General features: G+C 49.9%; 7 protein-coding genes, 1 non-coding gene and 1 pseudogene across 29 annotated transcripts; 2 read left to right on the forward strand and 7 right to left on the reverse strand.

Annotated features, from left to right (window-relative positions):
* Positions 1 to 2,166: 2,166 nt before the first annotated feature.
* LOC102521080 lies at positions 2,167 to 2,948 on the reverse strand (annotated as a pseudogene).
* A 23,982-nt stretch (positions 2,949 to 26,930) lies between these two features.
* CHRD (chordin) lies at positions 26,931 to 36,002 on the reverse strand. 9 transcript variants are annotated; one of them, XM_032482942.1, is made up of 23 exons: positions 35,443 to 35,998; positions 35,105 to 35,208; positions 34,504 to 34,633; positions 34,239 to 34,367; positions 34,046 to 34,145; positions 33,834 to 33,921; positions 33,332 to 33,473; positions 33,076 to 33,216; positions 32,909 to 33,018; positions 32,685 to 32,832; positions 32,428 to 32,534; positions 32,195 to 32,314; positions 31,405 to 31,561; positions 30,843 to 31,063; positions 30,304 to 30,417; positions 29,740 to 30,003; positions 29,542 to 29,661; positions 29,396 to 29,471; positions 29,017 to 29,120; positions 28,448 to 28,550; positions 27,917 to 28,071; positions 27,690 to 27,789; positions 26,931 to 27,396 (listed from the first exon to the last, which is right to left on the reverse strand). In XM_032482942.1, exons 1-23 carry the CDS (start codon positions 35,588 to 35,590, stop codon positions 27,341 to 27,343), a joined length of 2,937 nt encoding a protein of 978 aa, XP_032338833.1. In that variant the 5' UTR covers positions 35,591 to 35,998; the 3' UTR covers positions 26,931 to 27,340. The 9 variants fall into 9 exon arrangements, with proteins under 9 accessions (XP_032338833.1, XP_032338834.1, XP_032338835.1 ...); XM_032482943.1 differs by having other exon boundaries at positions 32,909 to 32,991; positions 35,443 to 35,997; XM_032482944.1 differs by having other exon boundaries at positions 29,396 to 29,452; positions 29,568 to 29,661; positions 32,909 to 32,991; positions 35,443 to 35,996.
* Positions 36,003 to 39,042: 3,040 nt separating this feature from the next.
* THPO (thrombopoietin) lies at positions 39,043 to 43,845 on the forward strand. Its single transcript, XM_032482008.1, is given in 7 exon segments — positions 39,043 to 39,063; positions 39,208 to 39,370; positions 39,596 to 39,606; positions 39,608 to 39,724; positions 40,018 to 40,104; positions 41,602 to 41,769; positions 42,005 to 43,845. Coding segments are annotated over 7 exon segments (1,233 nt in total). The 3' UTR covers positions 42,671 to 43,845.
* A 2,476-nt stretch (positions 43,846 to 46,321) lies between these two features.
* POLR2H (RNA polymerase II subunit H) lies at positions 46,322 to 50,897 on the reverse strand. The gene is made up of 5 exons (XM_006183228.3): positions 49,586 to 50,897; positions 48,581 to 48,664; positions 48,404 to 48,497; positions 47,633 to 47,716; positions 46,322 to 46,675 (listed from the first exon to the last, which is right to left on the reverse strand). Exons 1-5 carry the CDS (start codon positions 49,656 to 49,658, stop codon positions 46,558 to 46,560), a joined length of 453 nt encoding a protein of 150 aa, XP_006183290.1. The 5' UTR covers positions 49,659 to 50,897; the 3' UTR covers positions 46,322 to 46,557.
* Positions 50,898 to 51,003: 106 nt separating this feature from the next.
* CLCN2 (chloride voltage-gated channel 2) lies at positions 51,004 to 65,926 on the forward strand. 3 transcript variants are annotated; one of them, XM_032483016.1, is made up of 24 exons: positions 51,004 to 51,836; positions 54,112 to 54,268; positions 54,410 to 54,541; positions 54,896 to 55,024; positions 55,111 to 55,244; positions 55,350 to 55,427; positions 55,510 to 55,588; positions 55,706 to 55,831; positions 55,932 to 56,016; positions 56,106 to 56,207; positions 57,091 to 57,175; positions 57,312 to 57,467; positions 57,860 to 57,929; positions 58,166 to 58,276; positions 58,499 to 58,712; positions 59,041 to 59,174; positions 59,448 to 59,620; positions 59,747 to 59,861; positions 60,092 to 60,165; positions 60,399 to 60,458; positions 60,600 to 60,638; positions 60,814 to 60,918; positions 65,149 to 65,235; positions 65,377 to 65,926. In XM_032483016.1, the coding sequence occupies exons 1-24, from the start codon at positions 51,759 to 51,761 to the stop codon at positions 65,569 to 65,571; spliced, it is 2,718 nt and encodes a 905-aa protein (XP_032338907.1). In that variant the 5' UTR covers positions 51,004 to 51,758; the 3' UTR covers positions 65,572 to 65,926. The 3 variants fall into 3 exon arrangements, with proteins under 3 accessions (XP_032338907.1, XP_032338911.1, XP_032338918.1); XM_032483020.1 differs by lacking the exon at positions 60,399 to 60,458 and having other exon boundaries at positions 51,083 to 51,836; positions 65,377 to 65,915; XM_032483027.1 differs by lacking the exons at positions 51,004 to 51,836; positions 54,112 to 54,268; positions 54,410 to 54,541 and having other exon boundaries at positions 54,918 to 55,024; positions 55,094 to 55,244; positions 65,377 to 65,915.
* On the reverse strand, positions 65,868 to 74,476 carry FAM131A (family with sequence similarity 131 member A). 3 transcript variants are annotated; one of them, XM_032483042.1, is made up of 6 exons: positions 74,286 to 74,476; positions 71,977 to 72,119; positions 69,651 to 69,744; positions 69,219 to 69,401; positions 68,934 to 69,050; positions 65,868 to 67,613 (listed from the first exon to the last, which is right to left on the reverse strand). In XM_032483042.1, the coding sequence occupies exons 1-6, from the start codon at positions 74,320 to 74,322 to the stop codon at positions 67,135 to 67,137; spliced, it is 1,053 nt and encodes a 350-aa protein (XP_032338933.1). In that variant the 5' UTR covers positions 74,323 to 74,476; the 3' UTR covers positions 65,868 to 67,134. The 3 variants fall into 3 exon arrangements, with proteins under 3 accessions (XP_032338933.1, XP_032338938.1, XP_006183292.1); XM_006183230.3 differs by lacking the exon at positions 74,286 to 74,476 and adding an exon at positions 72,719 to 72,869 and having other exon boundaries at positions 65,871 to 67,613; XM_032483047.1 differs by lacking the exon at positions 71,977 to 72,119 and having other exon boundaries at positions 74,286 to 74,440.
* A 611-nt stretch (positions 74,477 to 75,087) lies between these two features.
* Positions 75,088 to 94,026, reverse strand: EIF4G1 (eukaryotic translation initiation factor 4 gamma 1). 10 transcript variants are annotated; one of them, XM_032482962.1, is made up of 33 exons: positions 93,878 to 94,026; positions 93,001 to 93,057; positions 92,685 to 92,778; positions 92,301 to 92,387; positions 91,027 to 91,203; positions 90,716 to 90,815; positions 89,505 to 89,617; positions 88,598 to 88,690; positions 88,327 to 88,393; positions 87,201 to 88,037; positions 86,840 to 86,928; positions 86,560 to 86,746; positions 86,334 to 86,467; positions 86,049 to 86,207; positions 85,716 to 85,901; positions 85,319 to 85,516; positions 84,954 to 85,100; positions 84,508 to 84,744; positions 84,206 to 84,310; positions 83,929 to 84,088; positions 83,625 to 83,725; positions 82,922 to 83,024; positions 82,584 to 82,686; positions 82,127 to 82,359; positions 81,865 to 81,983; positions 81,568 to 81,740; positions 81,122 to 81,247; positions 80,875 to 80,956; positions 79,232 to 79,330; positions 78,988 to 79,122; positions 78,778 to 78,859; positions 78,497 to 78,637; positions 75,088 to 75,707 (listed from the first exon to the last, which is right to left on the reverse strand). In XM_032482962.1, the coding sequence occupies exons 3-33, from the start codon at positions 92,742 to 92,744 to the stop codon at positions 75,523 to 75,525; spliced, it is 4,818 nt and encodes a 1,605-aa protein (XP_032338853.1). In that variant the 5' UTR covers positions 92,745 to 92,778; positions 93,001 to 93,057; positions 93,878 to 94,026; the 3' UTR covers positions 75,088 to 75,522. The 10 variants fall into 10 exon arrangements, with proteins under 10 accessions (XP_032338853.1, XP_032338851.1, XP_032338847.1 ...); XM_032482960.1 differs by having other exon boundaries at positions 85,716 to 85,904; XM_032482956.1 differs by having other exon boundaries at positions 86,560 to 86,764.
* On the reverse strand, positions 83,805 to 83,880 carry LOC116666661. Its single transcript, XR_004323581.1, has one exon. It is a non-coding gene; the product is annotated as a small nucleolar RNA SNORD66 (small nucleolar RNA).
* Positions 94,027 to 98,173: 4,147 nt separating the features above from the next.
* Positions 98,174 to 106,755, reverse strand: PSMD2 (proteasome 26S subunit, non-ATPase 2). The gene is made up of 21 exons (XM_032483067.1): positions 106,540 to 106,755; positions 106,036 to 106,092; positions 105,495 to 105,659; positions 104,590 to 104,712; positions 104,199 to 104,423; positions 103,742 to 103,900; positions 103,440 to 103,584; positions 103,197 to 103,257; positions 102,797 to 102,943; positions 102,517 to 102,623; positions 102,181 to 102,308; positions 101,882 to 101,969; positions 100,994 to 101,156; positions 100,773 to 100,874; positions 100,454 to 100,599; positions 100,123 to 100,206; positions 99,719 to 99,887; positions 99,532 to 99,626; positions 99,201 to 99,327; positions 98,660 to 98,778; positions 98,174 to 98,512 (listed from the first exon to the last, which is right to left on the reverse strand). The coding sequence occupies exons 4-21, from the start codon at positions 104,601 to 104,603 to the stop codon at positions 98,330 to 98,332; spliced, it is 2,262 nt and encodes a 753-aa protein (XP_032338958.1). The 5' UTR covers positions 104,604 to 104,712; positions 105,495 to 105,659; positions 106,036 to 106,092; positions 106,540 to 106,755; the 3' UTR covers positions 98,174 to 98,329.
* Positions 106,756 to 111,961: the final 5,206 nt, after the last annotated feature.

Here is a 111,961-nt window from a genome sequence, read left to right on the forward strand (position 1 = left end):
TTTATTATATCTCAGTTTCTGTGGGTTAGGAGCATGGGAGAAACTTAGCTGGATGGTTCTGTCTTAGGGTCTTTCATGAGTTACAGTTAAAACATTGGCCAGTGCTACAGCCATCTGAGGGCTTGACTATGACTGGAGAATCCACGTCTAAGATGACCCACTCAATATGACTGGCAAGCTGTGCTGGCTATCAGCAGAAGGCTCAGATCCTTGTCACGTGGCCCTCTCTACAGAGAGGCTTGAATGTTTTCATGATATGACCTCTGGCTTCCTCTGGAGCAAGCTGGACAAAGGATAAGGCAGAGAAGCTCTAATGGCTTTTATGACCTAGGCTCAAGTCATATGCTGTCACTCCTGCAACTCTCTAGTGGATACACAGACCAGCCATTATTCAGTGTGAGAATCTACACAAGGATGTGAATATCAGGAGATGAGGGGCGTTGGGGGCCATCTTGGAGGATGGCTACCAATGAGATTGGTTTATAATTTTCTTTTCTTGAACTGACCTTGTTTGATTTATATCAAGAATATACCAGCGGCAAACAACAATGTCATACTATATAGCATAGGGAACTATACTCAATGCCTTGTAACAACCTACTGTGAAAAAGAATAGATATACATACATACGCATAACTGAACCACTATGCTGTATACCAGATACTAACACAACATTGTAAATCAACTATACTTCAATTAAATATATATATACCAGCCCCCAAAATTAATTTCCCTTGTTCAATTCTCTGAAGCAGTTCTTTGAAAGTTCAGTAAAACCTTTCCATAAAACTTGTCTTTTGAAGGGAGATATGTTTGATTAATTGTACAATTATTATTGGTTAATTCAAACTTTCTATAACTTCTTGGGTCAAGTCTGATTATTTTTCTTTTTAGAAAAATATCCATTTCCTCTGTTTTCAATTTCATGACATGAAGTTGTACTATTTTTCTTATTATTTTTTCAAATTTCTAGTTCAGTTCTAATATTACTTATTTGTGACTTTCTCCTTTTTTCCCCTTGAAGAGTCCTGCTAAAAGTTTGTTTTGTTACTTTTCTTTTTCAATGAACTGCTTTCGTGTTGTGTGTCTTTGTGTTCTATTTTGCTCCCTTCCATTGTGTTTGCTATTTTCCTCTGTGTTCCTTGGGCTTACTCTGTTATACTTTTTTCTAGCTCCCATATTGAGTGCTTAATTGATTTTAAATCTGTCTTGTTTTTAATAAATGCCTTAAAATTAGAATTGTTTTGGCTTCATCCTACAAATTCTGATTATTTTTATTATCATTCAGTTCTAAATACTTGGTAAATTCCATAATGATATCTTTTTTAACTCATATATTTAGGAGTGACTCCATGCAGTTCTAAACATGTGGGAGATTTAATGTTATTTTTATTATTAATTTCTAATTTACTTGTTTTGTGGTCAGAGAACACAATCTGCATGATGTTGACTGAAATCCTTTTTCACCTGGTATGTGGTTAATATTTCATTATCATGTCATATGTACTTTATATGTATTTACATTTGGAATTTGTTGAGAATATTAGACTAAGATTAATCATTTTCTGGTGAAAATCATGTATGTACTTACTATATTTTTGCCTACTAGACTTAATCAGTGTCTGATAGAGATGTGTTAAAATCTCCCCTTATGGGATTTTTTTCATTTCTCTTTGTAATTCTATCAGTTTTTGCTGTACTGTTAAGAGCACAGAGGTCCATGACTGTTGTATCTGCTTAGTAGAGTGGTTTTTTTTATTGTGTAAAGTTCTTTTATTCCTCTCTTACTAATGCTCTTCACCTTGATTTTGTCTGTTATTAGCATGGCTACACCAGCTTTCTTTTGGATAATAATGACACAGTACATATTTGTTCATCATTTAGTTTCAACCTCTATGTTTGGTTCTATTTTAGATATGTGTCTTTTTTTTTTTAAGATATTTGAAATACAACTTTAATCTGATTCTAAACAAAAAGGAATGGGAATGACAGTAACAAACAAGATTTCACCACTGAATATTGTGATGTGACTGTAGCAGTCTTATCTTTGAAATTCAGGGAGGAAACCACTGCATTCCAAAACAGCTAAATATGTAGGTCCCAAAAAATGAAGGTTTTTTTTTTTTTCAACTGCCACATTCGCTCCGAAGCCCATTCATGTCCTTCAGCATCCCAAAGATTGAGCACATATTCTGCTTAGCTATATAATAAAGCGGCAAACACCCTGCACCACTGACATCACAAGACAGTTGCCTATAAAACTAGACTTCTGATGCTGGGCTCCAGCTTTACTTTCTCACAGGTCATCGTCTTCATCCAGGAGAGCAGTTGTCTGCACAATGTCTACAGCATGCTCACACTGCGCAGCCAGGGCTGGGTCCATGACCACCTCAGGAGGGGCCAGAGCAGGCACGGCAGCAAACTCCAAGTTCGGGGTTCTGATCAGTTTTCTAGCAAGCCAGAAGGGCTTTTCAAAGCTGTAGTTACTTTTGGCAGAAATGTCATAGTCCTGAAGATTCTTCTTGTGGTGAAAGACAATTGATTTTGCCTTAACTTTTCTGTCCTTAATATCCACTTTGTTGCCACACAACACAATGGGGATGTTTTCATACACTCACACCAGGTCTCTATGCCAGTTCGGCACATTCTTGTAACTCTCGATGTTACATCAAACATTATAACGGCACACTGAGCTTGGATATAATAGCCGTCTCTCAGTCCACCAAATTTCTTCTGACCAGCTGTGTCCCATATGTTGAATTTAATAGGCCCTCTGTTGGTATGGAACACAAGCGGATGGACCTCAACACCCGAGGTAGCTACATACTTCTCAAATTCACCAGTCAGATGACATTTCACGAATATAGATTTTCCAGTACCACCATCTCCCACCAATACAAGTTTGAACTGAATTTGAGGTTCTCCTCGGGCAGCCATCATGATGTTACTTCCAGAAGCATCTCCGCACCCATCGGACTCTAGATGTGTGTCTTATAAGCAGCCTATGTTTGGTTCCTCTGCTTTTATCCATTCTGATCATCTCAGCATTTCACTGGCCAACTTAATCTGTTTATATAAATAGTGGTTACTTAAACATTTTAACTTATTGACATCATTTCATTTTGTTTCTGTTTAACAACCATTCCTCTTTTTCTCTTTGAAAAATCTTTGCTGTTTTCTGTTGGATTGATAAAATTTTTATAGTCTCTTATTTTCCCTTTGTTGGTTCAGAAGCTATATATTATATTTTAATTATTCAGCTCATCCTTAATTCTTAACTTTTATATCTAATCATGATTTATCTTAACAAATCTAAAGTTGTTCCATTTTCTTCTTTTCCTTCATATAGACCAAGGACATTGTCACACTTTACCTGATCATTAAACAAATTCTCAATCTCTTGTCATTACAGCACTGCTGTCCTATAGAAATAAAAAACAATCATGTATGAAATTTTATGTTTCTAGCAGTCACATTTTATTTTTTAACATTTTTTATTGAGTTATAATCATTTTACAATGTTGTGTCAAATTCCAGTGTAGAGAACAATTTTTCAGTTATACATGAACATATATATAGTCATTGTCACATTTTTTTCTCTGTGAGCTACCATAAGATCTTGTATATATTTCCCTGTGTCTAGTAGTCACATTTTAAATAGTAAAAGAGCGAGGCTTAAGTTAATAATGTATCTTATTTAATCCAATATATCTAAAATATTGTCATTTCAATATGTAATCAATAATTTAAATTACTAATGAGATATTTTGTGGTCTTTTATGCATTCTAAGCCCCAGAAATCCAATGTGCATTGCACTGTAATACATCTCATTATTGACTAGCCACACTTCAAGTGCTCAATGGCCATATGTGGCTAATAGCTACCATATTGAACTATGAAGGTCTAGGGTTTTAGTTTTGCCTGTTGTTTAGGGGAAAAATAAAGAAAGTTGCAGATTTCCAGTAACCTAACTCCTTCCCAAGTCTTTATTTTAGAACTGTCTAAAATGATTTTTTTAAACACAGAATCACAGAAGTAAGGAGAAAAAAGGACATCAACAAAATTTGGAAGCTGAAAAGCAGATGGACAAGGAATGGCAGATTCAATATATCTGAATAAGCTGACACCAAAGCCAACTCTACAGGAAATGCATGAGCAAACTGACACAGTGTGTGCAACCCTGAAAGGTCATAGAAAATTAGGGCACCAGGTATCCCTGAGACTAGGGATGTGGGTGGGACTAATTGGGGTGATTGATTTAAAATCTGTATGAGAAGGATTATCCCTGTGGGCTCCTGGAACATGGCAGGCAGGCTCACACCTCACAATCAGCAGATTAGAAGATTCCTCTCTGGGGAAGCTGGCCAGTCCTAGAGAAAAGACTTACATATACTGACATTGTGGGCCCATGAGAAAATGGTTCAGCCAGACAATCCTACAGTGAAACCCCCCAGGGCCAGCCACACCCACGTCCACAGAGCTTCCAGTCAGCTTTTTATGCTTTCTCCTAAACATTAACAAGAAAGGATTACCAAACATTTGAGCTTCCCATGTGAAGAAACAAAAATAAACAAGTAAATAAAGAGGAATTTTGAAGGGGGAAAAAACACTTTGAGAACAGGGTAAAAAACTGCTTTAAAAATCTGTAATTAATATCTTCAGAGAGATAGGCAGTGATGTGTGGATAATAAAAATATGAGAAAATAAATGAAAATTTTAGAAGGAGATTTAGAAATAAAGCCAAGGAATCTGAAGGTAATAGAATGAGAGAGAGACAGATTAAAAATAGAAGTAAAACCTCCAAAACTGTAAAATATATGAATTTTGGTTGTCAAAAGAAAGAAAGAGAAAAAAGGAGCACCTTTAAATGATCGATCCAGAAGTTCCAACATCCAAATAATAGGAAACCTACAAAGAGAAAATGGAGAGAGAAAAGTACCCAAAAAATAATTCAAGAAAAACTTCAGAGAGAAAAAGACACGAGTTTTTAGAGTAAGAGCATCTCCACATTATCAGGACAATTAATTTCTTTTTAGCACCTCAAGAAAGAAAGAGAGAAAGAAAGACAATTAATTTTTAAAAGATCCCACCAAAATGTGTAATCATTAAATATCAGAACAACAGGGATAAAAGAAAAAGCCTAAAATTTTTCTAAAATTTAAAAGAAAGTCCTTACACAGGATCTGGAATAAAAATATCAACAGACTTCGAAGCAGTAACAATGGAAGCTAAAAGATAATGGAGCCGTGTCTTCAAATTCTAAGAGAAAATTATTTCTGGCCCAGAATCACATGTACAGCCTGACCATCACTCAAACATGATGGTTGAACAGACATTTTCAGAGATGAAAGCTCACCCGTACACAGGAAGCCTCTGGAGACTATACTCCATCAAAATGAGGGACTAAGTCAAGAAAGAAGAAGACACAAGACATAGGATACATCCTCAGAGGGAAAGAGAAGGGATGTCCCAGCAAGACAGCTGTACAGGAGGCACAGCCACCATGGACAGAAACAGGAGGACCAATGGTTCTAAGAGGAGATGTCCCCAAGAAAAAGATGAAGTTGATAGATTACCTAGCATGTTCAGACATATTGAGAGGAGACCAGCCACTCATAGGAATAGAAATCTAATCAAACAAAAAGATAGACTATTTTTTTTAATGGCAGTACTGGGGATCAAACCCAGGACCTCACACATGCTAAGAACATGCTCTACCACCAAGCTATACCCCCACGCCCCCCAGACTATTATTTTCACCAGGGAAAGCAAAAAGTGATACAAGAACGGAAAGGTAATCATAGCACAACACAAACTTTAGCTGTGAAAAGTACTAATATAGTAATACTAATATGAGCATTGAATAACTAGAAAGTATGATGTAATTACTTTGAAAGGGAAGAGGGGAGAACTGGGGAGGGAGAAAAATAATGTCATCTTCCATAATAGGAGATCAATCCATGTTACCTAATGAAAAAATAAGAAAAATATAAATGAAGTATATAGAAACATAGAGGCAAAAAAAAAAAAAAACACAACAAAATACTAGCTAAAGGGAGTTGAAAGTGTTTGCCTTTAGGGGTTGGGAACTGAGGTGGGGTAGGAGTGGACAAGGGGTTGCAATTATTCATTAAAAGTTATATAGGCACACATAGGTGATATCATGGGCTTGGTTCCAGACCACCACAGTAATGTGAATATTGCAATAAAGCAAGTTACATGAATTTTTTGGTTTCCCAGTGCACATAAAAGTTATGCTTACACTCTACTGTAGTCTTTTAAGTGTGCAATAGCATTATGTCCAAAAAAATGTACATACCTTAATTTAAAAATACTTTATTGCTAAAAAATGTTAACCATCATCTGAGCTTTCAACAAGTTATTTTTTTTCAGTAGTAACATCAAAGATCACTAATCACAGATCACCATAATGAATATAACAATAATAAAAAAAAAGCTTAAATTATTGCTAGCATCACCAAAATGTGACACAGAGACATGAAGTGAGCAAATGCTGTTGGAAAAATGGCACAAATAGACTTGCTCAATGCAGGATTGCCACAAACCTTCAATTTGCAAAAAACACAGTATCTGTGAAGCACAATAAAGCAAAATGCAATAAAACAAGGTAACCCTGTATTAATTATCTACTGTTGTACAACAAATCCCCCTAAGCTAATCAGCTTAAAATAACAATGAACATTTGTTATCTCATTTAGTATCTGGTGAGTCATAAATTCAGTTTAGTTGGGTGGTTCTGGCTCAGAATCTCTCACTAGCTTGCTGTCAATATCCCTGCCAGGGCCATAATCATCCGAAAGCTTGACTGAGGCTGGAGGACCCCTCTCCAAAGTGGCCCACGAACATACCTGGCAGTTAGCATCGGTTGTTAGCCTGAGGCCTCAGTTCCCTGCTACACAGAACTTTCCTTGGGGCTGCTTGAGTGTCCTCACCACAGGGTATTTTCCCTCCCCAAGAGCAAGTGAGCCTAGAGAAAACCATGTGGAAGATGTGGCAGCTGCAATGTCTTTCATCTTTTAACCTCAGATGTCACACACCATTATGTTCTGCAATATCCTCTTGGTCACACAGGTCAGCCCTATTAAGTGTGGGAGGGTACAACACCAGGGCATGACCAGGAGGCAAGAGTCATTGGGGGCCATCCTTAGAACTTCTGAAAATTAAGCGACTTTTAAAAATATGTGTATGTGTATCTTTAACAAAAATACGATTTTTAAAAATTTTGTTTATAGTCAATGCTCATTTAGATGTATCAACATATCTTTATCAATTTTTGTAGTTGACATTGTTTTTTATACTGCCCTCTTTCCTTATGGTTCACTTTTTCTTCTTGAAGTACGCCCTATAATAATTCTTTCAGTGAGAGTCTGCACTTCGTATTATAGATATGCCCCTTTTCTTTTAACTATAAGTTAGCTGGGTATAAAAGTCCAGTTGGCACTTTGGAGCTACTACTCCAACATCTCTGGCCTTGGCTTTTGCTGAGGCCAGAAGTTCCTTTGTGAGAAATCTGTCTTTTTCCCCTTACATTTGATGTTCTGTAATTTCTCCCCAAATTTTCTCTGCTACTACTTCCTCATGTATTACTTCTCTGGTGCCATTTATTTTCTTCTTCCAAAACTCCCATTGGACATACAGTGTCTTTCAAACAAGCTATCCTTCATGTCTCATAACTGCTTTTCTATTTTCTAATCTTTGTCTTTATGTACCATATCAGTGTTAACGTCTAGGTAATGTCTTTTAATTCACTAAGTCTCTCTGTATCTAGTCTACAGTTTACTTTGTCTCTTATGTTTTTTAATGGTCAAAGTTTTTGTTTCCAAGATCTCTGATTCTTTTTATATCTCCTTGTTCTCATTTCATTTCTATCTGCCTCTGTTCATTTCTTGTTAATGTTAAGCCTTCATTTGCCTTTTTTAGGCATCCTAAACATTATTTTTAATTCTTCATAAGATTTTCACAAAATTAAATTAATCTGGAATGAATTCATATTCCAAGTGTTGATTCTGTTAACTGTTTTTCTTACCACAAAGTATTTTTCATGTATTTTGGTTCAACTCTCAGTGAGTTGGAGAATTTTTTATTTTTGTTTTTACATCTATTTTTCGCTCTGTCTCTGTCCTGAGCTGAGACCCCCCAGGCCCAGTTGAAAACCCAGTCCTAGAATAGCACGGCAGGGCTCCCATTCTTCTGTGGTATGAGGACATCACAGATCCAGGCATGTAGCCAGAGGGTGGCTTGGCTCAGCTCCTAGTCAAGAGTCTGTCTTCATCTTCCCACATTTCAAGCCCCAGGCTGTACATGGACACTTGGCTTTTTTCCCCCTTGCCTCTTTTCACAAGCAGAGGGAGCCTCACCGCACCCCTGGCTTCAAGGGTCCTGGCTGTTGTCCCCTGTCTTACACAGAGCATGTTAGCTCTTTAGCTTGTACCCAGGATCTATGCCTCTGGCCGCTACTGCTGCTTCTAGACCCAAGGCCACAAGGCCCTCAGCCCCACTCATCACGTTGCATTTCTGATCTGCTTCTGGTACACAGAGATATCTATCTTGGGTTGGGGCCCAGCTATGTGCCTTTGTTTATCATTTTTTTTATTTTGTTTATTACTGCTGTGTGTTTGGAACACAGGGCATAGGCCACAGTGTGAACTCACTATGCCATCTTGGCTGAAGTTAAGAACAGAATTGTGTGGTTGCCATACCTATAGAGAAGTCCCATGTTTCTTTTTATTAAACGTAAAAAGGAGAGATCGTTTTATAAACACTCAGCAGGCTTTTATGCATGGGCTTTGCTATGAATACTATCTTTGGTTCTGGTAGAACACGTTCCTTCCTCAGGATAAAGGAGGTAGATAGAGTCCGTGTGTTTTCAAGTCATTCACACGTCCACTCCACACACACAGTCTGCGAGTTGTTCTTTGAAAGGAGAGACCACAGGATGCGGACGAAGCTTCATCAGCATCCACTCTTCTCTCCTAAGGGCACAACCGAGCCTGAGGTGTGGCCCGCAGACCGCGGGCCACGGTGGGATACCGACGTATACCTCCCCCTAGTGGCCACCAGAGGAAGCTGCGGCGCCCACAGCCAAGGAAATGCCCACCGGAGTTAAGGTTTTCCATGCACATTCAATCCCGGCTGAGCTTGGGACCTGTGGAAATGCCACAGGCAGCTCAAAGGGCCCAAGGGTGGAATTTGCTCTACTGTCTCTCTTGCTGTGCCAGAACGTAGCCAACCCTATTTGGGCCAGTTCTGTCTGCCTGGCACTTCTAAGCTTCAGAACCTTGACTCTAGGGACCACTTGGTCCACAGAGAGTTATTTGAATGGGCTTCTTAACTCATATCCAGAGGATCCCCACCTCCGTCGAGGCCACAAAGAGGGTTGTGGGAAGGCAGTCTGTGCAGGGGTACAGAACATGGGTTTGGGGATTAGCTAGACCTGGGTCTGAATCCCACCTCCGTCACTCACTAGCTGTGTGTCTCTGAGCAAGTTACTTAACCTCTCTGTGCCTCTGCTTCTTCGTTTATAAATAAGGATAATGCTTTCCTACTTCAATGGGTTGCTGTGAGAATAGAACCAGATAGTCAGATAAGTTCCATCTCCCCTATATGTGGTTCTTATTTTGAAGGTGCCTGGGCTCTTATAGCCCTTTGCTATTTTACAAGCTTCAATCAGCCTTTTCTGGGCTTTGGGTTTCCATGATGGGGGGATTTTTCTTGAGGAGGAATCAGACCCAGATGGAGTCCACACTGCAGAGGCCGCATGTGAGGGCCAAAGTCCTCCAGCCTAAAACTGTCCCTGAGAATCACAAACTCACAAACATACCCTCTGGTTGCTGGTGCCTGGGTGGTTTCTGTTTAACTATTTCCCACTCAGTGGCCTGCAGTCACACTCTCAGAGAACACATGCCTGCCAGAGGTGCGATTCAAGCACAGCCATGGTGGGCGTTCAGCTGGTCAGTACCTGCTCTGTGCTTGGCACTAGGGTTCTGAGGGAAAGGGGATCTCTGCCCTTAGGGCGTTCACAGCAGGGCAGGAGGGCTGTCCACAAAGGCAGGACTCTTTGATGACTGCTGTAAAGAGAGGTGCGCAGGAGCACAGATCAGGGTCAGCCCAGGATCATCAGGGATTGCTGCCCAGAAGAGAGGCTGCTGGCTGGGCCCGTGAATGTGGAGTAAGAGTGTGCTGAGGACAAACTTCATCAATTCATTCAAAGCTTTTTTGCTCAACACCTGCCGCCCTCTCCCCCAGCATCTGTTCTCTGCACTAGGGACCCCATAATGCTAAAGAGAACAGCAGGCCCTGCCATCCAGGTCTTGGCCCGGCACTCACAGAGAGGTTGTGATATAAACAATTCCACAGAACATCAACCTCAGACAAGGCCACTCTGTGACCGTGATGGATCCAGGTAGAAATAAGCCCAAACCCTGAAAGTCCTTTCTGACACCCCTGCACCGAGACCTCGCAGCTCCCCGTGGTGTGCGTTCTCCTCCACTGCAATGAGCAATAAACCCAACATGCTCCACTGCAGGTGGGATCTTCGTGCTCTTTGGGTGGAGTGTGTTACAGTGATGACCAAGAGGTGGGATTTGAGTGGAGACAATGAATGAGGAACAAGCCATGTGGAGACATGGGGGAAGAATGTTCCAGGCAGATAGAGTAGCCAATGCAAAGGCTCTGAGGTGAGATGTCAAGCATGTTTGAAAAATAGTAAGTAGGTCGACCTAGCTAGAGTAGAAAAGTCAGAGGCGGTAAAGCCCTGTGCTTGCCCAGCATTGAGTCCAAAGAGAGAGCCCAGAGCCAGCAACAGAGACATCAACGGTTTAATGGATGCGGGTGCTTACACGTCTGAAGCAAGGTCCTGGAGCGACACCCCACCACGCATGTGGCAAACAGCAGGAAATTTTCAGGGATTTTATTCCGTTTTTAAGTAGCCAATTCAGTTTAAACAAATGCCAGTAATAGACAGTAATGCATATTCACCCACATGCACATTCCTCACTTTCAGAGGAACATCAATCAGCATTCAGCTCAGCCTCTGTGGCCTTTCTTTATATAAAAAGAAATGACCAGCCCACACCTGTGGCCACTGCCTTATTGGCTAACTTCTTTTTTCCCCCTGTAATGGTGGCCAATATTTCCTCAACTTTAGGGGTGTCTGTGAATTCTCCGTACTCTCTTGTCAGCCTCCATTCATCAAGGACAGTCACCACAGGACCCCACACTAGTGGACGGCCACCCGGGGATCTACTCCACCTCTTTTGAAATCACCCCTGGAATTTCTGAAATCGAGTGCCCATGGAACTGAGCTCCTCTGTCAAGTTTATGATTTACCTCTATCCAAAACGTTATCCCCTTTCTTCTCCAACACGTGTTCTCCTCAAGATTGAGGAGTAGCAAAGAAAAGGGGAGGTGAAAGTGAACAGGACCCTGTGGGGCCCTCCTGGGCACAAAAGCCTTTCAGTGCCCCCTGTTTCTTATTTGCAGAAAAAAGCTTCAGCCTCCTAGGCCTTTCTGAATACCAAAGAGCAGATTTGAAAAGTTGCTAATCAAGGAAGGGAGGGAATGCAGAAACAGTCAAGAAACTACAGTGCAGCAATTAAAGTAGTGTCCTGGTTCCTCCTCAAGGAGTATAGGGTACCAATATCTTTGAGTTCTTCTGCAGGAACTAAGGCCCCTGCCCAGATGGAGGATGGTAACTTTAGGCTGCGCAGAGGATTCCTGGAATACCACCCTGTACCTTACCACCAACCAATCAGAAGAATAAATAAATAATTACCTGCATCCCTCACCCCAAATTTTGCCTATAAAAACTTCTTTCTGAAAACTATTGGAAAGTTCGGTCTTTTGAGCACGAGTCCCGTTCTCCTTGTTCAGCTCTGCAATAAATCTTTCTCTGCTCCAAACTCTGACATTTCGGTTTGTTTGGCCTCACTGTGCATTGGGCACATGAACTTGTGTTGGGTAACACTTTTGGGCCCCACATGTTATTGGACAGCCTGCAACTTTCCACTCCCCATCCTTATTTCCTGACATCTTGGCACTCACAGGAGTTTCCTTGGTCTCCTGGCTGCTCTGCCAATTGTTGGGCTGCACCCCGCAGCCTACAAGCCCTGTGCTTGCCAAGCTTCAAGACCGAAGAATGAGCCCGGTGTGGGCAAGAGGGACATCAGTGGTTTAATGGATGGGGGAGCTTACACGTCTGAAGCAAGGTCCTGGAGCGACACCCCACCACGAGCGAGCAGGTGGCGGGGCAGGACAGGGCAGCAGTCTTCACTCTTTCCCAAGCTCAGGGGGAGGTTACCAGTTAGAGGGAGAACTGATGTCAGGTTGGCTCATCAGATACCAGGGAAACCAGCAGAGGGCAAGCCCCTCACCACCCTTTGATAAGTTATGGCGATGTTCTCATCTAAAGTTAGAACAGGGGGAGGGTATAGCACAATGGCAGGGTGCATGCCTAGCATGCGCGAGATTCTGGGTTCAATCCCCAGTACCTCCACCAAAAGAAATAGATAAACCTGATTACCTTCCCTAAAAAATAAAATAAATAAATAAATAAAGTTGGAACAATCATTAGCTGGGGCCTGAGGCAAGTATGGAGAAAGGTCAGTCGGATGAGGAGGGTGTAGGTGAAGCAGGCACTGGTCGAGCAGGGGAAGTACAGAGAGCAAGAGAACAGCCATCTTGGGTGGCCCGATCATAGAGTCTTGTTTTGAGGAAGAAGGACAAAAGCCTTTATTGCCTTTTTAAAGAGATTTTTAGCAAAGTCACCATGGGTCCTAACGCTCTGTTGGAGCCACTCATGATGGCATTCTTCTTTGATATGGTAATAGAGTAAATAGAGCGATACATTCTGAATTTGAGTGAGGTCTACCAAGGGAGACTCCCAGCTTTTGGATGATCCTGCCAGCTCACCCTGTGTCTGTATGTCTCTCTAGCCATCTGGGGGAAAGCCTGTCCCTTTGGGGTAGGTCTAATAGGGTAACGTAGGCCAAGCATTTGTGTGGTCCAATGTGATTTAGGAGCGAATAGATTGAACAAATTTTATCACCAGCTGCAGTTTATGCTCCGGAAAGAATACAAAAAAAGAGTCTGCCTTCTCATTGCTGGCAACATAAACCGGAAATTCCCTGCACCAACTCAGGGCTGCAGGCCGCAGGTGTGAACACACACACACCACACTACACCACCACTGAGCCCCAGCAGCAGCCAGCTCAGGGCCCGGGACCACTCAGCAATTAAAGTTTCCCAGAGAAAAAGGGCTGTAAGTTATGCAGGTGATAGTCAAGCACTGTTTTAGGTTTGGCATTTAACAGACAAAAGTGAACTTTTAACTCTTTCTTTCTCTTGGTGTCCTAAACTTTCTGTTTCATTAAAATTAATAGATTTTTTTTTTAATTTTTTAAGTAATGGCATCAAGTACAGTCTGGTCCATGAGAGGAGTAAACTCTGACTTGGGGCAGAGCCTAAAAACACTACACACTAGATTTCTATTTCTTATCCTTTTGCCAATCAGGAGCCATGGAAGTATTTTTGAACAGAAGGGAGATATCATCACATTTAAATGTTAGAAAGATCACTCTGGTAGCCGAATGGTGGTGGATTGGGCCCACGCATTCATCTCCAGTGCTTTCTGAAATCCTTTTTTTTTTTTTAAGTTTTTCATATTAAAATCCATAAGGAAAGAGAGAACAGGAGACATGTCAAAAGCAACATTTTGGAAGCTGGAAAAAACTAGACAAATGGTAACCAGCATAGCACAACGAAGAAAGTTCAATCCTCAGCTGTGGGGCAATAAAGAAAAAAATCCTATTTATACCCCAGACCTGCCAAATGGTTCAGGAATTGGTGGCTCCAGGTACCTCTGAAAGTGGAGATGGAGGAGGGATGCTGGTGAAGGTGGAGCCAAAAAGCAGAACTAGGGATTCATTCCTGCCCCTTGCCCCAGCCATTCCTTCCCTCATTCCAACAGATGTTGGAGGTGTTTTTTCTGAAAGGTTAAAACTGAGGGTCTCTGGACTGGCATGCCACTGGCATGGACTGGCAGGGCCCCACACTGAAAATGGGATCAAAGTAGGGGTTACACACTGATTACAGAGACATGCCCCATCCACAGCCTCCTCACGCATCTACTTCCCAACACTGGCAGCCAGGTTTCTGACCCCCAGCCAGGACACTAGAAGAGGTGTCTGCAGAAATCTGAGAAGCCCAGGAAGGAAGCTGAAAGATCCTAATAGTCACAGCAGCCCTGCCCAGCCCAGCCCATCCTGCAGGGATGCTTGACAGCAAATTGGCTAGACCTGGTGACCCCCACAGTGAGTGAGGATTGAGGAGCCTGGTCCCAGAAGAGACTGACCCACATCCCTCTCTCACCAGTCTCCTCCTGACTTGTGACCTTTCCCTTCCCAACTCCAGGTCCCAAATGCCATCACACCTCCCCTGTTGCCCATGCACCTGGTGCACAGTGCCAGGTCAGCACTCAGGAATGGGAGGGATGCTGGCCTTGGGTCCCAGGGAAGGGCAGTGACCATTCCCTCAAGGCCAGGATGGATGGATCTGCCCACAGGGTAAGAGGTTGGGGCCTGTAGTCTCTCAAGGACCACCCAAAGCAGGACCTCGCCTAGGGAATGAGGGCCTTGGACAAATCATTTTTGTGGAGTCCCGGTCAACATAAACAATTTGATTTGATAATGTATTACCAAAACTCATGGGCCCACATGAGTCATACAGATTGATGGAAGAGGTGCCCGGGTGTTTGTTTATTGTCCATTCAGAGCACTAAAGACTCTCCAAAACGTACAGCACCATCTCTTCCTGTCCAGCCTGGGAACTATCTCTTCATGTTGTTTATGCTCAAAGCTGTCATTCTTGGCTGACTTCATAAATCTCACCTCACGGAAAAGAGAGCAAGGCTGTGATTATTCACAATGCCATGGCTCTTCGAAACCTGTTTATATTGAAACAAGACAGACCGTCCTGCCTCTGTGGTTCCCTGATACCATTTATCCAATGCCGGTCCCATCACTGCTCACAATGCTGCATCATCCGTGGTGCGGCCATGAGCGCTGGCTTCTGGTGACTCTCTCATAGGTTGCAAAGTTGCTTCCTTATAATGGTCACAAACGCAAGTCTTATCCAGCATGTTTAAAAAATAATAAAGAGCAATTATTTATTTTTTGCTTATGTTAATTTACCACTGGGAATTTTACTGTGTGGACATAGAATGGCACATCTGTGCTGGCAATGTCTACAGCTTAGGGATCCTCCACAGCGTGGCTCAAATGCCACCTCTTCCGTGAGGTCTGCTCTGCCACTCCTGCTGGGAGTGTGTCTGTCCTCAGATCCCTGCTGGCCTCACGCATTGTCCTCATCACTCCTGGGGACTTTATGCATCTCAGGTCTCTCTTACTAGACGGTAAGAACTCAGAAGGCAAGGTCGTTGGGCAGGGCGTTTATTAATTAGAGTGGAGGGTGGGGAGCAGGATCCAGGAAAAGAGCACAAGAGCCCAGAGGAGGAGACAGGAGGGAGGGAAAGGCAGGGCCAGCATCTGCAGAGCAAGCGAGACCAAGTTATCAGTGGCACAGCATTATGGCTGCCCACACAAAATGTAGCCGTCGCACAGGGATACTTTGGCCCCTAGGAAATACCTCAGGGCACCTGCCTGGCTCACAACGGTCCTCTCTGTCTGAGAAATTCCTCTGCCCACTTATTTACCCACTCCCCCACAGAGGTGGGACGCAGGCAGCCGGTTTTCCTGTGTGACTCCATTCTCTGGCCAAATTTCCTATCTATGGATTTGAGGCTCACACACAGTCAGGGAGTCTCTGAGCACAGTTGGGACTGAGTGTCTATAACCGCATCCCCATATAACCCAGACTGTGGACAGACCACTCTGTACTTGGAAAGGCAGCAAAGACCAGTGTCCAAAAGAGGAAACTGCAGCAGATGAGCCACAATCAGGGGTACTGGCCAGGTCTCCTTCAGAAACAAGTGACAGAAACCCAGACCAAACCAGCTTGAGCAAAAAGGGACAGCTCCGCTCACCAGCTGCCAAGCACCAGAGTGCCGTGTCCGTGTGATAGAACTTTGCTCTTCTCTCCACCTCTTGACTCTGCTTGGATCTAGAGTTATTTATCATAGGTGTAAAAGCCTTTAGAAATGCCAAGGAAATGAGAATTCCTCCCCTTTTGTTCATGGTTCTGCCCACAGGAGACTCTAACTGACCTTAGACCACACTCCAGCACTGAGCCAAAGAGGTGATGGATGCTATCCTCTGTATGTCTGTGTGTACGGGGGTTAGGGGCTGGGAGAGGATGCCCAAAGGCACTAGAAGATGGGTCCAGCTGGGTAAACACAGCGAGCCATCCAGAAGTCCGCGGACCTCAGTGCTTTTCAGAGCAGGCATCTGTGCCTAGCTCCAGCCTCAGAAGGTGTCCATATTTGGGTGGAATCCCCTCCATCCTCCAAACACATTTCTTTCCTTTTTGATTAATTCTACTGAGGATGATTTCTGTTCTCTGATCAGAAGAGCAAGACAACCCCCATCATGTGTATCTGTGACAGCATAGGGAAAAGTCTAGGTGGTTATATCAAAACCTTAACAGGAGTTATTTCTGGGTATTGGGGTGATAGATTATTTTCATTTTCTTCTTTATATGCTTTTAAAGGTTCTCCCAGATTATATTTATTTTACTTTTATTACACAAATACCAAATACCTGACACAGCAAAAGTTGTAACGGAAAATAACTAATGTTTTTTAGCAAGGAATCCTGACACTCTAGGGATCGTGATCATTACCATTTTGGCCTCTTACCTTAGAGACACACACACACTGTGGCTTGTAGTGACACCACCCTGTAGGTACCCTTCTGCCAATCAAGTTGTTGCAAAAATGTTTGGAGACGTTGAAGAAGTGTTTTGTACCCCATGGAAAATAACTTGAACTCTAATCACATTCGAGTTCACATGTGTATAGACAGTGGTGATGCACAGTGGGGTGGATGGTGAAGAGATCCGGCGGAGGCCCATAAAGTGAGCAGCACCCGGAACCCCAGGAAGGAAATCACCGGGAGGGAGGAAGTGGGCCAGACACAGTACCATCGTGCGAAGGTCAAGGGCAGCAGTGAGGTCAAGCTGCCTGGGAGGCGGCTGCTGAATACTCCAAACTCACCTCCTCCTGGGATGCGAAGATCTGAGGTTAAGGGGGTGAGGGAGAGCTACATCATGAGGAACTGACCCAGCTACACTAATGATACCGTATCGTGCACTTAAAAATTTAAGAGGGTAGATCTCATGTTAAGTGTTCTTACCACAACAAATTTTTTTAAAGAATGAATTTAAAAATATATTATACACCTTAATTATGTGCAGTTTATTGTATGTCAATTATACCTCAATAAAGCTGTTTTAAAAAAAAAGACCTCTCAGAGTGGAGAACTCAGACATGATGGGTGATCTCTGAACTAGATAAGCCCCCAGGCGATCTGGGACCCAACAGGATTGGGAGATTTGACTGACAGCCTCAAAACGACAGCGGATCACTACAGTACCATTTTTCCTCCAATTTGTATTAAGGTATTTTACAGACAGTAAAATTCACCGTTTTTAGTATTCAGTTCTAAGGGTTTTTGACAGACGCTTATAGTCATGTAAACACCACCACAACCAAGAACTGTTCCATCACCCATAAAAATTCCCCTGTGTATTCAACCTCTCCCCAGCCCCAGTCCCTGAGAACCACAAATTTCTTTTCTGTCCATGTAGTTTTGCTTCTTGTAGAGTGGTATATGAATAGAATCATACAGTAAGTAGCCTTTTGAGTCCAGCTCCTTTCACTGAGCATAATGAATTTGAGATTCATCCACCTTGTGGGGCGTATTCATGGTTCACTACCTCTTACTGCCAAGCGGTGTTGTTCCATTGATGATATAACAGTTTGTTCATCTGTTCACCTATTGAAAACTTTTGGGCTGTTCCTAATTGTTGACAGTTGTAATAAAACTTACGTAAACATTGATGTACAGGCTTTGTGTGAACATAGTTTTCATCTCACTAGGTAAACACCTAAGGGCGGAATTGCTCCTCTGTATGATAACCACGTGTTTAACTTTATAAGAAATTACCAAATTACTAATCCATCTTCCAAAGTGGCTATTTTTCATTCCCACAAATGTATGAGAGTTCCAGTTGCTCCACATCTTCACCAGTATTTGTCTGAAATACCTTTTTAATTTTTTCCTCACTTCATCCATAGACCATCATCACAATAGACAAACATTCCCTGGGGATCAGCTGTGTCTACAGCTCAGATATAGGCCTGAGGCCCTCTCGTCTCGCTCTTGAGCTTCTCCTTCCATCCAGGGTGCAGATATCCCCCTCCACTGGCCCCACCTAGTAGCGACAGAAGCTTCATTTCAGAGCCCTGGACCAGGCCAGGTCCTGAGGGATGCTGAGGTGGGAGAGGGGGCACTCCCCTCAGGGAAACTGCAGGAGGAGCACTGTAGCCGCCAACAGTTATATCCTGACCCTACTCCTTTCCGATGAAATGCAGCTCCAAGAACTCTAACCCTACTAAGCCCAGATACCCAGAGCTCTGGGTTCCTTCTCAAAGTAGATTTATGTTTAGGGGGTAGAATCTGTGCCTCCTGATATGATCCAGTGGGAAATACCCAGCACCCCTCTGAAATGTTCCTGTGGGAAACTTGACAGAATCTAATCAAAATTCTATTCAACTTTCAGTTTACAGGAAATATAAGGGATGGGGGAGCAAACTAAATGGCACTATGAGGAGGCAATACATACATCTAGAATGTGAGTCATTCTCTAGAGACAAATAATCCAGTTTCTCCAACAAAGCAATGTCATGAAATAAAGAGAAGGAGGGGCCATAACAGAATAAAAGGATTTGAGAAACATGACAAGAACAAAAGATGCACGGCCAGAGGCACTAAAAGAGGCATTCCAAATTTAACAGAATCACCATCTAATTACCACTTCGAGATAGAGACCCAAAGAATTGAAAACAGGGACTCAACCAGATTCTTGCACACCAATGTTCATAGCAGCATAATCCACAACAGACAAAAGGTGGAAACAACCTAAATATGCATCAACAGGTGTATGGATAAACAATATGCAGAATGTACATACAGCGGCATATTATTCAGTCATTAAAAGGAATGAAATTCTGATACATTCTACTACATGGATGAACCTTAAAAACATTATGCTAAGTGAAATAACCCTGACACAGAAGGCAAATACTGTACGAGTCTACTTCTATAAGATACCTAGAATAGGCAAATTCATAGAGACAGAAAGAGAATAAAGGTTACCAGGGGCAGGGGGAATGGGAAGTTATAGTGTTTAATGGGTACAAAGTTTCTCTTTGGGATGATGCAAAACTTCTCGAAATGGATAGTGGTGATAGTTGCACAACATAGTGAATGTACTTAATGTCACTGAATTGTACACCTAAAAACAGTTTAAATGGTAAATTTTGTGGTGTGTGTATGTATATATATATACATACACACACATATATATAATGTATATCACAAAAAAGGAATTCAATTTTTTTTCTTATGGGGGGAGGTAATTTCAGGTTTATTTATTTGTTTGTTTGTTTTTTAATCAGAGGTACTGGGAATTGAACCCAGGACCTTGTGCATGCTAGGCATGCACTCTACCACTGAGCTATACCCTTCTCCCAGGAATTCAATTTTTTATTCATATCTTGAAAAGTATTCAAGGAAATCCATAAACACAGCCCATAGCAACATGTTAGAATCTCCTTGCTCTGTCCACTTCCCTCTTACCCCGGGTATATTGCTGCCCACTCACCACCTCCAGCCCAGAGCCTTCACCCCTGCACCCCAACTCACCCCTGCACCCCAACTCTCTCACCACTTTATTAGGTGGATTGGCTTAGCCTCCCTCCCAGCAAGAAAGAATGCTTCTCTAGGCTGGGAGAGTGAGGATTAGGCTATGAAGCACTCTCCTTGACAGTGGAAGGGTTGTGGTCACACCCACCGCAATGGCTTTCCTCCCATCACACAGTGGAGGCCTGAGCGCTGTTTCCTCTGCCCCAGCATAACCTCGCCCTTTCGTGGGCCTAGCACTTTCCACCCAGTAATGACTCTCACAGCCACCAGACCCGATGATAGTGAAGACATGAGTGCCAGACTATATGCCAAGCACGTTTCAGACCTTTACCATAGTCCTTATAACAGTCATGCAGATAACCATTATTACCACTGTTTTGCAGGAAACTGAGGCTCAGATATGTCAAATGACTTGTCCAAGGTCACACAATCAAAAAACATCAGGCCTTGGATTCAAACCACTATCTATACCAAACTGCTGCTAGTTCAAGTCCAGCCATATTTCCAGAAAGTTTTCAAAAGCAGGAAATTGAAATGATGAAGCTCAGGTGACCAGATGGGTTACTAGCAAAGTTGGCTCTTCTGGCTCCCCAGGTCCCTCCTCCCCCATCCCTCCCTCAACTGCCTCCCTTCTCCTCACAAAATGTCACCTTCTGAGCCTGAATCCACTCAGCTGACTCTTCTTGGCAACCAAAATGAATACACACGTTCCAAACTATTAAGGTGACCACAACTATGCGGGGAGAACTCCGTCCAGCTTTGGAGCCGCTTTGACTGACCTGGGAGGCGGGGGGAGTGCCTCCCCTCCCCCTCCCTCCCTGCCCTCTCCCTGCTTGCCTGTGACTGCCACTTTCCAGCCCTCTTGGCTCCCTCTGTCCCCGACTGTGCTCCATTGTAGATGTCCAAACTCATTCCTTCCTCATCCGAGGCACCAAGTACCTGCCCTGCCGGTATCTCGCTGGACTCAGACAAAGGCCCCAGGATAAACCACCGAGAAGGTGCTCGGGCTGTGGGATTTCAGCCTGTACCCCGGCCTCCATTCCTGGCGTCGCCCAGATTCGGCACAGGCATCGACTGTCTTCAAACTCCGACAATCCAGGCAAAAGCTCACAAGATGTATGACTCTAGGGCCAAGAGACGAAAAGAGGGATACAGAACTATAAACAGGGTAAACTCAATAAAACCCACAGAAGAAAAAAAATGCTTCAAAGAGCTGTATTCTCTACAAAGAATTTTTCCCGGGTTTTTTCTTTAACCAAATTTTCTACTTCAAGCAAACATTAGTTTTATAATTTAAAAAGATGGTTCAATAGAAATACCATTTGAAAGGTTCAAGTAAATCATGTTCAGAAAAAAAGATTAGGGGGAAAAAATCCAAAGTAAATGAGGATTATTTCTGAGTTGGCATTTTAATTTTATTAAGTAATTAACATTAAATTTCCTTCATTTTGTACTGTTCTGTTTGCCAAAACAGAACATTATATTTACAGAGAATGTAGACTCATTCTTGAAGAATCGTTACATTTATGATCAGACAAAAATAAACCCTACTTCTTTTATCCCTGTCAGGAAGTCCTCTCATTTGGCTCTCTCTGCGGGGGGGAAGGGAGAATTTAAAAGCTAGTCCTGAAGGTCTTCCCTGGTGCCATTTCCATGGTACCTCGGTTGGAACCTATGAGAAAAAGTTCCTTCATAATGACGTCAACCTTGCTGCTTAAAAAAAAGCCTCTAAAACTTATGAAAAACACAGTTGATGTGAATCATATGTCTGAGTGGCCGAGTTCCCGCTAAGCTGGGAGAGCACACAGATGTGCAGGACAGAAATTCCTCCCCACATAGCAACTATTCCTCCACTGCACCCTGGTGAAGGTGAATGGCCTGGCCCTAGTCAGAGTCCCCGCCTGGAGGGTCAGCTGTGAAGTCCCCACTTCCCTACCTCCTCCCCCTTCAGTCTACTTTTTTCTAACCTTCCCCTTGTCAAAAAGGAACAGCATCTGATAATAATCATTTGCATTTGTTGACTGGTAGTCCAACTGTAGCAGGTGACCTAATATCGTAACCAGTCATTTTCATTTTAAAATTCCCACTTTCAGTAGTGGAAGGAAAAAATGTCTACTAAAGGAACTTCAGGCATCAGCCAGCAGGTGCAGTAATGGGGGAGGGGGAGGGGGGATGAGTCCTGGAAGTAAATGTGATTTAGACCTCCTGGGACCTGATAGGGTGGTCAGAAGGAGAGGTGTGGGGCCACTCTTCTGGGAGACAAGCTGGAGCTGGTCTGATTCCAGCTGCTGGGAAAGAATGTCCTCCAGCATCTGAGGTCCGCCCTTCCAGGATGGGTCCACCAGGTACCTCCCCCCACCATCTTCCATCTGCCCTCCACCTTTCACCTTGACCCCTTTCCTTAGAGTTTTCTGGCATGGTGCCTCTTCAGATGGTATTCGGTGAGATTTCAAACTACAGCCTGCCTGGTCTGCTAACCTGAAAACCTCTTCACGTTTCATGTGGTGTTTGAGACTCTCACAATTCCCACCATAAAACTTGTGCTTAAATTGCAACCTCTTCCTTGGTAGAGACTTTGCCATAAGGTTCCTTCCCCGTTATGAATAGAACCCCAACTCTTATTCCTCCTTTGCCAGACTCGAAAATGCCTGGATGCATTATATCCTGGCAGCAAACCCATGCAGGCAGAACTGACACCTTAAGGTATGTGACCTAATTGCATTGGGTACTAGATATTTCTTTAACTCTTACTCTAATTATATTTCATCTTTATATATTATATAATTCCAGTGTTAGAAGAGATTTTGTACAATTGAAGCAAGACCTCATCCTCTATTCCTGCGGAGGTCCACTTCTCTCCCTGATACTCCAAAGGGCTCTTTTTCTCAGAATCCACTCTCGCTCTGAGTTTAGATATCTACTGACAAACTGATTTCACATATATCTCATAGTTATGGGAGGTCTCTTCCCTTCTTCCCTTAGACCCATTCATAATTTTTTTTAAAAAAATCATTACATATCCCAATGGTTCATTCTGTCCCCTCCTTCAAGTCTTTATTCAATCACCAGAGCACTCTGTGGTCATCTTTATTAAAACTGCGCTCAGAACTGCCACTCCAGAACACCTAAGTCCATTGTTCCTGCCCTATTTTTTCCATAGATCTTTTTCTGGCACGCTATGTACTTACTGTGTGTATTGACTATCTCCCTCCACTAGATTATAAACTCACACAGCCAGGACTGTTAGCCAGTTTAATTCACTGCTGAGTCCCCAGCACCAAGAACAGTGCCTGGCACAAAAAAAGATGCTCAATAAATATTAGTTGAGTGAATAAACTTACAGTGGCATGGCAGATTTGCTGAAAATGAGAAGTGATGGATTGTTTACATCCCTGTTACTCACAGTGTGTTTCTGGACCAACAGCATCACATTACCTGGGAGCTTGTCAGCAATGCAGACTCTCAGGCCCACTCCAGACCTTCTGAATCAGAATCTACATTTAAACAAGACTCCCAGATGATTCATATGCACATTAAAGTTTGAAAAGCACTAGGCTATGTATGACAACAATTCAAACAACTGACACTTGAATCTTGGTCATCCCTCTTCTTATGAGACATTCTTATATGCAGGAAATAGTTAACAGTGGGTCTCTAGGGAGGGGACCTGGATGGGGACAGGGATAGGGATGGAAGGAAGAAACTATTCCCTAGGAATCATCTTGTGCCTTTTGCATCCAGCTAGTAGCTATTTAAGTGTAAGTAAATTGATTACTTGTGAAATGAATAGTAATAAAAAGTCTTCTGATGCTTCTCCATGGAATGTTTCTCCCTGGCCTCCTTTCTCTGTAGCCTCTTGTCTTGCTGCTTACTACCTGCCACCCCAGCTCTACCTCCAGACTAGTATAAAGAATATGTCTCTACCGATACCCACCCAGAAGGCAGAAAGGACCACAGAAGATTGGGTTTTGAAGAACAAGTTCTTTGCATTTTTTAGATTCATGTAAGGCAGAACCACAAAGAAATAAAAGAAACTGAAAACGTCACAGTCAAACAAGCATGGATGTAAATAACAGATGCAGTGTGGATGCTCCTCTCTCTCCCACATTACACACTTCAGATGTGTGTATGTGCGTGTGTGTGCACGTACACACACTAATGCTCCCCAAAAGCACCTAAACAAGACACAAGCTTGACTCTGCTTCCCTTTCATCTTTCCTCATCTCCCCTCAGAGTAGGGGCTGGTCAGGACCCCAGGACTCCATGGTAAACACCAGGGCCACCAGGGCCACCAGGGCCACCAGGACAAGTGGTGGCAACAACAGGCCATGAGGGGTAGAAATTCACAGCACAGCCACCTGCTCCAGCTCGTAAGGTCCGCAGCTACTGGGCTGGAAAAACCTGTCCGTGGCAGAGCTATCTTCCCAGTACCCAGACAGCAGCCTCACTGCCCCCTGTGTGGAGAAGGATTCAGTGTGATCCTCATCGCAGCCCTCCTCCCTGGCACCTACTCCCTCCACGTGTCCCCCTTCTTGTCCCAAAGCACTAATGGAGAATGAGGAGTCTCTGTCTCCACAGTAGGACCAGCAGCTCACCCAGGCATGGGGGATGCCGGAAGAGGAGAAAAAGTCCTGGCATCTCACAAGGAGGCTGTGTCTCAGCCAAGGATCCAGCCCAGCCAAGGCAGGTGGACTATAAGAGGTTGTGAATGACTCCTCCCAAAGGAAAGCTGGGGCCCTGGCCACCAGGCGAGAACCCCAACGGCCTACCTCTGCTGCCCAAGACAGGACAACCGTCAGGCCTGCCCAACATCCATCAGCTGAGGAGCTGGGTTCCCACTGGTGGGCTCCAGTCAATTCACTGAAAATCAAATCACTGAATGCCAACTTGCCAAGTTCTCTGAGTTGCTGAGGATTATTTTTTTAATTTCTAGGTTTTTGCCTCCCCCACCACTTTAAATACAAAAGGTCATATGTCCCTTAAATTTCCTGCTTTCCCTATTTGTACAGATTTACATGTGCTCCAGCTCCAGAGCTGATCGTACAAACACCCTTCACTGAGTCAAGGACAGACATCACAGCCACTTCAAGAGAGGGTACAGAGGTGCTGCAAGGGCAGGACCCAGTGTGGGGGCGGGGCTGGGGCCAGGGGCCCAGGTAAACTAAGACTCAGGAAAATGCTCAGTGATTTCTTTTTTCTTTTCTTTCCTTTTTTTTTTTTTTTCTTTTCTTTTCTTTTCCTCTTCTTTTCTTTTCTTTCCCTCTTCTTTTCTTTTCTTTCTCTCTTTTTCTTTCTTTCTTTCTTTTGGTGCTGAAACCAGATTCAACTCAATGATTTCTTCATAGCATAGGTTGGAATTCTTTCTTTCTGACAGGTGAACTTTTCCTTCCTTCTCACATGTTTGTGTATTGCCATAATTGTTCACAGTGATTTACTTTTATAATGAGCAAAAGTAATTCTGGCAGCTCCCCTTGTTCATGAGAACAGATACCAAAGCCAAACAATGTTAGAGAGAGGGGTCTCCATTCACAGAGCACTATCATCATTATATGACCCCTAAGAATTTTTCCCCTTTGTCACCTACAGTAATGTATTTCCGGTATTCCAGACTTTTCTCTCTTTTTTTTTTTCTTCCCACATCTCTGATCACAAAAGTTTGGTAAGTTAAAATATGCCCCTTTCAGCATGCCTGGCCAACCTCCTCCTTGTCCCAATTGTGTTACTTTATGAGACCTCCCCTTTCTGTCACTTTTGTTGTATCAGAAATGTCACATTTTTGTTTTTTTATTTTCTGTTATTTTCATATAAGACTACAGATGAAAGGCAATGAGACAGTTGTTCAGAAACCTTTTTTGAAAGCAACTGGCTCTTCTTTGGAAAGTGGGCTTTCCTGGAAGCCGAGCAGCTGACATGTGTGTAGAGTCAGGGAACTTGGACTCCCAGTAAGTGCCTGGGCTGCCTCTCTCCAGCTCCCATTTCTCCCTCTCCCGGAGGAGGCACCTTCATACGTCTGTAGTCTGTAGTCTGTAGTCTGTAGCCATAAATTACTCAAATACCTGCACTGACACGGACTTGGCCCAAAGTGAACTGGTGGCTGCCAGCAGCGCCACCATGCGATGGCTCCGAGTGGCTGTTCCTCATCTGACCCCAAATCCAAGTCCGACATGGCATGTAAAAGATGGCAAAGGGCAGTCACTGGAGAATGCTGAAAGGTGGTTCACAAGTAAAAAGGGGCAAAGTGGAGGATTGTGCAGGAAGGAGTTTTCTCTTCAAAAACCAAGTGTATCAGACAGACTTGTGGTTACCAGGGGGGTGGAGGGTGGGAAGGGATAGACTGGGATTTCAAAATTGTAGAATAGGTAAACAAGATTACACTGTATAGCACAGGGAAATATACACAAAATGTTATGATAACTCACAGAGAAAAAATGTGACAATGAGTGTGTATATGTCCATGAATGACTGAAAAATTGTGCTGAACACTGGAATTTGACACAACATTGTAAAATGATTATAAATCAATAAAAAATATTAAAAAAAAAAAAAAAAACCAAGTGTATCAGAAACACCCCATTTCTCCTCCGGCCAGAGGCCCTGTGTATTACCTTCCATCTCTTTCTGCTGAAGCTCAGAGGCCTAGGCAAGCCCTCTGCAAAGTAGGCCTGACTGACCCCAGGGTAACAGATCAAATTTTAAATCCTACCAGCAACTGTTTTGAGACACTGTAATACTCGGCAAAAATGCCAGCCACGAGCAGTCCAGTGGAAACTAAACTTACGTCCAAATCCTGCCTTAGGTTGTCTGAGTTCTTGGAGCTCTATTCCATCTTGAAGACAGCCCAAGCCCCTCTGCCGAATCCAGCCATGCCGGCCAGCTGCTGCGCCATCCTGCTCCCTCCCTGGGTTTCTCCCTGCTCCCCCGAGGGTCAGAGGAAAGCGCCTGGGGCTCCTCTCTCCCCCTACCTAGCCTCAGAGCCTTCTTCACTGGGGCCCACTTAGGCCCCTGGTCACAATGAAACAACTATTAGCTCAAAGACTGGAAAAAAAAGTTTTAATAAATACAAAAATCTCCAATAATGACTCTGCTCAGCTCAGGGGCAGCAGGAGTGAAGTGGGGGGACCCTTGGTGCTGAGTGAGGATAAATTAAAAATCCCAACAAGCCAGTGACATTATGTACAGAAGGAAAGGGGTGGGGCTTCCAAGGCGGAGGCCGGAGGGTGACAAGGCAGGAGTTGGAATGGGCATAGCCTTGGTCTGGCCTGGCTGCCCCTCCCCCTTGTGGAGCTGTGGTTCCCAGAGGTAGTGGGGGAGGGAGAAGAGGCAGAAAAGAGGAGCCAAAGGCACTGTGTTTCCCGCAGGAGAATGCGGGGTCCTCGGCACCACTCCTTCCCCCGGCCCAGGCCCCGTCCTCTTGGTCATGAGGCCTTCTGGCTGCTCCCTAGGAGCCTTCAGCTTCTTTCTCCAGCTCTGGAACTGTCCTGGTCTCTGGGGCTGCTGGAGACAGAAGGGAATGAATTTTGCAGGAGGACAGAGGCAACAGGGTGGCACGAAGGGCATGGCAGAGCATCTTTGTTCTGGTCTCAGAAAGGCTGGAATTTTTTAAGCAAGCCAGCACATACCAGCTGTGTGACTCTAGTCTAGTGGCCTGATTCCTCTGAGCATCAGAAATCTCATTTGAAAAGAAAAGGTAACCAAGAACAAGCCCACAAGGTGGCTGTGAGAAGGGATGGGGTGTTCCTGGCACTGGCAGGTGCTCCCCTCCCTCCTTCCCCGGGCCCCTCACTTACACCGCCGGGGTGCGCAGTGGGAGCAGCAGCGGCTCTCTTTCCCCGGGCCACAGGACAGTGGCGGTGAACAGTCATCTCGCTCACAGTGGGGCACCCCTGCCTGGTGCAGGACAGACCAGATCCTGAGGGTCCCCAGAGGCTTTGGGGCACAGTGGCCTTCAGCCTCTTGAGGGGACCCCTCCCTCAGGAGCCTGCCCTCCCTGCAAAGGCCTCCATTCCGCACTTACCCCACATCTGCAGGTGATACAGCTCATCTCCCCAAAGGGGGGGACCGAGGGGTGCCAGCTCTGGCTCTCTGGGAACCACTGCCCTGCAAAACGGCAGCCCCGGGGCCCATCAGCCTGCATGGGGTCCCCCAGTTGGGGTTGGGCTCCTGACCCTACTGTTGGAAGGGAGAGAAGGATGGAAGGAGGAAGAGGTCAGCGGATGTGAGCTCTGTGAGGGCCATCCTAGTTTTGTTTTTGAATCGCCATCACCTAGCAGTTTCTGGCACTTAGTAGGTGATACATTTGGATGGATGGATGGGGCAGGAACTGGATCTGTCACAGCCCAATAAAACATGCACATTCTTCCTGCTTCGTTTAGATCCCTGGCTCCAGGCTAGTCACGGAACTGTGCTTAGTAAATGTGGAATTAGCTGAGAAGTCCCTCCCATCCACCCTCACTAAGCATCGCTTCACCATGCATTCCTCCCACCTGGGACAAGGCCGTGAAGAGCCTTATTCACCCCAAGAGGCCTCAGTGCCCACCCCCCTCACCTGGACACTGTTTGCAGCAGTCAGTGGGGTTGGCACGGACAGGCTGGGCACAGGCCAGCCGGGGACACTGCACCTTCTCACAGTGCACCTCTCCAGTGCCCCCCTGTAGGGATCCATTGAGTGAGGGGTGTCAGGAAATAGGAGGCACACATAAGCCTCCTGCTTCCTCCCTCTCCTTTCCCATACCTCCAGTGTAACATGTCCCTGGCCTTTTACTCAGAGGCCCTGGACTGGGGCTTTGCATACCGAACTCAAATCCTCATTATAGCCCTGCAAGGTAGGTGCTACCACATCTGCTTATAGGAGAGGAAAGTGAGACTCAGGGAGGTAGAGAAAGTGCCCAGGGTTACGCAGAGCTAGTCAGTTGGCAGAGCCAGAATTCACACCAACTCAACCCTTGCCCTTTTCCTACAGGAAGACAATTCTCAAAGCCCAAAAGAATTTTCTCATATTATTTTGATCCCTTGCACCCTACCCACCAAGGCTGGGTTTTCCTCTCCTGGCAGACACCCCCCCAGCTCTGCAGACCCAGCTGGGTTCTGGTACCAGAGAAGATTGGGTGGCCATACCTTGCAGGTGCAGACAGCGCACTTAATTAAGCCAAATGGGGGCACGATGGGGTGCCAACGGGTGCCCGCTGCCCGCCAGCTCCGGTCACCATCAAAATAACAGCCTGGTGGGGGACAGTGCCCAGCTGCCATTAGCACTGAGCTCATTGAATGGGCCCCCAGTCAAGGCTTGAGCCTCAGGCCAACCCCACACTTGTTAACCCCAGGGCCCACTTGTGGGCCAGTGACACTAATGAAGCCTATCAGGTGTCATTTGTAACCGATGCCCCTCAGCCTCCCCGCCCCCATATATACTCTCCCCCTCCCATCTTCCCCCACCCTAGTCCCACCTCACAGCTCCTCTGAATTCCCCACCCCTGCACGCGCACTTCCAGCTCACCCTCTCCAGGGTCCCTGTTCCTTGGCAACCCCAGGAGGTCTCTGACATCTTGTTTCTCTGTGGATCCAAAGAAATACTGAAGGCAGAGGGTGACCCCCTCTTTCCCTCCCCAGAACTCTCATCCCCTATGATGGACCCTCCATTACCCTCTCCACTCCTGCAAGGCACTCACCCGGGCACACAGGGCAGCACTGGTCCGGTGCCTGCACCGGGCTAGGGCAGCTGGGTGGTGGGCACACCACGGGGTCACAAATCACCGTGCGTCTCTGCAGGGAGAGGCTGGGCATTGACTGGGATCCTGCCCCAGAACCCAGGCCCCAATGTGCTCTTCCAGGGCCTCCTACCTGGCAAGTGCAGAGCGAGCAGAGCGGGTCATAGTTAGGAGCCCAGCGAGCCCCATGGGGCCGCTGCTGCCCCTCGAAGAAGCAGGTGTTAGGGTCTCGGAGCCGCCCAAGGCCACCAGGTTTGGCTGGCGCTGGGGCGTCTGGGCCCAGCACAGCGGGCAGTGCAGCCACCACTGCATCTGGAACCCCGGGCACCTGTGCCTCTTCAGCTCCTGCTGCTGCCAGGCGTAGGCCGCCCACCTCGCACTGGTTGGCAATGTGCACCTGAGAGGAGAGGCGGGTTGAGGCAGCACCCGGGCTCCCCCTCGCGTCTCCACCAGTGGCAACCAGCCAGCCCAAGACACCTTGAGTGCCACTGTGCCCCCGGAGGATGCTATTAGCCACAGCAATCATCCCAGCTGCCAGGGACAGGTGGTCTGCTGCCAGCCTCATTAAGTATCTAGTTTGGCTTCATCCTCCCAACCAGCAAGGGAATGTGATTCTACCACCCCCAGGGCTCAGAGAAAGCAAGTGACGAATAGCCCAACTCTGAACCATCCCCACCAGCCCTCACTGCCTGCCTACCTGCCCTTGCAGCTCCCCTTGGGGGCTACCCTTGGTGGTGATCAGCAGGGAGGCTGTGCCCTGTGCCAGGTGCCGCAGCAGCTCAGGCTCCAGATCCTTCACCACGCCCTGGGCCTGTGAGTAGACAGGATAAGGGAAAGGAACAAGGCACTCTAGATCTGAGCCTACAATTCCCAATTCATAGATAAGGAAACTGAGACCCAAGGAGGTTAAGAAAGGTCTCCAGGATAGCAAAGCCCATCAGCAATGGTGTAGAGCTCAGAAGCCAGGTCTTTTGGCCCATGTCAACCAACCCCATGTCGGGGGCTTGGTCCATCCAACCTATCCCTCTTGAGGCCAGGATATTACCTACTATCCTTGGGATCCCACCAAACCAGGACACAGGTGGGAAAGTGGATAATAAAAGGCTGAGTCAGAGTCAAAACCAGGTCTGACACCTGAGGCCACCTGCTCTCTGCTTTCCCTACCACAGGCCCACAGAGACTTTCATGCTAAAAAACAGATATTTTCCAAATTGTCCCCCATCATTACATCCTCACCTCTGGGCCATAGAATCCCTTCAGCAGCCGCCGGGGCCCTGGCATCCCAGGAGGCCCGAGGAGGTGGGCAGTGATGGTGCCCTGTTCTGAGCCACCAAGCCCAGCCAGCAGCACTTCATAGTGCAGGTGACAGTGGGTGTCCAGGGAGAGCCAGGCATGCCCTGCTGCCTGGCTCTGCACTGGGGGCAACACCAGGGCTCCTGCCAAGGGCACAGGTAGTGCTGCATCCAGACAGAGGAGAGGTGATAGGTGAGAAGGTGGCCTAGAGCAGCCATTCAGTCCCTGTATTCCCCATCCCCCCCAACAGGAACTCCACAAGCTGGCAGGCACGGTCCACAGGCCCAGGGCTAGGGGAGCAGCAAGTTTGAGCCCTGTGCCACGGTAACAGGGAGGGCCTCCCAGTAGGCCACCCTATGTACATCCCCACCTTCTCCAGATGCCAATCTGGAGCCCAGGCACAGAGAAAGACACACTAGACTCTGGCCCTCTGGCATCATCCCTCACGTGCTTGAGTCACAGATTAGAGGACACCAAAGGGCAGGCAGACCCCTGGAGCACTCACTATCATGGCGGGCGCTGTGCCCACTGTAGGGCAGGGCAGCCACGTGCCCCCGCAGCTCTCCATCTGGGAAGTCCTTGGTACCCACGTTCAGGAACAGCTCATTCTGTAGCAGCATATGAGCCCCCCGGGCACCTAGCCCAGGGCAGACACCCACGGCCTGGGGGGCAGGGAAGGGTGAGTCCCAGCTGCAGCCTGCCTGGTCCTGCATGAGCCCCTTCCTCAGCTTGCACACCAGTCCAAGATTCTGAAGCCTTTCGTGCCCACTCTACCCTTACACACTTCCACACATCAGTGACATTGGATAGGAACCCAGCAGGCCCAGGGTCAAGCCCCTTCGGTGCCACTTCCTATCTTTGCAACAATTTTGAGGAGTTACTTAACCTCGCTGATCCTTCACTTCATCATCTATTAAATGAGTACTGTGAAGACCAAAAGTAACATAAGCAAGGCAACCAGTGCAGTATGTGGCATATAGAAAGGCTCAATAAAGGGCAGCCCTTGCTATCACATTTATTATTATATGATCTGCTGCACTGATCTCCCTGTCTAACTCCTCCCACTTGACATGAACTTGCTGAGGACAGGGGCCTCATCTGATTTGCTCTGTACTCCAGTCTTAGCCTGAAGTTCACTAAAAATATGTCCAGTGAATCAATCCATCAATGAGAGAGCCTGTGAGTGAATAAATGATGCTGAACATCCCTGCTCATCCAACAGGGCTTCCCATGGCCCCCACACTGTCAGCTCTGGTGCTTGGGCCCTGCGGCCCAGCTTGGCCTGAAGCACTCACCATGTGTCTTCCCAGCTGGAGTCCAGCCATGTGGCACAGGACAGTGTGCTGGTTCCTCCGCTGAGGCTTGGTCTCCAGCGTCATGGCCACCACCTCACTGCCTGTACCTACCACCTGTACCTGGTAGACAGGGTCAGGGAGGGCAAATTGGAGTGCCAGAGAAGGCCTGGGCCCTGAAACATTGCAAGCCGAAGCCCTGCCCTGCCCTCCCACCTCCTGCAGCCCCTTCTTACTTGGTAGATCAGGGAGCCATTTCCTAGTAGTGTAAGGCTGGCGGAGCCGGCTGCACCCGTCTGAACTGGGGTTAGGGCATCAGCCCCACAAAGGACACTTTGCAGGACTGCAGAGGGGCAAGACAGGTGGAGGCAGTCCTGCCCCATGGCCATGCATACCCTGGTCCACAGGACCCCTCCTATACCCACCCTGGCCCCTCCTCTGGCATTTGTCTGTGCCACTCAGTGTGTGTCCCAGGAGTGCCACCCTGTCTCACCATCACAGCTCTGCCTGGCAGCAATGTGTCCACTGATGCGCAGCCCTGGCCCGCCTGCCCTCTCCAGGGCCATCTGCAACTCCCCCAGTGCCAGCCAGTCCATCTCCTGGGTTGTCAGGTTGGGCAGCACTTCAGCAAAGCCCGGCTCCTGGGGGCAGAGCAGGGTATGGTAGGCACAACAAAAGGCCAGAGCAAGTGGCAACAAGAGCCAGACCCTCACTCACCTGGGCTGAGGCATTGGCCTGGAGCTCTCGCAATAGCTTCCCCTGGTGTAGAATCTGAAGCCGCAAGGGAACCTGGGCTGGTCCTGCAACGGCCACCCAAGTGGACACCTCTGAAAGACAGGTACTCTCCCTACCCTCTTCACATGTGCTGCCCACATCCCACTTACCCCCACTCCTGGATTCCAGCAGCCCACGGAAGAGCAGCAAAAAATGCAAAGAGTCCTCTGTGTCACTGAGAGTGAGTAGGGCAATGCCCCCTGTGCCCTGCTGTGGGGGGCCTTCCAGGGTCAGGATGGCACTGAAGGTCTCTGGGGGAAGAGGGACCATAACTGCCCATCAGAAAGTCCCCTCCTCAGCCCACTCCATTCCTGGGGGTAGAGAAGATTCTAGACTTCACCTCCAGGGGCTGTTTGCTCCCCTCACCTGCAGCCAGGGCCCGGTGCCGGATGAGAGGTCCCCAGACCTCCCCTAAAGGATGAGTGGGTGTCACGAGTGCCACATGCAGCTGTTCTGCCCTAAGAAGTCGCAGAGATAACCGAGGCACTGCCCGCCACACCCCACAGACCTGGAGCAGAAAGCAAGAAGGCTCTACTCAGACAATATATAGGACAGGCCTGCCCAGAAGCCCACCTCTGGTGAGGAAGGAATATGGGAAGGCGCCCCCAGGCCCTCTTAGGAAGTTTAAGCAGCAGCCCTGGAGGCAGATGCTGGGTCCAAATCCTGGCTTCACCACTTACTAGCTGTGTGACCTTGAGCAAGTCACATTCTCTTACTGAGCCTCAGTTCCCTCATCTGTAAAATGGTCATGGAAATGTCAGTGCCTTTCTCCTACTGGGCTGTTATGTGAATCCATAGAGGCAATGCAGAGCATGCTCTCAGCACAGTGCCCAGGCTGGATAAGCACTCATAAACGGCATCATCTCACCAGGCCATCTTGGGTAGGGGCTGCAGGGTGTTCAAACAAGACGCTGCCAGTGGAGTCTGAGAAGCGAATTCGAGTAGGGCGGTCCAGCCTGGTAATGAGGGTCAAGTGAAGGCTGCCTCTGAGCCCCGGCCAGAAGCAGCACCTCCAGCCTCTCCCAATTCTCCCTCCCTGGCCCCCAGCTGACCCCCTCCTCCCTCCTTTCCCTTTCTCACCGCCGGTAGGAGATGGAGAACCGTAGACTGGAACGCAAAAGCGACACTCGGGCCCGTGCCACCGCTTGCGACTTTGGCCCTGTCAGCAGCGCTACGAAGTCTGCGAGAGAAGGAAGATATCCCTAGTACCATCGCCAGCGGCTGCAGCCCAGCCCCAGCCAGGATCCCCAGTCCCTGCCCGGCCCCTGCCTACCGGTGTGGCCGTCTCCACGCGCCCGATCCTCAGCGCCCGGCTCCCCTCGGTCGCTGTAGCTTCGGTGCTCTGGGTCCCGCGGATACTCGAAGGCCAGGCCCGTCGGCTGCTTTTCCGGACCGCTGCGCTCTGCCGGTGGTGGGGGACGGGCTTCAGCTGGGCACCGGAGGGCCAGTCGGCTGCCCGCACGTTCCGCGCGGCCCAGGATCAAGCATCGCGGCCCTGCCGCCCTGACGCCCTGCCCTCACCGCGGAGCGGGCCTTACCCTGGGGGCAGGTCTGGCAGCAGTGTCCGGGCAGCTGGCGCGGCTGCCCGCAGGCGAGAGTTGGGCACTCGGGTTTGATGTTCTTGCAGCTGACCCTGCCCGCGCCCCTCGCGCGGCGACCCCACTGAGGCTGCTCGCGGAGAAGATGGGAAAACAGAGTGAGTGCAAGACGCCAATTGGTGAGACTCGAAGGCGAGTCAGGAAGAGGCAGGGGACCAGGACAAGGTTGTCCCACGGAGTCAGGCTGCTCAGCTACTCACAAGCTGCGTGACTCTAGACAAGTTACTTAACTTCTCTGGGCCTTAGAGTCCCTATGAGAGTAATGATAGTATCTATCTAGCATGGTTGTACTAGGAGTTAAGTGAGAGACAGACGAAATGGAGTTGATAAAGAGGCTGACACATAGTGGGTGATCAATAACAGGCAACACCTGAGACTTGAAGGGGGCGCTTGCTCCCCTCTTCTTCCATCAGAAAAATATGCCAAATATCTGCAGACTGGCTTCTTTCTCTTCAGCAGCTCCGAGTCCACTCCGACGTCCTAAAACCCCAGCGCTCCCAGACCCGCGAGGGCCCCAGCCACTGCCGTTGGGTCCACTCACCGCCTCGCAGGCGCACAGCACGCAGCGCATCACCCCGAAGGGCTCCCCCAGGTCCGGGTGCCACGTCTCGTCCAAGGCATAGACCTTCCCGCCGAAGGAGCAGCCTGCGGGGAAGGGCTTGGCTGGCGGCTGCTGTCCCACTCCTGCCGTGTGCCCGCCCCGGGCGCTGCCGGCCAGCTCCGGGTCCCCGGGCACAACGCGCCTCGCAACCCCCGCCCACCCACCCCTCCGGCCGCCGGCCGCGCCGAGCCACCTGCGCCCGGCGCCCCCTCCGGGAGGGAGCGGACTCGCCCCAAGCCAGACTCCTCGCCCGCGCCTCCCCCGGGGCGCCCACCTACCTGCTGCTCCCCGAATGGGCAGCGGCTCCTTCTCGGGCCGGATGGGCAGAGCGGGGGCCTCGGGTCCGGCGCCGCGGGCCGGCCGGGAGCAGAGCAGCAGCAGCCCGAGGAGCAGCAGCGGGGCCGGCGGGGCCGAGAGGCTCGGCATGACGCGAACGGGACAGCTGGGGAGGCGGGAGGGAGGAGGGAGCAGGAGAGGGAGGAGGGAGGTGGGAGGAGGGCCGGGCCGGGGGCGGTACGGCGGGAGGGGGCCGGGGCCAGGGCCCGAGCAGTGCGGCGAGGGGCTCGTCGGGCGGCCGCGGAGTCGGCGCCGGGCCGGGTGGGGCGGGAGGAGCGGCCGGGAGGAGCGCCGGCGGGCGGGCGCTGACCCGGGCCGTACGCGGCTCTAGTGCCCCGGGGCGCCGGCTCTGGCCCGTTTTATGCCCCGCGCCCGGCGCCCCGGCCGGGGGCCTCCTCCTCAGCAAACGGGGCGGCGGCGGCTCGGCGAGGGGCCGGGCTGAGCCCGGGGGGTCCGGCCCAGCAGCAGCGGCCCGGATCGCGAGTGGGGGAGGGGAGGGAGGGGCTGGGACCGGGCAGGGGAGGAGGGAGGGGCTGTAGGAGAAGGGGGAGCGGAGGGTGTAGGGGGAGGGGAGGGACCAGGGGGCGCGAAGAGGGGAGGAGAGGCAGGTCTGGAGCCCCCCACCCCCACCCCACCCCACCCCCACCTCCCCACCCCCTCTGCTGGCGTTCACAGGATGGCTGGACCAGAAGGTGCGTGTCCGGCCTGGGATGGGAGCCCCAAGCCAGGGAGGGGCAAAGGCTGGGCCTGAGGCCTGGGCCGGACACTGGGCTGGGACTCGGTTCCCTCTGGAAGGATGAAGAATTGTCTAAGGATGACAACGTGCAGAGAAGGCCTGTCAACTCATCTTCTGCTGACTCTGGGCCCACAGCACCTCTCAAACCCCACAGCCACTCTCACCGCCTAGCCTGTGTCCCCACATCTTCTCTGAGATCTCTCCTCATTCTACTGTACCCCAGGATAAGGACTTAGCCAGAAATAGATAGTGTCCCCTTTCTGTCTGGTGACAGTGCTTCTCTCCCTACTGTTACCTGTGTTCAGGCCCATCCAACCATCTTCGTCCCCAGCCTGACAAACTTTCTCACCCTCTTCCTTCACCCAGGGGACCCTCTGCCTCTCCACCCCACCCCCAACATCTTTTGTCTCCGTTTCTTAGTCATGACAGTCTCTCTGTCCCCTCCCACCCCCACACTCCCACCATCCTCCCAACCATCCCAGCACCGTCCTTCCTAATCTTGGGAGGCATCTTGTCTGGCTGAACTGGAGAATTCCGGGATCTAGGCCATACTCCTTAGCAGACAGCCCCATCCTTGGGAGGAGGAGCAGGAGAGAGCCTGAGGAAGAAAGGGGGTGGGGGGGTTGGTGGGAACAAGGTCAGGCCAGGAGGCCCCTGAGGACAGACTGTGGGGAGACTGGGACTGAGGGGAAAGCACAGGAACTAGAGCCAGGGCCAAAGGAAGAGGGGGGCCAGCGGGAGGTATTTGCGGGGGAGGTTCAGCAGCTGTCTTTCCTAAGACAGGGACACATGGGCCTGGTTATTGCTCTTGTCACATGTGGAGTGGTAGGAGATGGAAGAGGGAGAAAGACAGGGCCAGCAAAGGAGAACATCAGCACAGAGATAAGTGGGCTTAGCTGTCAGAGCCACTGGTCCCCAGCAGAGGGGCACCCAAGGCCAGCTTAATCCAGCACACACTCCCCTCACCTTTGAGTCCTCTATCCCGGTAACACTGACCCCTGACAGGGTCTTCTCTAATACAGGCAATACCCACATTCCCACTTGCAAAGGTAAAATAAGACATGACCCCCAGGGGGTTATCAGAGAGAAAAGGAGGAAAGCAAGAGCCCTACTGGATTTTAGCAGCAGGTGTGGTATACAGGGAAAAGAAATTTGGACAGCCAGGAACTGAAAGACCCCCCAGTTTAAACCAGACCTCTGTGTCTCTTCCTCAGGGACCAAAATGTCCTGCCAGATTCCTCCTGGAAAAAACCTGTTTCCCTCCCGTCTCCTCCCTCAGCCAGTTTCCAGATTTCCCATCTCCTCAGAAAAGAGAGATCCACCTATTCAGATCCTCCCTGTAGTGTGTGTGGGTGGAGGAGCTGGGCTCCGCTAGTGGACCATGGTCCAGGCAGGGGCTCCAGGTCCAGAGTGGGTGGGAGGAGAAGGCGTCACTTCCGGGGGCCATTGCCAGTGTCTGGTGGCTCCCTGCTCTCTGATTGGGCAGAAATAACCTGGGCAGGCGTGTGACCCCACTGGCGTGGAGGGGCTATGCCCCAACGCCACCTGTCTTCCTACCCATCTGCTCCACAGAGTGTTGCCTGCTCTGCCCCTGGGCCCTGGAGCCCTTCTCCACCTGGTGAGTGGTGAGTGGCGAGCAAGGTTTGGAGTTAAGTGAGGGTAGGAAGGACTGGAAAGAGGAATTGGGCTCTCTGCTGGGGGAGGGGCAGGCAAACTGGAACCTACAGGCACTGACCTTTGTCGAGAAGAGTGTAGACTTCCCAGAATGGGAGGAGCAGGACAGAGCAGGGGTAGGGGGTGGGGTGCTGCTTTCTGAGGGACTGATCACAGACTTGGTGGAATATGGCACAGTCCTGGCTGGCCCTAAGGAAAGGGGACCTAGGCCCAGGGAGAAAATAAGAAAGGAGGTACATTTCAGGCTTAGGGAACACAGATCCAAGCTGGACACAGCTGCAATCCCCATTCTTACCCAGTCATTCCTAGTTAGCTTACGGGGTTCTGAATCCTGGGGTTGGGGAAGCTGGGCCAGGCAAGCCAGGCACAGGGAGATGGTAAGGGGAGGAGGGCTCATGCATGTTGACAGACCTACAGGAAATCCCAATATTGAATCAGGTGCAGGCCTCTTTGCACAACTTGTGAAAGAAGGAGGAAGCCATGTGGGGGGTCCTGTGAAGGAACCGGAAGGGGTCTGTGGCGGGGGCTGGGAGGAAGGTGAGGGCTAGGAGACGGATATGGTGGGTGTCTAAGATGAGGTAAGCCCTGTAAGGCGGGCATCACCTCACCCAGCGGGTGATCATTCCTGGGCAACTTGCTTCAGGAAGGAAGTCTCAGGACTGTTAGCCCATCTCTTTACCTTGGATAACCCAGTATTTCAGAACTTAAGAGTGCAAAGGAAAACTCCAAGAGACTTTATGTGTTGGGGTAAATAGAAAAAGAATGAGAGGTTAATTTCTCCCACACCACCTTCTCAATCTTTTAATCACCGACCTCTAGAAATCCAGTTTTATTTTTGCCTAATTCCCCTCTTCAACCCCATTCCCCAATCTACTCCTCAGCATACTTTGCATGTTTGGTACCTCCTCGTCCTGGCCCTATACCCTGTTTCCAAGCTCTTCTCCAATACTTCCATTCTCCATCCGCACCCTAGATTTTCTCCAGTGAAACAACCAGGGTTGCTCAGACTTTGAGGAGAATTGAGATGTGTGTGTACATATCCTGTCCTGCTGCTCTTGGCAGGGGGCAGGGGCCAGGGGCACCAGACCTGCCTCAGGTGTACTAAGGAACCCTGACAAAGAGGAGACGCTGTATGCTACAGTCACAAGACGATGTGGGAGCACTCCAAGCTTCAGCAGTTCTAGGCTGGTCAGCATCTCACACCTTCCCAGCATCTGTTCCCCGAGCCAGGCAGAGTCTTTTCCTTGAAACTCGATTAAATGTTCCTTATTCCTGTCACTTGCAGGATAGATTCTAGACCCTCTTCCTCGACCCACCTGTGCCCCACCTGTGCCCTACCCTACTCTTCCCAGAAGTGCAAGAGCCCAAGCCGCCTCCATGGCCCCAGGAAGGATTCAGGGGAGAGGCCCCATACAGGGAGCCACTCCAACCAGACAGCCTGGCCAGAATGGAGCTGACTGGTAAGAACAGCCTTGAGAGAACTAGGGCTAAATCAGAACTTGGTGGAGGGGAAAGAGAAAGGAGATGGGGGTGGGGGTGGGGGTCCCATTTCCCAGGAAGAAGGTCTCTGAGGGGCACATTCCCTGGATTTCAGGTCTGGGTCCTAAGTGGGAATTCCTGGGCCACCACCCAACAATAATTTCTTCCTTATCCACCCCTTTCAACTTCACATCTCTTCATTTAAGAATTGCTCCTCAGTGGTCATACTTCTCCTAACTGCAAGACTAACTTTGTCCAGCCCGGCTCCTCCTGCTTGTGACCCCCGACTACTAAATAAACTGCTTCGTGACTCCCACGTCCTTCACAGCAGACTGGTGAGAATCCCCAAGCACTCTCCCCTCTATCCACCTACCTAGTGAGATACCCTCACTCCCATCACTTCCTCTCACCCCCTGATCCAATCACTACTCTCCCAGTAGTCTTTGGTAAGACCACCACCCCCTGATCACCACATGTTGACAATGATTGTGGTTTACAATCAAACCCTCTTTTAAAAGCTCTCGTCTGGTTATATTACTCTTAGAAGCCTATCCTGGTTATTGGGCCACCATACCCCCCTCTATTTCAGCTCCCTCTCCACCACCCCTCCACCAATCTTTTCCAACAGAGCCAGTGCCCAGACATTAACCCTTTGTCCACACCTGTCCTGCTGCCTGCTGTGGACTTCAGCTTGGGAGAATGGAAAACCCAGACGGTAAGAAAGCCATCCTTTCCCTTGGTTTCCCTAGTCCTGTCTTCATCTGTTTCCGACTGCTTCCCATGGATTCTTCAAAATTCCTGAGCTCCCTAAAAAGATCTCACCTTCAGCTTGGCCATTCTAACCCAATCTACATTCTGCTATGGGGATATCCTCTGGACAAGATGATGGCTTGTGGTCCAGTATGTTAAATAGAGTCAAAGCTGACTACCATGAAAAGCAAGATAGAAGTCTCTTATGGCCATGCCTTTGACCTATTTCCGTTCAATCTTCTTAAGCTAGCATGAAGAAGTAAGATGATCTGTTGTCCTCAGATGACACAAAACTGGAGAGTATAGCTAAAATTAAAAAAAAAAACAGAATTGAGGTTCAAACTGCTAAAAGGCTAGGTTGAAAACAAGGTGGAATTTAGCAGAGATGTATACAAAATTCAACATATCAAGTAACTGAATAAAGTCCTACTCCAGCTTTCAGGCCACAGTGCTCCTGCTTCCCTCTTATAAACTTCTAGCCCTAGTACTTACTATGAAAAATATCTGGGAGGGTTAAATTGATCCCCAAATTAGCATTGTAATGACATTATCGAAGCAGCTACTTAAAAAGCTAGGGATTCTAGGTAGCTTTAGATGTTTAACATCCACATTACAGAAACATTCCTGTAAAACTATTCCAAGTGGACTGCACTTAAAGTACTGTGCTGAGTACTAGCCAGCCTCTTTTAGACACATGCTCATTTCTTCAGAGGAACTGTATTAAACTAGCATGTTTCCAAAAGGAGGAAGCAACCTGAACAGTAAGAGATTAGAAAATATGTTATGTGAGGAACAGTTAAAAAAATAATGCAGCTTGTGTGATTAGCTTGGAGAAGAGGGGCAGTCTTGTGGTAGAGCATGAAGTGCTTTAGCCTGACACTCAGAAAACCTCCTGGGAGGGAGTGCTCCTTGGAAAGCCAGCTCTTCTACCCTCAAGATCCCTAGAATTCCCTTTCTGCCCTCAGGTCTTCTGGAGTCCTGGGTTAGGAAAGAAGGGCAATTGCTAGGGATCTCTTATAGTTCCAGCTCCATCATTTATCAGTAAGCCCCCCCATCCCTTTATCTTTATAATCTTTATGATGGTCTCAACTCTACATTGAGTTTTCAAAAAATCATATGACTCTAAGATTTTGTAGCAGATAGAGTAGATTTGCAACACTAGAACCAGGAGGTAAAAGCTACAATAGGACAGATTTCAGCACAATGTGAGGAGGGATAAAAGCTTTTCTGACTGGAATTAAGTGTAAGACCAGGCTGGGTTACTGGACACTGGAGTTATTCAAGCAGAGGCTGATGACCAATTGTCGGGAGACTGTGAAGGAATTCCTGTGCTGGGTGGGACCTTGGTCCTGTCCAATTCTCAGCTCCTATGATTCATTCTGCTGGCTACTCCTACAGGCTCCCCACCCACTATTAGCATACCCTTTGAAGCTGTCCGCTTCTCTCCTCCATCTCTTTCCAGGAGCAGACCAAGGCACAGGACGTTCTGGGAGCGGCGACCCTTCTGCTGGAGGCAGTGATGGCAGCACGGGGACAACTGGGACCCAGCTGCCTCTCATCCCTGCTGGTGCAGCTTTCTGGACAGGTCCGCCTCCTCCTTGGGGCCCTACAGGGCCTCCTTGGAACCCAGGTAAGTCCCAGTCAAGGCAGCTACAGAAACTGTCTTTCTTTTCTGACTCCCCTTAGAAGACCTGAGGGAAGAAAGGGGAATTCTAGAAATCTTGAGGGTGGAAGAGCTGACCTGCTAAGGGGTGCTCCCTCCCAGCCACAAAACCTGGGTGCTGGTACCTTATCTTTCCCACATAGACCAGGAGGCATGATATCTGGTGCAGTTCTCTGGCCTCAGGCCCATCCTCTGCCCTCAGCTTCCTCCACAGGGCAGGATCACAGCTCACAAGGATCCCAGTGCCATCTTCCTGAGCTTCCAACAACTGCTCCGAGGAAAGGTGCGTTTCCTGCTGCTTGTAATGGGGCCCACCCTCTGTGCCAAGCGGGCCCCACCCGCCACAGCTGTCCTGAGCAGCACCTCTCCATTCCTCACCCTGAACAAGCTCCCAAACAGGACTTTTGGATTGCTGGAGACAAATTCCAGTGTCTCAGCCAGAACTACTGGCTCTGGACTTCTGAAGAGACTGCAGGGATTCATAGCCAAGATTCCCAGTCTACTAAACCAAACATCCAGGTCTTCAGGCCGAATCCCTGGACACCTGAACAGGACACACAGACCCTTGAATGGGATTCATGGACTCTTTCCTGGACCCTCCTCCAGGGCCCTAGGAGCCCCGGGAATTCCTCTAGGAACTTCAGACATGGGCTCCCCACCACCCTACCTTCAGCCTGGAGATTCTCCTTCCCCAGCCCATCCTCCTCCTGGACAATACACCCTCTTCTCTCCTTCACCCCCCTTACCCATCCCCATGGTCCAGCTCCAACCCCTCCTTCCTGACCCCTCTGCTATCACACCCAACTCTACCAGTCCTCTTCTAGTTGCAGCCCATCCTCACTTCCGGAATCTGTCTCAGGGAGAGTAAGGTACTCAGGCACTGCCAACCTCAGCATTGCCTCCCACATACAATCCCCTTACTCAGAGGAGAGGCATTGGGACACAACTGCAGCTAGACAGGCATACCTCATTTTATGGCGCTTCATTTTATTGTGCTTTACAGATACTGCATTTTTTACAAATTGAAGGTTTGTGGCAACCTTGTGTTGTCAGATCATGGTTAGCATTTTTTAGCAATAAAGTATTTTTAATGAAGGTATATACATTGCTTTTTTAGACATAATGCTATTGCACTCTTTAATAGACTACAACATCGTGTAAACATAACTTTTATATGCACTGGGAAACCAAAAAGATTCCTGTGACTCACTTTATTGTGATATTCACTTTATTCCAATGGTCTGGAACCGAACCCACAATATCTCCGAGGTATGCCTGCACCAGATTTCCTGCTTTTGCCTGAAACCAAAGCTCTGGTAAAGGGAGACATGCAAGACAGAGAAAGTAGAATTTTTTTTACTATATATCATAAAACTTCAGAAGCTATTTTTTTTTAAACTATCAATAATATCTACCAGGGCAGCCAGTTACCTCTTGTCTATATTCTGCACAAATGTACAACTTACTAGTTCTCTTGTGTTCTTTTTTCATAAAATAATTCTGCAAAGGCCTGGACTAGCCTGGCTTCTGAACAGAGGTAGAGACTGACTGAGCTTCTCTGTCAGAGAAAATGAGTTTTGATTTTCTGCTCTGAACTAAGGTTAGTCTCTTTACTTTTACTATATTGTTCTTAATGGGGCTCTGATCGCTTTTTCTTAGGAGATCCTTACTCTTGAGAAATGAATGAGAAGTTGTATCTGGGAAAGGTTGTCCCAATAGATAAAACTGAGCCTGTGTAAATAAAGAAAAAATGAGAGCACCCAAGAGCTACCTGAAAAGCAAGGGGAAGATGTTCTTCTTGTGGGGTCAACAGATCTCCCCCTGCCTGAGGAAAAGCTAACAGGAAACTCTGGAGAGCCTCACACCCTAGGTAAGGCTGTGCAGACAGGTCAGTCGAGACAAGACATAGATGTGACAGCTGAGCAAACAGCCAGTGCTTCAGCAGCTCAGCAGGGAGCTGCACCAGGCATGGGTTCCTGCCTCCCTCCTGTGGAGGTCAGGGGGAAGTGCAGGAAGTGGCATAAGTCCGTTTCCTAGGGTTCACACAGCAGGAGGGACAAGTACACGTCAAGTACAAGTTGAAGTCTCATTTCCCAGTTCCTAGAAGTGCACCACATCTAAAATGCGGCCCTATGTGACCACATAAACTCTGTCAGGGGATCTCTAGAAAAGACATCAGGCTTATGGGGCTTTGCAAACAAATGCCATCTTGGTGCTTAGGAAGAGATCTCTACTGCCCCAAATAAAAACTCTATTGCAAAGTTCAGTGCTACCTCCAGAGGCTCCTGTAGCAAAACTAATGGAAACTTTTTCTTCTCCCACCTCAACTCCCCAAAGGAGAGGAAAAGCTACCATGTAGGAAGAGGAGCCAGGAACCTAGGGTTCCAAACACTGCCACAAATACCCCCAGGATCATTAAAGGCATTCCAAAACAGAATGAAAGCCAGTGTGCCAGGAACCTTATGTACATTACCTTTTTTAACACGCACGTCTCTGTAAGGTGGGTACCCTCATCTCTACCTTACAGATGAGAAAATGGACTCAGAGAAGCCAGGCAAGTTCCCAATGGTTTCACAGCCTGTGAGCAGGTAAAGAAACACCCTAGGCTGACTTAGTCTGGAGCCCATACTCTCCCCAGTGTGGTGCACTGTCCACTGTATCAGTTAGTGACTCTATTTATTGGGAAAGATCTCCAAATCCTTAGGAAGTCAACACATCAACAGTTAAAGAGTTCTGCGTTGAAAACGAAAGCTCTTGGTGCAGGTGACCAATTTGGACATCTCCAGGTGTCCCCCACTCCAGTCACAGACAGAACAGTTGCCATAGAGAAAAAAAATCAACAAATGCGCAAAGCTCAAAAGTGCTGTCCAAATCTCAGGTGGTGTCAGTTTCTGCATGGAAGAGAATCAGTTCATCCACACTACACATTCCAGCTGCACTCAATGGAGTGGCAAGTGGACCTTTTAATTTACTGAAAGACTAAAGACTAAAGTAAGTTATATCTAACAATCAAATGAAATACTTATGGCACCTGAAAGCCAGTACCCAGGACGAAATATGTCAAAAGGACCAGAGACACAGAATTAAGGGCTCTCAGCACAGTCAGATGAGAGGCAAAAACTGCAAGAACTATGTAGCCAGAAAGTTCCAGGCATCCAGTACTGGCATTTGACTTACCCCAGGGCAAATGCAAATAACTCACAGGCTTCTCCAGTGTGAAGCTGCCCCTATGGAGGACCTAACCTGTTCCCAAATCATTCTGTCTGGCTGACTGTGTCCCTTCTTCCCTTTATAGAAATGACAAAAACTGTTACAAGAACACTCTTATCTGTATTCAACTGTACGTCAGTTCTCTTCCTTCTGTCACCCGGGGCAGCAAGACAGTCTGCTCTGCCACTCCTCAAACTATTATTGGTAATTAGGTTCACTCTAACCTAAATCTATTCTTCTCCAACCCCTGCAAGAAAATCTGAAGGCAGGGAAAGGTTCTAGGATTCCATAAAAATTCATCCCCACCCCCACTTCATCTCCTATTTCCCTCTCCCATCACCCCCACCCCACAGTAAAGCAAAAGAAACACCTTTTCCTCCCCCCTGCAGAGGCCATTCATTTTCAACCCATTTCCCTAAATACTATTTCTAACACCTGATGTAAAGACCTGAAAATGATAGGGAAGGAAATACCCCAGGCATCCCAGCAGGAGGACCAGCTCCATGGCAAAACCAGGAGAGCAAAAAAGACAACTGCTTAATACACACTCACAATCTTTCTAGATTGTTACCCTGGGCTTCCCTTGTAAGCACCACCATTTCCTCAACTTTGTTCTCCCCCTACTTTTAAATTAGTGACTGCAGTCAGGCTGTTGTATTGTCCTGGGCACTGGCACTGGACTGCCAACCTCATTGGTATTGCTGCCCTGTCCACTTCAGTGGTCTGCACGGCAGCTCCCCATTCAGTGTCACTGGTAAAAACCACCACCACTTACCCTCCCTCCAGGTCAGCACCAGAATGTAGAGCAGAGAGCTAGCTCCTCCACCTGCTTCCATAACCACCAAATTGCTCTTCCTCTCCTCTTCAGAGTCGTGTCCCATGCCTGAGTCTAAAAGCCTCAACCCAAAGCTTCCATAAGAATGATGAACATTTCCAGGCTATGCAAGTGACTCATTCAAGTCAACGTGCTCTGACTTCCTAAGCAATGGAAAGGGTTGGAAGGACACAGCAGGGCTCCTTGCCTATTCAAAATTCTATGCCAAATGGGTGGTATCTTCCGGCCTGGGGTGCCCTCAGGAGACAAAAGTACAATACTGTCTCCCAGATAGAAAATCACATTGGAGGACAGATGCTGGAGGTAGTCAGCCAGCAGGCTGAGACAACCCTCAACCCAGATACAAGAGGTTGATAGATCCTACCTGACATGTGAACATCTGGCGGTGGGCCAGAAACATGATGTACCGTACACAAACTGGAAAAAATGATTTTAAAGTAAATGGAAAAAATTTTTTTAAAAAGGAAGGGGAAAGAGTCTGAGAAAGTAAAGTTTAATTTTAAAAAGCATCCACATGAAACAACTTCTGATTCCTTTTAAGCTCTCCCATTGAGTCTTTCACAAGCAAGTCGGTTTCCCGTTGAGTCCAGACCTCCTAAAGATGCAGCCACAGTGGACAGAAAACAGGTAAACAAGAGCGACTGCTCCTTGGGCTTGAACGAATATCCATGACCTGAGTGACTGAGCAGCAAGGTTGGCTTCTGGGTGGTTCAAAATGCCAGTTTCTTCATCAGCAGATAAACTCTGGAATCCACTTCAAATCCATGCAGGTTGTTGGCATCACCCTGCAGCCTCATGAGCAGGCCCCCATAGGACACGTAGGCAGAGCTGAAACAGAACACCCAGTCCCATGAGTCTGAGGTCCAGAGCAATTGCTACTCTACTCAACAGTTCTCCACCTTAGCCTAAGAAAAAGAGGCACCCTCATAAAGTTTTGTCATCAAGAAGCAAAATTCAGACAAAGATGAATGCACAGACATGTGCAAGGCAGTGTTCTTTATATCAGCAAAGGTGGAAAATACTCCATGCCCAGAATAAGGGAAATGGTCAAATCAATTACAATATGTCCATTTCCTGGAATGTTACACAGCTATCAAAATGTTTAGGAAAAGCTTTAAATTGACTTGAGGAAACACGTTTTACATAACATTAAGCAAAAAGAACAGAACAAAACATTGTAATAAACAACATGATCTAACAGAAAAAAAGTACATAGGAAAAAAACCCTAGAACATTCAAGAATGTTTATGTAAAAGATTCCCTCTGGGTATAGAATTATAGGTGACTTTTTTCCTTCTTCAAGTTACTTCTCTGCTTTTCAAATTTCTTACAAAGGGCACATATTGTTTTAATAAGATTTTAAAGAAAAGAAAAAAATAGTTGAGCAGGGAAACCAAAGAACTGGGGATTGGACTGCAGAGTAGCAAAACACACACACACACACACACACACACACACACACACACACACAAACACACACAAAAACCAAAAAGCCTAGCAGTTTAATCACTTACGCTGCATTTAGTTCTTGGAGAAGTAACTTTCCTTTGCATTTCACACAGCAAGACGTTTCAGTTCTGACAGAGGACAAAGTGAGGAGCCTACACTTCAGACTGGAAACTGTTCCCAAAAGAGTTTCTTTTTGGGTCCTGCCTAGGTCTGAGATGCTTGGGGAGAGAAAGACCCAATACAGGAAGCCTAAGCAAGGCACATAGTTTTAGAGCTCAGTCCAAATTCTCACAAAAGAGAAGGGGGAAAGGGTTCTCACAAGACCATGGAACTTACAGGCGTGTTGCTGCTTCGGTAGAAGTTTCATCTCCCTCAATCCTATACACTTTCCCATACATTACGTACTCAAATTGGTCAGCCCTGTGAAACAATAGTGGCAGTTATTCTCAAAAGCAGTTAACAAAAAGAGGACCTTTAAAATGGTAACTGGTAGGTAAGTGCCAACATCATAACAACAGGCACTTTCCAAATGATGTCATTCACTCCTCACAGCAACCCTGTGAGCTAGGTATGACCATCTGTATTCTACTGATGAGGAAACTAATGCAAAAAGGTTAAAGTTATTCAACAAGTAAGTGGTACAGCTGAGATATGAACTGAGTGGGGCTCCAAAGCCTTCCCATCACACCAAACTCCCTCCCAAACAACAAACATAGGTCATTCAGTAGTCATTTCCTTAACTATCAAAAAGCTACAACTCAGGGGGGAGGGTATAGCTCAGTGGTAGAGCGTGTGCTTCGTATGCACGAGGTCCTGGGCTCAATCCCTAGTACTCCATTAAAAAAACAAATAAACCTTGTTACCACACCCTCCCCTTAAAAAAGTTTTCAAAAAATAAATAAATAAAAAGCTACAACTTACATACATGTAATCACTGCTCTGGATAAACACCTGGATATCTGGATTCTTAGGTGCAGCAATTTCCTTAAGGTTACATAGATTCTACTAATAATCATTTATTCTACAAATTAAGTAAGGGTCTTTCTATACCACTTATCTACTTAGTCCTCAGGCAAACTTCAAGTACTCCCTTCTCCACTCCCTCACCTGGAAGGCCTATCATCTGTGGGGTTATATTCACCATCATCCAGAGTACCATCTTCATACAAGGTACTGGCTATGACCAACCGGAACTTGTCACCTGAAAATCACGGCAATATCAGAGAGTAAAGAACAGCTGAAACAGTAAAAAGCCTCTCACTATTGTCTGTGTTCAATACTTACCCAGGTCTACAGGGTAAATCTGAATGTTTACATCTAAGATGAGGTCCATCTTGAAAGATTCGCTCTCACAGTGCAGTCGAGACACTGGAGGGAAACAGGGAAAGAGTGACAGAGGTAATTGCATGGCCCAGGGCAGACCCTGCAAACTCACTTTGAGGGACTGTATGCAACAGAATACTCAAATCTAACCCAATCTGCATCCACTGGCTTCTCCTCTGCTCTCACAGAAGTGCAGGCCTAATCAGAATCAAATATACAAGGAGAGAAAAACTACAGCAAGTAGATAGAATCCCCAGAAAAGATTCAAAGATTCTCTGGCACCAAATACTATCTAGGTTCTAGGCCTGCTGAGATAATTAAGAAATAACCTGATCTGGGGTCAAGTTATTCATTCATCCAAAGGTTTCATCTTTCAGTGCCAGGCACTGTACTAAGGGGATTATCAAGGTGTGTAAGAACTGGTTTTCATCCTAAAAAACATCTGTCTCCAAACAAAGGAAGAGACACCAAGGACAAACAATTATTGATCAATGTTATAAAAAAAAGAGGTGTGTATCAAGCAGTCAACTCTAACTCTAAGAGGATTTCACAAAGAACCAGATTCTGAGGGCGAATTATTCGCTGTACAGTCTTGAGTGGATTGCTGAGTCTCTCAGAGCAAAATGGGTGAGACACCACCTACCTCATGGAGACTCTTAAGTAAATTACGACAAAGTGTGTGTAAAGTGCACAGTACAGCGCCTAGCACAGAGTGGGTAGCGAAGAGAAAGATGCCCAGAAGTTCACTAGTGCCTCGAGAAAAGGCCGCCCAGGCACCGGGCACAGCATGTGTGAAGCCAGGGAGAGCTCAGAATCTCCGTTTCCACATCTATAAAGTTTCCTGAGGAAGGTCCCTACATCAGGACCTGTAGGGGCAGACCACGTGAGATGGGTGGACCAGGGGCCCAGGGGCGTGGCCCCAAGATTAGCCCCTTCCCCCAAACTGCCCCTACATATCTTACTTACCTCGGTCAAACTTCTTGCCCTCTGGATCAATGTCTTTCACATCAAAAATATCCTCAAACAGGATGCCCGCCATGGTGAGGAGTCCACGAGAGTAGAAAAGGCGCTGAGCGCGCGACCACGGCTAGGGGTACGCGCACCCCCGTCGCGTGGAGAAAAAGAGGGGAAAGACGAAAAGCAGCGCTTGAAGAGCGGCAGCAAAGAATTAGAATGACGCATGCGCACGGACAAGCAGTCACACGGCCACTTCCGCCGCCTGGCTATCGGGGCTTCTTAACTTCCGCCCCGAACTATTGTTTCCTTGAGGCGTCAGCTTTAAGGGCGGGTCTTAGGTCCAGATAACTCCGCCCCAGGGCGGGGACACCATAGGTCCCACCCCCGGCCGAGGTGGCGTGGTGGCACGTTCTCTCCGGAGGCTCTACTGCGCCCTCTTCAGAAGCCGGGTCAGGAAGACTGGAATGCTTGGGGGCCTATCCCAGCCAGGGACCTTGATCTCTGGCCCAGAGAAGCCCAGCCCTGGCCCTACCCTGCCGGTCAGCGAGCCTGCCGAGGCCACAGTCCGCGCGAAGGGCGAGCGGAGCAGAACCCTGCTCCCGGCAGGGCGCAGTACCCAGCCCCTCCAGCTGGCACCGAGGCCCCCCCAGGCCGGCCAGGGCCGGCTCGGCCCAGCTGGGTGTTACCCGAGCTGGGTCCATCCAGTTTGGGAATTTGCCATGATATTACCATGAGAAAAAGGAAAGCCTGCACTGTCCCCTCCCCTGGTATTGCACCCTCCTCACCCTTGCTCTCCTCCCTCGCACCGCCCCTTCAGCATGGCATTAACCCCTTCACACTGCCCTCCTCAAGCACTGCCTCTTCAGCAAGGTTCTGCCTTTACCCCTACCAGAGCCCTCTCTGGACACTGATCTCCTATGAGCCCCTTCATCCTGGCACTGTCCTCTCCTACGGATACTACCTCTTCCTTTACATTTCCCCTTCCTCTAGGGTGCTGGTTCTCACATTGCCCCCTTCCTGGTCACTACTTCCTCCTCCTGGGAACCCCCTCTGCCTCCCACGTGCCCATTCACCCTGGAACTGCCTCCTTCCCACACTGCCTGTTTCCTGGGCACCGGCCTCTCCCCTGACACTATCTCTGACACTGTCCATCCACCTTGCGCTTACCCCACCCTCTGCTCTATCGTTCTCCCGACCCTGATGGAGAACACAGAGCCCCAGCAGACTGTTCCCCGATGGCGGCTAGATGTCAGCAGCTACTCGGGTTTCTCCTTGGGCCTTGTCAGGGAGAAACGACCTCTGTTCCACCACGCCCGCCTCCCAGGAGCGGCCTCCTTGGCACCTAGACCTCCCTTCCCTCTGGCCTCACCCCTTGCCGTTCCCTCCCCACCTCCACCCACCACCCCGCCCCCGCACACTCTGCCGGCCAGATTGCTCCCTGGGGGAGCCGCAAAGAAGGGAAGGAGAAAGGAAGGGGGTGAGAAAGACCGAGGGTCCCAGTTCCAAGCACCCCCTTCTGGGCCTAGCGTCCCCCTCCAAGTCCCTCTAGTTTTGTTTCTCACCCCTCGACGGAGCAGAGGGGCCAGGCCAAGCTGGTCTGGGCCATTGGCCCCGCCGGAGAAGCAAGAGAGGGAGCCACTCCTGAGAGAGAGATTGGGCCCCAAAGTCTGATTGAGACGGCTCTGCAGCCCCCGGGCTCAGGCCTTACTGGGCCCGGCATCTTCAGTCCCCTCCCGCCCAGGCGCAGGGAGCCGCAGACCCGGCCTGGCCAGGCCCCTGCACGTGCTGGAGGACCCGCCTCGGCTCTGGCCCCGGACTCCCCTCTTCAATCACCGGCCTCTGCGGAGAGCGGGCGCGGGCTCGCGCGTTCCAAGCGCCCCCTGCTGCCTCTCCGGAGCCTGGGAGGCGGCCCCAACCTGGACCCCGGCCGGGCTAGGCCGGCTCCTGTGGATGGGCCGGCGGGCGGAGCAGCACGGAGGGCACCGCCCTCGGCCCGCCCGCCGAGGAGGGGACGCGAGCGGGAGGCTCCGCCAGCGGCGCCCGCCCGGGGCCCGCCACACTCTGCACTCGGCCGTCCGGGCTGCGGGAACGGGACGGGTGTGGGCGCAGGCTCCGCGGGTCGGGAGTCGAGTCCGGGCCAGAGCCCGAGCCGCCGCGGGAGGCCAGAGGGCTGTGAGCGGAGATGGCGGCTGCCGCGGGAGCGGCGGGGGTGGCGGAGGAAGGGATGGAGCCGCGGGCGCTGCAGTACGAGCAGACCCTGGTAAGTGAAGCCGAGCGGAGCCCTGAGGAATGTGCTCCTGGACCGCTGCTCCTGGTTACCCGTAGAAGCGCGAGGTCCTGGGGCCCAGCCTTATCCCACTCCAGCCCTCTAAGCTGGGGAAACTGAGGCTTGAGGGCCTGAGAGGCTGGAGGGCTAAGGGGTGGAAAGCTGCTTGCAGGTTTCTGGCCGAGGCTGGGGGCCTGCAGAGGACAAGGACTTCAGGTGCTAGTTCCAGATGTCCTGCCCTTTACCCACCCTCCAACATTTTCTTTGCTCCTCCCCACTACCACCTGGGTCCAAGTCTCAGCACCCCACTATCATTTTCCAGACCACTCACATCCTTGAACTTTCTGTACACTCCTATCTCCACCATCCAAGACGTTCCTTCTGTCTCTGCGATGTGCATAGAAGGATAATCAGACCCAAACCCAGCCCTGGCCCTTACTCCTGGGGTCTGGCAACCCAGCATTGACTCCAGGAACCCTTTGGTCAATTCTCTGGGACAATGTGGCCTGCCACCTTAGGGACAGGAGTTTTATGGAGAATGGGTAAAGCAGGAATGGGTGTGGGAATTGGGACCTTTGTCCATGCTGACTCTGGGTATATAGCCCCTACTCACCCCAGGACCGTCCCTTAACATCATTAGAAGCAGGGGTCCTGGGGCTTTGAGCTGACTCATGGCCACCACTGTAACTCAGTGTTTGAGAAACTTATTGCTCCTGCTTGTGTCATTGGGGTGGGGGACCCAAAGTCTAGGGAAGGGAGTGGGCCCTGTAGCTCCTTTTTATCAGTGCAGGCTGGAATTTGCCCAGGAAGGAGGCAGGGAAGGAATCGCTTCAGGAGGAGGGGGCCTGGGCTATAACTGAGGCTGGGAGGTGCCCAGTTACAAGATAGTGACTGGATGAAACAGGATGACAAGGAGAGGTGGCAGGGATGGGGGTGGAGCAAGGGTAGAGGGGTAAGCCTTTGCATAGGGTGGAAAGTGTCTGTCAATTTACACAGACCAAGAATGGGGCATTGGCCAAGGAAGCCAGGCACCTGGCCTCTGAAATCGTGTCTATCTTTACACCAACCACCTCTCCATCTCCTTCGCCTGGTCTCTATCTCTGGAATGAGTTCTCAGGGTCAAGCTCTCTCCCCAGTACTCTCTGCTTCAGCCTCTCCCCCTTGTCCTTCCAATTCCTTTGTCTTTCTCTCACACACTCACCTCCCCCTCCTTCGCTGAGTGTGCCTCTTTATACTCTACTTTCTCTCTTTTCCCCCTCCCTTCTGCCTCTCTGGTCTCCTTTCTCTTCTCTGCCCCTTCCCCCGGCCTCTCGTCTCCCCCTTCCTCCTGTCTCTGGTTCCCTTTCCTCCCTCTCCCTGCTCTCTATCACTCTCTCTCTCTGTGTCTCTATCTTTCCCTCCCTCTGCACCCCCACCCCAGCCCCAACAGGAGCCCTTTGTGTCCCGAAGCTCTGCGGGTGGCAGCCGGAATCTACTCCTCCCCACCCCCCAACACACGCCCAGCTTGGCAGGTCTAGCCATGGCTCAGCCACTCTCCCGTCCCATCACCCCAGTGTCTACAGTCACAGCCCAGCCATCAGCTTCTGCTGTCCCCCAGCCCGCCACTGGACTCAGGGCAGCTCCAGAGTGGTGCTGAGACCACCAAGCACTCTCCACCCACCCAGAGAGACTTTCCACTCCCAGCTGGGTAGGCAGGCTGGTGGGGGGTGGGGGTGGAGAAAGGGGACAAGGGGATTAGGGTGGGTGGGAGGGGTGCAGCTGAGTCGGTCACAGGCCAGAGGCCCAGCAGGAACGTGATAAGGATTGGGGCCCCGCCTGTTCCTAGGCCCAACGCAGCTGCCCCCAGTTCCCTGAGGCCCTTATTGTTACCCATGTGTCCTTGACCATCCCTTATTCTCTGACCTTCCCTCCTCCCACTTTCAGACTGCCTTAGGTTTTTCCATCTTTTCCTCCTCTGGAGCCTTCCCTCCCACTCCTCTTCAGTTCTCCTCCTACGCAGTACCACCCCAGGCCTGTGAGAAGAGGACCGATTATTCTGCCACCCCCAGAGCTGTGTCCCTGTACCTTGGCTGTTTCCATCACTCCAGCCAGGACAGCCCCCACAGTCTGCAGTGTGCATTGTTCCCACACCCTAAGCCGAAGTAGGGACTGTGGGTTTAAGAAGGGTATAATGTGGGAGCTGGGAGAAGGGGAGTAGAGGCCCCAGGAGCTCTCCCTTACATCCCCACTCAGCCCATGCCTGCTAACCCCCATCTCCTCTATTGCTCAGATGTATGGCCGGTATACTCAGGACCTTGGGGCCTTTGCCAAAGAGGAAGCTGCTCGGATCCGCCTGGGAGGGCCTGAGCCCTGGAGGGGTCCACCTTCCCCTCGGGCTCCCCCAGAGCTCCTGGAATATGGACAGAGCCGTTGTGCCCGATGCCGCAGTGAGACCTGGGTTGGGGCAGGGAACTTGGCTGTGCTGTGCTGAGGGGATCAGAGACCACTATAGCTGCCCATAGGGGAGGGGGACAGAGGGAGGACCACTTCGGTGCCAGCCTCCCCTTTCTTCCCTTCCCTGCTCCCAGTCTGCACCGTACACTGCCATAAGTTCCTAGTGTCCAGGGTTGGTGAAGACTGGATCTTCCTGGTCCTGCTGGGGCTCGTCATGGCACTGGTCAGCTGGGCCATGGACTATGCCATCGCTGCCTGCCTGCAGGGTGAGGACAAGGGCTGGCGGGGGAGTGCTGGGAAGAACCCATCTGCTTCCTCCATGCCACACTTGTCCAAGTATCTTGGCCACTGGCCACTCCCTCTGGACAGCCTTACTGCCCCGTCTTCAGGCATGATCATTGCCTCTCCCATAGCCCACAACTTCTTCCTTCCCTTGTCCAACTGACCCTCTTACCTGTAGTGATCTTTGTCCCAGTGAATGTCCCCAGCCTCCTCTCTACCCCTTGTGCCCGGGTTCCGTGTGGTATTCCCTGGGACAGCTTGTCACATCAGTACATCAGTGGCCAGGCAGGGCCTGGGTATGCACATCGGAGCTCCAGTAGCACATCCTCTCCCCACAGCTCAGCAGTGGATGTCCCGGGGCTTGAACACTAGCCTCTTGCTCCAGTACCTGGCCTGGGTCACCTACCCCGTCGTCCTCATCACTTTCTCAGCTGGATTCACACAGATCCTGGCTCCTCAGGCTGTCGGTACAGTAGGAGAGAAAGCGAGGGCAAGATGGGACCTCCTGAAACGGGCATATCAAGTGACTCTCCTAGGACTGTACCCTCTCCAGGGTCCGGCATCCCCGAGATGAAGACCATCTTGCGGGGAGTGGTGCTGAAGGAATACCTCACCCTCAAAACCTTTGTAGCTAAGGTCATCGGGCTGACCTGTGCCCTTGGCAGCGGGATGCCCCTTGGCAAAGAGGTGAGTGTAGAGTGGGGAACAAGGGAGCCCCCCCAAAGGAGGAGGAAGCCAGACCAAGATCAGGGGGTGCCCCTTCCACACTCACCACCTGCCCGCACCCCCTAGGGCCCTTTTGTGCATATTGCAAGCATGTGTGCCGCCCTCCTCAGCAAGTTCCTCTCCCTATTTGGGGGCATCTATGAGGTAAGGGGGACCCTGGGAGGAGGCAGAGGGAAGGGTGGGCTGCTGAGCCCACACTGACTCCCCTTTCTACCATTCTCACCAGAATGAATCCCGGAACACAGAGATGCTGGCTGCCGCCTGTGCTGTGGGAGTGGGCTGCTGCTTTGCAGCACCCATTGGGGGTAGGCAGTCAGGCCAGCCCAGCCCTGCCCTTGGCCTTGCCTCCTTTGCCCCTCTCATCTGCATCTGCAACCTTAGGCCAGGCCACGGCCTCAAGTGGTGCTCTCCCTGCACCGCAGGTGTGCTGTTCAGCATCGAGGTCACCTCCACCTTCTTCGCAGTGCGAAACTACTGGCGGGGCTTCTTTGCTGCCACCTTCAGTGCCTTCATCTTCCGCGTCTTGGCAGTCTGGAACCGCGATGAAGGTGAGGGGACCTGAGGCATGAGGGGAGCCCCCGAGATGGCTGGGGGTTGGAGACTCTCGTGGCTGCACCCACCTTCCTCTGTTACTCTGCTTCCCTTCAGAGACCATTACGGCTCTATTCAAAACCCGGTTCCGGCTCGACTTCCCCTTCGACCTCCAGGAGCTGCCAGCCTTTGCTGTCATTGGGTGAGGAGCTGAGGGAGTGGGGTAAGTTGGAGAGGAGGAGGTAAATGAGAGAAGACCTCCTTTCACCCAGGTGCTTCTTCCCTCTCCAGTATTGCTAGTGGCTTCGGGGGAGCGCTCTTTGTCTACCTGAACCGGAAGATTGTGCAGGTGATGCGGAAGCAGAAAACCATCAACCGTTTCCTCATGAAGAAGTGAGTTGACTCTGGCCCACTTTGGGTTGTGTGAGCATCATGGGTGGGGCGGGTGACCGGGGAAAGTGGTGAGACTGAAACGGCAAGTTGTGGCCCAGTCAAATAAACAGGCATTCCATTGAGAAAATCAGCCAATGGTGTCTCCCAGGCGATTGAACACTTCGGCTTTTATTTGAATCACCTGAAATGTATTTGAAGTTTTAGTCAGTGGGAAAGGGCATTTTGGGTGAAAGACTAAGGCCTCCTTGAGGCCCTTGGCCTGGCCCGGAGAACAGTGCTCCCTGGATGCTGTTTGGGCCTTACCTCCTCCCCTGTGGATTTGTCTCTGAAGCACAGCTCTCTCAGTCATGACCCTGAGGATTGGGAGTGGGGAGTCCTGTGACATGACTTCTGTTGGGACTGATATCCTTCAGAGAAAGGGCATCCAATAGAACCTGCTCCCTTGGGCACCTTTGGTCAACTTCATGTGACCTGAGCTTTCCTCAACACTGGCCTTCACTCTTATGTCACCACAGAGAAATAGATGGAGGCAGAAACTTCTCCACACTCACATAATGAGCTCTTCAGCTGGGGTTTCTGATGGGGGAGGAGTTGCAGCTCGGCAGTTGTCCAGAGAGGGCTGGGGATGGATTTTCTGCTGCTGCTGCCCACTTAGGGAGTCAGGAGCCAGCAGAAAAGCATTTGGGCTCATTATAACCCTGGATGGCCATCACCCTCAGGGCCATCATATCATGAACAGCAAAGAGGGTCTTCTCTCAGAACTGTGTCCTTTTATGTAAGAGCGAAGGCTCTCCTATGGCCTCGGCCCTGAGGTATGGGAGGGCACCCAAACCTATCACCAGTCTGTAGTAGGTGTTTGATGCTGTGAAACCTACATCTCTAGACGCCTGCTCTTCCCGGCACTGGTGACCCTGCTCATCTCTACTCTGACCTTTCCGCCTGGCTTTGGACAGTTCATGGCCGGACAGGTAACCCCAGGAAGAACAGGAATTGTGTTTTCTCTTGGGATGCGTCCCTTCTAAATCCAACAGCCCTTGCTCTCCTGTGGGCCCCTTCCCTTCATCTTGTCAGTTCCCCAGCCTGAGGAACCCTGTCCATCTATAGCTCTCACAGAAAGAGACACTGGTCACCCTGTTTGACAACCGGACATGGGTCCGCCAGGGTCTGATGGAGGAGCTAGAGCCACCCGGAACCTCACAGGCCTGGAGCCCACCACGCGCCAACGTCTTCCTCACCTTGGTCATCTTCATTCTCATGAAGGTGGGGCTGTTTACATATATATACCCAACATAGGCTTACTATGATTATGCCGGGCACAATCTAAGCACTTTCCAAATATTAACTCCCTTTAAGCTTCACCACAATGCTCTGACAAAGGTACTATTAAGTACCCTTGTTTTAAAGATGGGAAGTTGAGGCAGAAAGCGGTTAAGTAACTGGCCCAAAGTCACACAGCTAGATGGCAGAGTGAAGATTTGAACCCAAGCCACCTGGTTCCGGAGTCCTTCCCTTTTTCTTTACCTCTGGGGGATTCTGAGATAGCTGGGACGTTTGTGCCTGACTAATAAGGAAGGTAGGCTTCTGGGGTGAAGCTGGGGGCTGCCTGGGGCCAGGTGGCACCTCTCCCTGTTTGAACGGCCTCCTGCCTGCAGTTCTGGATGTCTGCACTGGCCACCACCATCCCAGTGCCCTGCGGGGCCTTCATGCCTGTCTTTGTCATTGGTGAGTCCTCAGCTGCCTATTCTCCCAGCCTGCACCCTCTGGCCACTCCTGTCCATCCCCTCTCTACCTGGGAATGGGTTTTGGTCCAGCCCCAGCCCCAACCCCGACCCCTGCAGGGAAGTCCTCTGCACTGAATGACCCACTGGCCCCTTCCCTACCCTCTGACCCTCTCTCTTCCTAGTGTCCCTGCCCTCCCCCTCCACTACCTGTTTCTCTTCCCACCCCCCTCCCTGAAGGAGCAGCATTTGGGCGTCTGGTGGGCGAAAGCATGGCTGCTTGGTTCCCAGATGGGATTCACACAGACAGCAGCACTTACCGGATTGTGCCCGGAGGCTATGCAGTGGTGGGTGAGTGCTCCTGGTCCCAGTCTGTCTTGGAAAACTCGTCAGGGCACAGGGCCTGAGGCTTTGGTGCCCCCTGCTGGCAGAAACTAGGCTTCCTTCAGATGCAGAAACCCATTCCCCAGAATTGTACTGAGTGGCCCCAAGGGGTCCTACAGGACTGTGTCTGGGTGGGGAGGGTCATCTGGGACCTGGGCACTCTGAGAGACTGAGTGTGGCTGTCCCCAGGGGCAGCTGCACTGGCAGGAGCAGTGACACACACAGTGTCCACGGCCGTGATTGTGTTCGAGCTCACAGGCCAGATCGCCCACATCCTGCCTGTTATGATCGCCGTCATCCTGGCCAACGCCGTTGCCCAGAGCCTACAGCCCTCACTCTATGACAGCATCATCCGAATCAAGAAACTGCCCTATCTGCCTGAGCTGGGCTGGGGCCGCCACCAGTACGAAGGACTGGGTGATGGGGGGGTGGGGGGTGAGGGAGGGGCAGAAGGCATCCTAGGACCCCCTCACACCCACCTCCAAGAAGGTCCTCAGCCAGTGAGGCTGGGAGATCAGCCACCCTGCTCCCTCCTAGTCAGAGCTGACCTTGTCCACTCCCTGGGGGAGCAATGGCTGGCCCACCTGATCAGAATAAAGTCAGTGGGTACTCCTTGATGCTTAGCCCTTTTCCTCATAGGCTTTGAGGCTTTCCTTATGGCCCTGGGATGGTTGTGCTCCGGCTACCCTCCCCATGCTGACCGCAAACCAAGTGCCTTTCTCCGCCCTCAGGCAGTACCGGGTGCGAGTGGAGGACATCATGGTTCGGGATGTTCCCCACGTGGCCCTCAGCTGCACCTTCCGGGACCTGCGGTTGGCACTGCACAGGACCAAGGGTCGCATGTTGGCCCTAGTAGAGTCCCCTGGTGAGACCAGGAGGGGGCCCAGGTGCTAGGGTCATCTAACAGGGTCATCTCCTAGGGTCAGGGTCATCTCCCAGGGTCGCTGCTCAAGAAATGGGCGGGGCAGGAGCTCAGGACAAGTCTCCTTGGTTTCAAAGGGAGTAAGCCAGCACTGCCAGCCAGGGTTTCCTCGAATGTGTGGCCTGTGTCCAAGGCCCCATGCTGAGTGTGAGAGAAGGCCAGAGGGTAAGAGGGCCTCATTCACGGCTCCTGAACCCTCCCACCTGCTCCATCCAGAGTCCATGATCCTCCTGGGCTCCATCGAACGCTCGCAGGTGGTGGCATTGCTGGGGGCCCAACTGAGCCCAGCCCGCCGGCGGCAGTACATGCAGGAGCGCCGCACTGCCCAGACCGCCTCACCCTCTGATCAGGAGAATCCCCCCAGCCCTGAGACCTCTGTCCGCTTCCAGGTGAGGGGAAAAGGCCCACGGTGGAGGCACCCAGACTTCCTAAATGTCACTGTGTAGACTGATTGAGAGGGTGACATAGAGGTGGTCTGGGGCCACAGGCTCCCCAACGCCTTTGTGTCTGTGCAGGTGAACACAGAGGACTCAGGCTTCCCTGCAGCCCTGGGGGAGATGCACAAGCCCCTGAAGCCTGCTCTCAAGAGGGGCCCCAGCAACACCACAGACCTCAAGGAGAGTCCCACAGGTGAGCCCATCTCCTGCTAGCCTTGTGTCCTCCAACAGAGCCAGAGCCCAGCCCCTGAGACCCACTAGGATCCCTGCCCAGCCTTTCTACTGGAGCACATCCCAGCTAAGATGCTGTCCAGATGGGCTAGGAGTCGAACTGGGACGCCTCTCCCCTTGCCCTTCTCACCTCTCCTGGTCCTTTCTGGCAAAGATGACCTTGCCCTCGGGTCCTTGTGTTTGGGAACACAGGGAACATGGAGCAGGCAGGCATTGCCCTCAGAAGCCTCTTCTGTGGCAGTCCACCCACCGAGGCTGCTTCAGAGGTGAGTGTTTGGAGCCTCTCCATCTGGCTCTTTCTTTCCAGCTCTCTCTCTGATGCTGAGACCACCTCTCCATTAACCCTGCAGTGCCTGCCTCCATTCTCCTGGCCCATCTGCCCTCCTAAATACCAGCTCTGTCCCTGCAGTGTGCCCTTCCTCCTGGCCCACCACTTTCCCTCACCTCCCTCCTCCCTATAACATCAACTCCTCTTCTCTCTGGTTTGGCTCTAACAAAGTTGGAGAAGTCAGAAAAATGTGACAAGCGCAAGCTGAAGCGGGTCCGAATCTCCCTGGCGGTGAGTGCTCCCTTTCTGCCTGCAGCTCAGAAGCACTAGACAGGGAGGGCCAGGGTCTAGGCCGGGCAAGCCTCCCCTGAGCTGGGGAGATACAGCCACCTCCCCAGCCCCTAGGTGCCAACCTTCCTTCCTCTCTCCTAGAGCGACTCCGACCTGGAAGGCGAGATGACCCCTGAGGAGGTAAGGTGTGACTGGACTCTGGACTCTGTTTCTTCCTGGGTGTGTTCAGTCATCACCTTGGCTACTGTCCCTGTGGGAGGGACCATGGGATAGGTAAAAGGGCAAGTCAACTTTTAGGGAGGTGAGAACAGCTATTGGCACCTTCTCCCTAACCCCCCTAGTCTTGTCCCCTCAGATTCTAGAGTGGGAGGAGCAGCAACTTGATGAACCTGTCAACTTCAGTGACTGCAAAATTGACCCTGCTCCCTTCCAGCTGGTGGAACGGACCTCTTTGCACAAGGTAGGGCCAGAGGGCCAGGGCTGCCTCGGCTCTCAAGAGCAAAGAGTGGGGATCTAGATCCTCCCACAAGTTTAGATTCAAGCCAGTGGGGAGAAAAGAGACAGCAGAGAGCTCTGTGCTAAGATGTTTTTCAAACACATTGCTTCAAACCATGGGAGGTTAGGAGCCAGGGCCCCTTAGCCTCTTCCTGCCTACGGTGGAGCCAGGCATCATTTTTCCTCTGCTCAGCCTTACCCCTAGGGAACTCTGAACCAAAGCAGCAAAGACAGGGCTTGAGCTGGGTGGAAGCCAAAAGGCCTCTGACCCTCTAGGGTCAGAGCTGGGCAGGAGGCTGCCAGCACCCAACAAAGCTGATACACCCACACTGAAAAAAATGGATGAGAAACAAGAAGGATAAGAAAATTTAATAAACAAGCTAACAAACATCTACGTAGGGGTGGAGACACTGTGGAGAAAAGATAAACAAAGATGAGAAGTGCCTAGTGGGGGGCTTGGAATGTCAGACCCCAGAAAGTCTGACTTAACGTAGGCCAAAGGAAAAACTGGTAAGGACACAGGAAGATAGCTCAGCAGAAGGGCAAGACAGCCTGCATAAATGGGGAGAAAATTGGTGTCAAGGCAGGTTGCTGGGGGGTAAGGCTGATGCCGATGGAGGGTGGGGGCTTTCTTTGGAGGACTACCTCAGGGGCTCCCCAAGAAGGGGTGGCTGGCATCATTGGGCACCTTCAGGCCTCTAAGTGAAGGCAGGGAGTATGGGCACACCCAGCAGGCTGCTAGGGTGGAAACCTGGGGGGTTTAGCTAAATTGCTGACTGACTTAATGTGCGAGCTTCTGAGGCATGGGGTTGGGAAGGTGCAGAGGTGGGAGATACTCCCAAGGTCTGCAACTTGGGCAGCTAGCTTAGACGCAAGCTGTGCCCAAGAGCCAGCCTAGGACAGACAAACAGAGGCTGGGGCAGGAAGGACGGGACGACAACAAAAAGCAAAAGGTAATAAAGGCACTTATAAACCTTGGGGTAAAAACCTTGGATCAAAGTGAGTGGGGAACTGCAGTGCAGTTGCAAGAAAAAAAGAAGATAGGCCTGTGAATAATACATTGTATTTAAATAATACTTTTATTTAAAGCCTTTCTTCCTAAGACCTCTAAAGCTTTTCCATCATCTTACTTAATCTTCAAACACTGCATGATGATGATGATGATGCTGACATTTTTTTAGTGTCTGCTATGTGCCAGGCAGTGGGCTAAGTGCTTCACATGTTTAATTTAATCCTCACAACCAAACTGATGGTTATTGTGATATTCCAGTTTTTATAGATGAGGACACTGAGATTCAGAGAGGTTAAGCAGGTTTCCCAAGGTCACACAGCTAGTAGGTAGCAGAACCAGGCCTGGAATCCTAGATGGTCTGACCCAAAAGCCTGTGGATTTTTTAATAGCTTTTTAAAAAATTGGGGGGTGGGAGGAGTAATTAGGTTTATTTATTCATTTATTTTTTAATGGAAGTACTGGGGATTGAACCCAGGACCTTGTACTTGCTAACCAAACATTCTCACACTGAGCTATATCCTCCCCAACAGAAGCCTGTAGATTTAACCATTTTAATACATGGGGAAACTAAGGCAGTGAGGAGGTCACTTGCCCAAGTCAGTATGGTGGAGTCAGGCCCAGAGGCCAGATTTTCTGGCCCCTATCCCAGGAGTCTTTCAGAAGGCCACACTGTCCCTCTCCCTGTCAATTAACTGTTCCCAAGCCCAAGAAGTACGAGCCCTCCAATGGGCTCCCTGGTGTCTAATTAAATTAAAATGAAAAAAACAAAGTAGGTGTTTGTTACAAACTTGAAAAATCAGAGGAAGAAAAGAAGGCTTTGAGGAACCAACTAAAAAAAGTATAAAGAACTGGAAGCGATAAGAACATAAAAGATGAGAAGTCACAATGTCCTTGCCGGCCTGAGGAGTCAGTAAGTAGTAGCCCAATTAAGTCCAAGAAAGGAACATTGAGAGGGGAGAGAGAATACACTGGAGATGTTTTAGGAGCCTGTGCAACTGGACCTCCCCGTACTAGCCTAGCCGAGCACCTCATTCATTCAGGGCCACCTGCAGGGCAGCAGTTGGGGTGGGGGAGGGGTTGAGTGCCAGCAGGAGGCCAGTGGTTTGAACCGAATTCTCGCTCTACCACGTGGTAGCTGGCTTTTTAACCTTGTCACATTTCTTAGCCTCTCTGTGCTTCACGTTCCTTATCTGTAAAATGGGATCCTTGAACCTGTATCGTTTTTCTGAGGATTAGCATTGATAACGTATGAAGCACTTTCAACAGTGCCTGGCACATAGTACGTATCCAACATATGTTAGGAATTACTGCTACTACTTTTACTGAGAGGCGAACAGCAGGGGACTTTAAAAGATGGTATTATGCAGGAAGGGCTGAAGTGTGGAAGAGACGGATGTTTTCAGAAAAGGATGAGTGATTATATGAGGCTGGAAGCTGGGGTGCCTGGCAGCATCTGAGGCTGGGAAGACAGGCTGGAGTGGGCTTAGGAAGTGTGTTATGGGCCATGCTGGGGAGTCTAGGGTCTAACTCAAGTTTGGGAAAGCTCTTAGGATGGCAGAGCCAAGTTGGAGGGAAGTAGGACAGGAAGCAGAGCCCAGTAGGAGGTTGCGGCCCCTCCTGGTGAGGATTGTGAGGGAGTTGGGGAGAATGGCCAGGATGTTCAGAAAGTAGATCAGTAAGGTTTAATGGGACAAGTGATTTGCAAACCTAAAAGGCTTAACTTATAATCTGCCAGAAGCTCACTCTGATCAGGATTGTGAAGAACAGCAAATCCAGGGGAACTATTTAGTAGAATCCTTGGGAGAAGATGAGAGGGATTATTAAAACAGAAGAAGGCAAGGCCAAGGGATTAGTGAAACAGGAACTCTTAAAACAACAGCATGTTAACTTGTGGCACATAGGATTCAAGTCAGATATGAGGAGGAGCTCACTAACCACATGACAGTTATGACATAGGTAGCAAAGGAGCACAGAAAAGCTCATTCTAAAACTGAACTTCTAGCTCCTTTTATAAGTAGTCATGCCACAGATGAAGAAAGTTAAGAAAGTTCTGGAAGTCCTTTAGTAAAGGATTTAGCAACTGTATAAGAAATCATTTCTAAAGTGCTAAGATGATTACAATGAGTTCTTAGTAACTGGTACTCAAGAAGCTGGGTTATTAATGCCCATTTTGATTCAAACATTAAGCCAAAAGGTTTACAACTAAACTCAAAACAGTGTGATAAATGATAGGCCAAAAATTCCAGGAACTGCTGAGTCAGTAGAGTGTTTTTCAAGACATCTGGCCCAAGAAAATCCACTTAGAGCACAAGGGGAACTGGCTGGTAGTTTCTGAACCCTTGGTGATTACATCTGAAAGCTTGGAGGGCCCAAAGCAAGAAAAACATGGGGGGATGGGGGCAACTGTTATCCCCCTGGACTGCAAGGTATATGTCAAAAGGACCTTGGGTGCTACATAGGCCCCAGAAAAAGCAACCTGTATGAGAGATGCAGAGTGCTGCAGGCCAAGACTGAGATGTCAAAGCCAGGGTAAAGGGATTCCAAATGGGAAACGTGTGTCAGCCACTGAGGTGGGCTAGAGGCACAGGATTCAGGGCCAGTACCTCTAAGCGGTTGTGGGGTGTGTGGAACCTCCGTCCCGGGTATCTCCATGACTAATCGGACATCTGCACAGGACAACCAGGGCTGTGCTTCCTCCTTCTATAGTGTGATGACAAGTGACCTGGGCTGCAAGACCACTTCTTACCAATGACCCTGAGCGGTCACTTCAGCACTCAGCCTCATGCTGCCTCTCCCATAGAATCGGTATCATACTTACTTCTCAGGATACTACTGAAATTAAATGCTAAAGTAAGAAAGACCTAAGACCTAACCCAGTGCCTGGCCAGTCATTAGATGCTGGATTTGAACAAGTCATTCCCTCCTCTGTCCTTTCTAACGTGGGACGAGGATTGCTCCATCAACATAAGCAACATAAACACTCCCAGTATCGAGTTTCTGAGGCCTGGTTACAGAAACACTCTCATTATTCCTCTTTTTCCTCCAGTGGGCCCGTCCCCTTCCCCTCACCATCCATGGCACCCCTCCTACTCCCTACCACCACCTTCCTGGGTCCCTCTGGCCTGTAATTTAGAGCTGTCCCCTCACACATCAAGTCCAATGTGTTTTTTCTCCACCCCACAGACGCACACCATCTTCTCACTGCTGGGAGTGGACCACGCTTATGTCACCAGTATTGGCAGACTCATTGGAATCGTCACCCTAAAGGAGGTGAGATGATAGTGGCCATCAAAGCCACTTCCACATCCAAAAAGGCATGGAGGCATATGTCCTGCTCACCTGGGGAAGTGCTGGGGAGGAGTCTGAGCAGGGAGCTCCAAGTCCACACATCTGACCCTCTCATCTTTCCAGCTCCGGAAGGCTATCGAGGGTTCTGTCACAGCACAGGGTGTGAAAGTCCGGCCACCCCTTGCCAGCTTCCGTGACAGTGCCACCAGCAGCAGCGACACAGAGACCACTGAGGTGCATGCACTCTGGGGACCCCGCTCCCGCCATGGCCTCCCCCGGGAGGGCAGCCCTTCTGACAGCGACGATAAGTGCCAGTGATCCCCTGGAAGGGCAGCCCGGATCCTACACCTCTCCTGTTCCTCCTGCCTTGGGAAAGTGGGAGCACCAGCCCCGCTTCCAGACGTGGGGTGCTAGCTTCTCGTGGCTCATCCTACCTGGAATCTGACCCAGTGCCTACCTGCAGCAAGTGTCCCAAGGGCAGGAAGATCAGCACTGCCCAGCAGGATGGGGAAAGGGTCACGTGACCCCTGCTCCCCCTTTGAGGGGGGAAGGGGTAGAACTAAGATGGGTTTATACTGGAACCTCCAATGACCAGATGTATATAGAGATTTACAAAGATTTTTATATTAATTTAATAAAACAAATTCTTAAATAGAACAAAATAAACACCTAATGAGCCACTTATATATAGAATGCCTGTGCCCATCAGCTCTGTTCTTACCTTGGGCCCTCTCACCTGCCAAAGCCTACAAGGCTCCAAATTTCAGCAGCCACCCACACCCACCACGGCTGTAACACTCCAGAGCCCGCAGTCCATGGAATGCAGGATCTGCAGTGGCCATCACCATTTGTTCATCAATACCCTGGCTGGGGCAGAGGCCCCTAGAAAGGTAGTTTTGTCCTTTCATTCAGCCAAGAAAGGCACTACCTTCTTTCCTCCCTGAGGAGAGACACTCCTCAGGACTGTCCCTCGTTGGCACAACTCCTGCAGACAACTGCCCGGCCACTGTGTGGCCCCCTTGTGGCCCTCTCCAGAAGAACATCCAAATCTCCACTCTGGCAACCAGAGCCATCCCTTCTTCCAATGCCACCACCCTAAAGAGAGCTCTGTGTGAATGGGGCAGCCTGCTGGCTGTGAGGCCCCAGGATCCTGCCCCTGTGTCCCACAAGGGGCTGGGAAAGGGCCCAGACCCCATCACAGGGGCCAGGAAAAGGACCAAGAGAGTACAGGCTTTCATCATTCTGATGCCTCCCAGAGAAGATTCCACTGAAAGAACAGACCATACCCCTCTTTAGGAAAAAGAAGATTTAGAGACGATGGAGAGGTGAAGCACAGCACGAGCCCAGGTGGGCAAGGGGCCCTCGAGGGGTGGCTCAATCTGTCCGCTCCTGGAGGGTCAGAGCCGGCCCCCCTGGAGGGGATGATTCTGCCAAGCACTGCACATGGACTCGGAGGTGAGGAGAGAAGCAGAGAAGAGAGGCAGGAGGACGGGGCAGGGGAGGCCAGGCTCCCTCCCGCTCTACCCCACACAGCCCAGTCACAACCGCCCCCTTAGGGGTTCACATCATCTGAGGAGAAAATGTGTACGTGGTGTTTTTGATTTAAGAACATGAACATCACTGTCTGCCACAGCTGTAGCCATGCCCCAGGGGCCCCAGGCAAACCCCGGCAAACCCCAGGAGTGGGGGCAGGACATGCGCCCCCAGCCTGGCCCCTGCGTCCTCTGGAACACTTTCATGCAAAACACACAACGGAGTGAGTGCTCCCAGGAGCCCTCCAGGCTTTGAAGCTCTGCTGGAAGCCTCACCCGAGCTGGGGCACGGAGGCTCTGTCCCCAGCAGCAGCCAGGGGACACATGCCACCACCGGGCATGATTTGGGTCACTGTTCCTCTGGCTCCACCTCTTCCTCGTCTAAGGATACCACCCCAGAAGAAGCTACATCAGAGGCTTGCTGCTGCCATTCCCAGCTGCCTGCTGGTGGCGGGCAGAGCGGCTGGCAGTCCTTGCAGGAGGCTGGCTCCTCCTCGGTGGCAGGGGAAAGGCAGGACTCTGTGAGGGGCGAGCTGTAGAGCGAGTCCTGGGCCTCCAACGGGCCCAGGCTGCGGAAGGCACTTTCCCGGCTGGGGGGCAGTTTGGCGAGGAGCAGCTCGTCGCCCAGCAGCTGGGAAGCCAGGCGGGCCGGGGAGCCCAGCAACCCGTCCTCCAGGCTGCACAGACTAGAGCACAGGGTCTCTGGGGACACGGTCTGCGAGCAGTCGCTCTCGGGCTCCACGGAGCCCTGGCGCAGAGGCCGGGAGAATCGGTGGCCGGTGAAGAGGTCCTGGAGGTGAGGCCCCAGGGGCAGCTGCCCAGCCGTATCTGCAGAGGGAGAGGAAGGAGACAGACCTGCTAGCCCCATGTCAACTGGCCAGCCCGAAGGCCACGTCCCCCAGACTCCACCCTCATGGGAGCTAGATAACTTGGAGCAAGTCACTTAACCTCTTGGTGCCTTAGATTCCTTAATGGTGAATTGAGGGTTCTAACCTTATGGGGCTGTTGAGAGAATAACAGAGTGGTACACAGTAAGAAAGCAATGAATACAGGGATACCATACATGGTTGTGCAGGTTGCTCACTGCACAAGGGGAACCTGTCCAAGACAGTGAGTGAAGGCTGAGATTCAGCCCTCACTCTCTTCACCAAGTAGCATGCCCTGGCATGGGGCTGTGCCTGCCCAAAAAGGGGGTGCCTTTTTCTAATTTGCACAAAGGTTCCACGTGGGCTAGTAGTGGCCTTGGATAAATATTAGTTATTATCATTATCCTGGGGGTCAAAGCAAGCCTGGAACTCAAACAAAAACACTTGTGGTTCACAGCTCCACCTTGGCCTCAAGCATCCAAATCAGTCCCCTCTAGACCACAGCAGCAGTCACCAATCTGTTCTAATGTATTGCCCACCCTGGAGAACTTGTTAATTAGCTTGAGGGGTGGGGGTGAGTGAAGGCAATCTTCAAAGGCAAAGAGGTCAGGGGGGATGGTGGCCTGTGAGACTTGAGCCCAGAAGCTACAGAGAAAGTCAGCCATGTGGTTGAGAGAATGGAAGATGAAAGGATGGCCTTTGCACAGCTGCATGGCCCCCGCAGGGTCCCCTCTGCAAGCACTGGCCTTGGGAAAGGCCCACAGGCAGGTCTCAGCTGGAAGGCAAGGATGCTGAGCTGGAGCCAGCGGGCCTGTGGGCGGTCCAGGCCCAGCAAGCCTTCCTGTTTGTCTGGGGCCCCAGCCCCGGGAGGAGCTGTGCTGCCACAGCCAGCCAGGAGGCTGCCTTGAGAGGGAAAGGCAAGGCACTGCAGACCCTCCCAGAGATCAGCTGCACAGAAGATGTCAGTGAGGTCTCTGGGCCTTTTTTTTCTCTTAAGGACTGCAAGGCTCAACTTCCCAGACCGGCAGAGGAGGCTTAGCACCTATGGAAAAGGAACCTACTCCATTTCCAATTGCTGACTGCCCACCCATAAGCGTGGACAGCCTCCTTCCTCTGGAATGTCGAGAAGTACCTGGACAGAGTCTGTCCCTCCCCTTCCTCCTTCCACAGGCTGAGGACATTCTGGAACTCCCCTTCCAAAACAAACGCTTAGCTCTGAATCACAAGGCTTATCAGGCAATTCCACCCCAGCTGGCAGCACTCACACAGGATGTCCCCTCACCTGAGTCAGTTCCCCCAGCAAAGTCCTCATCATAGGATTCATCCGTGGAGTCCTCACCATCCACTGAAGACCATGCCCGAAGCTTGGCTTCTGCAATGGCAAATTGCTCAGCCACTCCTGTCAGGAAGAACACAGAATTCATTTAGCAGAGAAAAGCTGAGGCTTGGGCACAGGAGAGGGGAGCCATTGGAGTGTGGAAAGACTCCAACCCCCACATCAGGCCCAAGGAGATGAGAGCGAGCATCCCTATGACAAACGTGTGGCTGACCCCCTTGCTGTACCCACCTGCTGCAAAGCGAGCCTCTTGTTCACCCTCGCTGAGGTCTGAATAGGAGGAAAAGGCTGATTCCAGGGCAGCAGGCGAGTCACTTGGCTTGCTCCAGCCCTTCCACTCAATGAGGTGAGCCACTCGGCCCTGGGCCATGGCGGTGGGCTTGGTCACGTGGTCCTTCACCACCTGGGAAATACCTGGAGATGGGGCAGAGTGAGGAAATCTGGTAAGGGCACAGGCCAGGGAGCATCTGGGAGGGAAGTGGAAGGGTGGTGGTAATTAGGGTCCACATATGCCTTTGGGTGGGCAGAGAGGGCTGGCATTCAGCTGAGAAAGGGAGGAAAAGGAAGATCCCAGCAAGAGCTCACAGGATACAGTCCCCAAGGGCATGGGCAAAAGGGAGAAGAAAGGACCAAATGGTCAAAAGCATGGGAAAAGATGCATACCATGCAGGGAGGATCTGGCCAGTGCAGCAATCTCCTGGATAGTTAGGGCTCTCCGGGACTTGGGCAGCATCGCGACTGTGTCTCCAACATTCACCTTGGGTGATAGCATTAGAGGGTGAGTGCCCCTCTGACAGCAGCGTCTCCCACACGTCTATACTCTACCCAAGGCGTCAAGGGGATATGGGAGCTGGGAAGAGATGTCAGGGTATTTCAAATGTCCCAGTGGCTGCTGGGATATGTAAGAGACTAAGAAGCCAGGATGAGCAAACTGTCCTCCTGGGGAGCAATGGAGACTCGGGCAGGCCCAAAGGAGCAGAACAGCAGCTAATTCTCCACCTTCCCTGCCTACAGAGGGGAAGGAAGCAGGTTGGCAAGTAAATGGAGTGGGAAGATAGAAGAGGAAGGGACAAGGGTATGCCATCAGGTTCCTCTGGGTCCTTTCCCCCTTGCCCCTCTCCTCCTCTCAGTTTTCAGACCCACATTCTAGCTGTTTCTAGAGCCTACAGGGCCACAAACTCAGCATGACCAAAACCAAACCCAATACTTTGTTCCCATTTCCAGCCCTGCTTCCGGACTTCCTTACTTTGCATCACCCCACCATTCTCCCCTGCAGCCTGGCTCCAAGCCTCAGCATCACCATCAGCTCTCCCCTAAGCCTTGCTGACCCATATCTGTTGTTAAGACCTAATGATTCCATCTCCAAACTTCCTCTTACACAACCCTCATCCTTTCTACTCCCGCTGCCACTGACCCTCCTTAAGGGTGAGCCCTCAGTGCCCTTTGCCCCGATTAGTACAAGTGGTGGTCCCCCCAAGCTCTAACTCCATGCTATTTTCTCAGCCCAGAATGTTGTGTAAATGTACCCCCACACACACCTCCCATGACTGTCTGGCTCTTTGTTTCTCATCTTTTGGGTCTTGGCTGAACCACTCCCTCAGAGAGCCTTCCTGGCCACCATACCAGTTGTCCATCCTCCCTCTGTAGTCTGTAACAAGTCACCATCCTCCATCAACATAACCCCGTGTGTGCCATCATGGTCTATTTCGTATGTTTCCTTATTACTTGTTGGTCTTAGCTCTTGTAGTTTGTAACTCTTTGAGAAATTCAGTGTCTCTCAGTCACTGCTGCACCCTTGAGTTTAGCACAGTGCCTGGTACAGAGTAATCTCTCAAAACACATAAGCTGAATGAATGAGGCAAATTACAAATGTGAACAAATTATCTTCCTGGAGTGCAACTGGTCACAACATGTCCTTGTTTAAAATCTTTTCTGGGCTCCTCCAACGCCCAATGAAGTGCAAGCTTCACAGTCAGGCACTGAAGGAACCCACTCTGTGAGGCCCTAGCCTCCTTCCAGGCCTGCTTGGAATCCACCCCTGATCTCCTCTGCCCAGGAAAAGCCCACTTCTCCACCTTCCCGGTAAGGAAGCAGCCCTCCTGCCTCCAGGCAAAGGAAAGCAACTTTCCCCTGGGCCTTGCCTGACAAAATGTTCTCTTATCATTTAAGGCCTGACTCTCAAGTGCCACCTCCTATTATGTTTTCAGTTCACAGTTTCTCTGTCTTCTTCAACGCCCCCACCCCCATCACAGCATTGCCTTTGCATCTTTCTTGAGGGATCTTGGGATGGTAAGGCCTAAATCTGATTCACCTGGGTTCCTTCCTCCACCCTGCACCTGGTTCAGTGCCCCCTGGCAGCCCCAGCAAACGCCTCCCTCAATGAATGAATGAAATCAGAGGCACATGCCCCCTCCCCAGCATTTCCTAGCTCTCCTCCATTACGTTCCACCCCTCAGAAAGGGACTCCGCCTACCCCTTGACCTCAAGCCTACCCTCTGTCCCTCCCCTTCAGTACCTGGCTGACAGGGCCCCCAAGGTGGCTCCGGCAGCTTCTGGCCAGGCCTGGGGGGAGGAGCACCTGCTGGGTGTTTTCTGGCTCGCTCTCCCTCCCTCCCATCACTCCCCTCAGCCACCGCCATCCGTGTCAGCGCTCCGCGCAGCTGCGGCCCAGGCCCAGAGAAAAGGTGTATGTCACCCTGGCAACCCATCACCATGCAACAGGGTCTCCCGGGATACGGCCCGGCCCGGGATGCGCTGACGTCAGGGCCCAAGGCGCAAGCAAGCCCGCCCGCTGGCACCGCGCCGAGCAGAGCAGACCGGCGCGGGGGCGGTCTTGCAGCCCTGCCGGCCGGATAGCGCCTCCGCTCGCAGGGAAAGAGAGCCAGAAGCAGACTGGCGAGGCGGGGGTGGAGTACACAGAATCTCTTGGTGTGGATGCGGGTGGTGGGGGCCGCCCCCCTTCCCTCTACCAACACGAAGGGCCCAGCACCTCTGGCAAGTCCTGGCTGTCCACGGAGGAAGGGCGGGAGGACCGGCTCCAGCCTCGGAGGGTCCGAGCAGATCCCAAGGAAGATAGAGAGAGGCCCCGAGGAAGTTCGATCCACTCCACAGCCCACGAGGGGTCCGAGGCCACTGAGGAGTGGGGGAAAGGCTGTTCAGTTTGGCTCCCATTTCTGCCAAGATTCCCCCACCTCCTAGACTATAAGCAACCACCTGGTGCTCTCCACAAGCCTGAAAGCCCCTGTTCCACAGCCCTGACCTTCAGACCCCTGGGGCCATTTTGTGGCAGCCATTGGCCACTGTCCTCCTCAAGATATATTCTGCCACCAAAACCCTAAGTATGAAACCTAAACTTTGAAAAATTCTGAATCTTCTCGGGTTTCTCAGCCTACCTATTCCTCTTGGAAAGCACACCACATTCTTCCACCACCATCACCACCCTCTCCCCACCACCACCTTAGACCTTTTGCAGGCTTGCTGCCTTCCTTCTCTTGGTTCTTTCCTCTTGCCAGCCTCAGCTTGTACGCAGTTCTTTACTCTTTTCTGACAAATCTGTGATTTTTTCCACCTTTCACCCCAGTCCCCTAAAGCTTTTTTCTGATGCCTTGTCTGGTCCTATTTCAGCCTGGTTCCCAGTATCTAAGCCAGAGTAATTTTCCTCTTGCCACCAGAGCACCCTACCCCTCAGCTTCCCATCACCTCCCAAATCACATCTCTGTCCCTGATCTCACCTCTGCGACTTGTCTGACAAGTCCATCGTCCTCCAGGCCCTTCACGCTGCCACAGAAACATTTTGCCCAGCACAGAAATCATAGGCATGCTGGCTGTGTTGATGCAGAGAACCAAAAGCCCAGAACCGCTCCAGGCTCAGCTCCCAGTTCTATTCCTATTTTGGCTCCGGATGTGGAGCCAGTCCCCTCCCCACTTGGAACCTGTGCCTAGTCACATAAGGAGAACACTTCTGCCTCATGGCTTTGAGGAGGTGGGAGCTGAGGCCCATCCCTTAGACAGTGCCAAGAGGCAATGTACATCACAACTGACCTTTAGCTGGAGCAGCCGTCTCTGTCCCTGAGCCTCAGCCAGCTGGTGGTCCCCAGAAATGCTACCAACCAAAAGGAAGACACAAGGTTACAGGCCATTCCTGGCCCCCAGCTGGTACCTAATCAGGGCTCTTCAGACCAGTCATTAGGTCAGCCAAGACTTCCTGAATGCCAAGCTTTAGCAGGGCCAGAGGGATCAGAGCAGCCTGCTGCTTCTCAGCTTTCAAAAATCATGAGATTAATTTAAGACTACAAATCCCAGAATTCCTCATGGGAGCCTAAGTAAAGCACAAATCTCAGCTAGTCTTAGCTCAAAAGAATCTCAAGTACCAACTACACTAATGCCTGTGTGACTGACAGCCTGCCCTGAAGACCCAGAACCCATTCCAAACCCAGCCCTCAACGTCACAAGTTCCCACTGGACTTAGGCTTGGAGAAATCCATGACAGTGGAGTAAAGTAGGCTGACCCACCTCAGACATCTAAGGCCAGGCCCCAGTGTGCACCACCATCCATGGGAACTAAGGCCCAAGTAAGGGTCAGCAATTGTGGGAAGGATGCCCTGAGGGCCTCCCTTTGGGCTCCTGTTTCCCTCCACAGGGTACGGTGATTTTTGTTTTTGTTAGGAGTGGGAGAAGGTAACTAAAACAGTTGTACAAGGTGAGAAGTGACCAAGTGCTCACAGGTGCCCCAAATGGGGCTGCGGGTTCCCTTCATCAACCAGGATACTCTAAAGGGGATGGTAAATTTAGTCAAAAACTCTGTAGTAGTAGGGTGCTTGGCCAGCGTTCGCAGGCTACCTCCTGAAGGGGGTTGGGACACAGCTAGGAGAAGCAAGTTACCAGCACAGGGCCACTCCCAGGACAGTGAGAGAAAAGGTGTAAGCTGAAGGGGGTGATTGTGAGTGGGGCAGTCGCCACGGGCTGAAGAGGGTTGCCCACCCCTCCCTAGGCTGTGCGCCTCCTGCCACCCTCAGCGGTGGGAATGCAGGCAGAAAGACCACGAGTCCACCCTGCAAAGCCCAGAGGCAGGCAGGCAGGCAGGCAGGCAGGCAAGCAGGCCTTGGGAGCGAGCCCGAGTCGGTTTAGCCCCCTCCCCGCTCCGGCCTGCTCCTTTCTCTTGCCGGGCCCGCCTCCCCAGTGCAGGCTCCTCCCTCTTCCAACACCGGCCCCCTCCTCAAGGCCCCCACCCCCCCGCGGGCCGCGCTCAGAGCAGCCGCAGCCCGACTCCCCAACCAGGGCCCGGCCTCCGCCTCTTACCCTGACCTGCCGGGCTCCGAGAGCCGATACAGCCCATGGCCGGGCACCCAGGCACGCTAGCCTGCGCTCGGGGCCTGGGCCATCGCCTTGCAGAGGGTAGGGCCGCGGCCGCCACCGGGAGGGGGTGGGAGCCGCGCGTCCACCACCGCTCCCGGGAGAGGGAACCGGGCCGGTGACGTAAGCGTGGGGGTGTGGCCACTCGCGTCACCACCCAAAGAAGGGTGGGGCGAAGCCGACGTCACGGCCACGCAGGGGCAGCCTGGAGCCGAGTCCAGCGAAAATGCTCGTCCTCTGCTCCCAAAGCTGACAGCGGAGAGACCCAAAGAGACGGGGGTACCAATGGGACAAAGCAAGGACAAAGACTCACTGGGTCTCGGGGTGTGGGGATGCACGGAAGACCTCGGTGCATCTGGCCCCCTTATTTCAGATGAGAGATATCGAAGCCATAGAGGGCTTCAGCTATAAACAGCCTGAAATCCAGGGCCTTCACACGCAGGCGTCTGCGTCACATTCCGGTAGGACACAGACCAGCAGGTGTGTTCCATGAAGCCCCCCCCCCCCAGTTATGTCTCCAATCTCCCCTCCTTATTATCAACAGGGAACCCCACCATGTCCACCTTGAAGGCCCAACCCCCTAGGAAAGCGACTCCCCAGCCCCGCAATCATGGACAGGGGAAGAGGCAAGAGGGGTGCCAAGTTACCACCGGGAAGTGCTACAGTGCCAGCTCTGGAAAGGAGGCAGCCCACCTATCCAGACTCCGTCTCCAGAGGGAGCAGGCCATAAAGCAGAGAGGCAGTGAGCTTAATTGAATTCATGTTTAATAATTACAGGCACCGTGCCCCCCCTTCCCCCTGCCCAGGCAGCAGCAGGGGTGGTGCAGGGGCTGGGGCATATGCCCCCAGCAGCGAGGACGGCAGTCCCAAGAGTGATTTTCAGAAAATAAAAAAAAGACCCCAGGGGCAGGCAGTGGTGCCCCCCCCAAGACACACCAAATTTCAAGACTTTATATATAATATATCTCTGTGCCCCAGGGGGAGAAGGACACCTGGCAGCATCCTGGAGGGGGGCCCCAGGCAGCCCCAAGCCATCCTGCCTCTTCAGCCACTTTATTAGCTCAGACACATCGCACTACAGGCACCCACTGCCACCGCCGCTGCTGCCGCCCCCCTGCAGTCCGGGCGGCTGGCTTGGCCATCGAGTGTCCATGGGGCTCCAAGTCCCCGGCCCCACCCACCCTCAGTTGTGGTCAGACTCCTCCTCCTCTGCCTCACGAAGCCATTTGAAGAAAGCTGTGACAGATTTAAGGGCCACGCCCTTGCCCTGCTGCTCAGCGGGGTCCTTGCTACTCTCCCAGCTATAGAAGGCATCCTCCTTCACCACATCCTCGTCATACAGCGCATCAAAGAACATCCGAAGCAGGTCTGCAAGCAGGCAGGATAACAGTTAGAGACATACTCCTCCCACCCCCATCCCACCTCCCCAGGGATCCCTCCCCTAAGCTCCACCGTTGAAACAGTCCTGACCCACCGTGTTCAAATGTGTCTGATCATTCCAGAGCGACTAGGTCTCTGACAGGATGCTAATCTCATAATCTAAGAGACTGGTGTGGAAGAATGAGTCACTTGGCCAACACTTAAAACACCTACCCAGCCTCACCCCAGCAGCTTCAAACTTCTCCACTCAAGTTATATATAAATGGAGAAAATTATGCAGAATTTGTACTCCTGAATTTGGGGAATCACAGAAGTCTGAGATGTATCTCTCACAAAATTCAAGGGTATAAACTGGAACTTCATTCACTGGCCCCCATTACAGATCCTGACAAACCTTTTTTCTTTTCAAGACATGCCACCCAAAATGTGCTGCTGTGGTATACCTGACAAATTCTTGATCTCAACCTCCTCTTACTTTTCACACATCTTCTGAATACACACACCCTTCTCTGGCCCTGATACTTCCACACAAGCTATATAGCCTTTGCCAGGAACATCCTTTCTCTTGTCACATTTTAATCACCTTCCTAGTGCAATTCATTTGGCTCAATTCAAGCACCCTCTGCTTTGACCCCCTTTCTCCCGCACCCCTAGCTACTCGTAAGCCTTCCGAAGCACTTGTCCTATAGTCCCTGAACATAATCCATCCCATTCCTCACACTGCACTGGCAGTCTTTCCAAAGCAAACATTACATTCCTTAAAGCAAAGGAAGGCTGTGTAGTGAATACATTTCTTCTCAGTAAAAGAATAGATCTAGGTCCAGGCCTGGGTGAAACGCAGACTGAGCTGCCTAAAACAAGCTGTAAGCCAGAATGTTCCTCAGGGCACACACACTCTCAAATCCACAACCACTGCCTGTGGACAGCTTCCCACCCCCATCGCACAGCAATAGCAGCAAAGGTTGTTCTCCAAATCCCATGCACACCCACCCTGGGGACCCTATACAATCAAATATCCTTTCTGCCCTGTATTTTCAAGCCCAACTTTCTCTCGTTTAAACACAAAAACATCTTCCTTTACAACCACTATCTCTTTACAGCCGAACAAAAGTGGTTTTTGGGTTTTGTTTTGTTTTTTTGCCTTTTGACAAGAGATTGATTGAATTCAAAGATTTTGTCTACACTTGTTTTCGTTTCTTTTATTCCTGGTTCCGTCAAATATTATTCTGTCCTTTCCAATCCAGATTCTTCCCCTTGTTCCCCCAAATACTGTTTCTGCCAGGGTGGCTTCCATGTTTTCACACCCCAGAAGCCCTAATTTTCAGGCCTGCTCCTGTGGAACTCTCAAACAGCATCAAGTATTACTGACCACTTCCCTTTCCTAAAATTACTCTGCCTGTTGTTCAAAGGGTTCTGTCCTTTGGTCCCTCCCTGTAGGACCTCTACCTCCCTAAGGTTCCATCCAGTGGGCAATCCTATACCCTCCTGTGACTTACACGTATGTTAGTTGCCCTGTGCCAGCAACTCAAGAGACTGGCCTCCAGCCCTGACCTCTTCCTCTCTCCAAATGAATTCAGATACCCAGCCGTCTGCCTGAGATCTGTGATTACCCGCACGCAGGGGACCAAAAACTCAGCATGAGCAAACTCAACTTGATCTGGTGTTCCCTACTGCCAGGTGAATGGCACCCTAACATCTCACCTGCTAAAACCATCCTGGGAGTCATATATGACTTCCAATTTCTCATCACCCCCCCACACCCAGCTACTTATGTCTTGAATCTACCCACTTGTCTCCCATCTCCATTGCCACCAGTGAGGTTCAGCCACTACCAATATGCTCATGATCTGCTGATCCTGCCACATTCACACTCACCCTACTCCAAACCACTATTTCCACTAATGGCCAAGTATGATCTAAAAACTAAGAGAATGTGTAAAATCCTTACTTAAAATCCCACAAAGGCCTTTCCCTGTCCTTCGGCTAAAGCCTAAAACTCATCCCATGGCTTACACAGCCCTGCATATCCTGCCCACGTCCATCTCTCCACCCATCTTGCTGCACATGACTGGCTGCTGTGCTCTCCCACGCTGGCCTTTCAGCAGTTCTTTTACCTTGTGTCCTCTTTTCTACCGCAGGGCCTTCTTTTACATACACAGTTCTTTCCTGTCAACTCTCCCCCTCCCATTTGTCATTCAGCCCCCATTTGTCGATTCCCACTCATTCTCTCTGACTAGGTATACTCCCCCAGAGAGCATCCTGCAGGACCCATCTTCCAACATCATCTGAACCCATGCCAACATGGGAATTATGTTTGACCTAATCACTGCCAATATCCCAATGTCCTGGCACATACCTATTTGCTGAATACATAACCTCGGGCATGTTAACCTAAGCCTCAGTTTCCCAATAGGGAAAAGGGGGCAACATCATCTACCCTAAACAATAGTTGTGAGAATTGAGGCAAAGAAAAGTATCCCAGCCCTGTGCCAGGCAGAGAGAATACACGATACTTGGGAAATATTACCATTTATCACCTCTGCATTCCAGGCATCTAACAGCTGGCTAGGCACAAAATAGATAATCTTGAAGCCCAGATCTAACTCCTTCCACTTGTAGGTAAGGAAACAAGTGTTGCAGGGGAAAAACTGAACCATCGGGGTATTCTGCTCTCCAATGACCACTCACTTTTCTTGGCTTGAGACCATTTCCACGACTGCCCCCTACTGTCTGGTAGCTTCTCCAACCCACCCCCACCCATGTGGTCTGGCTCTTACTGGGAGGCTGTTCTAAGGTCACTACAAGGGCCTGGAGGGCATAAAGCGCCTGCAACTCCTTCTGCTCATCACACAGGTATTTCTGTAGCAGTTTCGCTCGCGCTTTCAGCACCGCAACGTCCACTCGGAGAGGAGTCTCAACTACAGGGAGGAAGACAGGGTCTAAGTGGAATAATGCACCATCAACCTGGTTCAGAACCAGACGCAAAAACCAAAACCTCCCTCCCTCCACGTGTCTGTTGGGCCCACCCTTGCCCCACTAACTCCCCGGTGCCTCTTACAGATAATTGCAGAATAGCAGACAGTTGTCATGAGGGCTCGAACTAATGTGTTGGATGCTACCTGCTGCTCACTCAGGTTGGACTGTGCAGGAGAAAGAGAAACAAATGGCCCGTAAGTTCTGAATTGTGCCTGAATTCTTGCTGCCCCCACCCACACGTCAAGAGCCACATCTCCTTTACCGTCTCCCCCAATATCCATGAGAAATATACCTCTATCCAGTCAAACACCCGCTGGTTACTGCTGTTCTCCTTCAGCAGCTTCTCCAGCTGCCTGCTCAGCTCCTCGGAGGAGAGCAGCCTCTGGCCAGGGGATTCTGACTCCTCTCCCAAAGTGTACTCCAACTTCTGCAAGCAAAAAGGCCCACAGTTAAGAGGTAAGTACCTCATGTGAGATGAGGGAAGAGGGAAGAGGCCAGCCCCAAATGCTAGAGTTAACCTAATTCCAGCCACAAACCTGTGCAGTGATGAATGCACCGACATCCTGGCCTTCAGGAAGAAATTCCTTCCAGCTGAGTCCAGCCTCTCGCCACAGCATCCCCACCTTTTTGGGACCCTGAAAAACATAAGACCAACTTAGCAACTCTTTATCTCCAAGACTCTTAGCAGCTCCACAAATGTCATCTAATAAATACATACTAAAAACCCACTAAATGCCTGCTAGCAGCTCAGGATGCTATAGAGGTACTGAATAGGAACAGTCCGTCCATGCCTATGGTCTAGTACCACAGACATCAGTCAAACAACCACCCGCAGTCACAAGAACTCATCCGCCACAGTGCTCAGATCTAGGGGGGATGGCCTGAGAGCCTCTAGGAAAGTGTCAATTAGCTGTCATGAGATTCTCAAAGAATTACTGGACCACAAAAGGTAAACAACCAAATCCATATATCTCATCCAAGCCTTCCACACTCATCTACATTTCTTTTTTTTATAAATAGCTTAGTTTTCATTATTTCAATAAATGCTTATGGGGGAAACAATTTCTAACAAGTATGCTTATTTGAGTCCCAAGTCCCAGAAAATTTTAGAAGCATACATAACCCCTAACCACCCCCAATGCAAATCAGAAATCTTCACGTAAGCAGCAGCCTGAGTCCATTTTCCGTAAGGGGCAAGAGATGACAAATGCATCACTGTTTCACAGTAACAGATATTCACAGTGATGACATCAACCCATAACAAAATCACCATAGTTCACGGATTTCAAAAACGCTCATTTTAACACCACTAAAACCTTAAGTTGTCACACAGTTCACACATCATCACATTTAAAAAATATGATCGTAAGTCTTTTCTTTCTTAGCAGTGCGTAAATAAAGTGTACTATGATCTATGGTACCTTAGAGTCAATTAAATAAATAAGTAGTTCAACATGCTTTTTCTTTTAAACAGAAATTATCCTGCTACATATTTCTACCTAAAAGAATTAACATGATGCTGAAAGAACAATTCTTTTCAATTCAAAGTCTCATTCCTCTAAGTTCTAGATAATTCTTTCAAAACTATGCATCACTAGGTACCATACCCAACTTGCCTTTCCCATTTCACCTTTCCACTTCGCTAGTCAAAATTAACCTTCACAAAGCAGCTTTGGTTCCCTTCCAGGAAGGCTTTCTGTCATGAACCTACCAAACAGACACCCCCACCCTCAACCTCACAGTCCTTAAGGCACTCCATTTCAACTACTTATTTCACACTTTACTTCACACTGTTGTTTTTATTAAGCTGTCATTTCTTACTTTTTTCTCTTCCAACTTGTTTCCCAACTGTTTTATTCACTGCTGTGTTTCCATTGCATAGTATGTGGTAAATGTTTTAAAAGAGGCTAACTGAATGAATGAATCAATCAACCAGGGGCTTAGGGCCTTAGGTTCCCATTCTCCAGCCTTGGCCAGAACCCAGGACAGGAGCTGGCCTAAGGGAAAAGTGCCAGCCTCGGCATTTCCTCTCCCAAGTACCAACACAGCACTACCATCACCATTAACCCCACCCCACCAAAAGGACCATGAAACTTATTCAGGGTTACCACCAACAGCCAAAACTGCATGGTGGGAAGAGAAGCCCTCAACACATGACCCTTAAAAGACTCCCACTCACCATGCTTTTGCACAGGAGCCCCAGGATCTCTAGCAACAGGGAAGCAGCCTTGCCCAGGGGTCTCAGAGGTTTTGTAATCTCCCTACAAAAGAAAAGTCCAGTGTTGATAGCCTCCCACATCTTCTCAACACACTATCACACCCCTCCCTAGACCCACGGGTCTAAACTGCTAGAGCTCTCTTCCCTCTCCACCCCTACTCTTCTTCCTGTCTTAATCTCCCCTGAATTCCACCAAAGGGGGGCTTACCTGAACAGCTCCCCCATGGGCACCCCACCATCCTGCAGAATGGGCGTTACCAGTTCTGCTAGGTAGAGCCACACGTGAGGGATGTCAATTTCCATGTCTTCAGCCAATTCCAGGATTTCATACAGCCTGCAAAGAGAATTCAAAGTCAGGTCAACCTACGAAAGACACCCCACCTAGGAAAGACATACTCCCACCCTCCTTCTGGGGCAACAACGGCATGGCTAAAGGATCAACTGTGGAGCCCCTCAGGAACATTTCCTAAATATGGGACAATTATCTCAAGCTAAGCCTCCTTGTCCTTAGGTGGCTCACCCCATCCCTGCCACAAATAATGCTGACCAGGATGGCAGAGGAGCCTACACCCTTATCCAAGGTTCCACAGGTCCTAGAAAGGAGGGGAATTAGTGGGTATGTAAAAGGAGGAGGCCCACAGAAGTTGATCATACCCTTGGTAGTACTGAGCAGTGGAGAGGTGCCCAGCACAGAGCAGCTGGTGCAGCAGCCGCCCCATATGCTCACGGGCAATGGCGCTCCGCTCTAGTGTGGACTCGATGCCGTGCCGCACAAAGATGAAGAGCAGCGAGGGCGAGGCCAACTCCTGCACGCACTGCACTGCCTCCTGCAGGGGCGCAGGGCACAGGACGGGAGAGCAGTTACTGTCTGGCCCAGACCCTACACCCATGCCTGTCAGCACAGGCCCCTTGCCACCCACTACCAGCGCTCAGACCGCTCCCACTGCCTACCTTCATGTCATTGAGATGGAGGTATTCTTCAATGATGGCCCTGGATTTCTTCTCCAGCTCCTCTTCAGAAAGCGCTGCCTTTGGGGGGCTCACAGGAGGCAGGGCAGCTTCTCGCTTCACTGAGCAGAGAAAAATAGATCAGAGATTCTTCACTTCCAGTCCTCCTAGCACACAGGATCCGGAGCCCTGAAGACAGTCTGGGGACTGGCTAATCCCAAACCAGCCCATACCCTTCCCTACCCTCCCCGTCCCAGACCCTTACCAGCATCCCGCCCACGGTCCCGATCCTCTGTAAGGCTTGCTGCCTTGCGCAGTCCCTCAGGCTGGGAGGGCCGCTCTCTACTCCGCTCCTCCACTTCCTTGCTGAAGCTCCGCTTGGTGGCAGGTGTCCGTGCACGATCAAGCCGGTCCCCACGGTCACCTCCCCGTTCACTCCGCTCTAGGCGGTCTCCTCGGTCCCCAGCTTTCTCACCTCGTTCTCGGCTTAAGCTACTCCTGGAAAAAAGACAGGCACGTTATCTCTCACCTGAACTGCCCAGGTACCCTCTCAGTCAACTATCCGACATGCTGAGCAATTGTCAGGCCTTGTCCTTGGCATCAGGAATATGCCCCAGTCTCAGCCAGCTCTGAGCATTACAGGTGTGAGAATTCCTATGGCAACAGCCAAAACCCACTCAGTACTCTCAGTGTGAGGAACAAAGACACCAAGGAAACCTCACCTCTGTACCACACGTCTGTTATCTGTGCTTTCTGTAGGAACTGCTTGTTGAAGGGCTGAGAAGCGATTCAAGGTACTAGTAGCTGGACGAGCAGCTTCTGATGCTGGGGAGGCAGAAAACCCAAATAAAGTCTTTATTTTCTTACATTCTATTTCCTACTGGCCAGTTTAGGACACTTGATCCCAGTCCCGACACTAAAGTTGCTCACTCCCTAGTACCAAGTACACACTGCCAATATTATCTAACTATTCTATACTGAGAGCCTTCTGTACAGACAAGGCTCTGCCCTCAAGAGCACTGATTAATAACCACTCAGCTCCTTACAGTGGCCTCCATACCTGCGTCAGAGGGCTTGGCTCCTGAGCCTCCACTGCTGCCCTTGCCCCAGCTCAATCGCCCTCCAGGTGCAAAAAGCTGGTTGTTAGAATCAATGGAGCCAGGCTGAGGAAGGAAAGGGAGCGGAGGAGAGTCATGGGTCTGACCTAGCCAAAGCCCCAGCCATCCCCCACCACACACAGCTGCAAGTGGCCTAAACTGGGGGCCTGGCACACTTTTCCTGTAAAGGGCTAGATATTTTAAGCTTTGCAGGCCACACAGTTTCAACTACTCAACTCTGCCGCTGCAGCACAAAAGCAATCACAGACAATGATTAGAGGAATTAGTGAGGTTATATTTCCATAAAATTATAGACACTGAAATTAAAATTTTATATAATTTGTCAGTATCATTCACTTTTTGATCTTGTTCAACCATTAAAAAATGCAGAAACTTTCATCCTTAGCTTGTGGGCTGTACAGAAGCAAGGAATGGCTGGATTTGGTTTGCATGTCAGTGTCTGACCACCGGTCCAGACCAATGCGAATACATTCCCCTAGCGTTGGCAGTCCTGTCTAGAAATCTAACCAGTTTGTCTTAAGGGAGAAAATTCAGCTGTCATCTTCCCAACCTCAGAAAGTGAGGAGACTAAGATCCAAACCTGTGCTTAAGGCCTGTATGACCCCTTTATTCTCCTATTACCCTCTCCAAAGAACACACCCCTACCTTTGTGATCTTGGTAAGTCGTGAGGTGTCAATAGGGCGGCTGCCCTTGCTGATGGGGACTGTGTTCCAGCCACCATCATCCACAAGTGGAAGGCCACGGCCTGGGACAAAAAGGAAAGCACACTGGAATAATGAGTAAGTCCCAGCAACCCTGTTCCCCTGGGCTGCCCTCAGTCTCCTTTCCTCAGATCCTCAGTTCCATCATGGGGTCTCAGTGGCCCAGACACGTGGCACTAACAAGAAGTCATCAATGGAAAGCATAACCCCTCACACTGTCCATCCTCAGTCCCAGCTTCAAACTCACTGATGGGTGGGCCTGGAGGGCCACCCCGACGCTTGTCGCTGCCCTTGGCCATTAGCTGCTGCACTTTTATGTGCTCCCGATGCTCCTCCATCTCAGCCTCCTTGTGGATCTGGTCAATTGTCTTGGGACCCTGGTCCCCTCGGCGTGGCACCCAATTGCTCTGTGGGGACAGGCCAGTCACAAGATAATTACATCAGAGAAGGCCAAACAGCGTCAGGATCTGGTGGCTATGGGGTCAGAGGCAGCAGACAAACAGTGCAAACGAGAGGACGCATACCCGTCGCAGATCCAGTACATCTTGCAGCATAAAGCGGATCCGGGATGAAGTCTTCTTTTCCTTAATGATTTTTTCCATCTGGTTGAAATACTGATCCATTCGGGGCTAGCAAAAAGCAAAGGGATCAGGTCAGGAACTTCTAAGACCTCACCTCTCAGCTATAGGCCCTGCCCCTCCACAGGCCTCAGCTCCACCACTGTGCCTCAGTGACTTACACACAACAGCTGCAGAGGGTGCTTGTCAGTGGACAGCATACGACATGTGCTCTCCCATATCCCTCTCCCATATCCCAGGACCCCTACCTTGGCCTTTTCAAAGTCCAGGTCTTTGCCAATGGTGGTGAGCAGACGGCAAAGGCATTCGAGGGACTCTTCATCATGGTTCTTAAGTAGTTTAACCACACAGTCGTGCATTATCGCCTCCGTTAACATCTTCAGTTTGAACAACTCCCCGATGAACTTTATGTTCCCTAAAGAGCGCCGCCGGGCAATGTCTCGAGCCTCTTCTAGCTCTTCCTTCAGGCGTCCCCGTTCCTCTGCCTGCCGGTCATGGGACAGGGATCACATCAAAAAGAAACCCAGCCACTCGGCTAAAACCGTTCTCTCCTCCACTAGCTAGATTTCTAAACCTAGCAGCAAGAACTCATGTCCTAAGGCAGAGAAACCCCTCAAACACCACTATCCCCACCCCAACTTCTGCAGCTGAGTAACATCTGGGTGGGCAGTGGAATTGGGGGATTTTCTCTCACCGTAGCAGCTTCATCCATCTCTTTTTGCTTCTTCTCAAAAACCTCATCATCATCTTTGTCCTTTTCAAACTCCTTCTGACATCGATTCAACAACAGTTTCCGGAAGTTCACAGTCACTGTTGGCTTTTCTGTAGTGGGCACTTTCAGCTGTATGTCAAAGAGAATGTCACATTCAGACCAGTCCAGGGCAGAGAGAACCCTCCAAGAGTCTCCAACTACCTGACCCAGGAAGACCTCTGGCCCTGGCTCTGCCTCCTTCTGGCTGCCACCAACAGCACAGGCTGGAGGAGAACCAAGAAGCTGGACTCAGAGTCTTAAGAAAAGAAGTGAGAAGCTAGACCACTTAGAAAACAGTGGAAACTAACCGCCATGAGGCAGCGGCACATGTTGGCATAGGCCACAGAGAAGTTGGGCTCTGAAATGGCCTTCTCGAAGATAAGGTCAATGACCCCTTTGAGGCGTTCCTCAGTGTCGATGGCCAGCTGTGTCACTTGCTTCATCAGCTGCTGGAACATCTGGGGTGTCAGCTTATTCAAGATGGAGCGCACCCTGCGGAACAGGTCCTGGGAGGAGAGGGGACAGAGAAGACACAGGATCCAGTGAAGTTCTCAGAAGAACAGGGGCCACTGGGAGGGATGGAGAGGTTAGTGGGGACTTAGATAGAAACTAGTGATGAGAATGGACAGAGGCAAAGAAGGTAAGGCTGGCTCGGAGGGCAGACCTCGGGAAAGACATGGAGACCAAAGCACAACTTGCAGGTACCTGGGTTTTGCTACCATCAGCATCCTCTTCCCCTCGGTCCTTATCAGCTGCCGTCCGCTTGCTGCTGGGTTTCCAGGCCTTCTCAGCTTTGTTCAGCTTTATATCTTCAGTCATTGACACTGTGGCAATAATCTTGCGTGGTTCCTTTCGGGGCCCCTGCTGAGAGCGCCGGGGTCCCAGACCAGCCTGCTAAGCAAGAAATGGGGAGAAGACACAGAACTAGTTAGCACAACCTGTGACACCACTACCACACACTCCAGGGCAGGCTTCTCCCCACCCCATAATGACATACAGGGAGTCACCACCCCCACTCCCTTTGCCAGTCCCACTCACCGGCCCTCGGGGCAGCTCCCCACCTGGCCCACCCCTTGGGGGCCCACGGTTGCTAAGGGCTGGTCGGCCAAGGTTGGCAAAGGACGGAGTGAAGTCTGGGCCACAATTTATGCCTTGAAGTCTAGTAGGATCCAGTGACCGCAATGGTGTCTTATTGGCCTGTGAAAAGGATAGGGAAGGTTATCAGAAACAGGCTAGGGCTACTGACCACTCTTTCAGGACCTCAGTCTCCTCCTCAAGCCAGCCAACCAGCCCAAACTCCCCCTTTCCCTCAAGCCTACCAACCTTATCCAACACCACGTCACTGATATGGGGCAATCCCTCTGGCTTCTGCATACTGGCAAATATGAACTGAAAGCCAAGCAGGAACTCACGGTCATAACGCTTTTTCTCCTCAAGGTTTAGAGGCTTCCACTGATCTGCAAGGAAAACAGGATGAAGCAATCACACTGTTCTCTCCTGAGGCCCTGACAAGAACACCTAGCCCTTTTCAACCCCTCCTACAGCATACCTGACTTATATTCATACTTCTGTTCCCCGGGCTGAATGTTCTCAGCATTTTGAATCTTGTCTTCCTTTGAGTCCCAGGTCTCATCTGCCTCCTCAGGCCGTGGGGGCACACTGGTGCCCTCAGGCTCGGGGCTGGAATTACTGCCTACAGGAGGCTGATTTTCCACTTCTGGTACTCCTGGGTTCACCTGTAACCATTGGACATTCTGTTTTGGTTGCAGTGTGACCACTTCCATACTCAAACCTTGCCCTTCTCCCTCTGCTACTTTCTGCTCCCTTACCTCCTTGAAAGCATCCAGAAGGTCTCCTACAGTCTCCTTCTTATTGAGCTCCTTAATCTTCCGTCTCCTCTTTGGCACAGATACTGCCACTATTTAGGGGATTAAAAAAAAAAAAAAGGAGTGGGAAGAATTTAAGGAATACCCCTAACCCCTGGGAAAAATAAAAAGTAGCCACTGTACAGTAATTCCTTTTTAAGTCTCTAGATTTAAAATCCTTTAATTTAAATTCCTTAAAAGCCCTTAGGTTCCATTACAGGGCTTCTCTGACCCAGGCACAAAGGCACAAATGGGACATCACCAATGAAGAACAAGAACCCCACCCTCCAACCTGCCCCACCTCAACCATCCAGCCACACCTTACCTTGGGTGGCTGCCGCCGCCTCCAAATTCTGGGACTGGTGAGCTGGAAGAGGGGTGCTCTCTGGGGGGAGTGGTTCCTCTCCACCCTTCTCACTCTCAGGTTCTCCTGCTTCTCCTTCTTCTTCCTCTTCTTCCTCTTCCTCCACATCCTCCTCCTGAGCAGGGGAAGCAGCTGGGGGAGCCACAGCTGGAGTGGCAGCTAGGACAGTAGGGGGAGCCACTGATGCTGTAACCTCCTTGGTCTGATCCTCTGGCTCACTGACCGGGCTTAAGTCCACAGCTGGTGGCGAGGGGGCTCCATTGAGCAGTTCCTCGGGTTGGGCAGTTGGAGCAACAGGCATGGGGGATTCAGAAGGACAAACTGAGGGAGGGAGAGGGGCAAGCTCCGGGCTTGACTCCACCTCTGGTTCCAAATCTTCAGATGGGACCGTGCCATTAGGCTCAGGAAGAATTTCCACCTTGTGAGATGCCAGGGGGGTGGCAACCTGGAGAGGACTGGAAGGGAACTCAGATTCTGAAACTTGTTTGCTAAGCGTCACTTCTACTTCCAGTATGGGTTCAGCAAGGGGAGCAGGTTCTGGAGAGAGGCAGTATGGCTCCCCAGGTTCACAGGGCATGGGGGTTGTTGATTCTTCTACAGACATCTGTATCATCCCCGTTGTCATAGTGTCCCCAGGAATAGACCCCAGGACTGCAACATTAGGCTCAGACCCCGGTTCCAAGATTGGGGGTGGTGATGGGGTCGGAGAAGGTGATGAAGGCTGGGATTCTGAAGGGCTGTGCTCTGGGCCAGGCAGCCCTGGCCGGTCCCCAATGATTGCTCCCTGCGACCGGTCATCTGCACCACAGGAAGAACGAGTAATTAAAGGCAAGTCTTTCACTGCTGTTGTTCCTCCTCCCAGTCAAAGCATTCCCAGCCTAACACCTCCTGCTCTGCCACAATCTTCTCCCACCTAGGTCTTTTCCATTCTCATCTAAAATCCAATCCACCCTCACTCAAAAATCCCATTACCCAAAACCTAAGTCAGCCTTCTCTGGCACCCGGTTCAAGTTGCTCCACTTCCTTGGCATTCTAAATTGTTTCACCCCTTTCCCCATTAAAAGCTCTGCCCCATCTGCTTACTTACCTGGCCGGACAATGACAGCAACCTGGGGTGTCTCCCCATTAGCCTGAGGCTCCAGACCGCCTCCCGTCTGCAGGACACAAAGGGTTACCAAGTTTGCCCTGAAGAGTCCCACAACCCTTCTTTACTAGAGTCATTTCTACTTTAGCTCTGCCTAGAAATCCAGGAAAGCAGGGAAATAAATCCCTCAGTTGAAGAAAAGATCAAGGAACCTGGGGAGTCCAGGACAGAAAAGCCATCTCAGCCAGGGCATCACTCAAACAACAGACAGTACCTGGGGAGGAGTGGGTGTGGAGGTGGTGCGGGCCCCAGACATGATCTCCTCTGTGATATCCTTCCCTCCTTGATTTGGATCTCGAATTCGGATCTGGGAAAAGAAAGCTATGGGATGAGTGGGAAGCAGGAGGAGCCCACCTCTCCACCCTGCCCCACTCCTAAGACTCCAGGCCAACCCCCCCACCCGCCACCAGGAAGCAGGTGGGTGAGTGCCAGAAACCCCATGAGTTCTACTGTCAACCCATCCAGCTGCTCTTGTAGTCCCTGCCCTGGCCCCCATCCCTAAGACACCCCTGACCTCACAGAGCAGCCCCGGGCATCACAATGCCCCTCCCTCCCTTAACCCTGCCCCACCAGCAGTCCCCGAGGCAGTGGCTGCACACCCTGGGGACAAGGACCCCCCTCTAGCACCCATCCAGCTTACTTGTGGCTTGTCTGCCTGATCTCTGGGGGCAGGGCCCAGATCCAGAGGGTGGAGCCAGGGTGACTCAGCGGCTTCCCCAGCCCTGGCACCCTATTCTGGGCACCACGCCCAGGGCTTGAGGATTGAGCAGAGGCGGAGGCCTCAAGAGCTTCCAGGACTGGGGGGGGATGGGGGGGTGGGGCCGCAGAAAACAAACCATTTCCAAGGCTAGCCACCAGAAACCCAAAACCAAACTTAGATCTTTCAGACCCCAGAACCAAGGTCTCTCAGGAATTTCCCCACCAGCTACCTCAATCTTCCCGTGAGCTGCTCCTACACTGAAATCTTAGTTACCTTAAAGAACCTGAGCACTTCACAGATCCCCATTCTCTGCCTACTCTCACCTGAAGATCTCCCTCAACTTCCTGCTCCCTGACCCACAATGTGCTTGACCTTGATTCTCCCTTTCCAAGATATCCTAGAGCCCCTTTCTGCTACTCACCGTCTTCCGCTCCCTCTTGGGAGCAATCTGGGGTGGCTGGTTCATCAAAACCGGGGCGGGGGCCACACCAGTGGGAAATTGCTGCACACCCTGGGCTGGGTAGTAGGCGCCAGCTTGAGGGGAGAAGAGGGTGGGACACAGAAAGGAAGGACAGTGGCAGTGTCAGGGCCCAACCACATACAAATGCCTGTTTGAACCCCACCCACCACCCAAGAACCTCTCATCACCCACAGGTGGCCCTGTGCCCTGCCCCACCTCCCTCCCCAAGGGAACTAGGTGTCTATCAAAGCTGGGGAACCAGTCTGAACTGCGTTTACAAGAATTCCTGACACTGACACACACACACCCCTTGTAGGCAGGCACTCCTTCCCCACCACACACTAGCTACCAGGACTACGTCTGTTCTTCTTCTACCCCATAAGGTATGGTGTTTGCACCCCACCCCCAGCAACACATACACAAATACTCTGAGAGAGCAACTACTTAACCTGAAACAGAATCAGGTCTTTGGCTGGGAATGATAAAAACAGATTTGCCAACCCTGTTCCATTCAACCTGAGTCCGGTTCCAGTCTCCAGCCCTTTGCTAAAGGGGCAAGGAAACAAAAAGTAACATTATGAACCGGGCCCAGGATGAGGAAAACTTCCTTAAAGCAATGGTCTCCAAAATGGGATACATTCTTTAATCTCATCCATAATCTCTACTTGTTTGTTTTTGACAAGCAACATGAGTGTTATTTGTTTAAATTGTGCATACATATAAACAAACAAAAGCATACATGTATTACAGGTACATACTCAAAATTTTTCCTGATGATCAAAAAATTTTGGAAACCACTGCCATAAAGAACAGACTAATCCTTTCCTAGAACATAAATGAAAAACAGCTACAAAAACCTCCCAAATCCATGTTACATCGGTTCCCCCCAACCATGGAATGAGAGTCACAGGAAATATTTATTAACAGGCCCTCAAACTGGTGCCTAATCTATATCCCTTGACACGGGGAGGACTCCAACTCTCAGCAATGGTATAAAATCCCCTTCCCACCAACCCCCCAGTACCAGTTACATATTAAGCACCAATCCCTACTATCTCTTAACTTTATCATTTTTAGACCAAGAGACAAGCCTGGGAAAGGTCTTAGGAATTAGTAAGCAAGTTTAAATGCTCCCTGGGACACAGTCTCACCTGACTCCCTCCCCTGCTTACCGTAGGTCCCAAACTCTGTAGGGCTTGCACCTGGATAGAAGCTTGGGGCTCCCGGCTGCACAGGATACTGCTGTGTCGGGACAACATATGTAGAACGTCCCTGGTGGAGGGGAAGGGGGAGAAGGAGGGGAAAGGAGTTGAGGGAGCTATGAATACCACAGACTACAAAGAGAACGTAAGGCAAGACAAGACAAGCCAACTCTGGGTAATGACCAGAAGGAAGTCCCACCTCTCAAGAAGAGATGGGACTAGAGGGTCAGGGTTGGGGAGGTAAGGATAGGGATACAAGGTTCTGTAGCTTCCAGCCTCACCTGTCCAGGGATGTAGTAGGCCCCCTGGGAGGCTGGGTAGGAGATCTGGGAAGGGATCATCATTACTTGGGATCCAGCAGGGTAGACATGGGCAGCAGGACCAGGGCGGGCAGGGGCTGCACTCTGCACTCGGGAGGCTGCACTGCTCGGGGGCTGGGCCCGGCTAGGGTAGAAGTGCTGTCAGGAGGGAGGAAGGCAGTTGGCATTGGGAAGGGGAGAAAGTGGACAGCAAACTGGCCATTGCAGTACGTCTGTAGTCTGGAGAGAAGTACCAGGGGCTTCGGAGCATGGGGACCAACACTTCCAAGACCCACTTGACCAACTGATGGTTAAGTGGCCTCTTGTACTCACATGTGCCCTCCAAATTCAGGTACACACTTCGCACTCTATATTTACTCCCTCCCTACCATGCATACTCACATCACCTCCACCAGGCTATCCGTCTGCAGAGATTTCCTAACATCCAGACGCATCATGCCTAAGTAAAGCCTCTTTCAGCAACATACTCCCCAGCATGCATTACTCCATCCTAAGGTACTGAGAAGCTAACCACTAACATGCAACAGTCTCCCAGTTCCCAGGTACACATTCTGCAAGATTTACCCCTAACATGCATTGATCAGCTTCAGACTGAGGACCTGGATCGCAAACAAATCCCCACCCTGAGGACCCCCAGTCCCTGTGTCTAGTCCTTGACTAGGGTGGATGATAGGGTGAGACCAGGAGAGAGTCCACGATTAGCAAAGGGGTATTACCTGCAGAGACCTGAATCCTCCCTGAGAGCACATGGGGACAGGAAAGAAGAGAATTATCCCCAAGGTGATGGGGGGGGGGGGGAATGAAGGAAGCAGGACAAGAATCCTCTCCCACTTAGTGAGGAAAAATTTAGAGAACAGAGAAAGGCAAGAACCAACTGGAGGGTATCCTGCCATAGTCCAAAGAGAAAGAAGGGATGGGAATGGAGCAATGGCAACCTCCCAGTAAGAGGAACTAGGAAGCAGGAGTTGGCAGTGGGGCCCAAAGCACTGCTCCCAATTCTCAAGGCACCAGGACCCCTAGTAATGCCATCCCCACAAACTACGTACTCCCCAAGGGACCATCCACTGTAAATAATCAATAGTGCAAAGTGCAGAGCTGCATGAAAGAACACATAGCAACTGTCAGGACACTGGGTAGGTACAGGGCCTTCATAGTTTCCATCCTAGGCCCAAACTGGCCTAAGCTTTACATGGCTCCCACCCAGGCCCCTTACTCCCCTCCCCACAGCCCCTCACCTGGCGGGGCTGAGAAGGCGTGTTCATTTGTGTCGCTTGAGGCGTACTGAACACCACCGGTGCTGTCTGCCCCGGGGGAAACGCTGGCTGAAGGGGGGGAGACCAGAATTCAGCAAGAGGGGAAACCCGGGTGGGGCAGAAACTCAAGCTGGTGAACTAAGGGGAGCAGATCCGTGGCAAGAGCCTCTACAGTCCACATGTACCCTCCCCATGACAGCCCCTGGGAACAGCCCAGGGGCCTTGTCTCAATTTGGCAGCAGGAAGCTGCACTTTGCCCTGACACAGAAAGGGGTGGGAAAATCCAGAGGCTGAAACCTGTTCCTGACCCAGCTGCCTGGTCTCCCCCACTCCCACCCCAGTCTCTCCTAATTCCTCCCTAATTACCTGTGGGAGTCCAGGGGATGGGGCAGGTGGGGGGCCTGTGGGCTGTGGAGCTTTGTTCATTTCATTTGGTGCCACATCAGGGTCCCCCCAGCACCTGTTGGGAAAGAGTGGAGCTCGGAAAGGGGAAGGGACCCAAGCTTAAGGCAAATGGAATGGGGGAGGGGTTGAAGCAAAGGCTAGGTCCCACACCGAGCCCCGGAGGTGCCAAGGAGGTGAAGGAGCAGAAGAGATCCAACTTATGTCCCCACCAACACCTTGTCAAACCCGCATCACCTCCAACCACCCCCCTGATCTGCTGAAACAGACCCTCACTCACCCCCTCGGTTAAGAATAAATCCACGGTGCGGCCTACAGGTTCTGGGCATCCGAGGGCCTGGGGTTGGGAGGTGAGGGGTATCAACCTGGCTCCGCGGGGCCCAAGACCAACCAGACCGGAAATTCCAGGTCTCGCTGGCACCAGGCTCCCGGATCACAAACGGAGCTAGTAGCTTCGGCCGTGGTGTCCCCACCCCCCACCCGGGGACACCGGGTTCGGGGCCTGGCCCAGGGGCACACAAGGCACGCCTGCCGCGGATGGCTGCGGGGGCACCCGCGCGAGGCCAGAGGCCAGGCCTGCCGCCGCCCAGCAGTGGAGGCCAGGAAAGGCAGCAGTTGGGCCGTAAGAGGCCAGGCGGGCGGCAGCCGAAGAGGACCCGCTTTGAAACAAGTGAGGGTCGGCCCGGAGGGCGGGCGGGGCCGGGGGCTCCTCCCTGCCCGCCGCCGCCGTCTCCCTCCCCTGCGCCCTCCCTGCGCAGCGCCGGCCAGTGCCAAAGAACAACGTGTCACTTCCCGGCGGCCGGGCCGCAAAGGGGGGAGGGGGCGACAGGCCAGGAGCCGCGGTGCCTGCGCCCGCGGAGCCTCCTCGGGTCGGGCCGAGGTGGCACTTAGCGGCCGGGGAACCCGGCGCCCTCCCAGCCCGCGGGCACCGCATATTCCGGCCCCGCGCTCCTCCACCCCCACCCAGCAGCCAGGCTGGGCCAGGCCGGGCACACGTGGGCCGGGGATCGGGCCCTGGCGGGCCGGGGCCCGGGCTAGGGCCGCGGGGCCAGGGCGCCGGGGCGGCGGCGCAGGGTACCCGGTCCCGGCCCGGATGGCGGCGGATGCGGGGGGAGGGGGTGGGGGGGCCGGGTCGGGCCCGGACATGGCGGCTTTACCTTCAGTCTCCTTCAGTCCGCGCGGCCGAGCCCCACGCAGCCGCACAGACGTAGTCCACAACCATTTCCGGCTCCCCGCACGGATCCCGCTCGGCGGCCACCGCTTCTCCGCAGGCGCAGCCGGCGCCCCCACGTGACCGGCGCAGAGGGCGGAGCCGCGCCGGGCGCTGCGGAGCACATGGGATTTGCCCCGCCTCGTCATGTGACAGCCAGTGCCCGCCCCCGTGTCCCCTCCCGAACTTTGGAACTCTCAGACCGACACTCCTCAGCGTCTCTGTTCCGCGGTTCTTTATTTCATTCATACTTTGAGCAAGCATTTATTGAGTGCATACTGCGTGCCAGGCGAAGTCCTGGCTCGGGGCTGAAAATACTGAAATTAAAGACTCAGTGCTGCTTAAGTAAATAATGGTACGAATACGGAAAGAAATACAAATTAGGCAGCCTTTGAAAATAATGTAGATTAGAACATTGAGAGACCTATTAAACTGAATGCTATGCTAAAAGGATGGAAACATTCTAACTAGGGAATTAGTAGATTTGTCTTTTTATAAAGATCAGCCACTCCCAGGGAGGAACTGAAGTCAATCATGGAAAGTTCACTAGTGAGGGAAGAAGTAATTCCAAAACCCCTCCCTGCCCGGTAGCCAGAAGATTTTGTACGCCTGAAGGGACATACTAGAAGTCAAATGTCAGAGTCTCAGAGTCAGCCTGGATTTTACTTCAAACTCCGCTATTTATTCTTTGGCGATGTACCCACTACCTGCCTACTTAGAACATGTTGTAAAATGGGAAGATTTGAAACTAGGCGGTCTGGCTCAAGTCTGAGCTTTTACCCACACGCTTTCACTCTATTGGATTGTGGGGATTAAAGGAGTTAATTCTTGTGAAAGTGCTTAAAACAGTGCCTAAGTACCTAGTAAAGGCTGTTTTCTTTCTCCTTCCTGCCCCTCCCTTTCTCTCTCTTTGTATATATACACATATAATCTCAGAAGGAAACATTTTCTCAGCACCAATGATGAATATATATATGACCTTTGTGATCTCATTAAATACTCACAATTTCCTGCGAAATGAATTGTATTATTATTCCCACTGTATATGAGTAATTGAAGCTCCAAAGAAAGAGCAAAGTAGGCACATAGAGAAACCCTAATGAGAATGAAAATGCAGGTCTAGAGTGTTCTCTGTGACACTCTTCATTTGAGTTCAGTGTCTTAATCATGTATAGCTGGCTCCCTTCTCTACTCTTCTTATTTATCTTTCTCCCTAAGTAAACTAATAAGTGAAAATCAGTTACTGCCTACAGACCGATTCAACCTACAGAAATCACTCTCAAACTCCAGAACAAGGTACTGCCTAAAAGCCATCTTCACCTAATCACTCTACAGATATCTGAAATTGTGTATGCCCAGATAGAAATAAAATTTGTCATCTCTTCTTACTTGATAGAGTCCTCCTTTTGCCTCCAAACGTGTTATTGCTCATGTATTCTTTTTCAATGAATAGTGCCCAACCAGAAAATCTGGTATTCATCCTACATTCCTTCCCATCCACATGTTACATCTCATCAGACATCAGATCCTATTGGTATTTGGATCAAAATCAAGTCCTGTTGATTTTGTCTTTAAAAAAACTCTGCCCTTTCCTTCTGCCCTTTCCCATCTCTCCATTTCTACTGCCCTATTTCAGGCATTCATTTCCCTTGCCTGGTCTCCAGGCCTCTGTGGTGAGCTTTCTCACCCAGATAGCTAGCTGGTCATGTCACTTTCCTATTCTCATTCATTGGCCCGAATTGAGAGATATTATCAATTTCTTAGTGCAACAAAGCTCTTCCAAATCTGATCTAACTTGATCTGAGCCTGTCTCTGTCTCCCACCACATTTTCCCCTACGTCTATATGCTTAGCAAAACCAAATTACCCATGGTTTCTGAAAACAAATAGCTTGTCTGCCTTCTTGCTTTGGCTACTCCTTCAGCTGTATCCTACCCTCTTTTCCTCTGGATAAACTCATCTTCCTCCGAGAATCAGTTTCCTAAAATAATCTCCCCTCACTTAACCAGGTGCTTAGGCCCTATTTCAATGATCCCAGCATATCTTGTTCACACTCCAGAACTGATCACAATTTAATACAATTGTTTTCTTTCCCATTATGTAAGTTTTGTGAGAATAGGATTTGTTTATTCAATATTTACACACCACAAACTAGAATAATGTCCAGTGCAGAATAAGTAAGTCTCCGTTGATATTTGTTGCTAAATGACTTAATGTGAAAGTTAAGAGCCACTGTGAAAATTTTACTCTAAAGTACAATCAGTGACTCGGAGAGAGAATTATCCTTTTATTTGTCTTTTTTCAGTTTACAATACTAATTTTTTTCATGTTTTACAACTTTATTTAGATATGTTACAGACAAACTATACATACTTAAAATGTACAATTTGATGAGTTTTGACAGATACATCACTACCATTAATACAATCAAGATGCTGACCAATTCCATCACTCTCAAAAGTTTTCTTCCTTTGTAATCATCTTTCTCTTCACTCCTGTCCACAGATAACCACTGATCTGCTGTTCTGTCACTAGAATTGAATATAAATGAAAATTTGTATTTATGAACTAATAGAATATGGACTCTCTTTTTTAATCTGGATTCTTTCATGCAGAATAATAAATCTGAGATTCATTCATGTTGTTACTTGTGTCACTTGTTTCTTTTTATTGTTGAGGAATGTTCAGTTGCATGGAAATCACATTCTAATTTCTTATTTTAACATCACCATTAGAAATCAGGTGAGGTACACAACATTATAAATCAATTATACTTCAATTAAAAAATAATATAAAATAAAAGCTTAACTCTCCCAAAAAAAATCAGGTCAAGCAATTACTATATCCCCACTGTAGAGATAATAGAGGCTCATCAGACACACTGATTTGCTGAAGACTATAGCAGTTCCCATTAAAAGGGCTTTACAGGTCTTCTGACGCCCAAGTCCAGCACTCTACCTTTTATACAGGTTTCATACAGGCTGCCAAGTGAGAGCGGAGAAGATAATGCAGACCCTCAATCCAAAGTTGTTGCATCTCCAGCTAGCCCAGAGCTTGGACTACAACAGGGTCCACTTCACAAGTCTCCAAGGCTACAGAGACATTAATGTAGTGAATAAAGCATAGCTTTGGAGTCAGGGACTTAGATTCCAATCCTGGCTCTACTACTTAGTATGTGACCTTGAATAAGTTACTGAACCTCTCACCAAAACACAGGGATAATACTTATCTCTCCAAGTTGTTGTGAGATCTCATTATTACGTAGAACAATTATTCTTTCAACATTTATTGATGGCTTAAGTACCGGTCACTGTTCAGTGGTTAAACCCACAGTAAGTGTAGGATCAATGCTAGCAGTGATCTGAGAGAGACACATGTTCTCCTCTGCTGCATCCACAGGGGTCCAGCCCCCTCACCCCCGACAGCAGTGTAGCTATGCTTGTAGCAGCCCCACCAGGAAGAAGCACCACAGATCGAGTGATTACATTCCAGGAAGAAGCCCACATCTTTCCCATTGCCCTACTAAGAGGAAGGTCAGGGTCAAGCTTCTTTCAAGGACAGCCCAGAGGTAGATATTAACATGAATGAATCTCTCAAATAGCAGCTTCCCCAAAAGGACAAGAGGGTCATCCCTTTCATTCAGCAGCACAGAAGTCCGGTTGGAGTGGGACTGGAGGGGAGGGGTATAGGTGAGTGGTAGAGTAAGTGCTTAGCATGCATGACGTTCTGAGTTCAATCTCCAGTAACTCCATTAAAAAATAAGTAAGTAAATAAATAAATAAACCTAATCTCCCTCCTTCCCCCACCAAACGACAACAACAAAAAAAGAAAGAGTGAGGCTAACTCTGCTGCCTCTTAAGAGCAAGGATCCTTAGTCCAAAGTCAGGGAATGACAGGCTTGAGGTGGGTGTGCATTGGTGGGTGGGAATAGGCAGTATATGGGATCCACAAGCCCTAGAAAGTTGTTTCTAAGAGTTTTTGTAAAAATTTGTGTATACACCTCCTAGAAAGAACCATTACATATATCAGCTTCTCAAAGGTTCATGTCCCTAAAGAGGAACCACTGTTTCAAGATGATTACGAAGGTGGGAGAAAGGAAAGGGTCTTAGTTTTTCCCATTCAGGGCAGCCTCCCTGCTAGCCCAAGCTCAGAGTTGCTACAAACAATACCCTCTCACATCCACTCCCTACCCCAGTCTGGCCTCCAGCCACAATACCCCAGAAAACAGACACAGAGAGATCTCAGGGATAAAGGTCTTTATTCAACAAAGTTATCTCAGTCAGTAACAAAAGAACAGGAGGTAACAATTCCCCCAAAGGTCTGGAACAGTGTCCACCCCTGGCAACAGGAAGCACAGCCCACTGACATATCAGCTACAGCTCAGAGCCTGTGGTGGCCATTTAGAGGTCATAGTTGGGGTTCTTCCGAAGGATAACAAAACCTTCCAGAATGGGGGTGACAGGAAGAAACTCCTCAGTGGCCAATTCTGCCCGCTCCCCGTGAGCCAACAACACTGGGGTTGTGTGTGTCTGGAACCCTGTGATGGTCTTCGGCTTGCCGGCCTGGCCCACCACATCCACTGCCTGTTGGGTGAGAAAGCTGAGATGAAGGAACTCTGGATAGGAGTGCAGCAGCAACCCAGTGCCCATACCAGTTGCAAAGAAGCAGGGATATATGCATTCTGTAAGCTCTAGAATACAGCCTGAGCCCTCCCATGTTCAACCCCTCACCTGGCCCACACGGACAGACACTGGCAATGGCCGCAGCTCCTCATCGAATGTGACCAGCATTCGGGGCTGCATGGCAGCCACCAGTCCATACAATACATAGTGTGACTTGCCTAGGATGACTGAAGGAAGAATACAGGACAAATGTAGTTAGAGGCATCAGGGCAGACCTGGCCTAAACCCTGGGACCCACTCCAGCCCTTGCTCTTTAACCCCTCAATAACACTGCTGAACCCACAACCTTCCCTACTACGAACAGGAGATGCAACCACCTTACTCTGCCTACAGCCTGCAGACTTGATCACTTTTCCCCAGTCACTGAGGGGCAGAAACTGGGCTCAGTTTTGCATCCTCAAAAGAAAATCTCTTTGGGCCAGATCAAAAGTGTAGGAGATGAAAGTCTTATGAGGCTCAAAGAACCTTAGGAACCCAGAGTGGTACAGAGTTAACTCAGAGTCTTGCTCCTAAGTTCCCAAGGTGTCCCTGGTAGGGGTGGAGAAAGGGCACCATGTGCCACCATAGAAAATTCCTGACAGCAACTCACTGTTGCGGACATCCAGGAAAGAGACAAGCACAGTGAGCAGCCCAGCCACAGCCACTTGACTCATAAGCTGCCGGTCACTGTGGTAGGGGCAGAGGGTGAGCGTGCCCTTCCCTAAATGTGTTAGGCCCTGAAAAAAAAGAGAGAAGTGGAGATGGGGAGTCACACCTGAGGAAAACTCACATAACCTGGCCACAAAGAAACCCCACAACTTGCTCACATTCTCCCTTCCAGGCCGAATGCAAGGTCCCCTTCACATAGCGTTGGGTCTCCCTTTCATCACAGACACCTCCCTTGGCACACTTGCTCTAAGGAGAAGAGTTCTATTCTTTACCTGCGCCAAGCGCACCATGAAGAGGTTGTTGGGGTCCTTAGCATGATACTGGGCTAACTGGCGCAGCATTGCAGCCAGACGGGCATTATTGGTACCTGGAAATGTTAAGCATAATTACAGAGACTTGAAAAAAGGGCCTCAACCTTTCCCCCAAGGTGCTTATGATCTCTTTCTGATTGGTACTCACCACTGCCCACCATGCCCATGGCAAAGATGGAATTATAGGAAACTTCTGGATCAGCATCATGAGAGAATTTGCTTAGGGTATCCAGGATGTTGAGTCGTGGATTTGAAACAGAGATTAAAGCCAGTGCTAAAGGCACAGCCCTTCGGAGTGTAGGCTCCCCGTATCTCAGCTGGTGATAAAAGAAAGTAACAAGGAAACTACAGAAAGCAGCAAAAACAAGCTTGGTTTTAGGAACTGACTGACAGGTAAAAGGGGCCTTAACCAATTTTTGTAGAAAGAGCACAGCAAAAAGACCATTTCTCCACTGAGAAAACTCAACAGAGAAGTCTCCTGGGCATCAAAGGAGGACCTGAGAGGAACTTCAGGTATCAAAGCCAATATAATTCCAATCTTCTCCTACTTACCAGGTGGCCAAAGGTTCGTAGTGCCATCTCTGCACCAATCTCCTCCCCCATAGCAATAAGGGCGATCCCCAGCACAGCCACTCCCTGCAAGTGAAGAGGCAGCAGAACCCAATGAGCTCAGGGAACTAAAAACTCACCCTTGACTCAAACCCCATCTAAGAAAAGAAAAAAAAAAAAAAAGCCGTCCTGTGAGGCACACCCTGATCCCCCATTTTTGAACCCAGTCTCATGCTATACACAGCGATACCCAGAGGGGCTCAAAAATGAGCGCAAACCCACGCTTATCTTTTCTCAGAGCCTCATGTGGACTGTGCCCAACTGCCCACAGAACCTGATGTGCTCCCATGTCAGCAGGGGCTTCCTTCTTGTCCTTGTCCTTCTTTTCCTTCTTGTCTTTGTCCTCCTCCTTTTCCTTGGAGTCAAAGTGTTCACTGCAAATGTGGAGCAGCTGCTGCACCTTCAGCACATTCCCAGAACCTGTGGCAGAGTGTAATGGCAAGGAAGGGTAGAAATGAGAAGACACCAAGGAAAAGCTTACTCTAGGAACAGAAGCTAAAGAACTGAAGGCAGATCAAAATGACTGAGAAAGGAGAAACTGTCTGAAAAAAGGTCCAAAAGTGAAGAGTCACCAGAGAAGAACAAAGACAGACCTGCATAGGCACACACATCCACCAGCGTGTTGGCAAAACTGCGGAACGGCTCTGACACAACCTCCAGTGCAGCCAGGATGGCTTCGATGGCCTCTCCCTTCCCTACAGGAGAGATTCAAGGGGTCAGAGGACACATAGTCCCTTCCAGCACAGCCTGACACATAAACCCTCCTTGTTGTACCCAGTTACTATCAGCCTTTTTCCCAGAGACACCTCCTCACCCAGGTGGTTGAGGCCCAGTCCAAGAGGAAGCCAACGGGCATAAGTGTCCTTGAGCTCAGTCTCTGACTTCTCCATGATGGTCTGAAGGATAGTGGAAGTGACATCGCCATTGCAGGATCCCACTGCTATCATTCCACATGCTAAAGCTGTCACACCTGCCACCTAGAAACAGGAAAAGCATTTACACATGCAAAGTTATTAAAACAGTTGTTTACCTATCTTGATTCAAAATAGCCAATTTCATAGTTCACTGAAACCACATAAGGTAATAATCCCTTTCTGGTGGTAGATCAGAATAACAACAGCAGCAACCACTCACTGAATACTTACTGCACATCAGCCACTACGCCAAACGCTTTGTGTACTATTAACATTTAATCCTCACAACGCCATGAAGCAGGTCCTGCTATTATTCCTCTTTTATTGATGAAAAAAATGATACCTGAAGAGATTCAGTTACATGTCCAAGATCACACTGCTTGTAAGCAAAGGTGGCAGAATCTGAACTGAGGTTTTTTTGACTAAAATCTTTGCTTTTAGCCACAATACTATATCTAACAATCACTAAAATGATTCTGCACAAGTAAGAAAATTCAAAGTTGTCTAATGACTAAAACAGTGAGTGAGAATTACCCATCCCAAGCTAGGTTAAGTTACTCCCCACTCTATTCTGGTACTTCTTCATGGATACCAAGGGCTGGAACTCAACACCAAAATGTTAACTCTTTATCCTCAATATCACCTGAAGTCAATTCCAGGCAATTTTACTGAAATGATACACCTTCCCCTCACACACATACACTTTTTTCCCACTATTTATCACAGAGACTGGTAGGACTAAGAGCACCTTCCCTATCTCCCCTAAATAACCAAGAGCCTCTACTCACCTCCATGCTGGACTTGGAATCTCCCATCACAGGTAGTAGCAGTGTTAGAACATCTTCACGATTGGAACCAGCATAGGCCAAGCCAAGCCTGCAAAAGCCAGGGAGAGGCAGGTCCCCGACACACATCCAAGGATAACACAAGGAAGAAACAAAATAAGGCTTGGTCATTGCAACAGTCACCAAGAGCCAAAACTCAACAGGCACAGTGGTAGTCTTTGGCAATACAAAGGTGAAGGGCCCAATTCTGTTTTCACAGAGCTTACAGTCTGAGCACCACCAGGAGAAGCAAGAAGCCTTACCCAAAGATGGAACCAAGTCTCATAGTATTGCTGTTGTGGAGGACGTAGTCTGAGAGCAGTGCCAAAGCAGGGTCACACTCATTCCGGACCCCAGAGTTCACGATGCCACAGGCCAGGAGGGCTCCTGACTGCAAAATGCAAACAGATTCTTCACTCAGGGTACTCTACATTCCTCACCACAAAGGATGCAACATGGGCCTCATTACAGCACTGCCTTACTGGAGTTTAAAACCAGGTAGACCTTACCAGTGAAAGGGAAGCCCTGAGGGCCCTAGAACATTGGCAAGGTACAGGGGAGACTGGTTGTCCACGTTAGTGGATTGTGCTCAAACCCACCTTGATATAATCCTCAGAAGAGTACAGGTACTTGTCAATCTGGGTAAGGCCACCATCCACATCCCACAGTAGAATCATGCCAAGGGATGCAGCTGCACTCAACATCCCTAAACCGAGAAAAAATCTTTCAGTCTTAAAATGGCCCTGCCCTGAGAAAACTGTTATAAAGAGCTCTCCAAAGACCAGCCCTGGGGATCCCTTGTCAGGTTAACATATGAACATAGGAGGACAACACAAGTGACCAAAGCTACACCAACATAAAGTAGGAACAGAATTATACCATGGTCCTTGTTCTTGTAAAGCCATTTGTTGCCATCATCAGTCAGGAGCTTGTCCTGGCCAAATGCTGCATTCACAAAGCCGTTCACAAAAGAGGAGGCCAGGTTCATTCGGGCAGAGTCCACTTGAGAGCCACTGCCCCCAAACCCTGCAAAGGCGAGAAATGAAGAAAGAAAGCTTTAGAGTAGGACAAGAAAGGAACACGACATGGCAGCTTGTCTCTGATTCTGAGGTGGCCCCCTAGGATCTTCTATCTATGCCCCCAACAGTGACCTAGAGAAAAGGTATGTAGGAATTCTGAGTTCTATAGGACAAGCATGTTGGGCCAAGCCATCACTCTCAGTACAAGGGACATAATTACCAATCCTCCAATCCCCACACACATGGGGATGGCTACTCACTGTTGTTCTCTAGATGGGTTTTATAGATGTCATCAGGTACCTTGGGCTCCATGATGTCCAGCTGAAGAGAAGTCAGAGGGTCACAACTGCTCCCCCAGTCCTCCCCTAGCTGTCCCTTCTGTTATCCCATTGAATGACAATTCTAACCAAGGAGAGTCTAGTCAGAGGCACAGTCAGGGAGGTGAAATGCCAAGCAGAATCACAAGCAAAAACCTTGATGGAAAAGGGCAATGAATCTCTCACCTCCCGAGCTAATGCCAAGAAGTTGCTGTTGAGCTGTACATTGGACATGATCTCTGTCAGGTCTTCATACTCCTCCACATCTTCACTCAGCTCTAAAAACACCCCATGCCGGCCTAGCATGAATGCCATTTGCTTCTGTACAACCCTGTGGGAGAGAGTCATCACATCTGCTCAACCCTCATCCACTAAGGGCACAGAAAAACACTTCAAGCCCTAACCACAAACTACAAGTCCCAGCACTTCATGCAAATGTCCCATCCATGAGCTTATCTCTCCCCCTGCCAACTTCTTCCTTTACATACACATCCTTGCAGGAGGTAAAAATATCTTCTACCAGCTCCATGTCATTGAGCATCAGTGCCAATCTTAGAGCTTCAGGGAAGCGACTGAACTTTCGGAACACACCCAAGGCACAACGCAGCAAGGCGGAGTTCTCAGGCTCGGGTACATAATTCACACAACTACAAAGGTAAAAGTAATAAAGGAATCAGAAAGTCCCAGACATTCATTTATCCCATTTAATTCACTGACCCAAAACAAATATACTGAATGCCTACTATATACTAGGCATTATGCTAGTTCTTGGGACTACTAAGGAGACATGCTTCTGTCCTCAAGAAGCTCACAGATGTCAACAAGTTAACTACAGCTTGATTGCTACCTTCAAAGCAGATGCTCTTGGAGAATAATGGAGGCACAACTGAGAAAGAAGTGCTGGAGAGGGTAGGCCTGCCACCAATCCCTACCTTGCTCACTCACCTGGTGAGATAGAGGCAGACCTTGGCATATGCATTCTCATCAATGTCTTTTTCCAGCATATCCACCTGCTCAATTTCCATGAGTAGGTCGCAGGCCTCGTGCTCTGCATTGTGGGCCATGTTGTAGGGGACAATCTCCTTCACCAGGGTCAACAGTGGCTCCCGCTGCGTCTTCTCTGCATCATCCAGCTCCTGCCACTCCTTAGCCACTTCTCCTGCCAGATGCCTATGGACAGGCCCAAACCATTAGGGGAGCACAGATTCATGGGAAGCACTTCCCTGTGGATCAAGGAATTCAGTGTCTGGGAAACTCAATGCACTGGTACTTCAAGAAAGAACTCAGAACTATACCTCAGAACTCCCTTCAGACTCCCAAAAAGAAAAGGTCTTACCTGACAGTACTCATGACCCCATGATGCCAATTCCTCCTGGGAGCCCACTAGACGATATTTGAGGCACTCACGCTCCCCACTCATGGTCATGGCCAAAACTGAGATAATGTCAGCAGCAAAACGCTATAAAGAAACAAATCCTTTGAAGTCAAATCTAGGGTAAAACTAATGTTACATTATGGAATCAACAGCACTGTCACTATCCCCAAAATTAAATGTTAATTACATTACCAGCCTTGATACTAAAAATTTAAACATGTTATCTCAACTAAGCCTCATAATAACCCTAAGGTTAGTTTGGCTGTCTCCCTTTTGAACCAACATGGCTGAAGGGTGGTAACAAGGGGAGAGTGAAGAAAGATGGAGACTGAATTTTATTCCAATTGCAATAATAAAACTATTACAAGGTTTTAAGGAGAAAAGACTCATACACTAGAAAGATCACTATGGCTGCTGTATGAAAAACTGTGTAGGAGGTCACGGACAAAAGGAAGAGTCAGTTAGGAGGCTGCTGCAGTAGTTCAGATGAGAATTAGAAATTTCCTGGATTAGGATTGTATCAATAGGCAGAAAAGTTACTGAACTGGGGCTATATTTCAGAGATGAAACAAATGAAAGTACATGGTGTATAAAGTACAGACAGAAATTAAGGTTAAAAGTAAGTTAATAATAAATAGGCCATGATAATGGTATCTCAAGGTGCAACATAAATGACAGAAATACTGTTTTTTCTGAAGACAATCTTCCTGTCAGTTCTTATGTGAGCATTTTGACTATGATGAGCTCTGTTCAACTAGCTCAGATCTCAGATCCACCAGTCTTCCTGTGACTCACCATGTGCCCCATGGTCTAGATGAAAAGGAATTACTAAACTAGGCCTCCACCAGCTTTGGAAATAGTTTTACCTTATTCTCTCCAGGGGCCATGTTCTCATAGATTTCCTTCAGTTTGCCATAGTGTGGACGCAGAAATTTGAGAGGCTTGGGCACTGAAGTCATGGAAGTTGTGGAAGAACGAATCTGCCTCCGCAGTTCCTCCAAGGCTGGTCGGTATAGGGACGTGTCCTTTTCCTGATCAGGAGACATTAGGGCTCAGACAAAAGGAGTCTCATCCCTTAAGTCATAATAGAGGTATTTAACAACTCCTCTAGGAAAGTTAACTGTGCCTTATTGATCTATGATTGCCCAACTCCCTGCACACTGCCTGCCACAAAAACAAATGACTCCACTTAAAGAGTTCAAGAACTGCTTCTCCTACAAGAGAAAACTACAAAATCTTTCAAATATCTTTTGTTACTCCCCGACCCTGACGATAACATTGTCATAACACAGACCCTAAAATACAGTTCATCTCTCCCTATACCTCAGAGTTGTTGCACCAAGTTGAAATAATTCAAAGAAGGAAAGATCCACATATGCACCTGCTCATGATAACATTGTGACTCACCCCGAGTCGTTCCACGAGCATCTCCAGTTCATCCTGAAGTTGTTTGTCCTCCTCAGACTGGAGATTGGGGGAAGAAGCTCATCAAGAGAAGGAATCCCAAACACATCCTCCTCCCATTCACCCTAGGGCAGGTGGAGAGTAAGCCTGCCTCCTTAGAAGGGACCAAGTGCACAAAGGAAGAGAGCGGGAATGGGAAACCCTGATGGGAAGGCAGCCTGGCTTCTGGGTCAGGCTCTGCTTGGACGCCGTTCTAAAAAACGGGGTGACAATGACCCGCCCGGGCCCACCTCACGAGGCAGTAGAGAGGACTGGTAGAAGCGGCGGAGGTGACAGCGCGGAATGGAGGATGAGGGACAGAGAGGCGGGGTGCCGGGAGCCCCGAGGGCCGCCCCATCCGCCCTCTCCGGGGCGCCGTGGGGCGGTTGGGAGTCGGGCCCGGGGCCTGAGGAGCCGTCGTGACTCAGCCTGCGGCCTCCTCCGCCGGTTCCTGGGGCCGCGCCTCACCAGCTCCTGCTCTTTGTCCTTGTCCCCGGCATCCCGCCGCTCCTTGCCGCTCGGCTTCTCGTCCCCGCCACCGGGGGACGTCGCTGGGGGCTGCTGGGTCTGCAGAGGTGCCTTGTCCCGGTTGCCCTCCTCCATCTCCGCCGCCACTGCCGACCGGCTGCGCGCGCACCGGCTGCGCGCGCACCGCCCGCACCGCCCCGTTTCCCAGATGGCCTCGCGCGCGTCGCCCACGGCGCCCCTCTTTCTCGAGAGCCCGCCTGCGACCGGAAACGCCGCGGAGACTCGCCCACCCCCGCGGCCTGGGACTCCCAGCCCTCGGATCCCGCCCTCCGAAGTCGTCTGAAAACTACAATTCCCAGCCTCCCGCGCGCCATAGGCGCCGCCCCGGCTCGGACCTGGAGTTTCCTGAACGCGGTCTGGGATTCAGGTGCGCCCGCGGCTGTAGATACTGAGCCGGCTGCGAGCCGAGACCGCCAGTAGGTTTCCACATAGCAGTGTGAATACTACCCACAGTGACACCCCAGTTGGCTGTGTGGTGGGACAAACGGACGAAATTCTTGAAATCCAGAACGCTTGATTGCCGTCTGTTTGAAGTCTATGTAATCTGTCTAGCCCCACACCACTGTGGAATATTAACCTCATAACATTCCCCAGCCAGATGAGTGCTCTAATATTACCATGAGGATGTGGATACCACCTTAAATCCACGTGCGGAGCCAGTGGATCTAATGCGAAGATCTGGAGTTAAAAATGGAACAAGATAAGGTTTTGTCCTCAGTCTGTCTTTTGTCTTCCTCTCCCCTTTATGACTTAGAAGAAATGTAACCGACACTGTTTATGTCAGAACTGATTTTAAAGTGTATATATTGTTCACACAACCTTTTGAGTTTGGTAGGATTGTGTCCATTTTACAAAGGAAGTCGTATAGTAAGTAGTAAAATCAGGATATGAATCTTGACCTTTCAGTCTCTGAAGCTCTTGACTGTTTCAGACAAACCTCAAAGTTCTTCAGTTTGGGCTATGCGTATGTGTGTCCAGAAGGTGAGAAAACAGGAAGAAACTCTTCTCCCCTTCATATGATGAGAACACTCACCATTTGGCCTGGAGTCTTATTTAATGGGTTCTGAGGCAATAAAGAATGCAGAAAGTGTTGGGGGGGGGAATAAATCCTGGCATAGCACAGATAGCACTGAATGAATGTTGGCTAAATATTTATAGAGATATAGATGTAAAGGTCTGATGTCCATTTTAAAACGTGTTGCTCTTTTCCACTCTGTGCTTGGATTCCGAGGATGACCTTTCATTTCCATCACCAATAGAAATTGGGCGGTCCATACCTGTTCTGCCTATTCTGTCTCTGGCTTTGTCACACTTTCTTCAGTCATCTGTAGATGTATTTCTTCTAAATCTCTTTTTCCATGACTTCCTTCTGTCAGATCTCAGATTTTGTCTCAGTCATATCCCAACCAGTACCTTAGAAGAGATGAGGTGATGTGGCATAAAGCACAGGCTATTTACAGGCAGTGACTCCAGATGAAAAGTATCAAATATTTGTTGTACTATGTTTCAACTTTTTTGTAGGTTTAAAATGTTTCAAAATAGAAGTTGGGGTGGGTGGGAGAACATAAACTTTAGAGAGGACAGATCTGGTGTTTAAAACCAAATTCTGCCCTTCACCAGCTGTGATACTTGGGCAAGCTTCCTAACCTCTCTCAGCTTGGTTTCTTCTGTGAACTGTGGGTAGTAAAGTATCTCCCTCCTAAGTTTTTATGACAATGAAAATAAGACAATGTATAATAAGTGCCAAGCTAGTTGCTTGGCAACTGGAGAGGAAGCAGTTGTCATTTTCCAGCTACCTCAAATCTGCAGGGCTGTCTGTCCCTTGCTTGCCACCTCCAAGCACTCAAGACCCAAGCCTCTCTGGCCAAATGCAAATGTCTGGCAAGTATATTCAAGGCCTCACAATAACATTGATATCCTGCCTCAAGCTTCACTTCAGTCAAATTGCTCTCCCAGAAGCACTCCTTCCTACCATTTGGCCAAATCCCCAGCCTTGTAGTCAAATTGCTCTCCGATCAGGGGGTAGCCCATCACCTGTCCCTTCCTACCACCTTCCTTCAAATTGCATCCACAAACCAGCTGTGCTTCCCCCAAATTCATGGCCTGAGCTGTAGAGCTGCACATCTGCTGGATGGCTCTACTCATCTGAGACTCTTTCAACCCAAAACATCACTTTTGTAACACCAGAAATGCTCCAGGCAGGATACAGCATTGCACTATTTCCACTGAGTTGCTACATTCTTTGTGTGATATTTTTCCAAATCAGATTGCACTGTGGCCCTTCATACTGCTAATTCCAGGAATGAAAGCAGATGTTACAATACCTTCTTTTTCATACCTACTGTTACAACTTCCCTTCTCCAGACTCTTACCTCTCCTTATGCCCCCTTTCATCTACCCACTTCTGATCAGCCTAAACATTTCACCATCTCTGAACATATCCTGCCCCTTCGAGCTGATAAACCTTTTCACATTGCTATTCCTTCTGTATGGAATACCCTTCCCTGTTTTCATCTAGCAAATTCTCCCATCCTCTGTACTCCAGCTCAGTACCACCTGTGCAGGAACCCTTTCCTCTTCTATCCTTCAAGTTACTCATTTCTTCCCTGTGCTTCTACCGTGCTTGGTACATACCTCTCCCTCCCACTTCTCTGAGCTCTTAGAGGACAGGTGCGTCTTACTCATCTTTGGGCCCCTAGCACCCAATCTAATGCTTGGCTTGTGGTAAGCCTTAACAGATATTTGTTGGATAAATGAATGAGTGAAAGGCTTTGCATTTATCTTCAGAACATCTTTGTGTGCAATGGCCCACTCAGGGCTCTCTTTGCAGCCCAGAGTTCAGCATTGGGAAACTGTCAGGTGTCTCCATTTGTGAGTCATGATAGATCTACTGAAACTGTGCTTATCTTATGGGAAACTCTCTTCCAACTTGACATTTCCAGAGTACTTCCAAGTGTGAAACCATACTGTGTGGCACATGTTACCTTACTAATAACTGCTCTCATGTGTCCACCCAGGAGCACCATCTTTTATTCCCCTTTCTGCCCTAACACACTAAAGCATATCACAGAGAGAGTAGGATATAGCTCAAGTAGTAGAGTGCATGCTTAGCATGTATGAGGTTCTGGGTTCAATCCCCAGTACCTCCTCTAAGAATAAACAAGTAAATAAATCTAATTACCTATCCCCACCAAAAAAAAAAAAAGTAAAGCATATCACAGATGCATACTTATCAGCATACTTATCAGCTTGGCAGGCCACTAAGGGTGAAGGTTATATCTGTCACCTGATGTTCACCTTACCTTGCCTCTGGAACCAAGCACCTGCAGAGTGCTCAACAAACAGTGCTACCTGGCTTAATTTCAGCTCAAAATGTGCTTAGGTTTTCTGCAGCTGCCTGGCTGCCACATGTACCTGGCCCAGGTGGCCCAGGTGACCCAGGTGAGCTGGGTGGCATAGAAATGCACCTGCTGGTGATGGCCTCACTTGGAAGCACAATGAAATTGCCCAGAAGACACATATATATGCTTAAGTCAAAACTCTGTCATGACTTAGAAGACTAAATGGTGGTGATTAAAAGCATCTGAGTTCCAAATTTGACTTTAATGTAATCTGTCTTAGCTGACACTGGAAGTTGTGTCATCTTTTTCCTTAGTTTCTTCAGTTGTAAAATAGATACAATGATAAGGCCCTCCTTACAAATTGTTACAGGAATTTAATGAGATGATGTTCTTAAAGTGCTTAAGCACAGGGTTGAGCAAAAAAGGGACTTGGTAAATGAGGGTTGCTTATCATCATCAAAATCACCATCATCATCATCATTTGACACTTTGACCTTTTGCAAAAATGGGGTTTTAATGTCACAGTGGCCAGCTAGTCAGTATCCTAAGATGGCCTCTGAAGTCAGGTGTCAGGGGAAGGGCAAGACTTTATGATGCCAAGCCTCTCTCCTCTATCATTACACTGACATTATAAAGCTCATTCTCTGGGCAACACTCAAACTTCACAAGCCATTTCTTAATATTTATTTGGGTTCCAGAACTTGCTTAGCCTTTGAAGTCACTTCTTAAATTAAAGTTGATCTCGTCCTCAGAGATCATCTCATCCAACGCACTTATTTTACAGACTGCTAAGGTTACTGAGATCTGAGGAGGGAATAAGCCGTGCCTGGTGTCACACAGTTAGGGGCTGGCAGAGTTGCAGCCAGAACCTTGTTTCCAGACGTGACTGCCCTCCTCTCTCCAATACATTTTGCTGTCCCTCCTAGACTTGTGCTCTCAGAGCAGAGACTCAAGCCATGCTTCCCCTTGGTCTTGGAGTTCCCAAGGCCACTTTGCTCTGAGTAGCCAGCAATTTCCTTCCCTTGGTGAGCAGCCGCACTTCCAAGTAACTTGATAGAGACCCACATAGAGCTCTTTATGGGGACAGTCTGATGCTGGGGCAGGATTCAGACTGTGGGATATATGCTGGTACCATCACCCAGGGACCAGTGACCAGGGACCCCAGCAGCAATCACTTCCAGAGCTTCCCTCTTACCCTTCCAAACGAAATACAACCACTCCTACTTACACCTTGGGGAACACTGTTTTTAAGAGAATTGAGATTGAGATCTTTTCCACTGTTTTTCTCTGGTTCTCATTTTACAGATAAGGAAACTGAGGCATTAAGAGGTTAGGGAACAGGCTCAAGCTCTTACAGGTATCAGAGCTTCAATTTCAATCCAGGTCTCTGACTACAGAGAAGTGATTAGGGTGAGATCTGTAAAATGGAAACTGGAGCACTTATAAAATATGTTGCTGTGAGGGTCAGATGAGCTCACGAAGGTGAAAGTGCCAACAGAAGAAGGGTCACCAGAGGGAAGGAACCATCTTATTCATCTTGCATCACCAGTGCCTGGCACATTATTGGTAATCCATACACTTTAAAAAATCATCTATGAATGTATAAATAAATAAACGAATGAGTGACTAAAGAAATGAGCCGCCTAGCAGAGGTGCCTGGAACACAAGAGGTATTCACTAGATGCTCCTTCTCCCTCCCTCTTTCTGGAGGGCGGCAGCTGTACCTGGAATCTCTGTGCCTGGCACTTGGTAGGCCTCAATGAGCGTGTGTAGGTGGGAATGAGTGGGTCTCAGGAGCACTAGCCTTAGAGGACATGAAGAAACGCATGTCCCCTCAGCCACAAGGAGAGGGTGGTGCTCTGAGCTCCAGAGAGTGAAGTGTTATCTTACCAGGTCTTCCCTCCACTGCAGGGTAAGGACCACCCATCTTCCAAGCCAACCCTGGCCAAGCAGTTACCCAGACTCAGTGTCAGGCCCAGCTGCACGCACCAGTGGAGGGCTGTGGTAAATGCTTCCAGCTG

This window comes from Camelus ferus, chromosome 1 (genome assembly GCF_009834535.1).
Source record: "Camelus ferus isolate YT-003-E chromosome 1, BCGSAC_Cfer_1.0, whole genome shotgun sequence".
NCBI lineage: Eukaryota > Metazoa > Chordata > Mammalia > Artiodactyla > Camelidae > Camelus > Camelus ferus.

What these genes read in the sequence shown, in the direction of transcription:
- POLR2H (XM_006183228.3), bottom strand. Translation starts at nt 49,658, where the DNA reads ATGGCGGGCATCCTGTTTGAGGATATTTTTGATGTGAAAGACATTGAT. An exon ending in GGGCAAGAAGTTTGACCGAG is followed by an intron (nt 48,665 to 49,585) that starts GTAAGTAAGATA and finishes GTTTCCCTCCAG; the next exon opens with TGTCTCGACTGCACTGTGAG. An exon ending in ACAGATGATAGGCCTTCCAG is followed by an intron (nt 47,717 to 48,403) that starts GTGAGGGAGTGG and finishes ATTGTTTCACAG; the next exon opens with GGCTGACCAATTTGAGTACG.
- FAM131A (XM_006183230.3), bottom strand. Translation starts at nt 72,806, where the DNA reads ATGCCTATGATTTCTGTGCTGGGCAAAATGTTTCTGTGGCAGCGTGAA. An exon ending in TTGTCAGACAAGTCGCAGAG is followed by an intron (nt 72,120 to 72,718) that starts GTGAGATCAGGG and finishes CCCACTCCTCAG; the next exon opens with TGGCCTCGGACCCCTCGTGG. An exon ending in ACAGCCAGGACTTGCCAGAG is followed by an intron (nt 69,745 to 71,976) that starts GTGCTGGGCCCT and finishes CTATCACCCAAG; the next exon opens with GTGAATGTTGGAGACACAGT.
- EIF4G1 (XM_032482948.1), bottom strand. Translation starts at nt 92,744, where the DNA reads ATGAACAAAGCTCCACAGCCCACAGGCCCCCCACCTGCCCCATCCCCT. An exon ending in CCCTCCAGGCCCACCCATCA is followed by an intron (nt 83,726 to 83,928) that starts GTGAGTTTGAAG and finishes TTTTTGTCCCAG; the next exon opens with GCCGTGGCCTTCCACTTGTG. An exon ending in AACAGACGTGTGGTACAGAG is followed by an intron (nt 82,360 to 82,583) that starts GTGAGGTTTCCT and finishes TCTTTTTTCCAG; the next exon opens with GAGTAGCTTAAGCCGAGAAC.
- CHRD (XM_032482936.1), bottom strand. Translation starts at nt 35,590, where the DNA reads ATGCCGAGCCTCTCGGCCCCGCCGGCCCCGCTGCTGCTCCTCGGGCTG. An exon ending in TCCAGCTGGGAAGACACATG is followed by an intron (nt 31,562 to 32,194) that starts GTGAGTGCTTCA and finishes CCTGCCCCCCAG; the next exon opens with GCCGTGGGTGTCTGCCCTGG. An exon ending in GAACAGGGACCCTGGAGAGG is followed by an intron (nt 29,121 to 29,395) that starts GTGAGCTGGAAG and finishes GTCCCCCACCAG; the next exon opens with GCTGTTATTTTGATGGTGAC.
- PSMD2 (XM_032483067.1), bottom strand. An exon ending in CTTCTGAGGATTATATCAAG is followed by an intron (nt 102,309 to 102,516) that starts GTGGGTTTGAGC and finishes TGCATTTTGCAG; the next exon opens with TCAGGAGCCCTCCTGGCCTG. An exon ending in ACTGGGCCTCAACCACCTGG is followed by an intron (nt 100,875 to 100,993) that starts GTGAGGAGGTGT and finishes TCTCTCCTGTAG; the next exon opens with GGAAGGGAGAGGCCATCGAA.
- CLCN2 (XM_032483016.1), top strand. Translation starts at nt 51,759, where the DNA reads ATGGCGGCTGCCGCGGGAGCGGCGGGGGTGGCGGAGGAAGGGATGGAG. An exon ending in CGGAGGCTATGCAGTGGTGG is followed by an intron (nt 58,277 to 58,498) that starts GTGAGTGCTCCT and finishes GGCTGTCCCCAG; the next exon opens with GGGCAGCTGCACTGGCAGGA. An exon ending in GCGAGATGACCCCTGAGGAG is followed by an intron (nt 60,639 to 60,813) that starts GTAAGGTGTGAC and finishes TTGTCCCCTCAG; the next exon opens with ATTCTAGAGTGGGAGGAGCA.